Genomic DNA, 140,448 nt, shown 5'->3' on the forward strand with positions numbered 1-140,448 from the left:
TCGGTTATCAGAAAATGCATGCAAAGATTCATTGGATTAAAAATAATAAATGATTAAAGATAAACATTCGTTATACATATCCGCATCCAGTATATGACATAATTTCTAAACAAAAATTGATATTGCATCTAGTAGTTTCAATTAGTCATTATTGATGTTATAAGGAATAAAGACAAATCATATAGCGACATTTGTCATCTCCACATCGATTTGAATTTCTTTTGATATAGTACTATCTCCATAATAGCTACTCCGTATAGTATTATTTATCCTTTTAACTCTATTTAATTAAATTTAGGTTCTTACCTATTAAAAAAAATTAAATTAAATTTAGGTGGGAAAGGATTACTGTATAATTATACTATTTAAATTCATATATTTTATGTTAAGTTGCTACTTTTCACAATACAGTGATTGCTTTAATTTTGCTACCATTATTGAAAATGGTTTCGAAAAATTATTGCATTTAAAATTTGTCCAAAAGCAGAGGGCCTTACGCATTCAAGTTCAACCAAAACAGTTGGAACTTTTGGCTAGATTTTTTGACATGTTTTGTCAATGAACATTTAATACCAATACCTAATTTTATCTATTGGGTGGTCCTTGGCCTAGATAGGGCCCCTGGATGGAGTAAGAGACTTGTGGCACGAGAGGTTGTTTTTTCGGATATCAGATATGTGTGGTAACACACATATCAGCTAAAAGACAAAAAAGGAAGTACCATTTATGTTAAAAAAGTACCATTCTGTAAAAAAAAGTACCATTCAGTTAAAAAAAGTACCATTTTTGTTTAAAAAAGTACCATTTAATTTCTTTTTTATGTTTTTTATCATTTTTCTTATTTTGTCTTTTACTATGATATGCATTTACCCACACATATCTGATATTCGAAAATACTTCCTCGTGGCACGATGTCCTCGCGATCATTCTTAAGATTGAAGAGGAAGGTAGGTAGAGCCTTAGACGTAGATGCATTTTCAAATTTAGTGAAGCATGATTGAGGTGATAGTGATGCCACTTCACAGCCAAGGTCATATGAACACCATGCTCCAATTCGCCAAGCGTTTAGTTTGGAAAGGCGCGGGCACCATACACGTGACTGTCGGTACCACCCTTTCCACCACACAAAAAGTGTCAAATAACTTGGAACTCATATCAATTGAGAGCATTTACAACGACACCATCAAGGAAGATCGACTTAGTGACCTCAAAGCCCATATGGATAAATTCAAGGCGGAAGCCTCAGGTCAATTAAGCCGCCTCATCAGTAATAGCAGCAACTGTGCAGGATCAAACAAATGTCTGCTGGTTTACGACGCCAGTTTTCCATGGGCGCTGGAAGTAGCCAAAGAGCATAACATACTGGCTGCGGCATTCTTCACTCAGGCATGTACTTTTATGGCATCTGTTTATCCTCTGTTTGTCCAGGAGTATCCTCTTATTGCTGCTGCTCATGCTCATGCTCATGCTCATGCTCATGCTCATGCTCATGCTCATGCTCATGCTCATGCTCATGCTCATGGACATTCCAATTATCCTCCTTTGTTGGACCAAATGGTTCTCCCTTCACTTGAAGAACTCGAACGAGGTTTGCTCAATATCAACATTCATAATCATAATCAACCTGCTGATGCGAAGCCCATTGACACTGTCATTCAGATGGTCATTTCCACTATCAACAATCTTCATCTTGCTGACTACGTCCTCTTCAACTCTTTTTATCACCTTGAGGCTTGAGGATCAGGTTACTTCCCTTTTCCCTACTAATAACTACGGACTATTTCATTTGCTACTTGTATGTCTTTCACTATTGCGTTGACTATCTATGGACTACTTTTAGTTTTTGTACTCAGGGGGCGTTTGGTTGGGATCATCTGGAAAGGGAAAGGGAATGGGAATGATGGGATTCATTACATTTATTGTTGTTTGTTTGGTGGTTTTTGTCATTTCTTTTACCCTATTTTTTTTCACTTACTCCTAAATCCCTCTATAACGATACCCTACCGCCCCAAGGTTTGCCATTTCCTTTCCCTTGACCACTCTCCTTTCATAATAAATACTTCCTCCATTCTTATTTAAATGACACAATTGGGTTTTGTACACTATTCACACAAGCTCTTTTGACTTCTTTTTGTGGTTTATACTTAAGAAAAAACATAGTAATGTTATTTATATTGTGTGTTTTTACTATTTATGGGCATGTACATTTACTACCTTAACCCTATTTCTCCACAACATTTACAAATTTCCACTCACTTTTTCTTTATTCAATTTTTTTTGTTACACCCACACACCCTTTTATACATCTATCCGTATTTTATTATATTCACCCACAATTTCATTTACTCTCTCTTTTTAAATATTTGTGCAAATAGTAACTGTAAAAATCATTATGAAATGAAGATAGTAGTAAAAAGGAGTAATTACATAAATTTGTTCCCCTTCGTTTTAAATAAATATGCATGATTATATTATTTGATTAAAATATATAGAATTATTCATGTACTACTCCATATAAGATATAAGGCGTGAGATCGTGTTAGATTAGTATGGTAAATTTGCATCAATAATATTGTTGCTAAAAACCTAGTGATGTTTTATATGATTGTTAAATATCCTTATTATGTGTTATATTAGCAGGGTTAAATAGTACATTGGTATCTTATTTTAATTTTAATACAACTTTCCGACAAGAATAGGGTATATTAGAATTCAAATATGCTTTCTATAATATTGTTATTAAACGTCCTAAGATCAGTAAATATTCTGATTAGGTGTTAGATTAGTATGGTCAATTTTATAAATTATATTATTTAGCAAAATGATAAAGGTCGCAACTTACGACAAAATAATTTGTGTTGCAACTATTTTTTATAACTACATAAAATATATTATTAGATAGTAATTTCTATTTTTTAATTTATAATTTACAAAATAAATGGAAATATATATTTACTATAACCATTATAAATTTATTTCCTTCTTTTTTAATGGATTAACTTATTTTAATATTTTCATAGTAAAAATATGTCATTGATAATAAAAATAGTTTGATGAGTCGCAGTCTACGTGGCACCATTAAGAGAGTGACATGTAGGATTGCGATACATGTTATTTGTCACAACTTGCGACCTATATCATCACCCTATTATTTATATTAAAAGGAGGCAAATCATAGAGTGATATTTGTTATCACCTCATTGATTTTCTCTCTTTTAGTATAGTATAATAGTATAGTATAATATAATATTATAGTACCCGTGCGATGCACAGTTTAAAACAAAATGAATGGAATGTGAGGACTAACTTGAGTTAAGCTAATAAATGGGGTCTAACCTTTTGAATTTTTCACCGTTTAGGACCTGTACCTTTTTTTTTCCACCGTTTGGGACCTCATTCCCCTTTTCCGGCCAAATTTAACTAGAGTACATTAAAAGGTTAGGTCTTTGAGTTAAAAGGTTAAAGTAAATCAAAAGTTTGAGGACTAACCTTTTCGTTTTTTCACCTTTCATGACCTGATTTTTTTTTTTTCACCTTTTGAGACCTTATTCAAGTTTTCATGTAATTCCAATTCAATTATTAAAGTTTCTAATCATTAAAATATAATAAGCTCAAATTGAAATAATATGTAACTTAATTCATAAACTTAGCTCATATATAAATTAATTTGGGTATCAAATAATCTAATGAATAAAGAAGCAACTAATTATTTACAAGCTGATCATATTTTATATATTCGGTTATGGTGTCCAATGACAATAGAAGAATTAAGCAATTTATATAGTAGAGTACGATATTCATACAATTATACTCAAAGGTTTACGGGGATGGTGGAACTAAAAATACACTACGGAATTTTCCGCCCCGAGACCCAAGTTGTTAGGAAGATCCACCATTGATGGTATATCCTCACAATTATTTGTGGTTTGTTTGAAGAATACTATAATGTCCACACAAAAACGTAAAAATAATAAAAATAGGTTAATTTTAAACGAATTCTGATTTTGATCACAAGTTAATATATCATACTAGTTCTTAATTGTTTTATGAGAGTAAATACTATTGGATTATTGATGCTCATATTTGATGAGGTACTTAAATGATTTATGCTTAACTCGATCAAAATTAATCAGCAATTTCCGAATTTAAATTTCCGACCTCAAATTTTCTATAAACATATTCAAATCATTTGTTATTGGATTACGTAAATTAAGTTTCAACTATTAAAGGTTTTATATATGAGTAAAGATTATCTATAATGTTTGGAGAAGAGTATTATGTAGTTTTAATTATATGATGGGGTTTGGGAAAGATGAATTATTATTATTATTATTATTATTATTGGTTAAATATATTAATAACAATTATTACATAATAGTTAATTACATAAGGCGTGTCACAATGATGACATGGCATGCTTATGTGTAATGATTTAAATTGGAAACTAAAATATTTAACTTATATAATCTATTATACATGTTACAAAAAAAGGTAGAAAAATCTTAATATTCTGATTTGTTTCCTTCTTTATATCGATAATCTCATTTACATATTTTCATAGTAAAAATATTGAATTGGTAGTAAAAATATTCTGATGACGTATAGCCTACGTGGCGCCTAAATGTGCCAATTAAACTGCGACACATAAGATTGCGACAACTAAAAGTTATCGCAACTTGTGACCTTTATCATCACCCTAATTATTATAGGGAAATAGAGACGCAGATTTGATTAGTAAATATAGGAGAACTTGATCAAGATTGGATCATCGCCGATTCCGCGAGCAAAGCCTAATCAAGCACTCTCTAATCTCTATATGACCCTTGACATGAATCAGGACCACATGGCGACAAAGTTATATATGGAGTACGAACCTCGAGCACCTCGAGGCAAGCTAAGGGAAAGATTCAAAGATCTAGAGAGACGGAAGAATTGCAGAACCCTACATCTGATCTCCTGCTTTTAATTTGTAATGACATTTAATTGGCTTGGTAGGTTTTCTAAGACTATACTAGGCCAGCTATTATTCTTAAATTCTATATTATGGGTTACTCCGTAAATGGTAACTTTAGGTAAAAACATTTACTTTTGAATTGTGAGTACCAAACTTTGTTGGTTGACACTAAAAATAAATTTAATCACGTTGACTTATGAGTACCAAAATCGAAAATGATAAAGGTCGCAACATGCGACCTTTAAGTCGCGCACAATGATGACATGACACGCTTACGTGTCATGATTTAAATTGGAAACTGAAACATTGAACTTATATAATCTATTATACATGTTTGAAAAAAAAGGCCGGTAGAAAAATCTTAACATTCTAATTTGTTTCCTTATTTATACCGACTACCTTTATTTATATATTTGCATAGTAAAAATATTCCGATGACACATAGCATACGTGGCGCCTATATATATCAATTAAACTTCGACACGTAAGATTGCGACAACTAAATATTGTCGCAACTTGCGACCTTTATCATCACCCAACTACTAAAATATGTTACGTTGTTTGATACTAAATGAAAAAAATTAAGATAAATTTTTGTCGTGCCACAAAATTTGAAATATCAAAAGGAAACGTGCTTCTTTATTCCTTGTTTTTATATTTTTATGCTTCTCCGATCCATATATATATATATTGCATTTAACTAATAAGCTTCCATCCATATAGATCGATATTAAGAGTCAAAGTAATGTTTAAATGAGTAAAAGTCAACCACGGTGTGATTTTTCCGGAACGGGGAAGTATATATATAGGTTTTGGATCTTTAACTTATAAGCTTCCATCCATTTCTACGCTCAGCTTCTTGAAATTGAATTCAGCTCTTCCATGGCTAAAATGTTGAACTCCCAACAACAAAATAAAACATTATCAAAAATCAAACTCATTTCGGAATGCTCTGTTAAACCAAAGTATGAAGTTGAAGCTGCAAAACAACATTACCATTTGTCACCTGGTGACGTAGGCTTGATATCTGTTAATCCGATACAAAAGGGGCTTCTTTATACCCTTAATGGTGGTGACCGACCGGAGATTGTATCTCGTCTATTAGAGAAGCTCAAACATTCTCTTTCTATTCCCCTCGTTCATTTCTATCCATTAGCCGGTCGATTCGTGACAGAAAAGTACCCCGACGAGCACGCTTGTTCGATCTATATCGATTGTAATACGCAAATTATAAGGTACACCCAGTTGTATGTAGTTCTACATGCAACCGGGTTAAAAGCACATATTTTTACAGCTTAAAAGCACATTTACATACTTAAAAAGCACATTAACGATTTAAAAGCACATACTTGTATATTTTTCATTTCCTTTTACTTGCAAAACTTTGCTTTTCATCTGTAACAATGTGCTTTAAAACTGTAAAAAGTGTTTTTAATTTGTAAATATGTGCTTTTAAACTATAAAAATATGCTTTTGAGGGGTTAAAAGTATAAAATGAACTGGTTGCACGTAGACCTACGTGCAACCGGGTGTACCTTCTACCATTTCATTGTAATAAGGGCCCTGGAGCACGCCTAATCCATGTTACCGCCCTAGATGTCTCGGTTCTGAAATTCTGTCATCTACCGACGTCCCACCAATTGTTCGATCTTTCTTCGAGCTTGGTGAAACCATGGTTAATTATGATAGTCATACGAGGGCTTTGGTGTCTATTCAGGTAACAGAATTACTAGATGGGGTGTTTATAGGGTTTACTATGAACCATAGTGTGGTAGATGGTACTTCTTTTTTACATTTTGTTAGCATGCTATCTGAAATATTTATATCCGAGTCCGAGTCTGAGTCTGAGTTTGAGATTACAAACATTTCACGTGTTCCAGTTTTTAACTATAGGCCGTGGTTAAACAATGGTGATAGTGAGGTTAATAAGTTGCCGTATTTAGAACCGGAGGAATTCATACAACAAGCGTATAACCCAGGCCCATTGAGGGAACGGATCTTTAATTTCTCAACTACAACGTTGGCAACCCTCAAGGTTAAGGCTAACCAAGAATGTGGAACCACTAATGTTATATCCTCGTTCCAAGCCTTATCTGCGTTTTTGTGGCAAGCCATAACTCGAGCTCGAGATCTATCATCTGACCAGAAAACCATTTGTTCTGTGTTTGATCCACCTGTATCTGATGACCATTTTGGGGATTTGGTTGGCGGGGCACAATGGGCTTGCAAAGTAGGTGAGTTGTTGGGGAATGATTTGAGTTGGGTTGGGTTGCGATGAATTTGAGAAAGGCAATCATCGCACAAAATGAGAAAAATATTATTGGTCAATATAAGTTTCTTGTTAGAAATCCGATGGTGTTTCAGCGTGGTGGTGATGGGCCAGATCAGTGGTCGAACAAAGTGGTCATAGGAGGGTCTTCGAGGTTTGATAGGTATGGGCCTGATTTTGGGTTGGGCCGGGCTTTGGCTGTTCGTATGGGTTTCGCAAATAAGGAAGATGGAAAGGTTACTGCAAACCCGGGTAGTGTAAGGAAAGGGAGTGTGGATTTGGAAATTTGCCTAAGACCACTACCACCAATGAGGAAAATAGTTCCTCACTAGTGTAATATGGTGTGAATAAAAAAGTTTACCAACTACACCAATGAGGAGATGGAAAAGAGTTCACGAGGATTTGGAAAAAAACCGCGCGGCGTTCTTCCTCACATATTTTCTCACGCCTTGGCCCTTGTGCAGAATGGGGACCACATGTATCAGTACCAGCCGGACTTTTATCATTTTGTTGCTGCAAGAAGACTAAAACGACGAGTACAAGATATTGCATGTACCCAACAAACCTAAAACGCAACATCTAAAGTTGAATCAGTTTGTTTTTACTTTAAATTGTACTTTTACAATAGCTATTTTTAGTCAGCAATTATTGTGGTGGGGTGTAATGAACAGTAGAAGTTAGAGAGTGGTGAATTTTTTTTTTTAGTTCATTGGTGGGATAAATTTTTGTCCATAAATTTTATTTGTGAGAAAAATGATAGGGAGGAGTAAGAAAGAGGTTGAGAGAGAGTGGTGAGCTTTTTTTTCCCCTCATTGGTGAGAGTGCTCTAAGACCTCATATTATGGCTGCCCTTGAAGCTGACGTCGACTTCATGACTCATGTGTCATCGCAAATAAGTTTATTATATTGTGTCAGTCCAAATGGTTGATTTGTGATTCTCCTCCTTTTTCAAAGTTTTATCAAAACTTCAATTTGCAAAATATAGGCAATACGCAATATGTAATTGGTATTTGTACGTTTATATAAACTTCTAGTTATTTCTTTCGTTTCATTTATTATCATGGTTTATTGTGGAACTACTTTATTTTATTTTTCGTTTCAACTTAGTGGTTAATCTTTGATACAACATATTAGTTACACAATATTTATTTAGTAAATATTTTGTAATTAGTTTGATATATTATGTTCACTAAATTGTGTGTAGCTGGATTTTAACGCATATTTTGCGAGGATACTGTGAGAAAATTTGCTATGATTTCTGATTGATTTTCTCAAAATATATACATAGCTATATTAGGGTTTCTGATTGATTTTCTCAAAATATATACGTAGCTACATTACGGTTTAGGTAAGGCTATTCTAGTAATTACAAAATAATTAAATTACATTAATTACAATTTATGTATTCTATCACACCTTGCAGTCAAAGTGCAGTGGGAGCTCGACGTACGGTTAGACTGTCCCGAAAATCATCAAATAGTACACGCGGAAGTCCTTCTAATAACAGGATAGAACGTGCAAAACACGTAATTCACAACGTTTTACCCTTTCACGAAACCAATGAATATCCATCTCAATGTGTTTAGTGCGTTGATGTTGAACCGGATTACCAGAAAGATAAATGACACTCACGTTATCGCACTAAATCAAAGTGGCTTTAGTAACCGAACAATGCAACTCCAGTAACAAATTACGTATCCAACAAGATTCAGAGACAACGTTAGCCACACCTCTATACTCACCCCAAACACTTGATTTAGACATGTGGGGTGACGTTTAACCGACTAAGAAACAAAGTTGTCTCCAAGAAAGACATAATAGCCCGAAATAGAGCATCTCGTGTTCGGACATCCACCCCAATCTGCATCCGTGTATGATACAAGGGAATCTAGAGAAGAGGAACGCAAATGTAAGCCAATATCAATTGTACCTTGTATATAACGAAGAATACGTTTCAATGCTTCCATGTGGCCGACTTTCCGGTCATACATAAACAAACAAACTTGTTGAACGACGACAGAAATGTCAGGCCTGGTGAATGTCAAGTACTGCAAAACACCGACTTGACGTCGATAATGTACGTGTTGGGTCAGAATATGGGGCGTTGGATGTAGCACTAAGCTTTCCTTTTGTGTCAACTGGAGTGAGGCAAGGCATGCACTGTGACATGCCAACACGATCAATTATTTCTTCTACATATTTCTTCTGAGATATAAAGAGACCAAAATTATCCCATGTAACGACAATGCTCAAAAAGTAACTGAGAGGACCCAAATCCTTCATAGAAAATTCATAGCTCAATTGGAATATAATGGTGCTTCGGAGATTATCTGAAGAAGCAGTAAGAATAATATCATCGACATATAACAATATATAAGCAATGTGTATCAACAATAACTACATGTATATATAAAAAAATATTGTATGACTGTTAGAGTAATTATATTACATATAAATATGTATCAACTTAAGAGTTACTATATAATTAACCTTTGCAGTAATTATGTCGCAAATATTAATAATTATAATGTTAAAAGTTATTGTATGACTAGTAGAGTAACTATATTACATATAAGTACAACTATATTAACTTAAGAGTTACTATATGATTTTTGCCAGTAACTATATCACATATATTAATAATTATAATGTTAAAAGATATTGTATGGCTAGTAGAGTAACTATATTACATATAAGTACAACTATTACATTATAATGTTAAAAGATATTGTAAGGCTAGTAGAGTTACTCCCTCCGTATTTATTTAAGGGATACACTTGGCTTGGGCGCGTGCACGGGTATTAAGAAGAACAATTAAATGAAATAAAGTAATAAACAAGTGGGGTTGAGTAGATATAATAAATAAAACAAGTGGGGATCGTGTCATTTTAGGGGGTGGGGTGTAGTTCTGAAATTATTTGTTTAATAGGGTGGTGGGACATAAGATATATTTGATATATTATTTAATTAGATGGTGGGGTTGATAAGTTACTAAAAATGTCAAGTGTATCTCTTAAATAATTACGGCCGGAAAAGACCAGTGTATCCCTTAAATAAATACGGAGGGAGTACCGTATGGGCTGCATGTTTTTTCGGATCACGTGAACAGTGCGGTCTTATGTCATATTTAAATGAGTGAGATTGCATTAAAAAAACAAAAGGTCTTGGGTGCACAAGTTGTACAATAAATTTATTGTTCACCAACATAACTTTAATCCAGTTTTCTCTAACTTTTACTCAGTTTTCTCTAACTTTTATACTATTACAAAAAGTTAATAGATAAATATTTTATAGTGTTAAATGATTAATTTTATACATTATTAGTGATTTTGAATAAATATTTTTTATTAAAATAAAAAATTTATTACTAAAAAGTAGATAACTTTTACATATATAATGGTAACTTTTAAGCATTTTATGTCAACTTTAACTTCGGTGTACAATATTTATCGTACACCTCATGTAAATAAGAATTTGTGTTAAAAAAAAGGATGGGAGAATAGAAAATCACGTGCTTGTGTGCCTCGTGGATCTCGAGTCGCATAGTTGCTATAAAAGGTGTTCCAACCGTTCCTAACAAATTAAACCAGCAAATTCAAGAAGAAAAAAAATGTAGCAATAAAAAATGTGTGACGACAAAAAATCATCTGTTTTGAGCATAGCATTTTATCCGTGGTTTGCTCTTGGTCACCTTACTTCATTTCTCCGATTAGCCAACAAACTTGCACAAAATGGTCACAATGTGTCCTATTTTATCCCAACTAATACATTACCTAGATTACTTCCTCACAACCATTACCCTGGCCACCTTACTTTCATCCCCGTCACCGTCCCACCCGTTGACGGCCTCCCTCTCAGAGCCGAGACCACCAACGATGTCCCCTCCTCGGCTATACACCTTCTTATGACTGCCATGGATTTGACCCGTGACACTATCGAGGCCCATTTGGTTAGTATCAAACCCGATGTTGTTTTCTACGACTTTGCTTATTGGATTCCCGATCTAGCCCGAAAACACGGGTTCAAGTCAGTACTCTACATTACATCCTATATAGCAAGATGTGCTTATTTTGCCCCCGATTTGAAGTCGGGTCATCAGTCCACTGGGGCCGAAATTATTGCGCCACCACCGGGTTTTCCGTCTCAGCATTTCCGGATGCAAGCACACGAGGCTGAGACTGTGGCAGACGTAGGTAAAGAGCAAGATGGATTACAAGGTATAACTATTTCTGAAAGGATGCGCATTGCTTTTGGAAAATGCGACGCAATTGGAGTAAAGAGTTGTAAGGAGATGGAAAAGGTGTATATTGACTACTGTGAGAAGATATTTGGTAAGTCTGTACTACTAGCAGGTCCTATGGTCCCTAAAACCCCATCTTCCAAACTTGATGAATATTTTGATGGTTGGCTTACGGGTTTTGGTGCTGCTACTGTGATTTATTGTGCATTTGGGAGTGAATGTGTTCTCGAAATTAACCAATTTCAACAACTTCTTCTTGGACTAGAGCTCACAGGTACGTCTTCTGATTATATACCGTTCCAGATTAATTGTTATATTAATAATATTAAGATTTTCCTACATTTTTTTTTTGGTAGCATGCATAATAGGTTATATAAGTTAAATATTTTAGTTTCCAATTTAAATCATGACACATAAACGTTTCATGTCATCAATGTGACACGATTTAAAGGTCGCATCTTACAACCTTTATCATTTTCGCTAAAAATATAATCTAAAATAAAAACGTTGCAACTAAAAGAGAATGGAGGAAGTATAAGTTCAAGTTGTCAGAGCTCACAGTTTCCATGTATGTACACAATTTCACTTGAATAATGGGTTGTATATATATATCAATTATCATTATTTTTGCAGGAAGGCCATTTTTGGTGGCCATGAAGCCGCCTAAGAAGTATGAAACAATAGAGTCGGCCTTACCAGAAGGGTTTGAGAAGAGAACAAAAGGAAGGGGAATCGTACATGAGGGTTGGGTGCAGCAACAACTGATATTGCAACATCCATCAGTAGGATGTTTCATAACTCATTGTGGAGTTGGGTCTCTTTCGGAAGCTATGGTCAGCAAATGTCAAGTAGTGTTGATGCCTCAAGCTGTAGACCAATTCATCAATGCGAGGATGATGAGTTTAGAGTTGAAGATTGGGGTTGAGGTTGAGAAGAGAGAAGATGATGGTTTGTTCACAAAGGAGGCTGTGCATAAGGCGGTCTCTTTGGTGATGGAGGAAGAAAGTGAAGTCGCAAAAGAGATGAGGGTAAGTCATGATAAATGGAGAGAATTCTTATTACAGGAAGGTCTTGAGGATTCTTATATCAGTAGCTTCATTCAGAGTCTACGACAGTTAACGATTGGATGAACACGTACAGTCAACATGTAGTACGTGTACTTGTTCAAGCCTTTAATTATATAGGAATTCCATCCAGAATTTTGAATAGCTGCTTGGATGAAGCCATTATAATTGCTCGGCCCTCCTAATCATTTCTACGCATCAATTCATAAACTTAACTACTGTTGTAGAAATGTCTTTTTATCTATCTCATGCCTAGAAGCGCGCTAGTGCTCATCGAGCAAGCTGAGGTCGAGCTTGGTTTGTTCCACTTTTGTTTGAAGTTCGAACTTGATCAAGCTGTAGAGCTTTGTCGTAAATTGTCAGGTTTATCTTGGGATCTTTTACCAAACTGACTACATTTTACAATTTTATTTATCAAAATGGCTACTTTTGAATTCTATTTTCCAAAAGGTCGCAAGTTGCGACAACATTTAGTTGTCACACTTTTACGTGTCGCAGTTTAATTGGTATATATAGGCGCTACGTAGGCTATGTGATGATAAAGGTCGCAAGTTGCGACAACATTTAGTTGTCACAATTTTACGTGTCGCAGTTTAATTGGTACATATAGGCGCTACGTAGACTATGTGTCATCAGAATATTTTTACTATCAATTCAATATTTTTACTATGAAAATATGTAAATAAGGTAGGCGATATAAATAAGGAAACAAATTAGAATATTAAGATTTTTCTACCTTTTTTGAAAGATGTATAATATATTATATAAGTTAAATATTTTAGTTTCCAATTTAAATCATGACACATAAGCATGCCATGTCATCATTGTGACACGGCTTAAAGGTCGCATGTTGCGACCTTTATCATTTTCGCTATTTATTTACCAAAATGACTATTTTGACTTTGAGGCAAAAAAAAAAAATCAATAAACCAATTTGATTTGGTTTTTTTTTTATATATATATATATATATATATATATATATATATATATATATATATATATATATATATATGGTGAACCGGAAAATAGGAATGCAAAGTAATTAGTGGCAAACTATTTTTCTAATCCTACGGGATGTCAAGAGTCTGACAAATATAATACTCTTCAATTCTAACTAACTCATTATTTTTCCTTTCCTATTTATTCTAACCGATTTGAAGACAAAAATCTCTAATTCATGTTAGTGTTGTTGGTTGATTTGACGAGTGTAGATTTGTTTTACACTTACAAAAGATACTGGGGTATTAAGTTTGCTAAGCATAACCATTAAAACCATTGAACTTAAATTTAAGAACACCATAACCTTAAATTTAGGTACTCCCTACCTAATCAGTGACCAAAAATGAAATAAACAAGGCAATGAATCCAAAGAAAGGTAGAAAATGAGATACTAACATGCATTCACATAATAGACGTTAACTCTCAATCAAAATATATAATTCTCAAATTTCTCAACCCAAAGAAATTTCTGATTTCTTATTAAAATTGAAACCAATTTTTCATAACATTGAACAAAATTGAATATAATATGCATGGAAAATAAGCTTTAAATGTTTAAAGAGAGAATAAATTACATGCTTATCAATTTTCCTCTTTGAATATTCAATTGAAAAATATTAGGGTTTATGAATACGATAGTCAATTGTGGAAATTGGCCAGACTCAGTGACGTTGATCAAATTAGGTATAAGAAAAATAAAAAGAATCCAAAACATATATTTAAAAACGGGAGTCCCTAAAAGAAATCAAATCTTTTCACTATTTTAAAAAAATAACTCAAACTAGACCAGTTCACTATTAAAAAAATCCAAACTCGTACACTATTAAAAAAAAATCAAACCCGTAGTTATATCCCTTGTCTCTTAATTAAGACATTCATATTATAATATAGACGTATTGAAAAGTGTGATTTTGATTATAACCCGATATTGTTTATAATTTGTATCTGAATTGACCTGATCAAACATGAACCCGACTCGATATTAACCCGACCTGATATGATATGAACCTGCTACAACCCGGCTAAACCGGTTTACAACCCGATGTGCTCCAAGCTGAACCGACCTGACCTAACCCGACTATAATCTGACCCGATCTGACCGACCCGGTTATAACCCGATCCAATATGAATCTGACTCGACACAACCCGACCAAACCCGTTTACAAATCGACCCGATTATACCCCGACCCATATGAACACGAGCCGATATTAACACGGACGGACATGAACCCGACCCGATATAAACCCGTGCCAACCAACCTGAACCCTAACCGATCCGTTAATTTTTCAACTCGATTTGATCCGACCCGGTCGCCAAATGAAGTTTCAACCCTAACCGATGAACCCGACCAGAACCCAATCTGTTTGTCCGAATTGACACCCCTACCAGCAAGATCTTGTTATTTAAGACATGTCTTTAGCCTTTTGGGTTTTAACCACCATAACTCGTTTAGTAATTTATAATTATAACCATTTGAGTATGACAATGCACAACAGAATAGCACATTAGCACCCAATGCAACTAAACCACTTACTTTTCAGGTAAGTTTTTGGAAAATTATTGCAGGAATTACAAACAAATTATATTTTAAGTAGGAATTGCATGCATCAAGTAGGTTTTTTATCTAACAAATTAAAGCAACTTAGTCCTCGTGTGCCTCGAGCGCAAGATTTAATCATGTTGAATCACCTGAAAGGAATTGTGAGCAAAATTGCATTCGTCTTATATGTCATATCAAATGGATCATCGGATCGGTTTCGGATCGATCAAATCGGGTGTAAAGATTTGGATGGGAAAACGTAGTTTTTCGATGACCCGATTTAGGAGTTGCACAATAAACTTGGTATTACAGAATATTGAGTACTTCATATTTATTGGCCTTTGTTTATCAAGTTGGGCAAAATAGCTTGATGGTTGAGTGTAATTGTGAAGTTACTGTTTATAAGGGAACTAATAGTACGAAATCATAACCATAACCATAACAACTGGTCGGGACTAGACTTGGTTATTGCCTTATTGGGCGCGTTGAGTTGGTGGGTTAAAAGTGGTTCGGATAAAGAATGGTCTAGCAGTTTAATTAGGCTGGTCAAAGCGATTAATGAAATGGTCATTTTTAGCAAATTAATAATGGCTGCGTCAATAGCATGCCGTCGACGACGATAGTGGGCTTGTCACTTGATGAGCAAGGGAAAAAAAAAATGAGCCGAGTACAATTTAAAACAAAGCAATACACATTGTTTGTATATCAAAACTATTTAGTTTTCAAATTTACCGTGTTATAAGTTTGACCATATGTTAAATCTGTCTAATAAAAACTATGTCCAACAAGAATCATATCCAATAAAAAAAATATTAACTTGACTGTGACCCATATCCATTGTGATACCCGGTTCAATAACCCATCTAGCCGAGACCAATTTGTAATCTAAACCCGTCGATTCCTTACCGGTTCTGCGTACCCAAGCAAATGAAACGTGGTGGGACAACTGTCATTTCTCAAGAATATAATAAGAAGAGAATAGTCACGCTGTCCACTTTTGTGCTCGAGGCACACGAGGACTGAGATAACCACTATTTTGATAAAAAGGCCAATTTAACAAACAATGTTGTAGTTTCAAACACTAAACTCAGATTTCCTAAATTCAATATCGTCTAAAAACAATGAGCGTTTTATTTGCATTTGGTAGTGTTCTGTTATGCATAGTGATACTGAAATGGTTATGGAAATTACTAAATGGGTTATGGTTAAATCCCAAAAGGCTAGAGAAATGTCTAAAGCAACAAGGGCTTGTTGGTAATTCCTACAAATTTTTGATCGGAGATATGAAAGAAAGCTCTACTTTGCGTGCTCAAGCTTTGAACAAACCCATTCCTTTTACTCATGATTACTACCAACGTATTCAGCCTTTCACCCATCAGATTCTCAACAATTCTTGTAAGTTTATTTTTATTCCTTCATCTCTTTATATTTTGATTAAGCGATTATCTATGACCCTTAGGATTATCATGATGTATACTCCGTACGTTGTGTGTGTTTATGTTTGATTTACTGTACTCAGTATTAGTATTGCTACTTTATGTTTGAGTAGTTACGCACTTACGGGGGACTAGAGACTTAGGCTCTGATAGATTAATCCAAATTGGGGCAAAGTAGGCTATAACCGGGAACGAATTCTCTTATCAACAATACCACCGCAATGTTAGCATTTGAAACTCTATTTATTAAGGTGGAACCACTCTCTCGTTGGATGGTTCATTCGCAATGTTACACTTAGACTCCAGTTCCGGTACGTAGTAAGTAGTACTGGTAGGGGAGTAGCGAGTATGTCAATAAAACGATAAAATAGGGAAAAAATGAAGTACTATTCCTGTTAAAAAGTACTCCATTCTATTTTGTCTTTTTTCTATGTACTTGGTATATTTTAATTTTCACATCAGCAAATAAACAATGTACAGGTGCAGGTGCAGGTAAAAATATCTACACATGGTTGGGACCAGTGCCAACAATACTAATTACACAGCCTGAGTTAATAAAGGATGCTTTCAATAGGATGAACAATTTCCAAAAACCAAGATTGAATCCATATACTCAAATACTTTCAACTGGACTTCCGAACTATGAGGGCCAGAAATGGGCTAAACACAGGAAGCTTCTCAACCCTGCTTTTCAACTTGATAAGCTCAAGGTATTTTATTGTTTGTTTAAGGAGTACGTAATGTTTGTTTAACTTGATAATTCAAGTGTATAACTCTTTGTGACGAATATACTAATACGAGGACCTTACTTATCTCTATGGGTCTATTTTATGGTCAAGTGGAAATAGAAATTGATGATTGTCTCATTGTTCGTGCAGCTTATGATCCCTGCTTTTGAAACCTGCGTTACTGATACACTAAATAAGTGGGAGAAGCTAGTTTCTAAAACAGGTTCTTCAGAGGTTGATGTGTGGCCACATTTCACAACTCTAACGGGAGATGGTATTGCTAGAGCTGCATTTGGAAGTAGCTTTGAGGATGGAAGAAGGATATTCGACCTTCTTAAAGAGCAAAAGGATCTTGTTATTAGTCTTCTCAAATATTCTTATATTCCAGGATTCAAGTAAGTTACATACTACTCATTCCATTTCGAAATACATACTGACTACCTTGTTTGTATGTAGAACTTGACTCAATTAATTAATTACCGTGTGACAAAAAAGTGTGCATCAATTACTATGTTCTTTAAAAATAAAAGTAAATGTAACCAATGTCCTACGTATGAGTTAGATATTTGTAAAAAGTGTACCGCACATTCCGATTTTCCTTGTTTATTGAACGAGTATTCTAACATATATATTATACATATGTGCGTGTTTGCAACAACGTAGAGTTACATGTTGTGGGATGATAATTTATTCATATGTGCGTGTTAATGATTTTGTTACGTACTAAGTCTTTGTTGTTGTTGCTGTTGATGCGTGTTAGATATTTGCCCACAAAAGGTAACAAGATGATGAAAGAAACGGAAAACGAAATCAAACCTTTATTGACGAATTTGATTCACAAAAGGAAGAAGGCAATGGAGGCTGGAGAAGCTCCCAAAGACGACTTGTTGGGAATGCTACTTGAATCCAATGCAAACGAGGCTCGACAAGTTAACGAAAATGAAAGTGGAAGTAGGAAGCGACAATCCGATATAACAATGAGCTTCCATGAGATGATTGACGCGTGCAAGTTGTTCTTCTTGGCTGGCCAAGAGACTACTTCTGTGGCGCTAACATGGGCAATGATTTTGTTGGCGAAGCACCAAGATTACCAAACACGAGCACGAGAAGAAGTACTTGCTACATTTGGAACGAAAACTCCTGACTTTGATGGTGTACATAATCGCCTTAAGATTGTAAGTTCATTCAATAATTTATTATTTATTATTTTAGTTTTGATACTTACTACTTAGCATGTTCCTCACAATAATAATATGTTATGTGATTGTTGTTATTAGGTGACAACTATAGTCCACGAGGTGCTAAGATTGTATCCGCCAATCCCTGCAACATCACGAAGGGCACATGAACGCGAAACAAAACTAGGAGATTTGGTAATACCACAAGGGGTAGGAGTTTCATTTTCCATACTACATGCTCACTTGAACCCTGAAATTTGGGGTGATGATGCCAAAGAATTCAAGCCTGAAAGATTTTCAGAAGGGATTGCAAAGGCAACCAAAGGAAATAACTCTTACTTCCCCTTTGGTTGGGGACCTAGGATTTGCATTGGTCAAGCCTTCGCACTAATCCAGGTTAAAATGGCATTGTCTATGATTTTACAACGTTTCTCTTTCGAGCTTTCACCGTCCTACATCCATGCTCCAACTAGTCTATTAGCCCTTCAACCCCAGCATGGTGCTCATGTTATCTTACATCGACTTTAAGCTTAATTTGTATGCAAATATTTATCTTATTAACACAACAAGCTGTATGTTTTAGAGGATGAAATAAGGTCGCTTGAAAGCATTTTGTTGTCTTTAAATTTCGGTATGCCAAGGACGTTTTGTAGCGGTGGAAGATGTTGGAGAATTGACCATTTGACCATTATAGAAATACAAATTTATTGTGTACTACAAAATTAGAATAAGAAAAACTAGTATGTGCCCGTGCCAATGCACGTTATACCTATAAAAGTTTAATAGTTATGTTAAGTTATTAAGATAATTACAATACGCACAACTTGAAATGTCGTTTTCCTATCAATTTTACACAAAGTTAAAATACCATCAAACGAAAAATGCACAAGGGCGCAATAATCCACCACAAAATGTTTTTTTTATACTTCATGTGCAATATAAATGCAAGTTCCACTTCTCCCCTGCTATACTTTAGTCTTTCTTTTAAATACAATTATAAACATATGATTACTCCTAGTATTAGATAACATGTAACCTAATTCTTTAGTCAAAATATGATTTCCAAATCATACATAATACATTTAGTATATTTAGTTTGTCCTCCTATTAAAGATAAAACTCAAAAACCACCATTATTGATAAAAATAATGTCACAAAATTGATTTTCTTACGATAGCCATCATTTCATTTTGGTTTAAACGATTCTTTTAGATTATATTAACATGTCCATTTAAAATATTCCATTAGGTATTCACTAATTTCAGTTGATATATTTCTGGACATAACCATCATTTGTGTAACAGGATAATTTTTTGAGAAATAAAAGATCTAATACTAAATTTTTAAGTACGTATATTACCAACCATTAAACTCACCAACCCTTATTATATTTGGACCAATAAACAAACCGGTGCATCTGATTATGAAGAGATGTTGCCTATAAATGAAGAATGGTTATGTAGGTGTATAACTTTATTAAAATGACTTGATTTATACTTTAAGAGAATTCTATTCTATTAACTCTTCCTATTATAGTCTCCAACTACTAACATAGATACAACCAAAATGTATCATGTTTTATCGAATAATAAAACGTTCTTGATCAGTAACAACTTATCACTTAAAGTTAATCTTATTGTTATTATCCCGTAACAACTTAAAGTGCAATCAGTAAATTTGCAAATTACTCCGTATTTGATAAGAATGAGTAATTGCAAATGAAAAAGTACTTAGAACACCTCTATGTATGTACTTCATTTGGTAGTGATTTATTTTACTTTATTTCCTAGAAAATAATAAAATAATGCTTGAAATTCACAAAAAATGGAACCCATGCAAATTCCGTGCACGAATGACATGGAACTGGCGCACGGAATTTGCGCCGTGGACATGGAACCCATGCAAATTCCGTGTGCCACTTCCATGTCGTCCATGCAAAGTCTGTGCGCCACTCCCATGTCATTCATGCAAAGTCCGTGCGCGGGTAGTAAATCTAAAATTCAATTTTATTTAATTGTTTTTTTAATTTTTAACGTGAAGCTTATTCGAATTAATATTATAATTTATTAATTTAATTTTTATTTATTTAAGAAAATTATGTTTGTGATTTTAGAAATTATGTTAGGGAAGAGATGGGTGGTGAAAAAGGGGATGGGGTGAAATGAATTTAAAGGGCAAAAATGTAATTTCACACAAATAATTGGGCGATTTTAATGGAATAGGGCGACGAATAAAAATCCCCAAAAGTAAAAATTACATAGTGCTAGGCTGCTAGCTATATGTATACTCCCTCTGTCCCTTAATACTCGCACCGTTTTGACTTTTAGCACTATTCATATAATTCACTTTGACCCTATTTTATTTCTAGTATATGAAAACAAATGATAGTATATAATATATTGTTGGCTTCATCTTGATATATATTTTCAAAATATTAATTTTTTTATAAGTTTCTATAATATGTAGTTAAAGATATTGGTGGTCAAAGTTGTGCATTGGCGGTCAAAGTTGTACATTGGCAAGCGTGTCCAGTCAAAACGGTGCGAGTATTAAGGGACAGAGGGAGTAGTTGACTAGTTGTATACTCCGTAGTCCGTAATTCCGTATACAATAGTGATTAGGTTGATTAGTCGTCGACTCGTCGCACTTAGGGGTGTAAATGAGCCGAGCCGGTCAATAAACTACTCGGGCTCGGGCTCGTTTAAAACTCGTTCATGTTCGTTCATTTACTAAACGAGCCGAGCTTGAACAACTTTTGAAGCTCGCTTAATAAACGAGTTTGAACATGAACATATGTATGCTCGTTCATTTAAGTTCATGAACAACTTGTTCATTTATGTTCATGAACAACTCGTTCATTTATGTTCGTGAACAAGTTCGTCTAGTTATGTTATGTATCATATTTTACCATATATACGTTTTTCAAATATAAATAAAAATCATGTTTTTGACTTTTGGAATCTATAATAGAATAAAAATATTTTGAAATAAAATTTTAATTGCTAAATTATTGCTCTTTGACTCTTTCTAAATTATTAGTTTGTTTATCAAATAAAGTAATGTATACTTTAATATTTATTATTAGATATAATTATAATTTGTTAGATTTTCAAGTGGTTATACTCTAAAGCTCGTTTAAGAAAGCTCGTTTATAAACTCGGCTCGATTAATAAATGAGCCGTTCACGAACAGTTCGCGAACACAAAATATTTTAAACGAACCGAGCTTGAACAAATTTTTAAACTCGGTTAAAAGCTCGGGCTCGGGCTCGAGCTCGCATAAGTTAAATGAACATAAACATGAACAGGGTAAAACTCGGCTCGGCTCGGCTCATTTACACCCCTAGTCGCACCGCCTCAATCAACCGAGCAAGCTATATTTTCCTCCTTTTACAAACTCTACTCAATTTGTTTAGCCGATGTTCAAAAAAAGGAAGAAAAAAATTCCAAACTCTGTACTGAAAGGATACCTGAGATACTCAGTTACTCACCCTGGTTCATCTTCATCAGCTTCTATTTTCTAATTAATGTAATGTGGTGGGTGCATGAGCTGTAATACTCCCTCCGTTCCGGAATACTTGACCCTATTTTCCTTATCGGGCCGTCCCTTAATACTTGACCTGTTTCTAAAAATGGAAATATTCGAACAATATTATATTATTTCTCACTCCACCCCCCATTAACCCACCTACCCCCTACTCCATACAAAAAATAATTAAAAATTCAACTCCTACTCTCCCCCAACCCCACCTCTTAACCCACCTCCCACTAACTACATTAAAATAATACCTCACTATTAGCTACTACCTATTAAATTAAATAAGTCAATTCAAATCTCTTAAACTCTGTGCCGGTCAAACCGGGTCGAGTATTCCGGGACGGAGGGAGTAAATTAATAACAAGAAATATGTCCGATCCCGTCGTCCGCCATTTCAGGTGATTCAACGTGATAAAATGCTGTGCTCGAGGTACACGAGGACGTACTAAGATGCCAATTTCTTGATATAACGTACGTAACGTCCGATTCCGTTTGTCTGCATTAATTTTTGAATAACTCACCTGAAAAAATGAGTGTTTTATTTACATTTGTCGGTGCTCTGTTATGCATAGTGATACTGAAATCAGTGGCGGAACTAGAAATTGAAGTTTGGGGGGCCAAAAGTTAACGTACGATCGAATATATTATCTTTGTCTAAAAAATAATACGAATGATAAATTTTATTGCACATAATATTTCAAAGGTTGAAGTAATATTCCTTCGATTTTCTTAAATTTTATTCAAAGCAGTAGAATATAAATTACGGATATGAATATTTTTACTGATAAGAGAATAGAGATAGAAATTAACAGATTTATAAAATATCATAGAGTTCTACAATATAGAGAAACATAAAAATTGTTCTAAATACTTTAAACATATTATACATTTAAGTATAACATATTTGTGAATTTTAGATAAGAGGTATTGAGTTTATGAACTTTTACCCAATAAATTTAACCAAGATGTACGTATATTTTCCAAAAAAGCTGTAATACGGTTGTATAAGTAAGGTAATAGCACACTATTATATAACCCCTCAAATATTAAAAGTACAAGTGAAAAAGAATAAAAAAAAAAGAAAAGAAAAGGCCGCTAGCAAGCTTCGAACCCAGGAGATTTGGAAAAGTCCCATCACATTCAAACCAGCTACGCTACTTATAACATGTAGCCTAGTACTGCAAATTTTTTATTTATCGAATCATAGGGGGGCCATGGCCCCCGCCAGCCCCCTCTTGGTTCCGCCCCTGACTGAAATGCTTATGGAAATTACTAAATGGGTTGTGGTTAAATCCCAAAAGGTTAGAGAAATGTCTAAAACAACAAGGTCTTATTGGTAATTCCTACAAATTCTTGATTGGAGATATGAAACAAAGCTCTACATTGCGTAATCAAGCTTTACAAAAACCAATTCCTTTCACTCATGATTACTACCATCGTATTCAACCTTTCACCCATCAGATTCTCAACAATTCTTGTAAGTTTTTTTTTTTTTTAATTCTTTCGTCTCTTAAAGATTAATTGTTGTTTTTGTCATTTTAATTAGTTTGTCGTCTCTTAAACATTGTTATTTTTGACAGTTTAATTAGTTTGCCATCTAGCTAAGATTGCTCCATGTTTCTAGTTTGCCAATCAGGGTCAGAGCCAGGATTTTTTTTCGGCGTGTCTGCAGTGGCGTTCCCGGGATTTTTAGAGTGTTGTGTCTGGTGATCTTCCGCAACACACAATATAATACTAAAAAAATGTATCGTCCTAAAATTAATAAATATTCATATAAAAATAGGACAAAATTATTACTATGATTCTCTACGGGTTTCATGCATGGTGAAATAAATTCAAAACTCTAATATACCAGTTGTTTCTAAAGACTGGTCTCTTAGGATTATCCATAGTTATTCATAACTCTAAGGGATCAGTTGTTTCTGAAAGAGACCAGTTGTTTCTAAAGGATGGTCTCTTAGGATTATAACCTAAGAGATCGGTTCTATATAATAAAATGTCTTTTATCTCTCAGCTATTAAGTTTTTTTTACAATTTTTCGTTGGGGGCGGCGGACCCCCTTGCAACTACATGGCTCCGTCACTGTTGGCAATATCTCTTTAACATTTCAACTTAATGTACTTTGAAAGTGTAAAAATTAAACTGGTTGGGTTGACCCATTTAAATATTTAGTTAAACGATTTGAAAATCTTGACCCAACCCTTTATTATTGGGTTGGTGGGTTGGGTCAGCTATATTTTCCTACCGCATGCAACAAAATATTTTCCCCTAGGTTTTAATGAAGTGAAAAAGTTGAGAAATAGTTGCAACCATTTCGAGATAGAAGCAGGGGCGGAGCCAAGGGGGGGCTGGGGTGGGCCATGGCCCCCCCTATGGCTATGAATAATTACTAAATGTTGCAATTATAAACAGAAACAACAAGTAGCTGAGATGGTAAATATAAACTTATAGGACATTTTGATAGCCCATCATAGGTTCAAGCCCAAGTACATGCAAATTTTAGTTGCCTACTATTTCTTTTTGTTTTTACTTTCATATTCTTCTTTCATTTATTGGTTGTTATGTTTTTTTTTTCCAAAAAAATTATTTCAATTCTTACTTTGACAACTTGATTTTTATGGCAAACATTAACAAATTATTTAAAAGGTCAAAAGAGGATTAAAGAGTATACTTTGAGCACACGATATTTTTTTTTTATTCTCAAAGGGATATGATTATATTCTGTATAATATACATCGTAGAAAATTTGGCCCCCCCAATTAAAAATTTCTGGCTCCACCGTTGGATAGAAGGCATACGTAGTTGTGGGGTTGATGTAGTGTGGCCGGAGATGGATTAATGGACAAACAACCAAGAAGGCATAAGGAGAGGATGAAAGGTGGAATGAAATTAAAGTCACGTAGGCAGGCCATCGGCAGTTACGAAATACTTCTTCCTCGCGTGATCAAGCAGGGTGCGTTGGTTTTCACGGCCAGATGTTGTTAGTTTCATCTCTTTATATTCTGATCAAGCGGTGTAAGTGGCTTGTTTAGAAGTTAGAACCCTTGAATGGTCATGTATACGTTTATGCTTGATTTACTTGCTTATTTGTTCAATATTGGTAATTGTTGTTTGACAAATTAGTTTGCAAATCTCTAATTCACAATATTGAACTAATCAACAAATAAACAATTTATAGGTGCCGGTAAAAACATCTACACATGGTTGGGACCAGTGCCAACAATACTAATTACACAACCTGAGTTAATAAAGGATGCTTTCAATAGGATGAACAATTTTCAGAAACCGAGATTGAATCCATATACTCAAGTACTTTCAACTGGACTTCCGAACTATGAGGGCCAGAAATGGGCTAAACACAGAAAGCTTCTCAACCCTGCTTTTCAACTTGACAAGCTCAAGGTATTTTATTACTGAATCGCGGTACGTATCAGTTTAGTAGAAGTGACAATCAAGTCATTTAGATATGTTCTGGTTTGTCCGTTTACGTATACAGGTTAGTTTTGCCAAGTGTATTGACGATTGTATCATTCTTCGTGCAGCTTATGATCCCATCTTTTGAAAGTTGTGTTACTGAGACACTAAATAAGTGGGAGAAGCTAGTTTGTAAAACAGGTTCTTCGGAGGTTGTGGCCATATTTCACAACTCTAACGGGAGATGGTATCGCTAAAGCTGCATTTGGAAGTAGCTTTGAGGATGGAAGAAAGATATTCAACATTCTCACAGTTCAGAAGAATCTTGTTATTAGTCTTCTCAAGTATTCTTATATCCCAGGATATCAGTAAGTACAAAAAAGGTTTTAACCATCAAGAACAGTACGTACATAAAAATATAATGGAATCTGTCGAACATGCATACTAATTTCCGTGCGACAACTTCGAGTTACATTTTGGTTTGATGATAAATTTGTTCACATATGTGCATGTGTTAGATATATGCCAACAAAGGGAAACCGGAAGATGAAAGAAACGGACAACGAAATAAAACTCCTATTGACAAATTTGATTCGTCAAAGGAAAAAGGTAATGGAGGCAGGAGAAGCTCCGAAAGATGACTTGTTGGGGATGCTGCTTGAATCCAACGCAAACGAAGCTGCACAAGTTAATGAAAATGGAAGTGGTAGTACCAAGCGACAACTGTTGTCACATCAAGTTTCCCTGAGATGATTGATGCATGCAAGTTGTTCTTCTTGGCTGGCCAAGAGACCACCTCAGTGGCGCTAACATGGACACTGGTTTTGTTAGCCAAGCACCAAGACTGGCAAACACAAGCACGAGAAGAAGTACTTGCTACGTTTGGAATGAAAACTCCAGACTTTGATGGCATACATAATCGCCTTAAGATTGTAAGTTCATTCATTAGTTTCCACTTCAATCAATTTGATTCATTATTTTGGTTTTGATACATAGTTATTTCCCCCACAAAGTAATTTGGTTTGTGATTATTGTTATTAGGTGACATCGATACTCTATGAGGTGCTAAGGTTGTACCCGCAAGTCCCTGCAACATCACGGAGAGTTCATGATCGCGACACAAAACTAGGAGATTTGGTAATACCACAAGGGGTAGGAGTTTCATTCTCCATAATTCATGCTCACTTGAACCTTGAAATATGGGGAGATAATGCCAAAGAATTCAAGCCTGAAAGGTTTGCAGAAGGGATTGCAAAGGCAACTAAAGGGAATAACTCATACTTCCCCTTTGGTTGGGGTCCTAGGATTTGCATTGGCCAAAACTTTGCACTAGTTGAGGCAAAAATGGCATTGTCTATGATTTTACAACGTTTCTCTTTCGAGCTTTCACCGTCCTACATCCATGTTCCAACTAGTCTTTTAGCCCTTCAACCCCAGCATGGTGCTCATCTCATTTTACATCGACATTAAGCTTAATTTGTATGCAAGTATTTATCTTTATAGAGAATTCGGGTTGTATGCTTTAGAGGATGCAATAAGGTTGCTCGAAGACATTTATTTGGCCTCAAATTTCGGTATCCATCTCAATGACATTTTGCAGTGGTAGAGAATGTTGGAGAATTAACCCAATAAAAATATAAATGTATTGCGTATTAATTAAAGAATTAGAATAAGGATAATTTGTTCGAAATGACCTTTTATGAGGTCGACTTTGTGAAAAACGACTTTATATTAGTAAAGTGGTAAAATGGGACCTTAATTGAGTTTGTTGTTGACTAGGACCTTAAGTGGGAAAATGACCATTGACCATCATTTTCCGGCTTGAAAAAGTACGTGTTGCATGCTTGTGTTCATCCAATCAACTGTCTTAGACTCTGAATGAAGCTACTGATATAAGAATCCTCAAGACCTTCCTGTAATAAGAATTCTCTCCATTTATCATGACTTACCCTCATCTCTTTTGCGACTTCACTTTCTTCCTCCATCACCAAAGAGACCGCCTTATGCACAGCCTCCTTTGTGAACAAACCATCATCTTCTCTCTTCTCAACCTCAACCCCAATCTTCAACTCTAAACTCATCATCCTCGCATTGATGAATTGGTCTACAGCTTGAGGCATCAACACTACTTGACATTTGCTGACCATAGCTTCCGAAAGAGACCCAACTCCACAATGAGTTATGAAACATCCTACTGATGGATGTTGCAATATCAGTTGTTGCTGCACCCAACCCTCATGTACGATTCCCCTTCCTTTTGTTCTCTTCTCAAACCCTTCTGGTAAGGCCGACTCTATTGTTTCATACTTCTTAGGCGGCTTCATGGCCACCAAAAATGGCCTTCCTGCAAAGATAATGATAATTGATATAGGATTATTCTTGCGTGGACCTGGTCCACGCTAATATTAGTGCGGACCTAAAATTTATAGTTTTCTCTAGCACAATTTTTACATTCATAGTGACATTTATTGTTCATATAATACAACAACAACAACAACAAAGCCTTAGTCCCAAAATGATTTGGGGTCGGCTAATATTTATTGTTCATATAATAACTGTAATAAATTAAACACCAAAATTCTTAGGACATAGTAACCATTTTTTGAAGCATAGTAACCATTTTTTGAAGCATAGTAACCCTATGTTTTTAAAAGCGAATTATGACTTAAAATTACATTGTTCAAGCACAACATGTATCAACGACACTAATTTGATATTTTTTCATAATAATCCTAATAAAATGCCAAAATAAACTAGGAACAATTTGTTGACTTTATTTTAAGACATGGTCCATGATAAATTTAGTGTGGACTAAGTCCTTTTAAGAATGTCTGCACTAGGAACATGGTACATGACAATTAGTTTGGGACAAAATTATATACTTTATCTGTTTCATAATGATCTTTACATTATTTGTTATAATCTGTTTCATATCTATACTAATATATTAAAAGGCGTTTTGAAGAACGTATACGTGTCACGTATACCTCTCCTTATTACGTCACGTCACCACTAATTAGCATCATGACATGTCATTACAACCAAAAAATATCTAACAAGGATCGAACACCAAACCTCTTTGTTAAAAGTTACACTTCTTACCATCTTAGCCAACTACAACTTATTTAATATCTTTCCATATAATCCTATATATTCTTTTTACAATAAACAATACATTGAATAAGTGAATGCAAAAAAATCACTGATTACTTAATTCATAAATGTCAATTATTATTTTGAAGAAAAAGATCCGACTTTGTTTAGATTTTTGGATGTGGGGTTTAATCGGGGAGGTTGTTGATCGGCTACTAATCCTATGTCACCACCGTAATTTAATGATGACACCATCTCTACGTGCATATATTTTAAAAAAAAATCCCGAATAAAAGTCAAAATCCGGGGCAACGCCCGGGTTACATACTAGTTTTTCTTTACATCTCGTTTTATACTACTTTTGACGTGAAACTTTATTACTGTATCTCTATTTTCTCTTACTTTATTAATTCTTTTCACTCACCCACCTTTTTACACTCTATCACTTACTTTATCCATATATTATTACATTCACCCGTTTTATTAATTAGACACCTTTCTTTTATGTCTTAATATAAAATTATACAAATAGTAATTGTAAAGATGATAATGAAATGGGAGTAGGTACCTGTGAGCTCTAGTCCAAGAAGGAGATGTTGAAATTGGTTAATATCCAAAACACATTCACTCCCAAATGCACAATAAATCAGAGTAGCAGCACCAAAACCTTTTAACCAGCCATCAAAATAATCATCAAGTGTAGAAGATGGAGTTTCCGGGACCATAGGTCCTGCTAGTAGCACAGGCTTACCAAATATCTTCTCACAATACTCAATGTAAACCCCTTCCATCTCCTTACAACTCTTGACTCCGATTGCGTCACATTCGCCAAAAGCTATACGCAGCCTATCAAATATTGTTACACTTTCTAAACCAAGTCCATCTTGGTTTTCACCTACATCTACGGCCACAACCTCGGACTCGTGTGCTTGCATCCGGAAATGCTGGGATGGAAAACCCGGTGGTGGCGCAATAAGTTCTGTCCCAGTGGACTGATGACCCGACATTAAACCAGGGGCAAAATAAGCACAGCTTGCTATATATGTTGTCATGTAGTGCACTGACTTGAACCCGTGTTTTCGGGCTAGCTCGGGAATCCAATAAGCTAAGTCGTAAAAGACCATGTCGGATTTGATACTAACCAAATGGGCCTCAATAGTGTCACGGGTCAAGTCCATGGCAGTCATAAGAAGGGGAATGGCCGAGGAGGGGACATCGTTGGTGGTCTCGGCTCCGGGAGGGAGGCCGTCCACGGGTGGGACGGAGACAGGGATGAAAGTAAGGTGGTCAGGGTAATGGTTGTTAGGGACTAATCTAGGTTGTGTATTAGTAGGGATGAAATAGGAGATATTGTGACCCCTTTGTGCAAGTTTGTTGGCTAAACGGAGGTATGAAGTAAGGTGGCCAAGAGCAAACCATGGATAAAATGCTATGTTTAAAACAGATGAAGTTTTCTTGTCACACATTTTTTTCTTTTTGCTAAGTTTTTGTGACCATCAAGTGCATTATTTGTACTACGGAAAAGGTACTTTTTCTAGCAACTAATAAAGATGGCAGTGATCATCCTTCGTCAGCCATGAGGCGTACGAATAATGCACTTGATGCTTTGTACTATCAACTATGCTACTCGTCAGCCACTGACTCACGAGGTGCACGAAAGCACAAGATTTTTGTTCCTCCCTAGTACATCTTGTTGGAGTTTTACCACTTCCGGGTTTCTTACGTTGATAACTACAGAGTACAAATTATGTTGCTTCAAAAGAAGTAAAGCTTCCGTGGCTAAAATATTGTCTATTTTTCTACCAATTATCGTTTTTGGAGCGTAATTAGTGGAGTGATTGTGTAAAATCAACTAATTAATTTGTTCACAGTTATAAATTAAATTCCCTTTATTGCTTCCGCGAGTTCCTCCATTTATGGTCTAATTGGACCTTCTATATTTTATTGATCTTTTCGACCTATTTAAAAGACAATTGATTCTTCCTCCAAACACACAGAAAATTAACCTCTTTATCATGAAAAGACAAATCCTTCATTGTTATGGGCCCATTGTTCAAGACTGTTCTCAATCTTCATCTTCGTACACACCGGAAATGAAGAGTCGTGTAACCGTGAGATTGATTCCCATGAGTATGTGTGTGTAGCGGGAAAAATTCAACTTTATGGCAGTAATTGGTGTCACGCCACGACATAATTTCAAATAAGTTGTTCTAATTTCATCTACTATTAGTCATATCTCCTACATAACTTAGTCTCTTTGATACGGACATACAGTTAAGTATACTTATGGCCGGCCCTCTAACTTTGAACTATGTCAAAAAAAAAAAAAAAAAAAAACTTTGAACTATGTTATAGCTTGTCCCAGAGAGCTGAAATCCTGTTCCATCACCTTAATGCTCAATCTAGCTTGAACTCAATCTTGAAGCGATAGATGATCGACAATCATGTACGTACATTGTAGTAACAAATTGAGATTGTTGTATGAAAATAGATGGAAAATGCTTAATTGAAACTATCAATTAATACAATAAATTATGTTTAAGTATATGAAAAAATAAAAAGGCCATTGGTAAGCTAAATGGAAAAAAGAACATATCCAAAGTATTGACTATTAGTGACAAAATCCAAACACCAATTACTGTAAGTGGAAAGAAGATCAAGGGAGTATCTTACCAAGTTAAACAAGAATTTGAATCTCGTCACAACCATATTATTTATGTATACAACAATTTATAACATCTACAAAGGCAACAAAGCACAAAACCTAAATCAGGGTTTTTTTTTTCTTTTCCCTTTTGCAAAGCATGAAAACAATTTGGTATGTTAACTTTATATATGAGTACCGATTTAGTTTGTTTAGTACTCCGTACATTAGTAGGCTATATTCTGTTGAAACTTCCTTCCAATTTCTGTATTTTGGCCTATCCCACTCGATCTGTTAGGTGAATTAGTGGATAATTTTACGTGTCATAATTATCATTGAAACACGATAGGAAATGTATCACACGACCAGTAAAATAAGATGCTCTTAAATTGACCGTTTACTAGCTTGTGTGTCATAATCTCGGGATAAATTGAGCCATTCAGTCTTTATACAACCACAATGTCAACCTATTAGGAATCCTTAATAAGATATTACGTTGATATATTCAAGGGAGGATGATACGAGACCGTAATATCCATAAGACGGTTGGTGTCAACATTAAGAATGATAACTATTTGACTAAAAATTATTAGTAATTATAAATATTTGATTGGAGAGTATTAATAATAATAATAATAATAATAATAATAATAATAATAATAGAGTTTAACTATTTGATCACATTGAGTAACTATTTGATTAATAAGTAAAACTATTTAGTAAGAAATTGGTTATATACATTATACATGAGACGGTCTTATATAAATTTTTGTATATTGAAAGACATATTTTTGTGTTAGACAAGCATTAACAATAATAGGTTTTTCACGAGATTTGTTTGATGTGTTTTGGTGTTTTTTATTTGGCATACAAGCCTCACTATTTATAGCCAAAATTACAATGAGTAAGGTCGTCACTGATAACGAATCGATTAATCTCTCAATTATAATGAATAAGTTATAGTAGGCTCTTTAGTTTTTCGGAGTTTAGTTAATTAAGTATGTGGGGTGAACCGTAAAATTGGTTCAGTGACAAAGAACTATGAAGGATTACAAAAGTTAATTATCGATTATTCAGATACAATCAGCTGATAAATCATACTCTGTATATGAAAATTAAATCACGTACCCTCTATGACTCCTACAAATTATTAGACCATCTCTTCTAAAATGTTGTATATTCCATCTATACATCCGTACAGGAGATTCATCCAGTGCAAGATTTTCTCAGCGATCGTAAACTCGTAGTACTGATGAAAGATACTTTTGATTTATTTTGTTATGTATTATATCACTACAAAATAATTGTACCATTAACTACGAGAAATCCTATCGCTAAAGGCCGATAATCATTGATTAATGACGGGATTTCCTGTCGCGAATCCGTCATAGATAAAAAAAAATCCCGTCGTTAACCCGTCGTAAAAGATGTTTGCGACGGTTGTTCCCGTCTTTGTTGGGTTGTTAGCCCCCTCGCAAAAGCCTTTGCGATAGAATTTTTGACCCGTCGTTATTAGGTTGTCATTAAAGATACAAATTCTTGTAGTGTATATTTCATTAATTCAAATTTCTTTTGTATATATTGTACATGTGACTTAATTTATTAATAGATTGATTTTACTATAGAAATAGAGAATGCATGCAGGGCAGGCTAAAGGGAGGTCTAGCCGGACCTACAACACCGGGCCACAAAAATTTTGGGGCCCCAAAAAGAACTATGTTGGTTAAACCCCCAAGAACAAATATTATATATTTAGAAGTTGCTTTGTTATGTATTATGTAATCTTTGTCCTTGTTGGTAAGGACTCATAAGTATGGTAGTTGAGACCAGAGTTCGATTCTTCACCAGCCCCCTTTACATTAAATAATTGCCCTCCAAATTGCCGGGGACGACCGTGAATGCATGTGTTATTTTGATGCACAAACGGAACAATGAACATTGTACACTCAAATCCATAATCTACGTGGATGTCAACTAGCTTAGTTGGTAAAGTCTTGTGGATTGGTACACTGGTATCCAAGATATGAAATCGAACCTCATCTACATCATTTGTCGTTTTGCGTTTGGTGGCTCTCTCTAAAAAAAAAAAAAAATCCATATATAATATATGAGAAGACTGAAGATAACATAGTGGAGGTCGGTTCTAAGGGCAATAGTACAGAGTAATAGAATAAACTTTGTTAGAGATTTATTCATATGTCACATTAGTAATGCATAAACCCCTCTTACAAGTTATAACAAACCTTTTCACAACCAACAATAAACAAACTTATTCAAAATGTTATGTCATGAGTCATGACTCATGAGACCCACCGGTTACAGTTCAGTAACCTGAGAACGAGTTTGTAACTTTATCGAACAATAAAAATGTTTGCTGACACGCCTCGACGATATGAACTCGTACATAAACAAACCACTTATTGCTATTGCTCCTAACAGATTATTACGAATTACTCTGTAGTCATTTGACCGGGCCCCACTCGACTATTTATGGATGTACACCATAGTTATATATATGTAGGCTTGATTCCAAATATAATTCTTGTTGCCACTGTGATAGAACATACTCCGTAGAAGAGTGACAGATGAAAGTGCATTGCAACAGAATTAAATTGAAGTGGCCTGCCAATCTGCCATCATGTGATCGAAGAGCTTTTGTTAGTTTTAGATGATAACGAGCTGAAGTTCAATCTAGGTTGTTCTCTGCAGAATATGATACTTGTTTTTTTTTACGAATTATGGTAAAAGACAAATTAAGTAGCTTTTTTTACCAGTATTCGAAGAAACTTCCACGAAACTTCCTCATCTGACAGGAAGCTTCACACTTCAGTATCCTTTCGATCACCCATAATCTCTCTTCTCTGCTAACTTCCCATTTTATCATTCGAAGGATAAGTGGGGAAAGATATTTTTGGAGCTTTTTATAAAATTATTTACGCTTTAAATTAATATGGGTCTAACTTATAAAATTATGGACGGTAAATTCTCACTATTATATATATATATAATATATACATTTTAGTCTCTTGTGATCAGTGGTGAAGCTAGGGAAGCGGTGGCGGGGTGTGGGCAGCTGCCCCCAAGTTTTTTTCAGAAACGGCTACGTACAATTTAATGGAAAAAGATCATAATTTGGTTTAGCGGTAAAGAGTATTTGATAGACTCAAGCAAGCATCTTTTTTTATTAATCCAATATTTTTGACATCCTGCCCCCAAACAAATAGTTTCTGGCTCCACTATCATATGTTATATTGTTAGATTCGTCTTGTTTTTTATGTTATTTTTAATTTCATCTTCTTTTTATCTTTGAAATGGGTTATATTAGTGATTGGCCGGCTGTATGTGCATTTGAGTTGTGTAAATAGTAAGGGTGTGTCCTATTCACCTGATATTAGTTATGAATTGTACTTGGTTAACCCTTATTTTTCCTGAATTGAACTTATCTGATCTTATTTTTCCTGAAATAAGTAGAAATAAGGTTAACAGAACAAGGCCTAAGTATAAAGCAAAAAAAGTTTAAAAAATAACACTCCATCCCTCTCGTATTTTACTATGAAATACTCCCTTCATTTCATTGAGATTACTTCACACTGGGCTGGGTTTTGGTCGGTGCTTGATGTTGGGTTTCATGGAGCTCTCTTGTACGAAGTATTGTTTTAATATTCCGAAACGTATTTACTTCACCGGAAAGGATAGTTCAGGTTGTCCAATCCGCTTAATTTTCTTTCCTAACCAGCAACTCAAAAACAAAAAAATTATAATGAGAAATTATTCTTTTTTGTTAGTGTAGCAACATAAACCAAGAAAATAAAATAGTAATTAGCTATTGAAAATTGAGTTATGTTCCTTTTTATTTATATTTGGTATAAAAAATACATAATTTAGAGACTTGGGTATGGATTATGTTGGTGTGCATTGTTCTTCTGACCACAGCACACTTCATCACAACAAGAGCAGCAACTCAGCACAGATGCACGAGGCTTCTAGAAGTGCATGACATCATACAGGTGACATCAGTGCATGACATCATACAGATGACATCAGCTCTAACTACCATCCCTAGAATTCAGGGAGTTAGTTAGCATTCAGTTACATGTAATAGATCATTGTAGATGCTGAGCTGTACTTTTGCTTCACTCTAATTGGTTGAGACACCTCACCAATCAGCTTGTATTTATAGTTCTAGTTGTTGCTGTAATCATTCAAGAATTCAATTCAATAATAAGAATTCCCTGTCTTTCTCTCTATGTTCATATTCTCTTTTGTTCTTACTGATGTTTCAGTAATTAGTTCATGCAAGATCATGAACTTTAACATGGTATCAGAGCAGATGATCGTTTGATTCTGCATCTTTTCTTTCTCTTTTTCAAATCTTTCACAGACAAGTCACAATAATCTGTAGTTTTGCATCATCAAAATGCCTACAGAACAGCAAGATCAAACACTAAATCCTAATTCTACTTACTATTTGAGTAATAGTGATCTAAATGCTACAAAGTTAGTCAGTTTTGAATTCGAAGGAGAAGGTAAAAATTTCAATGATTGGAGGAGATCAATGATGATAGCATTGTCAGCTAGAAACAAGTTATGCTTTGTTGATGGCAGCCTAAATCAACCAGCAGCAAATTCTGCAAACTATAGAGTTTGGATCAGGTGCAATGACTTAGTGATTTCTTGGATGCTTGCTTCCTTGGAACCTAAAATAGCAAGGAGTGTGTTATATCTCAAAACAGCAAGAGCAATATGGCTTGAGTTAGAGGACAGATTTTGCAGAGAATCAGGACCTCAACTCTTTTCTGTGCAACAACAACTCAGTGAGCTAACTCAAGGTGATGATGAATTAATTGCCAGTTTTTTCACTAAAATTAAAATGTTATGGGACCAGCTGGATGGCTTAGAACCATTGCATGTCTGTGTATGCACTGGCTGTAGTTGCACACTCACACAGCAGTTACTCAAAACTCAACAGAATCAAAGGCTAATTCAATTTCTTATGAAATTGAATCAGAAATATGAACTTCCTAAGAGTACTATACTTATGATGAATCCGTTACCTACTATCTCAAAAGCCTATGGATTATTACTTCAGGAGGAACAACAAAAGGAAGTGAATAATCATAGAGTTCAGATACATCTATCCATCTAGTGCATTCAGTGCTAGGAGATTTGAGAACAAACCTTACAGGAATCAGTTTAATTCTGGTTCTAATTCTCAGTATGCAGGAACTGGATATCATATCAAAAATTCTAGTGATCATAACACTAGAAATAGCCTATTCTGTGAACACTGCAAAATGAAAAATCATACTATTGACAAGTGCTGGAAGCTTCATGGTTATCCAAAGGATTTTAAAGGAAAAGGAAAGAGAGTTGCAGCAGCAGCCAACTTGGATGTTTCTCAAGACATTCAAGAAAATTCAGAATTTGGTATAGTCCATGCTTCTTTCACTGAAGAGCAGTACAGTCAATTAATGAAGTGTCTACATAGCCAACAAAATGCTAATCAAGTTGATAATTCAAGTACTCACTCACTTGGAATGGCAACCAGTTATCAACCTCAAGGTACATTCTGTCTCCTATCTAATTTCAGATTAAAGTGGATATTAGATAGTGGTGCCAGTGACCACATGTGTTCAGACTTGTCTCTCTTTACATCATTTGAACCTATGCATGATGGACATCATACAATCACTATACCTAATGGAACTGAATTACAAGTAAAGAACAAGGGTTCAGTGAACTTAGGTGGAGGAATCATTCTCAGAAATGTTTTGCATGTTCCAGAGTTCCAGTTTAATCTGATATCTATCTCTAAACTGTGCTGTGATGAAAATTGTTCAGTCTCATTTACAAATGGTGAATGTTACATTCAGGACCTTTCCAAGAACAAGCGTATTCTGCTTGGTAAGTTGGAGAAGGGTCTGTACAGCTTGAGTGAAGATCTGTTGACATCAGAGAATAATACAGCTTCAAAACCTTTTGCATTGTCTACTACCAAGTCTACTGCAGTACAAGAGGCCAAACTCTGGCACTTTAGACTAGGGCATATGTCTTTTGGTAAAATAAAGGGACTAACAGGTGTTGATGTACATGGTTGCTTAGCTGAAACTTTTTGTCAAATATGTCCTATGGCCAAACAGACCAGATTACCTTTTCCAAGTAGTTTCATCAAGACTAATAAGCCTTTTGAATTGTTGCATATTGATGTATGGGGGCCCTATTCTGTTCTTGATTCATCTAAGTGTAATCAGTTTCTCACTATTGTTGATGACTATACTAGGATGACTTGGACACACCTCATGAGAAATAAAACAGATTCAGTTCAAATCATGTCTCAGTTTTTGTCATATGTTGAGAATCATTTTGGAACTTCTGTCAAATATGTAAGATCAGACAATGCACCTGATCTAACTGAGGGTGGCATGAAAGATATATTTCTCAGAAAAGGCATTTTGGGACAAACAAGTTGCAGTCACACACCTCAGCAAAATGGTGTTGTTGAAAGAAAACATAAGCACCTACTTGAGACAGCTAGAGCATTGTCTTTTCAGTCCAAGCTACCTGACAAATACTGGAGTAGTTGTGTTCTTGCAGCAACATATTTAATCAACAGAATGCCACTGAAAAGCATCAATTTCTCCACTCCCTATGAACAGTTGTTCAAAACCAAACATAATCTGTCCCACTTGAAGGTATTTGGCTGCTTGTGTTACATTACAACTTCTAAAGTTCGGAGATCAAAATTTGATCCAAGAGCTGATCCTTGTGTTTTTATTGGTTATCCTTCCACTCAAAAGGCCTATAAAGTTCTCAATCTCACAACTAACAAGATTCTCACTTCTAGAGATGTTACATTCTATGAACATCATTTTCCCTTTCATTATTCTTCCACTCCTAAATCAGCCTATGATAATCAATTCTTCCTTCCTGTTGTCACATCCTTTTCAGAACACATTAATCCCAATTCAGATACACCTCTATCTGATATTTCTAACCCACACTCACATACTCCTTCTTCAACTCCCATCGCTTCTCCAGCACCTATATCAACTCATTCATCTTCTCCCACGGTATCTATTACTTCTTCTACATCTCTTCCTAATCAGTCTGCACCTACTGATCAGCCTCACAGAAGATCAACAAGAACTTCTAAACCTCCAGCTCATTTACAGGATTTTGTTTGTTCTAAACCTGTCAAACACTGGTGCAATCTTATTGCTTATGACAGTCTTCCTGATCAGCAAAAGGTTCTAATTGCTGCTTCTTTGCACCATATTGAGCCAACATCTTACAGAGAAGCTGCTTCAGATACTAACTGGTTGGAAGCAATGGAAAAGGAAATCACTGCTTTAAACAATAATCATACTTGGGATTTTGTTCTTCTTCCAAAGGGAAAGAAGGCCATTGGATGCAAGTGGGTGTACAGAATAAAAAAGCATGCAGATGGCACTATAGAAAGATACAAGGCCAGATTGGTTGCTAAGGGTTTCACTCAAAAATATGGTATTGATTACCATGAAACATTCTCTCCACTTGTGAAGATGTCCACTGTAAGATGCCTGATTTCACTTGCAGCCAGCAGAAACTGGAAATTGTTCCAGTTAGATATCAATAATGCATTTCTCCATGGTAAATTGGATGAAGAGGTTTACATGAAGGTTCCTGAAGGACTCACTGCCCCTCCTGGTCATGTCTGTAAACTTTCCAAGTCACTCTATGGCTTGAAACAAGCCTCCAGACAATGGTTTGCTCGTCTCCTTGATGAACTCAAATCTCAAGGTTACAGACAATCAAAAAATGATTACTCTCTTTTTATCAAACATCAATCATCACACATTACAATTGTTGCTGTGTATGTAGATGATATCATCATCACAGGGTCTGATGAGACAGAAATCTCTTCTCTCAAATCTCACCTTCACAACACCTTCAGCATTAAGGATCTAGGACTTCTAAACTACTTCCTTGGAATTGAAGTTACACATACTCCAGATGGTTATATTCTCACTCAAAGAAAGTACACTAAAGAGTTGCTATCTGAGTGTGAACTTGACATTTCTAAACCTGCTGTCACCCCTTTTCCTCTGCATCTCAAACTCTCTACAGAAGGTGAACCTTATCCCAATGCTGATCTATACAGATGTTATGTTGGGAAGCTCAATTTCCTAACTCATACTAGGCCAGACCTTGCATTTGCTGTACAGTCTCTAAGTCAGTTTATGCATTCTCCTACACTTTCTCACATTGATGCCCTTACTCATACTCTAAGATATGTTAACCATACAGCAGGCCAGGGCATTCTACTCAAAGCTGAAAATCATCTCACTCTTCAAGCCTTTTCTGACTCTGATTGGGCAGCTTGTTCTTCTACCAGAAGATCAGTCACAGGTTACATACTTCTTCTAGGTAACTCTCCTATCAGCTGGAAATCTAAGAAGCAATCTACTGTGTCTAAAAGTTCTTCTGAAGCAGAATACAGAGCCATGTCACAGGCTGCTAGTGAGGTTTCTTGGATAGTTAGACTTTTGAAGGAATTAGGCATCCATAATCTACAACCTGTTCAGCTTCATTGTGACAACCAATCTGCCCTTCATATAGCTAAAAATCCCATTTTTCATGAAAGGACAAAACACATTGAAGTGGATTGTCACTTCACTAGAGATAAGGTTCTTGAAGGTCTCTTACAATTAAGCTATCTTCCTACTACACACCAACTTGCTGACATTTTCACCAAGATACTTCCTGGCTGTCAACACAGAACATTATCATCCAAACTTGGCATGGTCAATCCCTTACCCATACCAAGTTTGAAGGGGGGGTGTTGGTGTGCATTGTTCTTCTGACCACAGCACACTTCATCACAACAAGAGCAGCAACTCAGCACAGATGCAAGAGGCTTCTAGAAGTGCATGACATCATACAGATGACATCAGTGCATGACATCATACAGATGACATCAGCTCTAACTACCATCCCTAGAATTCAGGGAGTTAGTTAGCATTCAGTTACATGTAATAGATCATTGTAGATGCTGAGCTGTACTTTTGCTTCACTCTAATTGGTTGAGACACCTCACCAATCAGCTTGTATTTATAGTTCTAGTTGTTGCTGTAATCATTCAAGAATTCAATTCAATAATAAGAATTCCCTCTCTTTCTCTCTATGTTCATATTCTCTTTTGTTCTTACTGATGTTTCAGTAATTAGTTCATGCAAGATCATGAACTTTAACAGATTATTAAATACATAAAGGGACTCATCGTTGGTGTAATAGGATGTTAAAAGAAAGATTTTATCTTTGTCATAAAGAAAAGACTAAATTGAAATAGAGAAAATTTTAAAGAAGAATACTTAAATGAAAAGGTTCAAAGAAAACAAAAAGGATATATATAGGAGTAATATATACTTCGTACTCCCTCCATTCCTTTTTGTTCTTCCCGTTTCTATTTCGGACGTTCCTATATGTTCTTTCCATTTCCTTTTTTGAACATACCTTTTTACCATAAAATTCCCCATCATCCCTTATTTAATTAATTCACATTTCCCTATTCACCCACTCAATCCCACTTTTATGATTTTTTATTAATTTATTAAAAATATCTTCTCTCTCCTTCATTTCTTTATTACTTTCTTTTACTACTTTATTACTTTCTCTTACATTCAATCATTACTCTTACACCCCATCATTACAAGATTCCATTTTCTTAATTTCCACACCATTTCCCAAACGGGAAGAACATAAAGGAACAGAGGGAGTACTTTTTTTTGTATTATATTCTACATTACTATCTACTCCCTCCGTCCCTTAATACTCGCACCGGTTTGACTGGTGCGGAGTTCAAGACATTTGAATTGACTTATTAATTTAATGTTGTTAGTTGATAGTGGAGTATTTTTTTAATATTGTTAGTGGGAAATGTGTAAGAGGTGGATGTAAATATTTAAATAATTTTTGTAAAAATAGGGGTATAGGTGGGGTAGTAGGTAAGTGTGAGAAATAATATAATATTGATAAAAATTTCCATTTATAGAAACGGTGCAATTATTAAGGGACGGCCCGAAAAGGAAAGCGGTGCGAGTATTAAGGGACGGAGGGAGTATGTGCGTTTGTGAAACTTGTACTCCGTATTAGTTTGAAACTAGTATAGTACGCGTACGATTCACGATTTATGATATGAATAATAAGTTTGCATATCTAAACTATAGCTATAGACAATTATTATCAAAATAGGGCTTATAGATAATCTTCTTATTAAAACTAATGATGGATAGATCTGTTACACCCCATACCGTGTCTTATTTATTTAACAAATTCAAAATAAAATAAAATAAGAGTACGTAGATAAATCTATGTTCTTCCTCTTTCATAACTCATGTCAAACATAAATTTATTCTCATCCAGTCATCCGCTCTTTACTTCGATAGTCATACCCACTTAATACTCCCTTATCATCTACATCATTACCCTATCTTTTAACACCTACCTCGCCATATACTTTATTCAGCTAGAGATAACTTCGAAGCGGAGTGGGACTGGTCTCTCAACACCTACCTTAAAATTCTCATCCCCATTCCCATCACCACGATATATAGGTACGATACTCACCCCCGTCTTATTTCCATCCTCGCGTGCAAAAAATAAAATTAACCTCGCTTCATCACCCGACCGTGTATCCACACCCGCCTCAAACCAAGCCCTAGACGGATGGACCCGATATTATTTTTTGATAAGAGAGTTTTAAATTTTAAAATTCTAAGAGTATTTGACAATTTGGTTGTTTAATTACATTATACCTTGGACAGATATAACTTATAGATATTTTTCTAATTAAAAGTAATGATGGATAATACCTACTCCACTATTTACTTTATTCAGCTAGTCATGACTTTGAGGCTGGTCCAGGTCTCCACACTCGTACTCTAAAATTTTCATCCATATCTCTGTCACCCACGATAGAAAAGGTACTCTCCCCTCCCAATCTTCTTCTTAACGGATACAAATCAAACTCATCCTCGAGCTATCACCCAACCGTGTATCCACGGTCGCCTCAACCCCACCCCTAGACTCAAATTCTTTTTTTGGTACGGGAGTTTTGAGTTTTAAAATTCTACTATAGAGTCTTTTACAATTCCAGTGTCTTATTAGAATAATTGAGTAAATAATAAAACATAATAATATGTACTCTCTCCGTCCGAATGTAATCGTTGCAATAGCCTTTATAGGGAGTTTCATACAATAAGCTATTGTAAGCTTATATATTATAATTTAATAGAAAAATAGGTAAGATGGGAGATAGTGAGAATTTTTTTACATAGAATTAAGTATAATAAACGAAAATCACATAGCGACATAGCTACACATCGATTTTCGTTACTCGAAATTGCGCATAAATATTTTTCATTAGATTACAATGTAAAGTAAAAACAAATATATTACCCATCAAATGATCAAAGACAAAAAAAAATGAAAAAAAATCTTAAATTTATTTTTCATTATTCAAGATTAAGGAACTATTAAATAAAAAGATAAGTAGAAATTATAAATTCGAGAAAGAAAAGATACTAAGTTATTAAACTTTCTTTTCAATAAGCATGACACAACCTTGATAAATACTACATCGAATATTAAACCAAAGACAAAAATAAGTTTTTCCAGATCAAGACATGTTCACACACACACATACGTTTATTTTAGACAAATAAGTTTTTTTCAGATAAAATAAACAAGGTCAGATAAGATAATATACGTTCGAATAATTTAAAATAAGATACGTTCAGATAAAATAACTCAAATAGTACATACCCTAAGGTGTAATAGTTGAATAAAATTTAATAAAAGGGTAAGGAATAGGCTTATTTTTCGAATATTAGACTAGTTTTCGAGTTGAACGACCACTAAAATGAAACCATATAAACAGTGGTTTAGCAAAAAAAATCAACGTTTGGGAGGCAAGGAAAAAAGTGAAACTAAATGGGGGGCGGGGGGCGGTGAGAAAAAAGATAAAACTAAAAAGGAAAAGAGTGGTTTAAGGATTTGAACCCTATACCAAGGAGTGCATAAGAGTTATTAAACTATAAATAAGCATTGAGGCAAGTAACATTTACTACGTAGTAATGTATTTTAGTATTTATTATTATAAATAAGTATTTTATGAAATTGTTGGGGGGGAGGGCCACCCCTATATGCGCCTCTACTTGTAAGAGGAGAGGGAGAAAGAGAATAAAGCAAAGAAGATATAGGTTTTCACAGGTCCAAACTCGGACCGGAAGGACAGAACACCCGAATTTCGAATATTCAAGATCTAGAAACCTGATCCAAAAATTCGGATTAGAGCGATTTAGACTGGTTGTAGACTTATTTTTATACTTTTTTTTACAAAAGTAATAAAAAAAATCAGAAAACTTATTGTTCAATGTCAATTTTTGTAAAAAAAGTAGAATAAAAATTTGCACAATACAATATTCTCTGCAACATGCAAATTAAAAGAGGAATTAACTTTTTTAAGTTGTTTTCATATTCATAATGAGTATTCTTTAAAGAAAATCAATCCAGTTCAAAATCGATATTTAAAGGGTTTTAGACGATCAGATCAGAGTCCAAAAAATAATATTTTTGATCCAAAGATCTGACCGGTTGTCTCCAATCCGATTCGGTCCACTTTCTCCTTCTGGTCGATTTTTGCACACCCCTAAATCCCTAATAGAAGTGAGCGGCATTAAGGTTTCATAAATCACGTATCTATTAGTGCTACTAATTAGTGTTTTTTTTAACAAAATCAAAAGGAAAAAAGTTCAAAAGGTCTTGCGCGCACAAGGTGTACAATAAATTTATTGTACACCAAGAAAACTTTTACCTAGTTTTTTTTTAACTTTAACCTAGTTTTGATTAACTTTTATATTAGTAGAAAAAAAGTTAATAGATAAATATTTTAAAGGGTTAAATGATTAATTTTATACATTATTAGTAATTTTGAAGAAATAAGTTTTACTAAAATGAAGAAATTTATCACTAAAAAATAGATAACTTTTACGTATATAAGCTTAACTTTTAAGCATTTTGAATTAACTTTTACTGCAGTGTACAATATTTATTGTACAACCCTTATAAATAAGAATTTGTGATAAACGTTTTAGTTTAACTTCTTATCCACAACCCTTTTGTCTTCATATACAGAGTAATTAATTACATTTTACCCATATACTAGCTAGTTAGTATATACCCCTATTCACAAACAAAAACAGAGAAATTTCGAGGAAATAGCGAGCTCATGTTTGTAAAAAATAAATAAAAAGTGAGTATATAACAGTGTACAGAAAGTAGAAACTTGCAATTCATCAACATTTCCAATATTCAGCAGGGATTTTCCTTTTCATTTATTGGTGAAATTGAGTTAAATTACTCCTAATTTATTTATTTTAGTTAAAAAGAGCATGGACTCCGAATCACGTACAAAAGATTCCGTGTTGGTAGGTATGGAGGATGGTGGATTGAAGGGGACGACGACGACAACCACTAAGGAGGTCGTCCGACAAGGCCGGACAGCGCATAGCGTCTCTTCTTCTTCTCTCCGTAGGAAATCTGAACTTCAATTGATTTCCAAGGTTCAATGTGGGGTGCTGAAAAACATACTCAATAATCTACAACAAGTCATATTGGGGACTAAACTTGCTCTTCTTTTTCCTGCTATTCCTTTGGCAATTGCGGCTCATCAATATAACTTTGGAAGGGTAAGCCCTAATTATAAACAACTTTTTTCACTTCTTTTTATAGTAATTAATTTTACATAGAAATTAAAGCCATTTTTTTTTTATTATTAATTTCCATGCAAATTATTTTTAAGGGTTGGAGTATATTTTGACTTTAATTAAAGTCCTTCTTTTATTGAAATCTAGTTTTAATTTTTTTATTAAGGTATAAGGAAACCCTTAGAGCGAAAGGGTTTGTTTTTATTTTTTTATACACTTAGAGCGCAAGGGTTTGTTTTGCTCATTTGATCATTTTTGCTCATTTAAAACCTTCCCATTGAGAAAAATTTAGGCACACTAGCTCGGAGATCATTTGACTTTAGGCGTACTAGTACTCGGGAATAAAAAGTAGGTGTGCTTCATTAACTATATATGGAATACAACTTAATTACTGGATTTTAACATACGTAGTATTTATTATCGATTTCCTTCTTGAAAATGAATATACTACTACTATATAATTATATCACTTACATTCTCGAATTATATTATAAACATTTAATTTATGTAGGAGATTGTGGTTGTTTCCACTTGTACGTTTTTCTTATCTTTGAGGGGATTTGAAAAACTGGCCACTTGTTTAACTATATTACTCATGATTTCACAAAGGACAAGTGTGACAATTATAACCTACTAAGCTAGGTGTAAAAGTAGGAAATGAGGTACTATGGTGATGTTTGGTTGCACTTGGGATGCTATATTTTCCTTGTATTTGCAATTTTCATGTGTTTTAACTTTCTAAAAATTGAGTATTTTTGTTTAGTTCAACATAGGAAGTTAAAATTTCCATGGGAAGTTCTACTTACCTAGGGAGGATTAGGTAAGCAACTTCCCCCATTTTGAGGGAAGTAGAACTTCCTAGTCAACCAAACAACCTCTTTGTTCTTCACTTCCTGGGAAATGAAACTTCCCATGTATTATAATGTCAACCAAACTAGCCCTATAAATATAGAAACCAATTTAAGTACTCTGTAATTTATATCACACTAAATATGATTAATTAGTTTAGCTAGTCGATAAAGTTCTTAAATAGATAAGAGCTATACATACGTGACCTCTATAAAATTGTACCTTCGTGACTTTAGGTTGCATAAATTAGAAATTTTACTTATAATTCACATAAATTAGAAGTACATAGTACTACGTACATACTACGTAGTACGTATTACGGAGTATTTTTCATGGTTTTTTAAGCTTTATACCTTTGTAAATGATGTTGCATAAATAAATACTCAAATTTTGGGTGCAGGAATGGACATTTGCTTTGAGCTTACTCGCTCTTACACCACTCGCCGAGCGCGTGAGCTTTCTCACTGAGTAAGTTCTTCGAGGAAAAAAATCAGTTCAAGGCGTCGAACTTTAGCATTTTTAGCATTCTTTAGCCTTTTATTACTTGTAAATTTTATTTGTATATTATTCTTATCATAAGGTTATGAATTTGCAGACAAATTGCGTGCTACACTGGTCCAACAGGTAAAAATATAGTACTATATGTTACTTTCTCCGTATGTTAATTAAATAATTAATTGTATATTTTAATTGAAATTAAGAATTGATATAAATGAATTGCAGTGGGAGGGCTTCTGAATGCAACATGTGGAAATGCAACGGAGCTAATAATAGCAATTCTTGCACTTAGCCAAAACAAAATAGCCGTTGTGAAGTACTCACTTCTTGGTTCCATTCTCTCCAACCTTCTTTTGGTTCTTGGCACTTCCCTCTTTTGTGGTGGCCTTGCCAATCTTAACAAGGAGCAAAAGTTTGATAGGGTACTTTTTTCATTTACCTCACTTTGATCCATTTCTAATTATGTCCATACGTGATTTCTTGTTAGTTAATAATGAATCTCCATGTCTTGGCCTAGTAGTCAATTAAGACTGAAGATTTGTCTACAAATGTATAATAGGTCTCAGGTTTGAATCCTCTCGCCCCTATTTGTAATTTATATTACCATTATGGCTCATTCGTAACAAAAAATAACGAACATCCATAATTAGCTGATTTAGTAAGAGTCTTACCTTAGATTTTAGAGGCCCGTATGAGTTCAAATCTTTACCGTGTGTGGGGGTGGGGATCCCCTTTACTTCTCCCCCCTATCCTAAAGTGTTTGGACCATGCTCCAAATACAAGAGAGACGTGATATAGTGAAATACGAACATTATCTTTCTACAAGAGTACTTCTAAAGTCTTTAAGGTATGGAGTCCCATACTTTAGTCCCACACTCCCACCATGCATAGTAGGGAATCTCAAATTGATGAGAATTAATGAATTGAAGTGAGTTCAATTAAAGTTTAAAACCACTTCTTTAACTTTCTGAAACGTCCGTTTCATTAAGTTCTTTACGCTTTGAAAAATGTATCCAACAATTAAAATTTTGACCATAAATTCTCACTATTATGTCTATCGAAAATTATCATGAGATATCTTCTTAGATTCGTCCCAAAATGTATTTTATAAATATCAATTTTTTATAATTTTTTTGCCATACAGAATTGGATACATTAACGGTCAAACATTGCACCAGATTCCGTGCAAATAGTAAGTGTAAAGATCTTTTTAAAATAGAATTTGGAATTTGGAACTTTGAAGGACTAATTAAGAATGTTACATGTTACTCCGTACAATAATACCCTTATGTATCCTACTATGATATAAGAATGTTACTAATATTACAAGTTTTTGTTTATTGATAAGTGTACATATGTTTTTGTGCAACCATTTAACAGAAACAAGCAGATGTGAACTGCTTCCTGTTGTTGCTGGGATTATTATGCCACATTTTGCCATTACTCTTCAATTATGCTGCTGATTCTACTCAATCTGCTCAATCTGTTGCCCTCTCAACACTGACCTTATCCAGAGTAAGCAGCATAGTGATGCTGTTGGCTTATATTGCTTACCTTATCTTCCAATTATGGACTCATAGACAGTTCTTTGAGGCTCAAGAGGTGATTACTCGTTCACGTGAATCCCAAATCTATTAAATTTTTACAACATTTTATTGTTCTACTAATTGATCATTTGGTCATTATGAAACTACTAGGATTCTGATGATGAAGCAGAAAATTCTGAAGAAGTTCCTGTAATTGGTTTTTGGAGTGGATTTGCTTGGTTGGCTGGAATGACTGCTGTTATTGCATTGTTATCTGAGTATGTTGTTGGTACCATTGAGGTAATTTACCAATCTACATTCTGAACTTTCCCATATTACCCTTAATGATTAATGTACCTGTGACAAATTCTGAATTCTGATTTGGTATATGCAATTGATGGGGTGGCAGGCTGCTTCTGACTCCTGGGGTGTATCAGTGAGCTTCATCAGCATAATTTTGCTACCAATTGTTGGAAATGCAGCAGAACATGCTGGAGCTGTCATTTTTGCTTTCAAGAACAAATTGGTATGTTTAATATTCCCATGATCATAATATTAATTTAATATATAATACAAATAATTTTCCTTGATTTTATCTTAATACATTAATTAATCCTCTAAAAATTGAACAGGATATTTCCTTGGGTGTTGCTCTAGGATCAGCTACTCAGATCTCCATGTTTTTGGTAAGTACTTATTAGTTGATATTCCCTCTGTCCCTAAATAATCACAATTACCTAAGTACCCTTAATGAGTACAATGTTTTGTGCAGGTCCCGTTGTGTGTAATAGTCGCTTGGATAATGGGTATCGAGATGGATCTTAACTTCAATACAATTGAAACTGGTTGTCTAGCTATTTCAATAATTGTCACAGCCTTCACTTTGCAGGTATAAAAAATTCATCTTATTCTAATTAATAATTCTAATTAAGTTCCAATTAGTTAGTTAATTAAGCTAACCATCATAATAATGCATGCATTTCTTTTATGTCATGCGCAGGATGGAACTTCTCACTACATGAAAGGATTAGTTCTGCTACTTTGTTACGTTGTTATCGGGGCTTGCTTTGTTGTTCTTCAAACACCTCCAAGTAAGAGACTATAGTACTATACCATATACGAACTATGTATGAAATACGGGGTATATAATACTTAAAATCATACGGAGTATTATATTTTACCATAGTTCTAAATGTTCCCTCCGCCTCATATTACTTAACCAAGTTGGGTTCTTTTTTCGTGATATCTTAAATTATATACTACTCTGTGTACGGAGTATCATTTTTAGCTTGATTTAATTTAGAAAAAGAATGTTATTGTACGTGCTTAATTTTGTGGTGAATTTACGTATTGCCTACAGGCCAACCAAAAATCATGAATATGGCAGATTCATCCACCAACGACAAACTCTTCAGATTTTAAGAGGTGAGCTAGAATTGTTTTGTGTAATTTTATAATCGTACGCAGTTACATTATCCGTTATGATATGATAAGATATCAGAAGATTATACTCGAGATATTATAAATTTATAAGATATCTTTGATACTCCATTATAAGATCTGCTCGAGATATCAAAACATATTTTATAATATCTCAAGCATGTCTTTTGATATCTTGCCATATCTAACATTATCAGCTTAAACTCACAAAACAATTTAGTAACGTTACTTCCAAATTATTTCGTCCTTGATTTCCACTTTTATGAACTCATTTGAAATTAATTAGACTTATTTGGGTTGTAGGTTATTTTCTTTGGGTAGTCCATCGTTTTGTTGAACTTAAATAAACTTAATTTTTCCTATAAGTGAAAACAAGGTGAACAAGACAGGTCCTAATTAATAGTTACCGCATAGAGATTAATGAGAGTACGATATTGCAGGTTTTTCTCAATCAGGCACCAAGGAACCAAAATAGCAAGGTTGTCAAATCAAAGGAATTTATTGATTGCTCCATCAAAACGTACTGATCGACTACAGAGAGCCCATCAAACTCCTATGTTGGTGCCAAATAAAAATTAAAAATCTCAAAAAAAAAAAGAAAAGAAAAATATCTACTCTAATCATGCATATTATACTGTCAAATGCTCTAGGAAAACTGCTACTATTGCAGCAGCAACGAAAGCTGATGGAGATACGCATGCATATGCCATATCATACGAGAATTTAATTCATAGTCTCCATTTACAACCAACAATAAAATTGAAATTATTTGGTAGGGAGACACTTTTGCTATATATATAAAAAAAAATGCTTGTTTTGTTTCTTAATTATGGTTTTATTGGAAATAATAAAACAATACTGTAATTTAATTTAATTTGGTTCTACTTTTTGTACTTGAATTCCACTCTTTTTGTTGTAATAATACAAGTTTTTAATCAAATTATGGCTACATGTTCAATTTTCATAGGGGCTTACTATTTACCGCCCCATATTACTTAAAATCGCCCTAATATTTTATCCATATACCCCCTTTATTTACCCCCTCATTTTAGCATTTACCATTATCCTTTACCTTTTCCCTTTTTACCGCCCACCCTAAACATAATGTGAAATAATTTTTACATGGCCGAGACTACCGATGGAACATCAAATTCACAAGAGGACTTTTTTTCGGAAAAATATTGAGAAACTTATGCATTTCTAGCTTGTACCATGGTACAGACTTATGAGTTTTGAGCTCCGACCATGGTATAGACTTATGTAGTTTAAGCTCGTACCATGGAAGGAGCTTAAACTTCATAAGTGTATACCATGGTCGGAGCTCAAAACTGATAAGTCTATACTATTTAATGTTTTGATTTGTTGTTGAATTTGATGTAATTTGTTTCGGAGAAAAGATTAAGAGACTTATGCATCTTAAGCTTGTACCATGGTACAGACTTATGAATTTTAAGCTCGTACCATGGCAGGAGCTTAAAATGCATAAGTCTATGTCATGGTGTGAGCTTAAAATGCATAAGTCTATGCCATGGTATGAGCTTAAAATGCATAAGTCTCTACCATGGTGTAAACTTAAAATGCATAAGTTTGTGGAATCAAAATTAAATTAGTATTTTTTTAATTTGATTAATGTACTTATTGACAAATAAAATTGCTTGGTTTAAATAATTTTTTTTATGGGTGTATGGTGGTGGTTTGGATGAAGATACTTTCTCTCTTCAAAATAGATGGGGTAAAATTTGGGAGAAAAGTTTCATTATATAAGGATATTTGTAACGCCCCGACCTCTAAATCACTTATTAAAGCATAATAAGCAGCGGAATTAACCTAATTTGGTCGGGACATTACCTGCCGTAATTCCGTCTTGGAAATTACAAGGAAACATCATACATAAGCCATAAAAACCTCCAATATAATATAATAATCCTCTATATTCTCAAAATAAAAGTACATAACTTACTAAAAGTCTTTAATTAAACTATTATAACTTTAAGCATAAACTAGGTGAATTTTATTAAAGTGAAATTCCTCGCCTCTACTCGTTTCCATCGATCCCCGCAGTACCTAAAATGGAAAACAAAACGGTGAGCCGAAGACTCAGTAACGACTACCCTAGCAACGTAAATTCATTTCAACTCATTTTATTTAATAACACAGGGAGAATATAATAAGTAAAACATTTAATAAAACATCATATTCAATTCATTCATAATCTTTTAATGAAAACATCATTCATAAACTTTTAATTAACATGCTAGTTGTTGGCAAGTACGAACCGTGAAGGAATTCTCCACTGGGCCTGGGCCCATAAGAGCCTGGGCTCATCGTAACATGGGGCCTGGGCCCTGAGCCTGGGCTCATAAACCATGGGAGCCTGGGCTGGTAATCCATGGGTGGACAGGTGTCCGTGGTGCATGCATGACCGGTAGATAGGAAGATGGTAGTTTATATACCGCCAGACAAACCAGTTCTTTCACTTTCATTTATCATGTTGTATGTAATTTTACCAAGCCTTGGCTTGTATTTCAATTCGAAATAACATAACTCATTTTATATCATAAAACATCATTTAGATCCTGGGATCCATAAAACATCATTTCATTCAACGCATCATATAAACATTATTTTATGAGAAAACTCAATCAAATCATATTATAAAGAATAATTCAAACAAATCATAATTCATTCCCACAATCCATAAAACATGTCAAAACATTTAATTCATAAATCCAATCATAACGTCATAATTTCGTAATACATTTATAAAGGGATTGCGGGTACTAGCAATAGCCGTTACCTCAACTGTCGTTTTATACTTCCCGTCTGATGGATCGTTCTTCCTGAGCTCCAAGTCCGATTTCTTTCAAAATATTAATTTATTGAATTAGTACTACAACGATAAATAACCTAAAATCGATATTTTATAAATGATAAATTTTATAAGTAAAGAATTTATAATTAACGAATTTTAATAAAAAGTACATTTTCGAAATTTAATGAAAATATTATTAATCGAAATTTCAATCGAAATATATTTTAAATTTCCTAAGCCGATTTTAATGAAAATATTACGAAAATATTAATTAACTCAAATTTCTGTCGAAATATATTTATATAAGTAATTATCATTTAAAATCTTTATTATTAACATAACAGTTATTTAGGACTTAAATTAAATGGTAATACTCACTTTGGGATTTTGGGCCTAACACATTTGGGCTTTAATTTGAGTAAAAAAAAGAAAAGGGTACAAAGTTCCAATAAACTGGAACTCGTTTCTTTGGGAAGCTGGGCACGAAGCAGGGCACCAAGAACAGGGGAAACGGACGAAGAGGAGGGAGAGAGGAGGGAGGAAGGAGGCTGGGGTCTGGGTGGCTCGGTGCCGCCCGGAACTGCGACCAGAGGTGACGATGATGTTGGTGGTTGTTTGTGGCGGCGCGGAACATCACGGAAGGGGAGAGGGTGGTCGAGCAAAGGAGGGAAAGGCGAGGGTTGTGGGGTGGTGGTCGGCTGAAGGTGGCCGACACCTGGGTGGAATGGCGGCGCAAGCAAGCGCCGGTAATGCGACGGTGAGGGTGGTTCACGGCAGCATGATTAACGATGAAGAGGGGAAAGGGGCGAGCAGAGGAGACGAAACAGGGGAGTTTGAGTGTAGGTTTTCGGGCTGGTTCTGGGAGCGGCGGCTCGCCGGGGAGTGTGGGGCGGAGATGGATTTGAGGGGTGATAAGATGGTGGTGGTGGTGGCGCAGCGAGGGGGAAAAGAGAATGGAAAGCAGAGGAGGGTAGGGGAGTTGCGGGCAGGAAAGAGGGAGCAGGGGGGACGGTGGGGTGAGTGCGGTGGTGGTGGTTGACTGAAACAGCCCGACGGTGCGGCTGGGTGGTTGGATGAGGTGGTCAAGGTGGTCACGATGGTGGTTGATGGTGGTTGCAGTGGTCGTTGATGGTGGTGATGGTTCGAAGCAGTGAGGAGGAGAAGAATTGAAAATCGGAATTTGTTTTTGATTGTCTGATGTTGAATTTCCTGAAATGGAAATGCAATTTGTATATTTGTATTGAAAAGTTTGCTTGGGGTCCAAGGGGTGAACTTGGACTGAATTGAGGGAAAGAGAGGAAGGAAGGAGTTGCTTCCTTCTTCCTGGTACACGTGAAGAGCAAAGAAAGAGAAAGAAAATGAAGTTTTGGTTCTTTTAAGGCATTTTGTTTTATTTTCTTTTGTCATTTCACTTTAGTTAGGCACAAATTCAGAAAAATTGATTTCTATTTTTAGGAAATTAATTTGAATAGAAATGTTTAATAAAAATTATGTTTTAAAATAATCCTTTATAAAAATATCGTTAACGAAAAAAATAAATTTAGTTTTCGAATAAAATAAGAACGTTCCGAAATTATTAAAAAAAAATCCGAAAATAATTAAAATTAAAAAAAAAAAAGATCGTTAAGCTCGTAAATATGAAATTAAATTATAAACTGAAAAATAAATCGTGTAGCAATATTAAAAATTTAAGCGAAATAAAACTTTGTTAATTTAAAAATAAATTTCGAAATCAGGATTTAAAACGATTTTAAGTAAAATAAAAATAATTAAGCATAATTAATCAAGTTTTAAAAATTCGGGGTATTACACTCTTACCCCCTTAGAAAAAGTTTCGTCCTCGAAACTTGAAAATTAGATTTATAGAATGTTTGTTGAAAATTGAAAACGCTCGAATAAAAGTATGATGTTTTATTTTTAAACCAAGATCTCAAAATTTTATTTCAATCCCGACAATGTCTAGCCTTCATTCCGCCATCATCTTTTAGGACTCCGCTTCAACTCGAGACCTAGAATCGAAGAGTAAAGAATGCAAAAGGGGCAAAATTATATTTTGATCCTTAATCGTCATTAAGGTCAATTACATTTCGCCATCGTCTTTCGTATCTCTACTTTACTTCATAAAATAGGATCGAGGAGCAAAGAACATAAAAGGGGCAAACTTGTTAGCTTAGACTAGGCTCCCATTTCACTTTGTGATATCTTGTTTGAAAATATTTTCTATCGTAAACAGTAACTTTTAATGCAAATTAAATTATAATTCTGAAATTATACGTATATGTAGTGAAAATAAATATTTACCAACCAATTTCAATACTCGAAAAAAAGTCATTTATTATATCAATCTCGTACTCTGAGCTCAGGAGAACTTCCATCGGAGACGGCTTCCATGCATAACAATTAGATTACCAATATAATCATGTCGGCATAAACATAATCCATATCATATAGACATAGTTCATAAATTGAAAATTCCATATTCAACATAAGCATAACATTCATAATCATTTGATCTAACACATGAGCATGGTTGATTCACAACACGTTTACATAAACATCATGATTCATACATTATATCATTCTCAGTAGACTATTTGGAGATATCGCGTTTTCGTTTTCTCTTGCCTTCTTTGCTACAGGAATTCTTGTCGTTGGCTTTCGTTATTCGATTCGTTTTGATTTCGATCTCCGATCTTTTCATCTACATTGAATAACTTCGTTAACTGTGTTCGTTGCAGGGGTTCCATTTCAATCACGTGGCTAGAAATATATCTTTAGGCATACGACTTCGTTATTTTATCCTTAATATTTTAAGTCAGTAAATCTCGTATTTTGCGGATAACGCTAAGCCATCAAGTGTGCCTTTAACAGAAACAATCTAGCTCCTAGAAAACTCAGTTCAGACTACCCAGTTCTATTGACATGTCATTTTGTCGATTTTCTATTCTCAATTCCATTGCATTCCTCACTCATTCATAATTCTTTTCGATAACATCCATTGATATCATCAACCTAATGGAAAGACTAATTCTCGATAACTTGCTTTATATGCAAATTCAATTTCATTTCCTCACCATAAATCATACTTTTCCTCACAACATTTTTGCAAAACCTTACATTCTCTAGTCCAACTTTTCTTTATGGAGATAATCAAGCGTCCTTTCAGATAACTACAAAAACAATCCTTATAAATGATGCGGAAAGGTAAACCAAGAATACCATCAACTTTACTGAAAGACCAATTCTTGATAGCTTCTTTTATAATTCTCAGAACTTCATTGTGTAACCTCAATTTCATCTTTTTACCACAAACCATGTTTTGGTTGCGCATAATATTCTTGCATAACTTTTAAAATTCTAGCTTAGCTTCCTTAACATATCTGAAAATACACTTAGGTACTTGCAACCACAAAAACAATCATTATAAAGGGTTCGGAATAGTAACTCAAAAATCAATTATACTCGCATGCTTTAAACCTTGAATAACCTTGATTTAATCGGTGATTCGCCATTTAAAATACAAACTTATGTTCTTTTGGTACCCTATCTTTAAACTTTATCGACAGACTAATTCTTGATAGCTTATTTTGGTAAAATTCCTCAAGATCTTATTCATGGGTCAACTCAACTGGATCTCTTATCTTAACTCATGTTGGGTTCATAACTTTTCTGTGCAACTTCTTAGCTTCCTTACTCAATCATCCTCTAGATAATAGACTTTAGTACTTATAAAAATCAAAATAATCATCGGAAAGGTAACCCAAGAATCACTTTTGTTCATAACTTTAACACTTTAAATTTCGAATAATCTTAACTTAATTAGTGATCAACCACAACCTTATGCTCGTTTGGTACTCCTAACGTTTATATTATCCCTAAAGATTTCACGACCATCAAAATTCCTCAAAACCATTCATATCCATAAAATCTTTGAGTTCGCACCGTGCTTAACTTTAACTTCTTCTAAAATATAATGCTTAAACTTTGCCTGGTCTATCTAGGGTAGAAAACTCATAACATGACATGTGACGATAAGCATAAAATCAAAGGAAGTTCGATTCTAAAGCGAGAGAGAGCTAAATCAAAATAATATCAACGTTGGCGTCATCTTGTCCTTTATCATGTGATCTCTTACGTATGTTGACGGGCGTGATGGATTTAGCATTGTTGTTGTTTCGTTCATGATTGGTCGAGGTTGATGTTCCGGTATTCGTTGGAGGTGGTTTAGGACAATCTTTAACGAAATGATCTTTTCCTCGACATAAATAACAAGTATTCGTTTTTCGCACGATATTCGCTTCCATTCGTTAGAGCATGTCGAAAGTTTCGAATAGTTGATCCATATGATTTATCTAGTCTTTTAAATTCCATCGAATTGGCTTGCAATCATAGATTGGTGGATTCGGAGGTGAAAACTTCTTAAATAGTGACGCTTTTCCGTTCGCATTAGTAACTTTCGTTTGCCGAGAATCTTTGACAAATTCAGTTGACAACGTACGTGCAGTTTCTTAATCGTTCCATCATCTCCTTGGGGTCTTTTATAGGTTGGTCGTCATAGAAATCATCATAGGAAACATCATTGTGCGAGACGTCATTGTGAATGTTGCGCTTTGATGTGAGCTCCGTTCGTGGCATCGTTGGTAAGTTCGATAATCGATATTTCACATAACATATTCAATCAAGAAAACATCGATAACATAAGAAATGAATCCCTTTTATCCCGTGCGTTCCTACGCTCACACTCATTTCATTTTAACTTGACTTGATTTTAACATATTCTTTTTAACTTATTCCTTAAAACTCTTTGCTTAAAGCCTATTGAGTTCTACTATGCGCAAAACCCGTAAGGTTTAGCACTTATGGTCCAGAACCTTTGCTCTGAATACCAAACTGTAACGCCCCGACCTCTAAATCACTTATTAAAGCATAATAAGCAGCGGAATTAACCTAATTTGGTCGGGACATTACCTGCCGTAATTCCGTCTTGGAAATTACAAGGAAACATCATACATAAGCCATAAAAACCTCCAATATAATATAATAATCCTCTATATTCTCAAAATAAAAGTACATAACTTACTAAAAGTCTTTAATTAAACTATTATAACTTTAAGCATAAACTAGGTGAATTTTATTAAAGTGAAATTCCTCGCCTCTACTCGTTTCCATCGATCCCCGCAGTACCTAAAATGGAAAACAAAACGGTGAGCCGAAGACTCAGTAACGACTACCCTAGCAACGTAAATTCATTTCAACTCATTTTATTTAATAACACAGGGAGAATATAATAAGTAAAACATTTAATAAAACATCATATTCAATTCATTCATAATCTTTTAATGAAAACATCATTCATAAACTTTTAATTAACATGCTAGTTGTTGGCAAGTACGAACCGTGAAGGAATTCTCCACTGGGCCTGGGCCCATAAGAGCCTGGGCTCATCGTAACATGGGGCCTGGGCCCTGAGCCTGGGCTCATAAACCATGGGAGCCTGGGCTGGTAATCCATGGGTGGACAGGTGTCCGTGGTGCATGCATGACCGGTAGATAGGAAGATGGTAGTTTATATACCGCCAGACAAACCAGTTCTTTCACTTTCATTTATCATGTTGTATGTAATTTTACCAAGCCTTGGCTTGTATTTCAATTCGAAATAACATAACTCATTTTATATCATAAAACATCATTTAGATCCTGGGATCCATAAAACATCATTTCATTCAACGCATCATATAAACATTATTTTATGAGAAAACTCAATCAAATCATATTATAAAGAATAATTCAAACAAATCATAATTCATTCCCACAATCCATAAAACATGTCAAAACATTTAATTCATAAATCCAATCATAACGTCATAATTTCGTAATACATTTATAAAGGGATTGCGGGTACTAGCAATAGCCGTTACCTCAACTGTCGTTTTATACTTCCCGTCTGATGGATCGTTCTTCCTGAGCTCCAAGTCCGATTTCTTTCAAAATATTAATTTATTGAATTAGTACTACAACGATAAATAACCTAAAATCGATATTTTATAAATGATAAATTTTATAAGTAAAGAATTTATAATTAACGAATTTTAATAAAAAGTACATTTTCGAAATTTAATGAAAATATTATTAATCGAAATTTCAATCGAAATATATTTTAAATTTCCTAAGCCGATTTTAATGAAAATATTACGAAAATATTAATTAACTCAAATTTCTGTCGAAATATATTTATATAAGTAATTATCATTTAAAATCTTTATTATTAACATAACAGTTATTTAGGACTTAAATTAAATGGTAATACTCACTTTGGGATTTTGGGCCTAACACATTTGGGCTTTAATTTGAGTAAAAAAAAGAAAAGGGTACAAAGTTCCAATAAACTGGAACTCGTTTCTTTGGGAAGCTGGGCACGAAGCAGGGCACCAAGAACAGGGGAAACGGACGAAGAGGAGGGAGAGAGGAGGGAGGAAGGAGGCTGGGGTCTGGGTGGCTCGGTGCCGCCCGGAACTGCGACCAGAGGTGACGATGATGTTGGTGGTTGTTTGTGGCGGCGCGGAACATCACGGAAGGGGAGAGGGTGGTCGAGCAAAGGAGGGAAAGGCGAGGGTTGTGGGGTGGTGGTCGGCTGAAGGTGGCCGACACCTGGGTGGAATGGCGGCGCAAGCAAGCGCCGGTAATGCGACGGTGAGGGTGGTTCACGGCAGCATGATTAACGATGAAGAGGGGAAAGGGGCGAGCAGAGGAGACGAAACAGGGGAGTTTGAGTGTAGGTTTTCGGGCTGGTTCTGGGAGCGGCGGCTCGCCGGGGAGTGTGGGGCGGAGATGGATTTGAGGGGTGATAAGATGGTGGTGGTGGTGGCGCAGCGAGGGGGAAAAGAGAATGGAAAGCAGAGGAGGGTAGGGGAGTTGCGGGCAGGAAAGAGGGAGCAGGGGGGACGGTGGGGTGAGTGTGGTGGTGGTGGTTGACTGAAACAGCCCGACGGTGCGGCTGGGTGGTTGGATGAGGTGGTCAAGGTGGTCACGATGGTGGTTGATGGTGGTTGCAGTGGTCGTTGATGGTGGTGATGGTTCGAAGCAGTGAGGAGGAGAAGAATTGAAAATCGGAATTTGTTTTTGATTGTCTGATGTTGAATTTCCTGAAATGGAAATGCAATTTGTATATTTGTATTGAAAAGTTTGCTTGGGGTCCAAGGGGTGAACTTGGACTGAATTGAGGGAAAGAGAGGAAGGAAGGAGTTGCTTCCTTCTTCCTGGTACACGTGAAGAGCAAAGAAAGAGAAAGAAAATGAAGTTTTGGTTCTTTTAAGGCATTTTGTTTTATTTTCTTTTGTCATTTCACTTTAGTTAGGCACAAATTCAGAAAAATTGATTTCTATTTTTAGGAAATTAATTTGAATAGAAATGTTTAATAAAAATTATGTTTTAAAATAATCCTTTATAAAAATATCGTTAACGAAAAAAATAAATTTAGTTTTCGAATAAAATAAGAACGTTCCGAAATTATTAAAAAAAAATCCGAAAATAATTAAAATTAAAAAAAAAAAGATCGTTAAGCTCGTAAATATGAAATTAAATTATAAACTGAAAAATAAATCGTGTAGCAATATTAAAAATTTAAGCGAAATAAAACTTTGTTAATTTAAAAATAAATTTCGAAATCAGGATTTAAAACGATTTTAAGTAAAATAAAAATAATTAAGCATAATTAATCAAGTTTTAAAAATTCGGGGTATTACAATATTAAAGTAAAATAGTGGGGCGATTTTGAATAATGTGGGGCGACTTTTAGCGCTCCACTTTTCATATCTATGTTCAAATCACCAACTGGGTCTTCATTAACTCGCAGGTATATTTGCCAACTCAATTGATTTTTTTTTTGTATACAGTAAAAACTCAATTGGCGATTTTTACTTAAAAAAAGGAAACTGCGTATTCCAAGAATGTTGACAACTTCTAGCATTAGCAGAAAATCGATACTCGTACTACATGTCAAAACATATTCTTACGGTTCATGAAAATGTCGAACCGGAATTTTTGGTTACCGAATCGAATTAAGTTGAATCGAATTAAGTCTTGGGACAATTAACCATCCATGAACCTTAAATACATGTCGCACTGTTGTTGCTCATTTTAGTTTAATTTAGGCAAATTTGTTAGAAACCACCTTTTAAAATAGAGATTTTACGAGAAACCACCTTTTAAAAAATATTTTGCGAGAAGAAACCCGATACATAAATATTTTTGCCAGAGACCACTTTAGCCGGATTCGATAATTGACTATTTTTTCCAGCGTTGACTTTGCACGTGACCTTAAAAAAAATCGTTTTTTTAATTTCCCCTCAATTCTGCTATGTTTTGCCGCTTCTACGATGCAGCCTTCGCTTCATTATTCTCCTCCTCCTGCTTAACTCCTCTAGACTCATCCATGGCTGACATCCCAAGTTGATGGTTTTGAGAATATAACCTACAAAAACTAGTAAGTTTTCATTTTCTCTCTCTTCCCTTTCCATTTTGTTTAATTTTCTCTATCATATTTTCTCAAGGATTTCACTCGTTCTCCCCTGTGCCATGGGTTAAGTTAATAAAAAAGAAAGCTTCATCATCAATAAACCAAGCTAGGGGAGGGACCAATTGCGGTATTCTACAAATACCCGAGTACAATTAGTGCTTTAAAAAAGTTAGGGTTTTATTGAATAATATAATATGAAATTGGATTATTATATAAGTTAATCTTGATTATTGAAAAAGAGCATTTAACAATGTATTATAATCTTGATTAAATAACTTTATTCCATATTTTAATTGGGTTTTTGATATTGTTTAGTGTACTGTTGGCCGATTTGTTGAATTCAAAATTAGATGGTCAATTATTATTAATATGAAATATGTGTATGTTTGTATGCTTGTTTCAGGTTTATGGTAGAAATTATCATTGGTTTAAATTGATGGAGTCGGTTAATATTATTTGCATACTCATGAATGGTACCAAACGCTGAGACAAGGTTTTACTGCAGACATATTTGGGCCAATTTTAACAACAAGTTCCCTGAAGAGATTTACAGAGAGAATTTTTGGAAAGCTACAAGGTCATCCACAAAGGTATCTGAGTAAACTGGTCAATGATTTATATTTTCATGGACTTTAGTGTGTCTAACATAATAATGTATTTATACATTTCAAATTACAGCATCATTTCAACAACATATGGAGGCAATTAAAGGTTTGAATATTGAGGCATTTAAATACTTAAATGCAATACTGTCTTGCAATTGGTCAAGGCATGCCTTCCGTACAAGTTCCAAGTCGGGTATGCTTCTTAACAATTGTTGTGAGAGTTTTAACAATGTGTTAAGAAATGCAAGGTCCAAACCTATACTATCCCTAATGGAGTGGATTAGGATATATGTAATGAAAAGATGGTCTCAGCCGAAGGAAACCTCACCCTTGTCAAAAATCCTGTTGAGACCGGCAGCAGCAAGGATAACCTCCAGCAAAACATAGTGCAAATTGGGAAGCCAGCTTTCGGGAACCTTTGGGTTGTCGGCTCGAGCCAAAAACTAAAGCAAAAGATTATGGTAATCGCCACTATTTATGTTCGGGGCGCGCACCTCAACCATGTCAGGATCAGGATTCACAAACCACTTCGGGGCACGTTAGAAATTGGGATGCTTCAGATTCGTTGGAACCCGAACGAGTAACCACTCCCCCTTCCATTTATGATACAAACTGACGTAAGGATGAGTCGTAATATAGGAGGGGTCACCCTTCTTCTTCGCCCTCCTGTTAACAATGCTCCACCAACCATACCCATTGATACCCGCAACAACATTATTCTTCACCAACTCGTGAAGATCCCTGAACACGGCCACTGAACAGGGAAAATTGATGAAGTCACACACCCATCGGAAGCCGATAATGTGTCTGATGGATTTGGGGGTGAGTTGGGCCAACGAGATGTTGTATGACACCAGATCCTCCGCCGCAAATGGATCCAAGGGGAACTGAAGACCATTCTCAAGGTGGTGACTGTATACAACAATAAAACCCCTCGACGGGTGAGTTACACGAGGACGCTCTTGATCAGGAATCTCACACTAGTACCCCAAAGCGTACTGGATTCCATATAGCTCCTCGGCCCGCCGATGATATGCGCCCTTCTTCGCCTTCACCAACCAATCACCATCGACTGACTTACCCAACGAGCCAGTTAGTTAGGAAACCTCATGCAAGATGGGCGCGAGCTTCGATTCCGGATCCGCTTCCTCAAAATACTGAGGATAAGCACGACGCTCCCCCGAAAAACCAGCTTATTTACCAGACTCAACACGAGAAGATCCGCCAGACCCACTGGCAACGACGTCCTTCGAAGCGTCCCAACCCTGAGAGGACTTCTTCGGCCTCACCAAAGGAATATCAGCTTCTGGACTTTCACTGGAAGATTGGAATACGAACTTGTTCTTACCCTTATCACCAGCCATGGTCGGAAACCTAAGTTCTAGGGCTTAGAGGGTGGGGTAGAGAAGAAAATGTAGAAAAAGACGAAAATTCACAAGCAAGTTACCTTCTTCCGAAGCGGAAATCGCCGATAAACAGAATGAAGCAAGTTCCCGAAGAGAAACTTCAACCAAAAAGCAAAGATCTGAAGAATTCAAACGAGTAAGATCGCCGGAATTTGAGAGAATTCTGAGAGAAAAGGGTGTGAAATAAAAGTTTGAAAAGAATGTTTAAGGCAGGTATTTATAGAGAAAATAAAGAAACCGCTTAAACTTCCCTCAAAACCCACACCCACGATCTGAAGATTTTGAACAGGCTTCGACACTTGTCATCAATGCGAATTCAAACCACCTTTCTTGAAAAGAGGCGGGACTTTTGGACTTCTCCAAGGTACCAGATGCATACGAATACTCGTCCATTTAAATCATAAATGGTCGGGGTCTGGGGGCATGTCGTTTGGGTGCCCAATTGACTCCAATTGGGCTTACAGCCCAAAAGGCTATAATAACAGCATAACAAGTCATTCTCATCAAAGGCTAACCATCCAACCATGGCCCATGATCCATCAAGTAATAAATGACCTAAGGGCATTTACTACACAAATACTATAAATAAGCCGCCAAGGCTCAACACTCAAGGTACGTCCAATTTATTGCCTTAACACTACTTTCTAGAGAACTCTCTCTAGAATCCGAACCAAGTGCTTACTTAGGCATCGGAGGGGTTTCCACGGAACACCCCCGAGGCCAGTTACTTTGTTCATTGTGCAGGTATCTTCGGCCACTACATAATAATTCAAGCTAGATCTTCTACATCAACGAAAGGGCCTTCGATCCGAAGCCCATTGTTTCAACACCGGAACAGTAATATAATTAGATGATCATGAGAGGTACTTTAAAAGAATAAGAACATATATATTGTTCAAAGGCTTAACAAAAATTCCTAAACAAGTAAACATTAACGTACTTACTTTTATTTTTGAAGGTAAAAATTAGTTCATGAAAAAATAGTCATACGACATCTACAATAGAAATCAAAATTAACAAATATAAAACAATTTGGATCAAACAAAATTCTAATCCGACAAAACCACGATGTAGATGAGATCTGACAATGATGAATACCCTCTTTCACATCGCTGTTTGATACAGCCTTCAACGAGGGGGTCTTTCGATCTGCTGTAGCTTTGGTATTGAATTAAATCCGATTCAGTTGATTGTAGACGTAAAAATGACATCCGTTGTAACCCCGCACAAATCTTCATCAATAAATCAACTTTTCCTCCGAAATTAAAAACATGGCCCCAAACTCTCACAAGGAGAGAGATAAAACCCAATAAATGGGTACATATAACCCAATAAATGGGTAAAAAATCTCTCCATTAGAAAGAGAATGGAGTTTTTATTCCTAACATGAAATCAAAATCTATGAAAAACAAGAAAAAGGGGGCTTACCACCAACCTAATCCATTAGGTTGGTGATAACCCCTTGAAAATTAGGGTTTTTTTTTAACGTACGTACTTTATTACTTGATCTATATCGTCATCTTTACGAGCTACTTTATGTACATGTTTGGTATAATGTTTTCAACTATTGGAAATGAAATTAGTTAATCCATAAAACCTATTGTTTGGAAATTGGAACGGAATGATGGATGCAGTACGTAACACAGTTTCTAAGAGTAAGTAATAAAGTTATGACCCTCCTCAATCTTGTGAATTATTATACACCTCGTATCCATGTTATTAAATACGAGTCTGGGTTGCACCTATCATCAAGAGAGAGTCCATTTTACAAGACCTTAGTATGTTTCATCTTAAAACCATATGATAATATAAGGAAGTCGCATGTGGTTTCATGGGCCAAAGTGTCTATTATCATTCTCTCTCACACGTATCCCGTTTACTTGACCCATAATATAATACAATAAGGTTTTATTTGTAGATCTGACACTAATACCACCTTAAATACGGATTTAGATGACAACTTGTTATCTAGAGAGAGTCCACTTTACATATCGACATATCGTGCGGGAATGTGTTGATAACTAAAATCAAGCCGGCATGGCCCATGGGACATACGTCGTGCTGGTGGGCAACACTAGCCCGCTTGGCCGCATTCCGGCACGGGCCGTGCCCATTTCTTGGTCTTCCCTCTAAAAAAACTGAATAAACCCCCAACTCCCCAAGTCACCAACTACCAGGTCTTTCCCTCTATTTTCCCTCTTCCCTCCTGCAACTACTCTCCTTACCTTATCTTTACTCCACCTCCCTCTTCTCCCCCAGAATTCCAATTTTCCACTCCAAATTAACTCCCAAATTCCCCCAATTTCAAGAACACTCAACACAAAATGAATTCAAATCAAGCCATTATAACCTACCGAGCAATTCCAGGCCTTGAAACTTGCAATGTGACTTCTTCACCCATCGAAATGGCAGATTTTAAGCACCCCAATTTCAAACCCAAATGTTTCAACAATGGCTTCGCTTGTATTTCGATGGCGGCGGCGACTGCGACTGCGAAGAAGGAGGACAAAGAGTTTGAACCCAGTATGACCCAGTTGCTGGAACACCCACTGGCTTTGCTCGCGCTTGTTCCCAGAGACGCTGCCCTTTTCGCCGCCGGCGCTCTTGCTGGGGCTGCCGCCAAGACTTTCACTGCCCCGCTTGATCGAATTAAGCTTCTCATGCAGGTTATTTCTTGTTTTTCTTTAATTTTTTTGTTTGAAATTTTGCCACATTTATTTGAATTTGTTCAATTAAAGAAAACAAAATCATACTGTATATAAGTTGATTCATTATTTCATTTGTGTTCAAAGTAATTTATTCATCGTGGTTTACATGAAATCCACCAAATCAAATGGGATTGACTTGTTTTTAGAAGTGAGTGGTATAATCTTAGATTAATTTCTTTATTACAAATTTAATGCTCGGATTATAAGGTGCAAATCCACTTGGAATTATGTTTAGTACATCACATGTAATTTGGATTATTCTCCAGAAAATTCCCTTTAATTTGAAGCTTTCAGGGCATCATGCTCTCGGGTGTAGGTTCTAATTTTTGCTTTTCTTTGGGTGTTCTTTCTGGGTTTTATGAAATGAGCGATATGTTTTTATCTTATTTTTTGTGGGATTGTAGCAGTTGCTCCTGAGAAAATTTCAATATTGATTAACTTGTAATCAAGGTGGAATTGGGTGTGTTTTTGTCGGTCCGGATTTTATAATAGTTGGGGGGATGGTGAATTTGATGTACGATTAGTCTTAGTAGTTAGTACTTAGTAGTCACATTGATCAATGAATTAATATGTAAATCAATCTCAGGTTGTTTCACGTTGTTGACTAATGAAAAGGCTGTTTAGACAATTTTGCGAGTCAGTTCTTTTTGTTAGTGGCCTTGAGCTTGCTTAAACCCTTCAATTCATGGTTGTCTGAAGTTAACTACCTGATTTTGTTCGAGCAATGTAAATTACGCTCTAGCATAAGCTGTTGAGCATGGTTGCAAGTCTTTGGCCGTTTTTTCTGGTGTGGCATGGCTCTAACCTTCATAATGTGATATGAATATATGATCATGTTATATTCATGGGAATTTGTGGCCGTACCTTGGGGGGCATTTTATTTATTATATTGTGGGGATAATGGTAGGTAATGGGATGACATGATAAATTAGTGCTCAAAGTATAATAATAAAATGGATTTGATTAAAAAGTAATCTTGACATTTTGCTGATAACCAGCCTGTTCAAATGAATACGTATTATTTAATCAACCCTCTTCCGAGATTTTGATCCTCAAGTTGTGTTATCAAATTATAATTGCGTACTTGTTAAGGAGTTTCATTATGCTCCGTTCTGCTCCTTATGTATTCATTTAGTGCAATCTGAATATGCATGCCTCTATCTCTGACTAAGAATCAAGGCCTTAGTTCTTTATTAAATTTTCTTTTGGCGACCTTAACCTTAATTTTGAAATGTGAATAAACTTTTACAAAATGCATATGGACAATTAAGAAAAAGGTACTCTGTAATTGGAAACAAATAGGGCGTTCATTAACTATAAGAAACGGGGGCCAATAAATTGTTTGGTACAAAGTCCCTGGCTAATGATGTAAGGTGTTCGGAGAATAAAATTAACAGCAGGAAAAATCTTTGGTAATTGTCTTTGGATTATTAAGTTTCTGAAACTAACCTGGCATCCCATTGCAAAGATTCCGTAGAGGATGAAATGTTTTACTTCCTTTCTTGCAGAACCAATGTGTTTGCTATTAGTTTAACTAAACTCCCTTTTTCTGTCCATACTAAGACAATTGTTATTTGTATCCCGTACTCGTGTCAGTCAATCTGATGCAAACTGATTACAAAACAGCTATTGGTCATGTCCTTCTACAGAAATGGTTCCTTCTCTTGATCTCTATGTCCTGTAGAGGCTTTGTTGTCCATCCATTCGACAAACTTACATTATTTGCTTAAGATACCCTATTAACTGGTTATTGATATTGGGCATTTTGGTAAGGAATTTGAATGTGAAAAGGTCATTTGAAGTTAGATATTATCTGCTGTATACCTGTACCACTCATTTTTGTTGTAACACTGAATTATTTCTCTATCATTTCACATTAATGGAGGGTTGAAGTTTCATTATTGGAATTGTATTATGCTTAAAGTTGCTGTTTACCATTGTATATTTCTTGCAGACTCATGGGGTGCGAGTAGGCCAAGAAAGTGCAAAAAAGGCTATTGGATTTTTTGAGGTTTGTCAGCTTTTGTTTAATTGTGTTAGCCTGTTATTGCTGATTTTTACTCATTGTAATGTTTATATTAGGCGCTTTGTGTTTGTTTAATCTTTCAGTTTGGTTATGCCCATGTTTGATCGGGTTTCATAGGCATTCCTCTAGAGAAAAATTTAGCCTTTTTTTTTCAAGGAAGGTTTGATTTGGGAATACAACAAAGCATGTTGCTTATGGTAATCGGAAATAGTATATTGTACGGGCTGTCCAGTCTCTGTATTCTGTATGATGCCTTGTGGATTGTGCAATATTTTTGTTGCTGAAATATTGCCAAGTATAAGACCTGTGTAAGTTCGTTGGCAGATTCCTTGAGGTTAAAAAAAGTTGGTATACTTTGTGGTGTGTTAATAGTAGAGCTGAAAAACATGTCGTGTTCATGTCGAATATAAACTGGTTGGAGAACCTCAATACTAACCCAAGCCGTTTAATAAACGTATCGTGTCGTTTTGACCCGTTTAGTTAATCCTGTCACAAACCCTTGACGCTTACCCGTTAGTTTCGAGTCCGGTCCCGTGTCGTGTTATCGTGTTTTTTCTTTAATGTTGACTCCATTATAAAGGTTTATCACCAAATACATTAAATTACTGGTTGTTTTATCTTAGGCGGGTTAAGTCATGTGACCATGTCAGTGTCGTGTTGAAAATCTCAACACTAACCAAACCTGTTTAATTAAACGTTTCGTGCCGTATTGACCCGTTTAATTAAACGTTTTGTAAACCCTTGACACTAACCCACTTTTTCGTGTCTGGTTCGTGTCGTGTTATAGTGCCGTGTTTGATTTTGCCAGATCCAGTTAATAGGCATACTAGCATTAGGCATACTAGCATTTATGGTTTCTGTTGCACAGAGAAGCCATAGAAGGTTATTCTACCGTAAGATTGTATTGTTTTCTTAATTCTTACAGTCAAGTACTCCACAGTCCACATGGTATTTATGAAATAATATTCCTCTTCCTTTTATTTTTCGGTAGAGTGTTTGTGCATCCACTTCGATTTATGGCGCTATATTTATAAATTTCAACTGAACTTTTGCTAAGCCAGTCCAACTGCTTATTGTCAAACTTCTAATTGGCAGAAGGGTCATGGCTTTACAATTGCTGTTATAAGGGGGGTTGACTGTGTACAGACTTACGCCATTAACCCATCAATAAAGGAGAGGTTTAAAATGACCCTTAAATTCAGTATGCAACTCAGCAACTAGCATTTCTTACTTCTCAGTAACTAAGGGATGCATATTGTTTAATGAGTCATTTTATCTAGTACTCTAGTCCACTGCACCACAAGTCAAAGAAGCCTTGACATGGTTTATGGATAATAATGAGAAATTTCTGAATAATATTTGCACTTAATACGGGGCATCCTGGTGCAAAAAATTTCTAGAAATAGGGATTCTGGTTAGAAACTTGCCAAAATTGAAAATTGGGATGAATTTGAATGGGTAGGACTGAAACTTGAATACTTTGTCTTGGGAACTGGAGACCTTGTCTCGCCTGTTAATTCACATGTTCTAGAATTTTATTTCCCAGGCTATAACTGTGGTAGGAAAGGAGGACGGCATTAGAGGGTACTGGAAAGGCAACCTTCCTCAGGTTTTTTTCCTTTGGATTCAGCTGCTGCTTTATTTTCTAGTCAGTTAATATTGCCTTTTCCCTAGTGCAATAGATTACTTATTTTATCTTTTACAGGTTATACGGGTCATACCCTACAGTGCGGTACAACTATTTGCTTATGAGAGCTACAAGGTGATACTTGAACCTTTCATGGCTGTTACTATAGTAAATTATCTTTTCAGTTGTTTGATATACCTTATACTTGGGACCTTCAGAAACTTTTTCAAGGAAAAGATGGGGAACTATCGGTTTTGGGAAGACTGGCAGCTGGTGCCTGTGCAGGCATGACATCAACCCTTGTGAGTTCATTAAGTACTTGGATCTTTAAATTTCATGTACTTGCTGTTGAACGATATCCTTGCGCTCTTCACTTAGGCTCCGTTTGGTTTAGTGTAAAACGTTTTTCGTGCAAAATGATTTTTCATGGAAAATATTTTTCAAGGGAAAACACAATTCAAAAACAGCAATGGGGTAATGATAATGATAATGATAATGATAATGATGATGGAAAACACAATTCAAAACTAGTTTTCCTTTATTTGGTTCCTTAAAAGAAAATGGGAGAGGAAGGTAAAGATTGAGGGGAAGAAGGGAGAGGGAGAGGGAGGTTAAGGAGCAAAGGAGGAAAAGTGGTTTCCCTCCTTTTCAAATTGAAAAGGATTTTCCACCTTTGAGGGAGTTACGAAAAATTGTTTTTAATCCCTTGCCAAACCAAACAACGTAAAATGATTGAAAAGGGAAAAATCATTTTCCATGAAAATGTTTTACACCCTACCAAACGGAGCCTTAATGATATCCCCCTTTCTCATTTTTATAACCCTTTGAACTATGTGTTCCTTGAATTTAGCTTGTATTATTAATATATCTAGTGAACTACCTTAACATTATGATCAAGAACCCAAGTGAAATATGGCAAACTAGTTTGTTTTCTAGAAATCTGGAGGCCCGTCTTTTAGAAGTCTTGTTATGCATACTAAAACATGACACTCTATCTCTTTTTAGGTGACTTATCCTCTGGATGTCCTGAGGTTAAGATTAGCAGTTGAACCAGGGTGCAGAACCATGTCTCAAGTAAGCCTGCTGAGCTGGTTGTCTTCATAATGGGGGTGGTTAAATCTTCATATTTCTAAATCCTTCAAGGTACTTGCAGGTAGCCTTAAGCATTCTGAGGGAGGAAGGCATCGCTGCTTTCTACAATGGTCTTGGCCCTTCTCTTATTGGAATAGCACCTTACATTGCTGTGAATTTCTGCATATTTGACTTGTGAGCTTACTTTTTTGCTGGTACTCTCTTTTGCCTCTCATGATAGAGGTTACACTTTGGAGTATTTGCAGTTAAATGGGATGTCACTCTTTTGAACTATCAGGGTGAAGAAGTCCTTGCCAGATAAGTACCAAAACAGGCCTGAAACATCCTTAGTAACAGCTTTGGTGTCAGCTACGCTTGCTACACTTACGTGCTATCCTTTGGATACCATAAGAAGACAAATGCAGATGAGGGGTACACCATACAATACAGTTCTTGATGCCTTTACAGGTAAATTTTGTGATGCTAATTACAAATCAAAGTTCTGTCAACTGTGATGGACAGTTGGACAGAATCATTGACATCCAGTTAAGTGTCATATTTGTGGAAAGGTGCATGGATACATGATATGGGGAGAGAACTAAACTCCTTTTGCCTACTACATCTGTCAGAAATGTCATCCGTATGATAGTGTAAATTGAACAATTAATGTTAAATCTGAAAATACCTGATAATCTTAAGATAATACGTTATCATTTTTCAGAATAGTCTCTGTCTGTTGTGATCTTGGGCTTTATTTATATTCAACTTGGTGTGATTTACTCTAACCATGTGCTTGGACAATGGTTGGTTTGACATGTGAACTGATGAAGATGATGCAAGTTTTGCAGCTCCAAGTTATCTAATTTTCTGTTGGTTGTAATGGAAAAGTGACCTACAGGCTGTGTTAATGCAATTCTATGAGAACCACTAAGATTTACTTCATTAATCAGCTTAAGAATTTGCAGAGTTGGATGTGAAACTTAAGTTCGATTTCCTGGAAGGCCAGAAATCAATTAACTTTAGCCATCTTGCACTCTTTTAAAATTCTCTGTATTCTCCATTTTGTCACTTGTGCTAAGTTATATTTATCCGCTGCTATTCCTCCTTTATGTTAATAATCACTGTCCCATCTGGATAGTCTTTGATCACTTTGCATTTTGAAGGTATTTTGGAGCGTGATGGCTGGGTTGGACTATATAGAGGCTTTGTCCCAAATGCTTTGAAAAACTTACCAAACAGCAGGTCTGTCTGTGCACTTGGATTGCCACTGTCATCTTCTTCTTTTTGTATTGTGTTCAACATCTCGTTAAACTGCATCAGTTTCCCTTTATCCCAGCAATGATACCGTTACAAGCCTGTTTGGCTGCGGTAATAGGTTATGACTTTATCACCGTTTCCACCATTTATTACTGCATACCAAATAGGTTGTTTATTCTCTCATTTTTTGTGCATCTAGTTTTGTTGATTCATTAGCAGAAAGCTTACAACTGCAATATTGACCCATATGTGATATTGATTGAAATTCAGATAATTTACTGTCCCCCCTTAAATCTGATAATTTCGCAATGTTTTCTGGTTGCAGTATTCGGCTTACCACCTTTGATACAGTCAAAAGTCTAGTTGCTAAAAGCGAGAAAGAGTTTCAGAGAATTGTGGAGGATAACCGTAAGGAAGCAAAAGCAAGTTCAGCTGACTGAGTATTTGCTAGCTTATACATGAAATACCAGTACCCATTTTTGTAGCCAATTTTTTTGTAGAAAAGCTTTCTGCCATTAGTACACTTAAGGCAGTACTAGGGCTGGTCATGAGCGTATTTTGCTTGGTTGTTAATGTAGGTTGGGTAGAAGGTTTCTTCCTTTTTGTATTGTGTAGGGAATGTAATGGGATATGCTTTTGTGTAGAATCCAACAGGATTGTCATAGAAAATGAGTTAATGTGTAGAATCCAATAGGGTTATCATAGTAAATGAGCTTTTCTGTTTTGCAATTGCATTTCTGAAAATTCAGACAACATTATTGATTCATTCAGTCCATTGAAATTGTTGTTTTTGTAGCTCTTTGCCTCTTTCCTTGCCGATATTTTTTCGTGCTATCAAACACCCTTTTGATTAAGTCGCATTTGGCATTCCGTTTGATTTGTACATTTACAGCATAATTTATGCCGTAAGCCCTTTGGAATTTGGATATTTGCGGTAAATTCCCATAACCAAAAAGTAACTTTTGTCAAATGGGCTAGGGCCGCACCCATATTAAGGAGGAGGAAAGTTATCCAATTTGAAATTAAGAAGAGATTTCATCCAAATAGCAATTTGTAATGGATGAAGCAGCTTATCAAATTTATAAGTTAGTTATTATTTCTCATCTTATTCGATGTGGGATATTTTACAATGTGTATTTTATCACGTGATCTCAACAACCAAATCTCCTATGAGTGTGTTTGTTCAGTGTGAAATCTGATGGGAATGAGAATTGATTTCCCAACTTGGTATACTTCGTATTTCTCATGTTTGTTAAGCGGGAATGGGATATAACAAGAGTTCGGGTATGAGAAATGTTATGCTCAATTCTTTTGATTTATATTTTCAAGGCAGTGAGTGGGAATTTGATGAAGAGAATTGAGAAATGAGCAAAATGTCATTCATGAGCAATATTGCGTGTTTGAGTAATTTTATAATGTATTCTCAATCTATTTTCCATCACTACCGAACATGGAAATACATCAAGTAATTTCAACCCACAAATTCCTATCATCATCATCTCACATTCTATCCCTCAATTTCTCATTTACATGTACCAAACTCTCTGTATAATCATTTTATTTTTATAGAATTGAAGCAGACCCAAAAGAACAAATTAAAAATAAAAACGGGTCAAACAAAAAAGACCATAGAGTATGAGTCGGTCAACCAAATGGGTAAATGACCATTGGCCCATTGGCTCACGCCAGTCACGGCCCTCAGCCCCTCACCCTATCTGAGACTTCTGAGTTCTGAGTGGCTGTACGATACCAACACGGAGACATTAGGTAACAATAGCCTAAACCAAAAAAAATCGAGAAACTTTTGTGTAAGACCGCCTCACAGGAAAGACCGCCTTGTTGGCAGTCTTGCTGGCAGCCCAGTTGGCAGCCATGTTGGCGCATGTGATGACGTCATGCTGACGTCAGCATAATATTTTTTTTTGAATTTTTTTTTTTTTGAATTTTTTTAAAAAATTTTTTTTTTAGGAAAAAAAAAATTTAGATTTTTTTTTCAGGCTTAACTAATTGGAATTCAGACTTAACTAATTGGAGTTCAAACTTAACTAATTGGATTTCAGGCTTAACTAATTGAATTTCAGCCTTAAACTTTTTCTTTTTTTTCCCGATTCGAAATTTTTTTTTTTGAAATTAAAATTTTCAATTTTTTTTTTGGTACTAACTAAACTAGTGTAAAACATAACTAAAAGTAATAAAATCATAACTAATTGAATAACAAAATAGTTAAACTTATGAGTCAAATAGTTATTAAATTAAACAAACATTTTATTAACTAAAACTCATAAAATCTTAACTAATTAGTTGCAATGCTTAACTAATTGATACCATTGCTTAACTAATTGGTTTCAGTACTTAACTAATTGGTTTCAGTACTTAACTAATTGGTTCATTGCTTAACTAATTGGTTTCATTGTATAACTAATTAGTTTCGTTGCTTAACTAATTGAATCTCAAACTTAACTAATTAGTTCCACTGGTTAACTTAATTAAATCCAGTGCATCACTAATTGCTTCCAGTGCTTCACTAATTGATTTCAATGCTTCACTAATTGGTTGCATGGTTTAACTAATATGTTACATTGCTTAACTAATTTATTACACTAATTGATTCTGAAGCTTAACTTAATAGTTTAATTTTTTAACTAATTGATTCAATTGCTTAACTAATTGGTTTCAATGCTTACAATTTTATATCTTAACTAAAACTCTGAAATTCGTTATCCAAAACTCAAAAATACATAACTAAAACTCAAAAAATCTTAACTAAAACCAAGAAAATCGTAACTTAAACTCGTGAAACTCAAAAAATCGAAACTAAAGCCCTGAATTGAAACTAAAAAATACGTAACTAAAACTCAAAAAACTTTCACTAAAACCAAGAAAATCGTAACTAAAACTTATAAATTCATAACTAAAACATAGAAAATCAGAATTTTTAAATTAAACTCGAAAATTCGTAACTAAAATTAGAAAATATTAACTAAATTTCAGAAAATCTTAACTAAAACTCATAAATTTAATCTTAACTAAACAAGATTATTCTTAACTAAAATGAAACAATTCTTAACTAAAATGAAATTATTGTAACTAAAACAACAATATTCGTAACTAAAACAAAATAAATTATAACTAAAAGAAGCACTTGAAATGAAATTAACTAAACCATCAACATACTTAACTAAACCAGCAACATTCTTGACTAAAAGAACCATATTCTTAACTGAAACAAAAGACCTAAAACTAATTAAATAACAGTAATCAATTGTTCATTCGCGACAACGCAAGTCTTAGCAGCCACCGCAAGGCTTCCTTTCTGCATCAATTGGTCCGATTACCACACCAACAACATGAGCAACACCGAGCACCAACAAGCCTGAGCACCGCAACTTCCAGCACCAGAGTGGCGGCTGTAGCCTCCACGGCAACCACCAGAAGCAACCACCAGTGGCAAATCCTCCTCCTGTCAGAAATCCACCAGTCGCAGCGTTGTGGAGAGCCAACAACAGCCCTGTTTCTTCACAGACACCAAGCATGCATAGTACCACAGATCTGTACAACAAAACCTAATTAAATTCAATCTAATTGACATAAAAACCTAATTAAATTCAATCTAATTGACATGAAAACCAAATCGAATTCAATCAAATTGACATAAAAACCTAATCGAATACCGAAAAACCTAATCGAAATCATCACCAGATCGATCAAACTAGCATCAACAGATCGAGGTGAATATATCTCCGACAAGTCAACCTACGAATCAAAAGTAGGTCCAACAACAAAATCGGCAACGGAACATAGCTTCAACCATCAAAATCGACAACAATAAAAAACGAATTACATACCTTGAAGATTTAGTTAGAGCGAGAGAGAAGCCGGAAATTTATAGGTTGCGCGAAGGAGTTGGATTTCCGACAACCTTCGATGGCGACGGCGGCAAGGCGGCGACGCCGGATTCTCCTTCCTCTCTTTCCTTCGCCGCTCTGGTTCTCGCTTCCCTATCCCGCCGGCCACCAGGATCTCCCGATGCTAAACGCCGCAATCGACTTCGCTGGTCGCCGTCGCGTCATTCACGTTCGCAACCACCACCACGAGCCACAATAAACCAGTAGATCTCGTTTCATCACCACCGCGCGCCTCCTTGCACGATACCAGTAGCTCGTAGCCGCTCACCGCCATCGCACCCCCTTCGTGGACCACCTCTTGGTGGTGGTGGCCATGGAATTAGTTTTGAGTTTTGAGGAGAGAGAAAGAGGCAGGTGTTTTGAGGAGAGAGAGTTTTGAGGAGAGAGAGAGAAACCGAGAGTTGTGAGGAGAGAGAAATGAAAATTGGTATTATATATTTTCAGAAAATAAAATAAAAATAAAGTTGATATTATGCTGATATCAATAATGACGTGGCAATAAGATGACAACAAGACGGTCTTTCCTGTAAGACCGTCTTTTCTAAAAGTTTGTAAAAAAAATCGATGGAGAGACGGAACGACATAACAGCAGCAAACTAGCAAAGTAGAAGTTGGCAAGGCAAAAATGTCTTGTATCCTGCATTTTTCAATCTCAAACTTGGGTTCTACCATATCTGCTCATCCCTATCCTTTGAAGAAATCAACTAACTTACATCCTTGCTGCCTATCTTCTACCCCCAATTCTCAAAACTCAGACGATGACCAATCTTTTACTGATGGGTACCCAATTCACCCATCTTTTTTTCTCTCTATTAATTTGCTAATATCCTACTTACTGTAATAACCATTTCAGCATTTTTCTGTATGATTGAATTCTCTCTTCTTTTACAGGGACCCTTTGATTTTAGTGGAGAGATACAGCAATGGTGCTGCCAAAAGGTGTGATTTTTGCCACTTCATAATTATTTGATGTGTAAAGGGGGTTATAAATATTAGCTCAATCCCATCTTGATTAATACCAATTACTGTTATGTTTTAATTTCTATGATGATAAATCATGTTGCAGAGCAGAATCAAATGCCATATTTGTTGGTGTGATAATAATTTAAACAATTACACCAAATACTCCCTTTGTCCGGATTACTTAGTAGTCGCCAATAGCGTAATTTGAACAAGTATTGTGATAATTAAAATTAGGATGGAGAAAGTATATGTTATTGTTATCTTAGTTCCTTCCTCAAAATAATTGTGAATATCATTTCTTTTTTCTCTTTTTTAGATATTACTCTATTAGTAGTGTTTTTTTCTTGGTTCCTGCAGTAAGTACATAATTCAAGTCTCCTTTTTCTTTCTTGAAAATAAATAAATATGATTTGCTTCACACTGAATTTCATGTGGGAAACAGGTATGTTTTGGATGGAGAATCAAGTAAGCAAACACTACTTGAGCAGCGTAATATTGTAAAAGATAAGTTGCACAACCCAGATTCTGCTGCTGACTTAAACTGGCTTCCTGGTAGCATTAAAGATTTCATTTTGCCTGCAGGTTTCCCAGGTAGTAAAAGTATCCATCTAGATGATGTTGAGAAACTTTAAGGGTTTTACATTGTTTTGGGTTATGTATGTATGTATGTATGTATAATGTACATCGGTTGCATTTTGATTTTTGTTATATGTTTCTGCAGACTCAGTATCAGATGATTACTTGGAGTATTTGTTGTGGCAGTTCCCTACCAATGTCACTGGATGGATCTGTTATGCTTTGGTTACTTCAAGCTTACTTAAGGCATGTTTATCAACTTGGCTATTTTCTTTTCTGTTATCTACATGAGTGAACTTGGATTTGTATTTGAAATTTGCTAATCAGTTTAATAAGAGGTAGGACTGTAGGAGTGTTTTTTTCGGACTGAAAATTGACTGTCTGCTTATGTCAGCATGGGTTGCAATTATATTCCTTCAAGGCTCCAATAATTTGCCACTTAAAGAGAGGCTCCCCTTCCCTTATGAGAGTGTTGTGGAATTGCTGTTTGTATACTTCTGAAATTTTGATTTGCCTGTTTTATCTGCTCGAAACTGCTTCCAAACTCAATTATTCGTTGATAATGTTTTTTTTGGGCGTTTTCTTTTACTTCTTATAATAGAGTAGATTGTAAGATCAGATTCTTGTTTTTTGTTTGTTTTTTTTCCTGTGATGTATTATACTACGTACTCTTTATCACTTCATAATTTCCAATGCAATAATATGATAAGAATGCAGGCAGTTGGTGTAGGTTCTTTCTCGGGAACCACAGCTGCAGCAACAGCAGCTGCGATAAGGTGATTGCTTATCCTTGCATGAAAGCTTTAGACTGTTATCCACCCAACATGGAAAAAAGTTTGGGGTGAGGAAGGGGGAATCCAACACCTAGAACTTGGGAATTCATTCTCTTTCTCTAGTTTATTGGATTTGTCTTGCTTTCAATGATAATGTGGCATAGTTTTGATTCGCTTGTCTTGGTTGGAGCTAATGATAAATAACTCCCATGATTGGACACTAGCAGTTTCTCTTCTTGTACAGATGGGTGTCAAAGGATGGCATTGGAGCTGTTGGCCGACTAATAATTGGTCTGAGATTATGAAGAAATCTTAGGGATCCTTGTTTATCAGATGGTGTCACCATTAATATTTTTTTGTTTTATTCAGGTGGACGGTTTGGAAATCTGTTTGATGATGATCCGAAACAGTGGCGAATGTATGCTGACGTCATTGGCAGTGCTGGAAGGTGAGTTCATCGTCAAAATTTTATGTTCTATAAGGTCAAAATATTTTCATTCTTTAAGTCATAAAACTTTTCAGTGTTTTTGCAGCATTTTCGATCTAACCACTCAGCTGTATCCGGCATATTTCCTGCCACTTGCGTCTCTAGGAAATCTTGCAAAGGTTCTCATTCCCTATATCCGTTTTCCTTCTGCCATTATTTACTACTAGTCTACTACGTATATTTTTCTTAATCATGAGGGTCATTTGTGTCATACCTTTTTTATGATTCACTAATTTGAGTTCTGGGATACTTTGAACAGGCTATCGCCAGAGGACTGAAAGATCCTTCGTTCCAGGTGATTCAGAACCATTTTGCAATTTCAGGAAACCTTGGAGATATATCGGCTAAGGTATATAATGGATTCAGGCTACCAGTTTATGTGGCAAGGATAATTTCAAACTTTACTACATGTGATTTTAAAGCTAGCAGATTTTTATGTGTCAAGGAGTACATTTTAGCCATGCTGTAGAGCGAGAATGTGAGATTTGCTGAATTTCCTGATAAAAATTGTACTTTGGAGATGGAATACTTGACTTGGCTGACCTACTCTCTCTCTCTCTCTCCTCTCTCTAGGCGAGGAACTCTTTAATTTTATTGCTGGACTAGCTGAGCCATGTGAAATCAATATCTCAAATGGTGTATTTCAGTGGAAATTAGACATGCTCCTAATTTTCCTTAAATGTAATACAGGAGGAAGTATGGGAAGTAACTGCTCAGCTTCTTGGACTTGCTATAGGTATACTCGTCCTTGTAAGTGACTTTATAAGTGTGACCTGATGGACGTTATAATTTTTATTGTTACTGACTTACTGCTTCCAGGAAAAATCGTATTTGACTGTACCTGACTCTATACATTGTCATATAACTTAGGATACACCTGGTTTGGTGTCATCATATGGCGCTTTGTTATCAACATGGTCAAGCATGCGCCTTTTCCACCTATGGTTACGTTTCCAATCTCTGTCAGTCTTGCAATTCAAAACTGTAAGTACTTGCTCCTTACAGTTAATGAGCATCAAGTATGAGATTTTACTACTACGAATGCATTTACTTGCTACGGATTACTACTGGCAACTTCTTAGTCAAATGACACAAGTTTTTCCAACAGATAAATCTCAAACGTGCTCGTATTTTGGCAAAGGCACATGTCATACATTCCAAAGCTCTTGGTATATCTTCTTCTTTAACCTTTTGGTTTTGTATTGCTGTGGCTCCAACCTAAGAAAAATGTTTCTTGGGGTTGGGGTTGTTCTTGATATTGATTGACCTGGAGGCTGGAACCCTCACTAATTCACTGTATTCTTCAGTATTTAAAATTTTCTTCTTAAAAAAATTTCAAATTAACACACTCTATCTCGCTTATTTCATCTCAGGATGCATTGAGTGCAACAGGGAAGAAAACATTTTAAAATGGGAGAGGTTCCTGAGTCCTCGAATCATCTTTGGTGTTCCTTTTAGTGAGGTGATTGCTGCTGAGAAGTCATCTACCATGGTATATCTTCGGTATTTCTCATTCTCAAAATTTTAAGCATTTGAAGTAGTGACTAGTGAGTAGTCAGATCTGAAATCAGGCATACATGATGGTGGGGTTTTAATTGATTTCTGCCAATAGTAATAGAAAGAAATAGAGCGTTGCAAATTCTTATTAATCCTGATGAAACAAGCTCAAAGCTTTTCTTTTTGATAACCAGTACTTTAGGATGACTGGGTAAAAATATGCAAGTAAGTCCCTCGTTGTTTAGATTCGGATTATCTCCTAAGAGAAGTAAGATTTAAGAAGTATGCTGAATCAACCGAAACAACAATTTGATTAACTGATGATAGAGAGGCTGTTTTTGGATTAACAATGGTCCAATACGGCAGTAAGTAACAATTTACTGCTACACAATATATAACGAGTATATTAAAGGAACTGCTACTTTGCCACTTCAGCTAAGTGCGTTCTTCAATAGACTTTTTTTATGTTTCAAAGATGACGTTGACAAACAGGCTTATAATTCTATAATTTCATCCCTTCAGGATTTCTCTAAATCTCTATCTATTTCTTGATTTATAGAGCTGAGTGGAAGCTTTCTTGTAGTTTGTGTTAAATGAGAAAATATCTGAATCTGTACTTGTGCATTTGAAACAGGTGAAGAAGATCTTCAAACTTTACACTAATGAAAAATATGTCCTTACAGTAGATCAATGGCAGAAGAGAGATTTCGAGATTTTAGTCTCTTTCAAGGTATGTTTTGATGCAATCCTGTTTTGTGCTGATGGTGGGGTTTTGAACCTTTGATGCACTGGAACTTTCATGAAGATCGCGTTTCCTATGTCTTGAGTCAGAAAATGATCCTCTATAACTTTTGTAACTAACATTTGGACCTTGTTGATAATAAACAAATCAATATGAGATTTCTTAGCAATATATATTGATTATTTTTGCTCTAGTTTTTTGAGTCATCACATTTCCTGATTGTATGAAAATTTGGTTTTTGCATATCTATGTATCCTTTGCAACATAGTTGTGAACTTGGTTTTTTTTTTGTAATAATGGTTGATTTTACAGGTAGGTGCGACAAGTTTGTCAGTTTTGCAAAGTGTATGGCAGGCTTACTGGCTGTATGAACATTGGGATGATTCAATTGAAGTTTGTGAAGCATTAGAGGAAAGCTTGATGAATATGGAACGCAGATTTGACAATTTTATGGAGTTGCTTGAGGAGGAAGGATGGGACACACAGAAACTTAAACTAAAAGTACCCAAGGAACCATTCATTGAGTTTGATGACTGACTTGAATTGTTGATTCTAGTGAAAGTTGAACCAAAGTGCGCAGATTTCATTTCTCCATTAGAGAGTGGGTAATTGACTAAATCATTGAGATTTCATTTCATTTCATTTCTTCATTTCCGATTGAGCCAAATATTCATTTGTTCTTTTGGCTGTGGGATGTAATGGACTAAATCAAAATGGCTCTTAAAACCTCTTCGCTTCCTTTCCATGAAGTAGAAGATGGTCGTCCCTTTGTCGTCCTGTTATCGCTTTTGGGTCAATTGGAAACAACCTTTCTGCAATTGCAAGGGTAAGGTTGCGTACGTCCGACCCCCCTTACCTCGCTTCTTGCGGGAGCCTCTGTGAGGCAATGGGGTAATGATAATGATAATGATGAATGATGAATGATTAGAGAGTGGGTATGCAACCTCATAGCAGTGGGACTGTCATTAGTAACTAGTTAACCACACCAGCGCGTGCTAGCTCTTCCGTTGTTGGCCATGGATTTGTCGACAGGGACAGCAGAGTTTTGAATTCCCTCAACTGAGACAGGATTTTTGATGACGCCCTTGTGCAAGAATTAAGGACTACTACTCCACTTGACATTTTGTTATTTACTTGCATAATTTATTGGTAGGGATGTATGGAGTAGCAAGTTCATAAAAACATGTTAAAGTTACGGAGTTTTCGGCCAAGAAATAAAAGCATGGGGATTTGAACCCTAATGTAATGTAGTATTGTGAATGAAGAAATGGAGAGACAAGTAACCTCGCTGTTTCTTGCATATGCATGAGTAACAACTAAGTCACAGTAGCACATGCCTAAGCTCCCATGCATTATTCTCAGCACATTGCACATACTGAAATCCGTATATATGTATGTCATCAGTTGATTTAGAATGGCAACACCAATATAGAGAAAATGAGTGTGTTACAAAAGCTTTTGTCAATAATCATGGCAATAATCCCTAGTTGGGTTATAATATTTCTGAAAAAGAAGAAAAAACAAGTTGAAAAACAAGCTATTGTGAACATGCTTTCATCAACATTTATGGTGGATGATATTAATGGTGGTGATGGTGATCTTCCGAAGGGACTTCGAAGGGAGTCGATGCCAAAACACTTGGCGGTGATATTGGATGGGAATAGGAGGTGGGCTAAAAAGAGAGGACTTGTCCCTGTTGCTGGCTATGAGGCTGGTCTTGCTACTATTGGGGACTTCTTTTCTTTGTGTCAAACCTGGAAAATCCCTGTTGTCTCCCTTTTTATGTTCTCTTCCGAGAATTGGCTTCGCCCTAAGGTCAGTTAGTCACAATATAGAAGGTGGACCATGATGCACAGTGAATATGGTGTACCTTAAGAACATTAGTATATAATTAGAATAACATTTAGTTAGTCCATGGATTGTCGGTTAGTTTCTGTGCATGCATATGTATTACTTGTTCTTTTGCCTTTATTTTTTTACATAAAATAGATTAAATTATTAAAAGAAAACTCTACTTTTGGTTGTGGTATTCAAACATGCACGTACCTGATCAATTTATACCGCATGTGTTTTTGTTGTTGTTTGTGCAGGAGGAAGTTGAGTATTTGCTGGAGCTGTTCGAAGGATCTTTGAAACATTATCTATCACGCTATTGTCGTAGGTAACACTAGCTAGCTTTATTATGCAATTATCACCTACACTTTTGTTTCAATAATTGTTCTTCTATTATCTCCCTCGTTTAATTTGATGTCTCATTCTATAATCCAAACTAAAATTGTCTATTTTTATTTTGCACTATCATCTACCCCGACCACTTATATATAAGTCTGATGGGGTTTCATCCTAAAATCAATTGATCGTATGTAGAGTAGTTTATCAATCTTACGTAGTATATGTTAGTCAATCTGTAGTATCTCTGTCAATTTATTCAGCTTAGAATTAATAACTAGTTAACACTCACGTGTGGATTATATTCTTAACATATATAATTTAATGTGGGATAACTAATTTAACACTCACGTGTGGATTACACTCTTAACAGATACTCACGTGTAGATAACTAATTACACTCACGTGTTAAAATATGATCCTTGTTAGAAATCCACCCGGCCTATACATACGTACAGATTTCCATGTCCTACCAGATTGAGAAACTATGGACAAACACGCTCTTGCCTATATGAAACATCACACGTGACCGAGTTAAAAAGGACGAGTTGCAATAGTCTTCCTAAACAATACATGTGAATGTCTGACGTTGATAAAATATTAGAGAGTTAATTACTTTATAAGGCTAAGAAACTACGCGCGTACTCCCGACCTTTATTGTCACATGGTTTTAAGATGAAAACTTCTTGGACTTGTAAAGGAACTGTCTTGCTCTTAGTAATAATGGATGTGTCTCAGACCCGTATTTAACATAAACAATACACAGGCGCACCCTCAATCCCTATTAAAATTTTGAAACTAGCCAAAATGCATGGAAATTGTTAAGGAACATTGTGAATCAGAGGCCAGTACGTAGTGAGTAGGAAAGGAAAACTGAAAAAATAGATTTTATTGGAGTTAACTTGTTTTTGTACTAATTACTACGTATAAATAAGCAGAAATGGAGGACGAGTATCAGTGATTGGAGACAGATCTACACTTCCCGATTCCTTACAGAAAGCCATTGAAGAAATAGAAGAAGAAACAAAAGACAACAAAGGGATGCATTTGGTAATGGCAATGAGTTACAGTGGCCAAAATGATATAGTTCATGCTTGTCAAACCATTGCAACGAAAGTCAAGGATGGTCTTCTTCAACCTGAAGATATAACAAAGTCTTTGTTTGAGCAAAATCTTCAAACTAACGTTACAGACGTGCCGGCTCCTGATTTGCTTATTCGAACAAGCGGGGAGATACGAATCAGTAATTACTATCTTTGGCAATCAGCTTATAGTGAGATGTATTTTACTGATACACTTTGGCCTGATTTTGGAGAAGATGAATTTCTTAAGGCATTACTCGTCTATCAGCAAAGAGGAAGACGCTTTGGAAGAACATGATTAATAAATACGGAGTATGAATCCTCCTTTGTAACTTGTAAAAGAATAAAACTCAAATGTAATACTCTGTCCGTCAATTTTTATTTGTAATTTGTAATATAATTAGTGTGTGCCCGGGCGTTGCTCCGGGTTTTACTTTTAATAGGGTTTACTTTTGTTAAAAATGTGTCCATTTTTAAAAGATTGTATTTTACATATATATTGGAAAATATAACATACATTGTAGCTAGTTAAGACGGTAAGAAGTGAAATTTTAATGCATGAGGTTTGATGTTTGATTCTTGCTACATGATATTTTTTGGTTGTCAACATGCCATGATCACTACTACAAAAATGGGCAAAGAGACCCCTTTTGAGGAGGTCTCTATCTCAGAGGTCTCTTTGATTAAGAGACCCTCTCATCTAAAGGAGGTCTCGTTGTTAGAAACAAGAGACCCCTTAGGCAAGAAAGGGGGTCTGTTATATAAAGCATTAAAAAAATAATTAAGAAGGGGAAAAGACCCATTCTTAAAGATATGAGGTCTCTTTGTTAATTAAATTCAGATCTCATATGGAAGAAAAGGGGTCTCTTTGAATTTTTGTTATTTTTTTAATTCAACAAACTCAGACCCCCTATTTCCCTTAACGGGTCTCTTTGATAATTTTTAATTTTAAAAAAAAGAATATTTATGCCGACATGTCTGCATATTGATAATTGCTTATATTACCAACCGAAAAATAAACAAATATTACATCCAAAATCTTCTACACAAAATTACAAATTACTCATTCATGATTGTAACTTTCATATATAAATCTAAATTTTACCTCTAAAAATACAAAAATTGTGCAACTACAGGAATAAAATCTCGTTACAACCTAAATAAACCCACTAAAAAATATACTATGTATATCTCTGAAGTCGTACACCCAAATTGACGAGAGCTAACCAGTAATCTTCATAAACGACTATAAGTAAGAGGTGGATTACCCCATTCTGTTGAAACATTTTACAAAAAGTCGATTCAAGGAATTAGCCAAAACAAATATTCAACCAAATAGAAAGAGCTCAAAATGAGCAAATTCATCATCAGGTAATAATATAGCTCCAGTTTTAAGTAATACATCTGAGTCAAATGTAGGTTGCATGTACCTTATCTATGACCACCAGGATCAAATAGTGTATGCCTCACAGGAGAGAATCTCGATCCCTTGTTGAGATCCATATTTCTGTGAACACCAACATATAGTAATTAGAAAGTAATCTGCTAAAAAGAACAAATTACAACACGTGGAAAGAGGTTTTTTAAACTCTCAAACAATACTGATAATATGAATCGGGGAAGAAGAGAGATCAAACATTACATCAACACAGAGCATCTAACGCTTGATAATATTGATCCGTATCATACTCAAAGCAAAGATTTTTTATGTTCAACTGGAAAAAATTCAAAAAGAAAAACAAAAACGCGCAAAATCAATTGCGTGTAAGATCATTGTATCTATGTGTGTTTTGTTATACTCGATCAATGTAAAACTCTTCCAACGTCTCTAAACTGGAAAAACATGTAATCAAGAAAAATTTATCAAGGGTCTATTTGCCTAATATGTTAGCTGTGACATAAAAATACTTCTAATAGTTCTAGAAACTAAAAACATCAACCATGCAGTTCCCCAGGAAAAAAAACCTTTTCCCCTTTGTTTAGTGACTTTCCACTCACCTGCTCGGAATAAGGTTCAAATACGTACTCATACCGACTGCAGTAATGTACTATGCAAAGCTTCTCCTAGAAAACTAGAACAATATGCGCAATAAATTCCAGTATTTTGAGCTACTATTGGAACTGATTTCGTTCGGAACAATGATATACCAACAACTGATTTTGCTTCAGCTTATATGTATCCTAAGTTCCTGACCAATGGTGAGTATCATTCCAAACACATAATAATTGAAATATATTCACCAAATCAAGTATTCCCAATCTAATAAAAATATAAAATGAATCTAAACCAAATACAATTATAATATCATAATCTACACAAAATAAAACGAAATACAAACGTCATAAAACCAGTTAAAGTTACAATTAACAAAAACAAAAATATCCAAATTACCTCTGGCTTTCTTGCCAATATCAGTAAATGGAGTTGGAGCCATCTCTTCTTTTGTAACTATGATTAATCATCTTTCTCCTAGGAAAACAGAACACGAAAAAATTAGATTAAAATCAAAGCATTCGTCTAAAACTAAAATGTTCCACTTCAAATTTGAAATAAATCAATAGATAATGATATTTTCCGAAAATAACCTGATCCATTTGTTCATAAAATTAACCGAACTCCACTATCAAATCTCATACATAATCACACAAAAGTTACACTAAAACTAAGAGTGACAAAAAGAGAGAGAAGGAAATGAATGGCGATACTTGTCAGAGATGTCACCGACGGTGACGACGGAGGGTGAATAAAGTCATTAATCAGGCAGTTTTAATTTCAATGGAATACACATATAAACATTAAACCTAAATATAGCAGCGAGAAATATAACAGCTAAAAATATATACCTCCACGGTCACAATTTCACCAGAGATGCTTAAAAAAATAACAAATTGTGCCCTAATAGACAAATCTACGCCGCCGGCAAACAATAACATCCATTTTTAACCATAAAAGCTTAAAATTACGTACGAAAGATCTAAAGAAAATCAAACAATGAGGAGGAAGGGAAATACCAGTGAAATATGAGGTTCAAATTTGAGAATGGAAAGAAGGTGACAGTTGTAGAGCTTGGTGCTTCAATTTCTAGAAAATTGATTTTTTTCGATTGCAGATCTACACCGCTATCGACGCCCTTTTTAGGTTTTTTAACTAAGAGATGAGGACGACCATTGAACCTAATTATGACAAAATTCTCACCATAAGCAGCTTCATCAATGGAGACCTTGGTTCCATAGCAAGATTCGAGCTTACTTCACCGCTTCCTTCCTCCGAGCTTTTGAAATTACATCTCATTACAAGAATTTGTTTTTCTACAAATTAGGGTTTTATACCTGTAACGCCCCGACCTCTAATTCAATTATTAAAGCATAATTAGCAGCGGAATTAACCTAACTTGGTCGGGACATTACCTGCCGTAATTCCCTCTTGGAAATTACAAGGCAACATCATACATAAGCCATAAAAACCTCCAATTTAATATAATAATCCTTTATATTCTCAAATTTAAGTACATAACTTACTAAAAGTCTTTTAATTAAACTATTATAACTTTAAGCATAAACTAGGTGAATATTATTAAAGTGAAATTCCTCGCCTCTACTCGTTTCCATCGATCCCCGCAGTACCTAAAATGGAAAACAAAACGGTGAGCCGAAGACTCAGTAACGACTACCCTAGCAACGTAAATTCATTTCAACTCATTTTATTTAATAACACATGGAGAATAGAATAAGTAAAACATTTAATAAAACATCATAATAAATTCATTCATAAACTTTTAATTAACATGCTAGTTGTCGGCAAGTACGAACCGTGAAGGAATTCTCCACTGGGCCTGGGCCCTGAGCCTGGGCTCATCGTAACATGGGGCCTGGGCCCTGAGCCTGGGCTCATAAACCATGGGAGCCTGGGCTCGTAATCCATGGGTGGACAGGTGTCCGTGGTGCATGCATGACCGGTAGATAGGAAGATGGTAGTTTATATACCGCCAGACAAACCAGGTCTTTCACTTTCATTTTATCATGTTTTATGTATTTTTACTAAGCCTTGGCTTGTATTTCAGTTCGAAATAACATAACTCATTTAGCTCATAAAACATCATTTTGATCCTGGGATCAATAAACATATTATTTCTTTCAAAGCATTGCATAAACATAATTTTATGAGAAAACTCAATCAAATCATATTATAATAGACAATTCAAACAAATCATATTTCATCCCACAATCCATAAAACACATCCAAACATTTAATTCATAAATTCAATCATAACGTCATAATTTCATAAATCATATTTATAAGGGGATTGCGGGTACTAGCAATAGCCGTTACCTCAATTCCATGATTGCTAGGCCTTTTCCTTGGTTCGTTCGTCCTGAGCTCCGAGTCCGATTTCTTTCAAAGTATCAAATTATTGAATTAATTACTAAAACGATAAATTTCTTTAAAACTGATACGATTTTAAAATAATGAATATGTATCTTATAATTTCGGAATTAATGAAATATTATTTATTTCCAAAAATCTGTCATATTATATTTTTAAATCATTATTAATAATTTATTTTATTGAAATGTTTAAGTAACTATTTATTTTCATAAAACATTTAGATTGACAACTTTATAATTAATAATTTTATAAATAGTGAATTTTGAAATGATGAATTTAATAAAAATATGAATGTTTATAATTTCTTGAAAATATTTATTAAACGAAATTTCAATCAAAACATATATATACATTTCTTAAATCGATTTACAAAAAATGTTATTTAATTTCATGAATCAACGAAAATACTTATTAAATCCAACTTTTCAGCCCAAAATATAAACATTCTAATTATCATTTAAAATCCTTATAATTAAGATACGAGAAAATAGCAACAATTAATTAGAGCTTAAATAAATAGTAAAATTTACTTTGAAAAGAATTTGGGCCAATTTGTTTTGGGCTTGGGCGTGGGAAATAAAGGAAACAAGGTTCCAATTTGGAACCTGTTTCATTCGAAAGGGAAGCACGAAAAACAGGGGAAGGGGGCACGAAGGAAACAGGGGAGGGAGAGGAGAGGAGAGGAGAGGAGAGGGGGTTGGGGCTGCGCTCGGGTTCTGGACGGCGCAAAGGCGCGGAATCGCGCCGGTAAGGCGATGGTGGTGGTGTGTTCGCGGCGGCGAAACAACAAGGAAGGGGAGGGGGTGTCGCGCGAACAGGGGAAAGCAGGGGAGGGGTGGTGATTTGGGCGATTCTGGGCGGCGATAGGGAGGCTCGCTGGGTTGTTTGGTGGTGGTGGTTGTCGGGGGTGGTTCTCAATTTCTTTTGCTCACTTATTTTTGGTTTTGATGTTTAAAATTAAAATCTGGAATGTTAGGATTTGTAACTGAAGAAAAGAAGGAAGCAAAATTTGTCTTTGCTATGAATTGGGACCGAAATGAGGGAAAAGGGAGAAGGAAGGATTGGTTTCCTTCTTGCTGGTACGTGGAGAGCAAAGAGAAGAGGTGAAATGAGATTTTGGCTCTTCTAAGGGCATTTTAGTCATTTCCCAAAGTTAGGCAAAATTCAGAAAATCAATTTCTGTTTTTAGAAAATTAATTAGAATGGAAATGTTTAATTAAAACTAAGTCTCAAAATAATCTTTTATAAAAGTGTCGTTAACGAAAAATAAATTTCGTTTTCGAATAAAATAAGAACGTTATTAAATTATGAAAAATCCGAAAATAATTAAGATTTAAAAAGATCGTTTAAGCACGTAAAGATAAAAATTAAATTATATAATCTGAAAATAATAAATAAATCGTGTAGCAATTATTAAAAATTCAAGCGAAATAAAGCTTCGTTAATTAAAACAAAGTTCAATTTAGGATTTAAAACGATTTTAAGCTAAATAAAAATAATTAAGCATAATTAATCGAGTTTTAAAAATTCGGGGTATTACATTCTTACCCCCTTAGAAAAAGTTTCGTCCTCGAAACTTGAAAATTAGATTTATAAAATGTTTGTTGAAAATTGAACACGCTCGAATAAAAGTATGATGTTTTATTTTAAAACCCAGATCTCAAAAATTTTATTTCAATCTTGACAATGTCTAGCCTTCATTCCGCCATCATCTTTTAGGACTCCGCTTCAACTCGAGACCTAGAATCGAAGAGTAAAGAATGCAAAAGGGGCAAAATTATATATTGATCCTTAATCGTCATTAAGGTCAATTACATCTCGCCATCGTCTTTCGTATCTCCACTTGATTTCATATAATAGGATCGAGGAGCAAAGAACATAAAAGGGGCAAACTTGTTAGCATAGACTAGGCTCCTATTTTACTTTGCGAGATCCTGTTTGAAAATATTTTCCACCAAAAATAGTAGTTTTTAATGCAAAATTGTAATTCTGAAAATATATGTATATATAATGAAATAAATACTTATCTATCAATTGCAATACTCAAATAATTGTAAAAGTTATTTATTATCACAATCTCGTACTCTGAGCTCAGGAGAACTTCCATTGGAGACGGCTTCCATGTATAATGATTAGGTATTACCAATACAATCATGTCAGCATACACATAATTCATAAAGCATATCATAGAGACATAATTCTTTAATTGAAAATCTCACCTTCAACATAAACATAACATTCATATCATAATCATTTGATCTAACACACGGGTATGGTTGATTCATAACATGTTTACATAAAATATCGTGGTTCGTTCATTATATCATTCTTAGGCGATTATTTGGACATATTGTGTTTTCGTTTTGCTCTTGAGCCTCTTTGCTGCAGGAATCTTGTCGTTGTCTTTCTTTATTCGTTTCGTTTTGATTTCGATCTCCGTTCTTTCTTCTATGTTGAGTGACTTCGTTAACAGCGTTCGTTGCAGGGGTTCGATTTCAATCACGTGACTAGAAATATATCGTTAGACGTACGACTTGGTTACTTACTTAGGTCGAAAAATCTCATATTTTGCGAAGAATGCTAAGCCATCAAGCATGCCTTTATCATAAACAATCTAGCTTCTAGAAAACTTAGTTCATACTACCTGGTTTTACAAACATGTCATTTTGTCAATTTCTATTCTCAACTCCATTTCATTCCTCAATCATTCATAACTCTTTTCGAATTTCATAACATTCATTACTATCATCAACCTCATAGACAGAATTCTCGATAACTTATTTCAATGCTTTATATGCAAACTCAATTTCATTTCCTTACCATAAATCATACTTTTTCTCACAACATTTTTGCAAAACTTACATTCTCTGGTTCAACTTTTCTTTTATGGAGATAATCAAGCATCCTTTCAGATAATTACACAAAAATATTCCTTATAAATGATGCAGAAGGTCGACCTTATTGAAAGACCAATTCTTGATAACTTCTTTTTAAAATTCTCAGAACTTCATGTGTAACCTTAATTTTCATCCTTTCACCATAAATCATGTTTGGTTGTGCATAATATTCTTGCACAACTTTTAAAATTCTAGCTTAGCTTCCTTAACATATCTGAAAATACACTTAGGTACTTGCAATCGCAAAAACAATCATTATAAAGGGCGCGGAATAGTAACTCAAGAATCAATCATACTTGAACGCTTTAAACCTTGAATAACCTTGATTTAATCGATGGTTCACCACTTACAAAATTACAACTCATGCTCTTTCGGTACTCTATCATTCAACCTTTATTGACAAGCTAATTCTTGGTAACTTCTTTTGGAAAAATCCTCAAGATCTTATTCATGTGTCAACTCAAATGGGTCTTTTATCATAACTCATGTTGGGTTCATAACATTTATGTATAACTTCTTAGCTTCATTAATAGGGGCATATCAATCAGCTTTTGGATAATAGGCCTTTGTACTTATAAACACCAAAATATGCATCGGAAAGGTAGACCAAGGATCACTTTTATTCATAACGTTAACACGTTAAACTTCGAATAACCTCATCTGAATTGGGGATCAACCACTCATGAAATACAACCTTATGTTTGTTTGGCACTCTAACATTTATACCATCCTTAAATCTTTCATAAAAGTTCCTTAAAACAATCCATATCCACAGAATCTTTGAGTTCGAACCATGCTTAACTTAACTCCTTCTAAGAAAATAGTAATACTTAAATTTTCCTAGACTGTCTAGGGTAGGAAACTCATAATATGACATATAACAATAAAAGTGAAATCAGCTTCCAAGCGAGAGAAAACTAAATTAAAATAATATCAACGTTGGCGTCATCTTCGTCTTTCATCATGTAAGCTCTTACATATGTTGACGGGCGTGATGGATTTAGCATTGTTGTTGCTTCGTTCATGATTGGGCGAGGTTGATGTTCCGGTATTCGTTGGGGGTGGTTTAGGACACTCTTTAACGAAATGATCTTTCCCTCGACATCGATAACAAGTATTCGTTTTTCGCACGATATTCTCTTCCATTCGTTAGAGCATGTCGAAAGTTTCGAGTAGTTGATCCATATGATTGATCTAGTCTTTTAAATTCCATCGAATATGCTTGCGATCATAGATTGGTGGATTCGAAGGTGAAAACTTCTTAAATAGTGACGCATTTTCGTTCGCATTAGTGACTTTCGTTTTTCGAGAATCTTTGACCACTTCAGTTGACAACGTACTTGCAGTTCTTAATCGTTCCATCATCTCCTTGGAGTCTATTATAGATTGCTCGTCATAGAAATCATCATAGGGGACATCATTGTGGGCGACGTTATCGTGAATGTTGCGCTTTGTTGTGAGCTTCGTTCGTGGCATCGTTGGTAAGTTCGATAATCGATATTTCGCATAACATATTCAATCAAGAAAACATAAAAATCATAAGAAATGGATCCCTTTTATCCCGTGCGTTCCTACGCTCACACTCATTTCATTTTAACTTGACTTGATTTTAACATATTCTTTTTTAACTAAACTCTTTGCTTCAAGCCTATTGAATTCTACTATGCGCAAAACCCGTAAGTTTTAGCACTTATGGTCCAGAACCTTTGCTCTGATACCAAACTGTAACGCCCCGACCTCTAATTCAATTATTAAAGCATAATTAGCAGCGGAATTAACCTAACTTGGTCGGGACATTACCTGCCGTAATTCCCTCTTGGAAATTACAAGGCAGCATCATACATAAGCCATAAAAACCTCCAATTTAATATAATAATCCTTTATATTCTCAAATTTAAGTACATAACTTACTAAAAGTCTTTTAATTAAACTATTATAACTTTAAGCATAAACTAGGTGAATATTATTAAAGTGAAATTCCTCGCCTCTACTCGTTTCCATCGATCCCCGCAGTACCTAAAATGGAAAACAAAACGGTGAGCCGAAGACTCAGTAACGACTACCCTAGCAACGTAAATTCATTTCAACTCATTTTATTTAATAACACATGGAGAATAGAATAAGTAAAACATTTAATAAAACATCATAATAAATTCATTCATAAACTTTTAATTAACATGCTAGTTGTCGGCAAGTACGAACCGTGAAGGAATTCTCCACTGGGCCTGGGCCCTGAGTCTGGGCTCATCGTAACATGGGGCCTGGGCCCTGAGCCTGGGCTCATAAACCATGGGAGCCTGGGCTCGTAATCCATGGGTGGACAGGTGTCCGTGGTGCATGCATGACCGGTAGATAGGAAGATGGTAGTTTATATACCGCCAGACAAACCAGGTCTTTCACTTTCATTTTATCATGTTTTATGTATTTTTACTAAGCCTTGGCTTGTATTTCAGTTCGAAATAACATAACTCATTTAGCTCATAAAACATCATTTTGATCCTGGGATCAATAAACATATTATTTCTTTCAAAGCATTGCATAAACATAATTTTATGAGAAAACTCAATCAAATCATATTATAATAGACAATTCAAACAAATCATATTTCATCCCACAATCCATAAAACACATCCAAACATTTAATTCATAAATTCAATCATAACGTCATAATTTCATAAATCATATTTATAAGGGGATTGCGGGTACTAGCAATAGCCGTTACCTCAATTCCATGATTGCTAGGCCTTTTCCTTGGTTCGTTCGTCCTGAGCTCCGAGTCCGATTTCTTTCAAAGTATCAAATTATTGAATTAATTACTAAAACGATAAATTTCTTTAAAACTGATACGATTTTAAAATAATGAATATGTATCTTATAATTTCGGAATTAATGAAATATTATTTATTTCCAAAAATCTGTCATATTATATTTTTAAATCATTATTAATAATTTATTTTATTGAAATGTTTAAGTAACTATTTATTTTCATAAAACATTTAGATTGACAACTTTATAATTAATAATTTTATAAATAGTGAATTTTGAAATGATGAATTTAATAAAAATATGAATGTTTATAATTTCTTGAAAATATTTATTAAACGAAATTTCAATCAAAACATATATATACATTTCTTAAATCGATTTACAAAAAATGTTATTTAATTTCATGAATCAACGAAAATACTTATTAAATCCAACTTTTCAGCCCAAAATATAAACATTCTAATTATCATTTAAAATCCTTATAATTAAGATACGAGAAAATAGCAACAATTAATTAGAGCTTAAATAAATAGTAAAATTTACTTTGAAAAGAATTTGGGCCAATTTGTTTTGGGCTTGGGCGTGGGAAATAAAGGAAACAAGGTTCCAATTTGGAACCTGTTTCATTCGAAAGGGAAGCACGAAAAACAGGGGAAGGGGGCACGAAGGAAACAGGGGAGGGAGAGGAGAGGAGAGGAGAGGAGAGGGGGTTGGGGCTGCGCTCGGGTTCTGGACGGCGCAAAGGCGCGGAATCGCGCCGGTAAGGCGATGGTGGTGGTGTGTTCGCGGCGGCGAAACAACAAGGAAGGGGAGGGGGTGTCGCGCGAACAGGGGAAAGCAGGGGAGGGGTGGTGATTTGGGCGATTCTGGGCGGCGATAGGGAGGCTCGCTGGGTTGTTTGGTGGTGGTGGTTGTCGGGGGTGGTTCTCAATTTCTTTTGCTCACTTATTTTTGGTTTTGATGTTTAAAATTAAAATCTGGAATGTTAGAATTTGTAACTGAAGAAAAGAAGGAAGCAAAATTTGTCTTTGCTATGAATTGGGACCGAAATGAGGGAAAAGGGAGAAGGAAGGATTGGTTTCCTTCTTGCTGGTACGTGGAGAGCAAAGAGAAGAGGTGAAATGAGATTTTGGCTCTTCTAAGGGCATTTTAGTCATTTCCCAAAGTTAGGCAAAATTCAGAAAATCAATTTCTGTTTTTAGAAAATTAATTAGAATGGAAATGTTTAATTAAAACTAAGTCTCAAAATAATCTTTTATAAAAGTGTCGTTAACGAAAAATAAATTTCGTTTTCGAATAAAATAAGAACGTTATTAAATTATGAAAAATCCGAAAATAATTAAGATTTAAAAAGATCGTTTAAGCACGTAAAGATAAAAATTAAATTATATAATCTGAAAATAATAAATAAATCGTGTAGCAATTATTAAAAATTCAAGCGAAATAAAGCTTCGTTAATTAAAACAAAGTTCAATTTAGGATTTAAAACGATTTTAAGCTAAATAAAAATAATTAGGCATAATTAATCGAGTTTTAAAAATTCGGGGTATTACAATACCCTTGTTGATTTGAAGATTGAAAGAATTGGTTTTTCTTCGAATTAGGTGCAGAAAATGGAGAATGATTGAGGAAGATAAATTAGGGGTTTTGATTGTTAATGAAGGAGTAAGAATTTTGGGATGATTGACTTTAGATCTGAAGGGGTTGCTTTTTGCTGGTACAAGGGAAAAAGAATTTTCGTTTTTATTCAAAACGTTTTAATTTTTATTTTTATGGAATAATTCCAGGTTATACAACGAGTTTTCCGTATTGATCGAAATTAGGAAACAGACCCGGTATAAGATGACGGGTCTCAACTTTTCCAACTAGTGGACCCCACATACAAAAGACACCTCTTATCTATGCTAGCAGGTCTCTGTTTTATATTTTATTGTCTTGTAAGTGCGTCCAGGTCTATATAAGAGACCCTCTATTTGTAATAAAAGGTCTTTTTAATTAAAAAGACCCGTTAATTCATGTAATGGGTCTGTTTTTAGAGATCTCTTTGGACATTTTTGTGGTAGTGGATGCTTATTAGCGGTGATGTGGCGTAATAAGGAGGGGGTATACGTGACACATATACGTTTTCATAAACGCCTTTTAATATCTTAGTATAGATGTGCATGGATAAACAACAATTAGTGGTTGGTTGAGATGGTAATGAGAGTTATTCTCCAAACTTGAGGTTTTGTGTTCAAATCTTGTTGCATTGATTTTTAGTTGTCAATAACATCACATAGCCTTGGTAGTGGATGACGTGGTGTAACAGGAGGATTCTACAATAAATTTTTTTCGCAACGCCTTTTAATATATTAGTATAGATTAAAGATGAAATGATATGTAACATTGTCTCCATTCAACTTTAGAATTAGTGATCGCTCCGTATTTGAGAATGGACTAATATGTACGAAGTTTTAGGCCCCCTAGGTGCATGGAACTCAATCCCATAGGAAAATTACCAAGATAGTGTCAACGAAAATTTCGAAGGGTGATGATAAAGGTCGCAAGAATTGCGACAACATTTAGCTGTCGCAATTTTACGTGTCACATTTTAATTGGTGCATATAGGCGCCACGTAGGCTATGCGTCATCAGAACATTTTTACTATCAATGCAATATTTTTACTATGAAAATGTGTAAGTACGGTAGTCGGTATGAAGAAGGAAACAAATTAGAATATTAAGATTTTCCTACCCTTTTTGTAACATGTATAATAGGTTATATAAGTTAAATATTTTAGTTTCCAATTTAAATCATGACACATAAGCATGTCATGTCTTCATTGTGACACGGCTTAAAGGTCGCATGTTGCGACCTTTATCATTTTCAAATTTCGAAATGGGCTTCTCTAAAAATCTTGGGGGCCCAAATCTCAGCTTCAGGAATTCACACTCTTACAATTGCTCTTAAAAATTGGCGACAACATTATGTTACTTTAATGTCAATTACAATATTGTTAATGATGCTAAGAAAAACTGATAAATCTGGTTCTGTATGTTGTCCATGCATCAACCGCGCAGGTGTTGAATTAGGGGATTGCCGAGGGTGGCCAAGACCCCTATGATTGAAAACATAAAGTAAATCATGTACACATACATCTGTATGAAAACAGGTTGGCTGAGTTGGTTTATATTGTTAGAAATATTAGAATTTTGCAATGGAGAATGTTATGAAAGAATGTACGTTGGTGACGCTGGAACACTTGATCGCTTGGATAGGACGAACTTTACTCGTTGGAAGGACATTATGAAGATTTTCTATATTCTTGGTGAAGATCTGAAGCCTATACCGGAACCAAGTGATATGGACACTAGTTTGATCAAGGTTGGTCGCAAGAAGCGTGAAGAGGATGAAGCTTTATGCAAAGGGTATATTCTGAACCATCTCTCTGATTGTTTGTATGAACTTTATATTCCTGTGAAGAGGGCGAAAGAAATCTGGGACTCCTTGGAGATGAAGAAGAATTCTGAGAAACAAGGGGCAGATAAGTTTGTTACTATGCAATTTTTCAAATTTACTATGAATAATGCTACTTCTATGCTAGATCGGGATCATGAATTTCTTATTCTGGCTTCGAAATTTAAGGATCTTGCTATAGAAATTCAGGAAAAATTACTTGTGGGGATAATAATTACGAAATTACCTACAAGTTGGAATGAATATAGGAAGAAACTTTTGCATATTTCTGAGGATTTTAATTTGGAACAAATTCAGAAACATTTACGTAAGAAACTAATTAGTGAATATAAACGTACATGTAATCACGATTGCTCTGTACTACGTATATAGTACTAACTACTAAGTTACGGAGTACTCTTTACAACGTATATAGTACTACTACTACTCCGTAACTACTAAGTTGTCATTGTATCCGTATTAGGACTCTAACACTTTTAATCGTTATCTACTTATCTTGATAGAATCGCAAGGATTTTAAAATTTTATGATTTTACTTGAGATTTGAATCGTTCACGCAATTTGGTATAGTAGATCGAATCGTAATAATGTAAGATTCGAAGGTTCGAGTCGTAATTTTGACAACCTATTAAATGAACTCGAAAAATCAACATCTAGCTTACTAAACTAGCTGAAATCAATAGTGAAACTCACAAGATGAAGTCCTGGACCTCAATTACTACGAAGTACTGCGTATTTTGAGTAGCTTTAATTTGTTATCCTTTGATGTACTTGTTTTTTAAATTTTTGAAAAATAATTTTGAAATTCTTTTAGAAAATGAATAACTCCATATAGTATAGTTTGAAAATTTGTATGAATCTCCAATTAAAAATCGACACCTAAAAACATAATACCAAACAAAAAAATGGTTTGTCTTGCCTATAATAACGGATGAAAAGACCGGAAAATAATTGTTGAACAACAAATTAAAGGTGGGTCATCTCACTATCTATCATTCCATCATTTCCATGTTGTTTACAATTCTTATTTCTTTGAATGTACGGAATATTAACAATTTATCCTTATGGAAAACTAATAAACTACTTCGTATATACGTAGTAGTAGTTAAAAACTTAAAATATGATCGAATGTAGGGTTATTTCAATTTTATATGGAGTATGTAGTACTTCCTCCGTATTTATTTAACAGATACACTTGGTCTGGCACGGGTATTAAGAAGAATAATTGAATAAAATAAAGTAATAAAAAAAGTGGGATTGGATATATATTTTAATGAGTAAAGCAAGTGGGGACCATGTCATTTTAGAGGGTGGGTGTGGGGTGTAGTTATGAAATTATTTGTTTAATATAGTAGTGGGACATACGATATAGTAGATAGATTATTTAATTAGATAGTGGGGTTGATAAGTTACTAAAAATGACAAGTGTATCTCTTAAATAAATACGACCGGAAAAAATAAGTGTATCCTTTAAATAAATACGGAGGGAGTATGATTTATAGCTTGGTTATTGGTTATGGGTAGTTCGACAATTGGTAGTAATTCGAAGTAGTTTTAATTAGCAGTACAGTGTTAGTGTTGATAAAGTAGTGAGCGAGTTGGAATTTATAATTAGCTTTATGTCTTTAGGTTAAATTGATTTTTTATCACCTATAAAAATTGATAAATTATTTTTTAAACCCTAAAAAATAAAATTGTTTTTTATTACCTAAAAGTAAAGTATAAATTATCTTTTACTACCTCCCAACTATAAGATGTAAGGGCTAGTTCGGTTGTAATTAAGTTTCCAGTTTTTGGGTTTTTTTGGTTTTGAAAGTCATATGAGTTAGATTGAATCATGATCTAAAAATTAGTCATACTTATAGAAATCATGTTGATTTTGAAAAGTGACAACAAAAAAATGGAAAATTGTCAAATATTGTGTAATCTCGTATCATTCTCATTAATCACACACGTATATATATAGTACAACTCAGTTACCTAAACCCTAGGTACACATTAGGTAACTTACCATAGTTAGGACTCTACAGAATATTCACAGAATAATATCTAATATCTTAACATATCTTAACATCCCCCCTCAAGGTGGAGCATGTAGATCTCGAATGCCCATCTTGTTCAAAAAAAACTCAAATTGCGCCTTCCCCAACGCTTTGGTGAAGATATCTGCTAACTGAACCTTCGTCGACACGTACGACGGACTGATGATCCCTTCCTTGATTGCATCTCGAATGAAATGACAATCTGACTCGATGTGTTTTGTCCTTTCATGGAACACCGGATTCTGTGCAATATGCAACGCAGACTGACTGTCGCAATACATCCTCATGCCTTGGTCGTGTGTCACCCCCAAGTCGCGTAGTAGTTGTTTCAACCACTTCAACTCACACGTCAGAGCTGCCATCGATCGATATTCTGCCTCAGCAGACGACCGAGAAACAGTATGCTGTTTCTTGGTCTTCCAAGAAACTGGCGACATACCAAGTGACACAAACCATCCAGTCACCGACCGACGCGTCATTGGACACCCTGCCCAATCCGAGTCGCACCACCCCTCCAACTGCAACGCACTGTCCGACCGAAGTAGTATACCTTGACCCGGACACTTCTTCAAGTATCTCACTACTCGCAAAGCTGCTTCCCAATGTGCCTCCTTTGGTGCTTGCATAAATTGAGATAGGACATGTACAGAGTAGGCAACGTCTGGTCGCGTGACAGCCAAATAAACCAGACGTCCGATCAGACGCCTATACTGCTCACCGTCCGACAGGTCTGGCCCGTCTGCCAATGCCAACCTATGATTCTGTTCCATGGGAAAGTCCACAGGCTTTGCTCCCAACAATCCGGCCTCTGAGATGATGTCGAGGGCATATTTTCTCTGACATACATAGAACCCTTGACTACTTCGTGCCACCTCTAACCCAAGGAAGTACTTCAGAGCCCCGAGGTCTTTCATTTTAAAACACTCCTTCAAGTATGTCTTAAAACTCTCAAGCGCAAACTTGTTATTGCCTGCGATAATCATGTCGTCCACATAAATGAGCACACTCAGCTGCAACATACCTTTAGACAGAGTAAAGAGCGAATAATCGGACAGCGACTGTCGAAATCCATAGTGCGTCAATGCCGTCGACAACTTCTGGAACCAACATCTAGGTGCTTGTTTCAACCCATACAACGACTTTCTCATTCGACACACTTTGTCAAAGTGATTCTTCTGGAATCCAGGAGGAATATTCATATAGATCTCTTCCTCCAAGTCACCGTGCAAGAACGCATTGTGGACGTCCATCTGATGCACGTCCCACTGTTTGACAGCTGCGACATCTAGGAAAGTTCGAACTGTCGCCATCTTCGCGACGGGAGCAAATGTCTCATTATAATCCAACCCTTCCTCCTGATGATTCCCTAAACATACCAATCGAGCCTTCAGTCTCAACAAATTCCCATCCTCATCACGCTTCTCAGTATACACCCATTTACTCCCCAGTGCTTTCTTCCCTTCCGGTAAATTTTCCAACGTCCATGTCCCCTGTTCCTCCAACGCGTCGATTTCAGCAGCCATTGCCTGACGCCACCCCTCATGCTGCATCGCTTGTTTAAAACTCTTAGGAACTTGCCCTTCTTGCAATGCTGCTATATAATGCCTGTGCTTTGACGAAAAACGCTCATAATTAACAAAATATGTGATAGGATAAGGAGTACCTGAGAGTGATGACGCCGTAGGTGTTTTGTCGGAAGTGCTATATTTTTCCCGTATTGTATGTATCACACAGTCTTTCAGCTTTGTCGACGGAAACTTCGCACGCTTCCCCCTTCCTAACTCCGTATCCTCCACACACTGCCTTGTCTCACTCTCGTCACTACCCGTCGTCTCCTCTACACCTGTCTGTGAGGAGACGACGTCTGAATCCACTCGACTAGGTGTTTCATGTTGTTGTTCCTCCCTCACAGGCGACGACACTCCCCTGTCGTCGCCACTGGTCAATGAAACCCCCTCATCAGCTCCCTGATGCGACAACACTCCCTCAGTATCACCTGTAGGCGGCGACACCCCAGCAGCATTACCAGGAGGAGGCGACGACACGGTCTCAGGACCCGTAGTCAACACTCTCATCCAAACTCCAATGGTCAAGCCCCCCATGACCATCATGCACCAGTGGCAACACATCCGATTCATCTACAAAAGGAAACGTCCCTTCATGAAACTTGACATCCCGTGAGACGAAGAACTCATGTGTCTCTAGATCATAAAGTTGCCATCCCTTCCTGCCAAACGGATAACCCAAAAACACACATCGACGACTCCGAGACTCAAACTTATCCCCTTTACACCGGAGATTATATGCATAACACAGACACCCAAACACGCGGATAGGCACATACGATGGTGGTTTACCAAACAACATCTCATAAGGTGTTTTATTGTCAAGGATCGGGGTAGGTGTACGGTTTATCAAGTAACAGGCGGCCAAAATACATTCCCCCCAAAATTTTATTGGAAGATTTCCTTGAAAACGTAACGCCCTCCCAACATTCAAAATATGTTGGTGTTTTCTCTCGACTCTCCCATTTTGTTGAGGCGTCCCAACACACGACGACTCAAACAGAATCCCATGTTGACGAAAATAATTTTGTAAGCAATTGAATTCAGTACCATTATCACTGCGTACTACTCGAAGGGATCGATTAAACTGACACTTAATCATGGCAACAAAATTAAGAAATGTCGATGCAACTTCCATTTTATTACTCAGTAAATAAATCCACACACCTCTAGAATAATCGTCAACAATGGTAAAAAAATACTTTGCGCCACAAGACGAGGGAGTCTTGTAGGGTCCCCATAAATCAAGATGAACCAATTCAAATGTGCGACTAGCACGACTAACACTAACTGGAAAACTCTCCCTACATTGTCTCGCCCGCGGACATACATCACAAATTGTTTTATTCTTCCTAATCTTATGACTCACATGAGGAAGTAATTGCAACACTTTTTCCGACGGATGCCCCATCCGTTGATGCCACAAGTCGACCACACACTCCACTGCTAGCACACGAACCTTTGGAGCCCCACGGAAAAAATATAGTCCTTCCTGTCGATCACCTACGCCAATCACCATCCTCGTCGAGCGATCCTGAAGAACACACATTTTGTTAGTAAATTGAGCAGCACAATGTAATTCGTCACTTAATTGAGTTACAGAAATTAAATTGCAGTTCAATTTAGGCACAAATAGAACATTATCGAGCACGAAACCATCCTCCAAGACCACCGAACCATATTGGTTTGAATTTGCAGGTTGACAGTCCGGCAACACAACCTGTTGATTTCTTGATGTCTTGATATTTCTCAGGATTGAAATATCACCCGTCACATGACGTGATGCCCCACTGTCAACAATCCATCGTAAATCAAGATTACCTTGCAACTTGTTTGAAGGTCGTGACAAGATGTCAACTATTTGCTGGACTTGCTCCTTCGTCACCCCAACAAGCTCATGATTGGTTGTCGTCACTGCACCCTGCGATCCGTCTCCACTCGTCACAGTGGTTGTCGCCCCTCCTGTGGCATTGCTCACGGCATTGGCACGAGCGACACCACTGGTCGACGACGCTGCCCCACGAGCTACTCTGCCTCCTCTAATCGACGTCCTGCCTCCTCGACCAGGCCCTCGTCCACCTCGTTTCTTCTCATCCCACCATTCAGGAAATCCAATCAGCTGATAACAAGTTTCTTCCTCATGACCCTCACGATTGCAATGACCACAAAATCTGCCACTGACATCTCCCGACCTCGACCGAGCCTTAGTCTCGACCTTGAACGCCATGACACTCTCCGGACCTCTCGCTGCCTTGGCGCGCATGGTCTCGGTATTCATAACCGTCTGGTACGCCTCGTCGAGTCCTGGTAATGGCGATCGTGCTAACAGTTGTGCACGAATGGCTTCATAGTGATCATCCAGGCCAATTAGGAAATAGTGCAGACGATCTTCATCGTGAATGTCCCCCACCTGCTTCGCTATATTACACGTACAACCCGCACATACACACCTGGGAACTCGTGCATACTGTACGTACTCCTTCCATACCTTCGACAAGCGGCCATAATACTCCATGACGCCCTCAGACGCGCCCTGCTTGCAACCACTCAGAGCCATCTTAATATGGCAGACCCTGGTGCCCGACACGACGCAGTACCGCGTCCTCAAATGACTCCACAACTCGTGAGCAATATCAAAGTCCTCCAGATTCGAACGCAAACTCTCGTCAATGGTGTTTGTGATCCAAGACACCACCATCGAATTGACCGCAATCCAATGTTTCATCTTCGTCTCGTCCGTAATGGGCTCCTTCACAGACCCATCAAGAAAACCAAATTTGAATTTTGAAATCATCGAGCGACGAACCGCTTTGGCCCACTCATCGTAGTTCGACGCTCCTCGAAGTTTTACAGGGGTGATGACAATACCGGGGCCGTCACCTGACCCAAGATAGTAGTCCAGATCGACGGCGGCGGCGATTGTCTTTTGTGGTGGCTCCTCGTCATTACCCATTGTTATGCCCTAGGAATTTGTAACTCCTCAGAACGCAGTACTCAACAAGCGAAGGAATTCGCTGTTCTCAAACTCTCTCAAACTCGTGCGGAAAAAAAAATCTAGGGTTTTTAACCTAGGCTCTTGATACCATGTCAAATATTGTGTAATCTCGTATCATTCTCATTAATCACACACGTATATATAGTACAACTCAGTTACCTAAACCCTAGGTACACATTAGGTAACTTACCATAGTTAGGACTCTACAGAATATTCACAGAATAATATCTAATATCTTAACATATCTTAACAAAAATACTTTTTGTGATTTTCATATTTTGGTTTTTAGTTTTGTAAAAAATAGAAAATTAGAAACAAAAAACAATATTGAACGGGGCCTTAGATGATAAAAAGCAATTTGTCAATTTTTTAGATGGAAAAAAACAATTTAATCTATATTGTTTTATATTTATCCATCTTTTTTATTTTTGTCTTAATATTTATAGTAACTGTAAATAACTAAAGATCTATGAAACGGAGGGTAGTACGAACCTAAAACTAATCAAAAGGTCTTGCGCGCACAAGGTATACAATATATTTATTGTACACTAAGATAACTTTTACCTAAATTTTTGTAACTTTAACTTAGTTTTGATTAACTTTTATATTAGTAAAAAAAAAGTTGATAGATAAACATTTTAAAGAGTTCAATGATTAATTTTATACATTATTAGTGATTTTGAAGAAATAAATTTTATTAAAATGAAAAATTTTATCATTAAAAAATAGATAACTTTTACATATATAAGCTTAACTTTTAAGCATTTTGAGTTAACTTTTACTTCAATGTACAATGTACAATATTTATTGTACAACCTTGTAAATAAGAATTTGTGAAAACTAATTATCGATCAGTTAGCCTTAATATAGTCGCATAGATAATCATTGCCAAAATTAGTATCATCTTAGAGATCTACTTGTCGGTTGATTCTATTCTAAAAAGAATATTTAGTTTTTCCCTTAAAAAAAATAGGCAAATTTGTTAAAAAGGACCTTTTATAACCCAAATTTTGCGAGAAAGGACCTTATATAATTTTTTTTGTGAAAACATACCTTAATGTAAATTTTTTTGCGAGAAAGGACCTTATATAATTTTTTTTTGTGAAATCACACCTTAATGTAATTTTTTTTTTTTTGCGAAAGACAACCAAAAATAAATTTCCGGCATTGACTGAGCTTTTTCGGCCATTGACTTGCACGTGAGAAGCACGCGTGGCTTTATTTTGCTAATCACACCCAATTTTCCTCCAAAATTCTAAGCTTTAAAACCTAAAGTTGAAAAAAAAATCGAAATAAAATCAAGCTTGAAAATTCAAGACTCGGGAAAATCAATGTCTTTAGCCAACGTAAGCCACACGTGCTGCTCACGTGCAAGTCAATGGCCGGAAAAGCTAAATCAATGCCGGAAACTTCCCTTAGGTCCTTTCTCGCAAAAAAAATTACTTTAAGGTGTGTTCTCACAAAAAAAATTATATAAGGTCCTTTCTCGCAAAATTTGAGTTATAAAAGGTCCTTTTTGGCAAATTTGCCAAAAATATTTAATTTATGACGAATGACGATTGCTACATTTTCTAATGGTAGCATCATACAATTACAAACCCTAATACTTCGTATACTTTAATTGTCTCTAGCTAGCTAGTAAGTAAACAACTCCTTATTTACGAGATCCTTTTCATTTATTATTTGTGGTTATTGTTCATTAAGGTAGTGTTCTCTTCACCTGAATTTCACTAATCTTATCTTATATTATCTAATTGATTCTGAATTTAAGTTATTTTATCTTATTGACCCTTATTTATATTATCTGGACTTATTGGCTCTTATCTTATCTTATCTTATTGACCCTTATCTTATCTTATTGAAACTTATAGTGTTACCTTATGTATTCCCTCCGTATTTATTTAAGGAATACACTTGCCTTTTCCGGCCGTATTTATTTAAGAGATACACTTGCCAGTTTTAGTAACTTATCAACCCCACCATTTAATTAAATAATCTATCTACACCCCACCCCCACCCCCCACTCCCTTAAAATAACATGGTTCCCACTTGTTTTACTTATTAAATATCTACCCAACCCCACTTGTTTTATTACTTTATTTCATTCAACTTTTCTTCTTAATACACGTGCCCGACCAAGTGTATCTCTTAAATAAATACGGAGGGAGTAATATTTACCTTACATTATCTTTTCTTATCTTATTGGCCCTGATTTCCTGAACTTATCTTATATAATTATATTATCTTATCTTATATTATTGACCCTTATCTTATCTTATCTTATCTTATTGACCCTTATTTTATCTTATCTAGCTTATCTTATCTTATTAGACCTGAAATAAGTGAGAATAAGGTGAAGAGAATGTGCAGTGATTTAGCTCTATTCTATTCGACTTATTTTGTTTCCGAACGTATATTATCTGAATATAACTGAACTTATCTGGACTTATTTTATATGAAAAAAAACTTATTTATGTGTAAAAATGCCTGGAAAAAAATTATTATTATCTGAATTTAACTGAGCTTATCTGAACTTATTTTATTTGAAATAAGTTAGTGTAAGTCGAACACAATAGATTCTTAGTAACTTTCTCTGTAATATTACTTACCAACGATAATCATTGGACCATAACTCCATATACATACAGAATATAAATAAACTAGCTAGTTTTTTGTCCGACGATGTTCCGAGTCATGGTCGTTGTAGATAATGTGATATTAATTTTAAAAACAAACATCATTATTGAAATAAATAAAATTTTAATGAATGGAGATATAATAATTTTGTTATAAATAAAAATAATTTTATGAATTGGTGTGTATATATTTTACCCATTGTTTAGTTTCATTTTAATGCATATTTATTTTGTAGTTTTGAAATGTAATATATTAAAAGAATTAGGTTGAAAAAAGTAACATTAAAAATTATCTTTCATGTTATTAATGAGATGTCAAACTAGGGTTCAAGTCTTGCTAGAGACAATGCTTTTTAATATGATCGAATGAATAATTGAAATTAATCTAAAAGCACGCAGTCACGTATTAATTTGCTTATAGTGCGTTGTCATGTTGAGAAAATGGCGACACATGGTAGTGTGGCATGCCTTATCTTGTAGTGTGAATAGATTTGAATCGTGTTCATTTCGGCCGGATCGGATTTAGGTGAGGAAACTTTCAGCTCGGGTGTATGTTGGGTACATTCGGGAAGGATTTATGTGCGAGTACGGGCATGGACGAAGCCATGATTTTGTTTTGTGATAATAAATAAATTTATTGTAATAAGTCAAATGCAGTACACAAAAGGGGCCCCACATAACGTTTTCGTCTATCTTACCACTAAGGGGTGGTGAAAAGAAATAACTTTTATTCTAGCCTTAGGTGGTAAAGTACAATTCCTACATTTTTAACGTAGTAAAAAATAATTTGTCAACTTTTTTAGACGGTAAAAGTCAATTTACCCCAACTTTTTATATTATGAAAAATAATTAAAATGATGATATAAACATTTTAAAGGGATAATTTTTATTCAATAGAAAAATCTTATCATTGCAAAAAGGAAAAGAAAAATTACATCATGTCAAGTAACTCTTAATCATTTTATTTTTGAGTTAGCTTTACCCCTGCTTATATCCTAATACTCCATCCGTTTCTCAATAAGTGTCACTTATGGGGAGTGACACGGTAATTAATTAAATTGTGAAGTGTGTAAGAGGTAATGATTGGGAATGTTCTTTTTTTTTTGGAAAGGATAAAGTAGATAACTGTTTATTGATAAAGTACAAATAAAAGTGGATGTGGAGATTGAAAAGTGGAAAAAGTGTAGAATGTGTAAGAAAAATTAATCATAATTTATGAAAAAATGAGAAAAATGTATGAAAAAGTGGAAAAATGTATGTTCAAAAATGAAAAGTGGACACTTATAAGAAAACGCCATAATAAAAAAAATGACACTTATTTAAAAACGGAAGAGTATTTACTTTCAAATTAGATTTTGAGGTGGAATTATATATATTTATTTCTGTTCTTTTCCATCACTCTAGGGCTTTATGTGGAACTTTCATTTGTCAGTCGTGGGCCAATTAAAGTGATCCAACAGTCCTATCTTTTCGAAAGATCATAATTACGGTAAGTATCCAATTTGCTTTATTCGTACACTAAGTTTAAAAGAAAATTTATAAAATGACTGGGGGCCTGGGGCAGTCCCGATTGGGCCCTATTGAGGACAGTACTATTGATAGCAGGTGAAAACTTGGTGCTCAAGCCAAGTCAGCAGCTCCTAAATCAGTCATGTGACTTTGTACTGCTATTAGCCGTTTTATTCTGCTTTGCTGTCATTTCCTTATTAGCTAGTCAGCAACTTTGTTTCTTTCTAGGTTGATTCTAGAATAGTGATAGGTGTCCCATATGCTATTGGTTGTAAGGATACCTAGGGTTAATATATATGCTGCTGTAATGCTCATTTGAGCCGCACAATGAAATGAATGTAAGGAAGGCTTTGAGCAAACATTCATGCAAACAGGAAACTGGAAATAGTAGCTTTGTCTTCATGGTATCAGAGCATCAAGTTTGAGCTCACAACAATTCTGTTTCCATGTTTTGCTTTCAATTCCATTATGAAAATAGTATTATAAATCTGTTTCATGCTTAAAGTCTTCATCTTTATTATTCAGTAGCTTAGAGTCAGTATTGTATGCCTAGATCTAAGTCAAGGAATAACAACACCATGACTACAATAGAAACCACTAGTCCATTATATCTTCACCCCTCTGATGGTAGCAACTCAGTGTCAGTTGAGAAACTTCAAGGTGTTTCTAACTATAGATCATGGAAAAGGTCATTAGAAATCACCCTTGCTGCTAAGAGAAAGCTAGGATTTTTAACTGGTGTAGTCAAAAGAGATCCTAGTGATGCAGTTAAATAGGAACACTGGGACACTTGCAACAGTATGGTCATCTCATGGATTATTGGAAATGTAAATGAGTCCATAAAGAAATCCATTATGTTTGTGACAAATGCTGCACAAATCTGGGCACAACTTGACCAGAGATACTCTGTCACAAATGGTTCAAGGAAATACAGGTTAAACAAGCAGATTTATGACTCTAAGCAACATGGCAAACCTATAACTGATTACTATACAGATCTGAGAGGTCTGTGGGAAGAACTAGAGTCTTTGCAAAACTATCCACCCATCACAACTATGACAGCTGAAATAAATGCTTTCATAAGAGCCCTAAACCAACAGCAAGAAGAGCAAAGACTGTTTCAATTCTTGAATGGAGTTGATGAGACTTATGCAGCTCTAAGAAGCCAACTGTTGATGATGAGTCCATTTCCTTCTGTTGACACTGCTTGCAGTACACTGCAACAAGAGGAATCACAGAGAGAGATCCTGAAACTTGTGAAAGAAGAAGCTGAACCCTTAGCTATGTACAGCAAAGTCAATGAAGAAACATGCACAACATGTGGAAAAAATGGTCACAACAGAGAGAAATGTTGGTCAGTTGTGGGATTCCCTTGCTGGCATCCTAGAGGTCAAAAGGATCAGAATAAAAAAGGGAAAAATAGAGAATTTGGTAACAACACAAGAGGAGGAAGATGGAATAGAGGCAGAAATGGAAGAGGTGGTGGAAGAACTGCAGCTAATGCTCAAGGGCATGCTAGCTCAAGTTCCAGTTCAAACTCAAGCAATGTGTTCACCACTCAGCAACTTGCAGAACTCATGAAACTGCTTCCAACACCATCTAAAGCTGGAAATGGTACAGATTCAGAAGAAGACATGGACACAAACTATGCTGGAATGGTGAGTTGTCACTATGCAGACAGCATAAGAACTGAGTGGATTATTGACTCAGGTGCTTCAGATCACATGACAGGATCACTTGACATGATCAAGGATGCAGAAAAGAGCAAAAAGGAACAAAAGATCAACTTGCCTACTGGCCACACTTCAGTGATTTCACACTGTGGAAGAGTTCAACTGGAAAATGACATGTGTTTGAAAAATGTCTTGTTTGTACCAGAATTCAAATACAACCTCCTCTCTGTTCAGAAATTGGCAAAAGATGCAGAATGCAAGGTCAATTTCTACTCAAGTTTTTGTCTAATTCAGGACATAAACACTTATGCAGTGAAAGGAATTGGGAAGTCTGAAAATGGGTTGTACTATTTAATCAACAAACCACTTGAACAGATACTGAGTGATCTGATATCAAGTCTGAGCCAGTGCAAGTCAGCACATCAAGTGGATGGAAATGCAACGAATGCTGACACTGACACACAATTTGTGTTACCTAACACAATACCTGATGCACCACCTCTGAGTTCCACCACTGTATGGCACCACAGACTTGGCCATGCACCCCTGAAGAAAATAAGCAAAATAGATGGATTGAAGGGTTTCAACAACAAATGTGTTGATGTATGCCTCACCTGTCCCATGGCAAAGCTCACAAAACTTCCATACAACACCAGCAAATTAAGGGCAACTGATCTATTTGATCTTGTACACATTGATATTTGGGGAGCATATAAGATCAGATCTAGAGGGAATCACAAATACTTCTTGACAATGGTGGATGATCACTCAAGGGTGACATGGGTACACCTTCTCAGACACAAATCAGATGCATATGAAGCCATTTTGAGGTTTGTTAACATGTGCAAGACTCAGTTCAACAAGTCTGTCAAAGTTATTAGATCTGACAATGCACTAGAATTTGATGACAAACATTACAGACCACTCTTTGACAGTTTGGGAATCATTCATCAGACATCATGTGTGGATAGACCACAACAGAATGGAAGAGCTGAAAGAAAACACAGAAACTTACTAGAGATGGCAAGATCTTTAAGGTTTCAAGCTGGATTGCCTCTCAGTTTTTGGGGAGATTGTGTTCTTGCTGCAACATACATCACCAACAGATTCCCATCCACTTTACTGGAGAACAAATCCCCCTATGAGGTACTATATCAAACCCCTCCAGTTTATAATCATTTAAAGTCTTTTGGTTGCTTAGTTATGGCTAGCAATCCAAACAGAATCACTGACAAATTCAAAGCTAGGGGGTACCTTCTTTAATGTTAGGGTATCTGTGAGGGGGTCGAAAAAGCACGAGGCTAATGCGTGACCTCGTCCCTCGTGGGCGTGACGCTTCTTTTTGTCAAATCAAGTGTAATTGGATTTCCTGTGAGTTTACACCCAATTGACTAGTAATATAGGAGTCGCCATTCAGTTTTTAACGACAATGAGAAAAACTGACAAAACCCGGTTATCGTGACATAAAGGGAGTGCAATTATGTTTGACCACGACGGCCGTAGGTTCCCTTGTGATCCCTGGTGGTGGGGATCGCTCAACGTACACCCGCAGGGTAGAGATTGAGGGTTCGGGGGACTGTAACTACCGAGAGGAGTACTCGTTGTTCGATAACTCCAGAGGCAGGATATCCTTACTAGCTCAGCATAAATAATTGAAGGGACATGCGTTAACTATTAAACTAATCTGAGTTGATTTTAACAATATGCAACATATAATACTAGATCGAGCGCGATTATCTGATTTAGATTGTTTCAAGGGACCTAGCATGATAATCCAATTTCCCAAAAATATCATATTTATCAAGCGTGATCGAACAATCAGATTTAGTTAGTTTAACAGTTCATAAAAGGGCGAGGAAAGCAATTAAACCATGGAAAAGGGACACATTACGACGCACCCTTGAGAGGTGCGTCACGGTTCTCAGAAAACTAACCACTTTGACTTTGCTATTTCTCCTTTTATTTAACGAATCTCAAATTATGGGACGGGATACGTTCTGTTCGATTTATGGATCGATTGCGACAGAACGCGTGATCAGTTTTGCAGCGTGAGGCTTAGGCTTAGGGGTTTAGAGTCAATACTCAGAATAATAATTGTGTGTTGTTGTTTTTTTCACGTCGAACTTAAGGCCCTATTTATAGAAAAGAGTTCGTGGAAAGATAGAATTGTAGAACTCTAATCCACGAGGAATTAGGAAAAAACACGTCCCAGGTATTTTCAGCGCCCAAGGCTGGGCGTCAAAGATTTCGGCGCCCAGCTCTGGGCGTTGAAAATAGGATCCATGCAATTTCAGCGCCCAGGGCTGGGCGTTGAAATTGATGTTTGGGCTGTTTTCTTAGCCAGATTCGGATTCCTAGAATCCGGAGTGTTTGAGATTTAATTGAGTCTTTTAGTGCGTATTAACCTTGTGACGGGATGCGTCTGGGCCCGTTACGAACTCTAGGCTCGTTAGGATTTTAATTAATACGTGATTCTTATTTTCGAATCATATTAGGAATAGGATTCTCTCATAATCTCTATCTCATTTAGGATTTATGTTGGAGTGCAACACCTAATTCTGACAGGTTTCTATCTTTTATGACTTGCCACTTTTAACAACTACCCATTACGGCAGTTACTATTTTTAGTAGGTTTCCATAAATAGCAGGTTTCTATAAATAGCAGGTTTCGGGTGAAATGAAAAGGGGAATTGAGATTCGTTATTTTATAGGAGATGCGTTGTCAAGTGGAGATTTACGTTTTCATCATCGAACCTTCCCTTTCGGGAATGGGGACAAAAGTAGGTGTCTACAGTTAGCCCCCACTTTGACTGAGTCTTGGAGTAAGACGATGGTCAAAGTATTAGACGGAGTGCGTCGCACAAGCCGTGGTGACTTGTTTTGGCGAGGGTCTCACGAGCCCCCGAGTGACAACATTTGACTTAAAGGTCATCACTTGAAGTGTCGACATATCCCTCACGTGTCATTGGGATTTGTCAACGGATAGTATAGAAACTTCCTCACTTTGTCATTAGAAGGATCTAAAGGTGCGTAGAAACTCCCTCGCTTTGTCACTGGGAGTAGCTACAGATGTTTTCGAAATCAAAGCTATAAAGTGTAATTGGGCCTGGCCAAGCCCAATCACGACGTAAAAATGTTTTTAAAGATTCTCATTTTCAGGGTTAGCTAAACGAGAAAACCCCCTTGTTTTTATGGGACGTAAAACGAAGGAAAAACCAGCACATCGCTCTTTTTTTTGGAAAAAACGGAAAACCAATCTTTGGAAAAAGGGAAAGCTACTCACATCGTTCTTTTTTGGAAAAAACGGAAAACCAGAAAAAGTTATCGCTGCAGCGACTAAGGACCTGTGCGGTTAGTGACGCAGACCCCGCCGGCTAAAGATGGCGAGCCTGTCCGCTAAGGGTGGACACCCCGTCCGATAGAAGTGGACGAAATTATTTTTGAAAATTTGAAAATAAGGACCTACGCGGTTTGTGACGTAGACCCCGCCGGCTAAAGATGGCGAACCTGTCCGCTAAGGGTGGACACCCCGTCCGATTGAAGTGGACGAATCTATTTTGAAATTTGTTTTGTGTTCATTTTTTTTTGAAAATAAGGACCTACGTGGTTTGCGCCGTAGACCCCGCCGGCTGAAGATGGCGAGCCTGTTTCATTTTGTTTTTTTTGAAGATTCTATTTTTCGAAAACTGAGGACCTGCATGGCTAGTGACGCAGACCCCGCCCGCTGAAGGTGGGCGAGCCCTGTCCGCTGAGGGTGGATGTCCCTGAATTTGTTTTTTCTTGATTTGGAACTCGCGTGGTTCGTGGCGCGATCTTGCCTGATTGAGGTGGGCAAGTCCCTATTTCATTTGTTCTTGTGATTTTTTTTTGAGAATTTCTTTTTGTTCATTCTTGTAGGAGCGAATTCTTTCGAGGGATGCTCGGATTTAATTGTAACCTGAATGTGGGTTGGCAACGTGCTTAGACGGACCATTGTCTTGTGGCCGTCTGCTTTCGTGGTTTTGAGCTAGTCTTTACGGCTCAATTTTGCCACTACCTGGTGTTAGGTTATGATACATATGACATTTACATAAATCATGCGGAAACAACCTTTAACCCAGGAAACATATTATTTACACATAATCATATAGCATAATTAGATGCATACTCTTTGTTGCGTGCCTTCCCTAGCTGCGCCCGAACCGAACAAGAACAAGTCTTTTAGGACTCCAAGTGTCGTCCCTCCGTAGATAGTCCACAGCACGTCCGGATCCGCCTTAAGATTGACCAACTAGAATCGCCCTTAAGGTTCTAGAAAATTCGGCACTTTTATGAGCAAGATGTGTTTTAATTTTCTCTCAAAAAACTCACTTTTGAATACTTTGAAACTTGTGTATAAATTATGACCCCTAGGCCTTTATTTATAGAGTTATGGAAAAGGAATCGTAATCCTAGTAGGATGCGAATTAATTGGAATTAGAATCCTACATGAATTCTATTTAATTAATTTATCCAATTTAGGAATAGACATTTAATCATACACTGATTCTTGCAGATTCAGGAATCACGCATGAGCACAAACTCACACACACACGACAGCCACAAGGACTGCCCATGCGTGCGAGCTGCAGCCCACGCAGCAAGGCCCACGCATCCGTGGCCTTGGCGCGCGCTGGGCTTGCGTGCGTGCTTGCTGGGCGATGGCCTGGCTTCGTGCTGGGCCTTCGTCCGGCAGGCCTCGTCCGATGCTAATTCGTACGATACGCTTCCGATTAAATTTCCATTTCCGGAATCTATTTCCGATACGAACAATATTTAATATTTCCGTTTCCGGAATTAATTTCCGTTTCGAACAAATATTTAATATTTCCGTTTCCGGAATTATTTTCCGATTCCGGCAATATTTCCGATTCTGACAATATTTCCGTTTCCGGCAATATTTCCGATTCTGGTAATATTTCCATTTCCAATAATATTTTCCGATACGTACCATGTTTCCGTTTCCGGCAACATCTACGACTTGGATAATATTCATATTTCCGATACGATCCATATTTCCGTTTCCGGCAATATCATCGTTTCCGGAGTATTCATTTCTTGCCTGTGACGATCTTAGCTCCCACTGAAACCAAGATCCGTCGGTTCCGAATATTCATAGATGGAGTATTTAATGCCATTAAATACTTGATCCGTTTACGTACTATTTGTGTGACCCTACGGGTTCAGTCAAGAGTAAGCTGTGGATTAATATCATTAATTCCACTTGAACTGAAGCGGCCTCTAGCTAGGCATTCAGCTCACTTGATCTCACTGAATTATTAACTTGTTAATTAATACTGAACCGCATTTATTAGACTTAACATAGAATGCATACTTGGACCAAGGGCATTATTTCCTTCAGTCTCCCACTTGTCCTTAGGGACAAGTGTGCATTTCCTAATTCCTTTGTCGCTCGATGCTTGCTCTTGAACATAAGGTAAGAGTTGTCATCCTTATTATGTCCAGAGGTGTTCCTCGGTTTCAGAGTTCAACTGATCAAATAAACAGATAATCATAGCCTATGATTCATCCGAGCACGGCCATGCATTTCACAGTTTCTAGCTCTCCGAGTGGCCTTGTACAACTTTTAAGCATCTCATCCCGATTTATGGGAGGACAATCCCAATCTTGCGATCTTGAGATTAGACTTCGTTTGATAGGTGATTACCTGAGCGTTGCCTTTATAGCCTCCTTTTACGGTGCGACGGTTGGTCAACGTCAAAGCAACCAGTTCTCAAACAAGTAATCTCAAATCACTCAGGTATTGAGGATTTAGTGTCTAATAATTTAATGAAATTTACTTATGACAGACTTTCATCTCTTACAGTAAAGTTTCATAGGTCTTGTCCGATACTAGTCTTCCCAAAGTAAGTATCTATGCAAATGATTATGACATTGCCATGTCCACATAGTTCAAGAAACAGAACTACTAGTCATCTTGCATTCTAGTCGTCTAACGTTTTCTATGCGTCCAATTTTATAGAAAACTCCGACTAGGGACCATTTTCAACCTTTGACATTCAAGTTCACTTGATAGACATTTCTTAGTCACAGGACTGGTCCTGACAGTCTATCTTGAATATTTCGTCAAATTTGAAGGGACTCATCATTTAATACTAAACCAAGATTAAATGGAATATGAAAATACATTTCATATATGATAAATGTTCAACCCCAATGTTTTATAACCATGGGCCTCAAACCCATCTTCTAAAACAATTCATGGAATTCAAAGCTATGCTTGATTTCCAGTGCTACAACGTGAGTGTTGCTTCTCACTTGTTGCATAGGTTTAGTTATCATGCTTTGCCAATCTTAATATCCTTTTCATCGAATGTTCTTTGAGATATGATGATAAGATCTTTTCGAGTTTGTTTATTATGTGATCTAGTCTTTCTTACTTCGATGGTGGTATTACTCATTTTGCAATGAAGAACCATCAAGTTAGTAGACGTTTTTCTTGCTTCAAGAGTGGTTCTACGCATTTTTCAATGAAGAATCATCAAGCCAGCAGATAGGTGATCTACCCAAGTTCAGTGAAGAACTTTAAACAACCCTGTTTTATTGCTTCTTAGGCAATAATTACTTTTACTTCAACTGTATAGGTTGCTAGTGATGCTTTGTTTGGATTTACCTATCCAAGCAGTTCATAGATATGTGGAAGACTCTCCAACTATATCTTAGAACATAGAAATTATTATTTTAATTTCCCACGCAACAACTCATGGTCTCCAATCCATGTTGCCATTTCAAAACACGATGCTCTATAGCTTGTCCTTATCAATGGTTAACTCCAAAGGGTCTTGCTTGATCCTTTGCCAGTGTTTATGCGTGTAGCATCAATATTTAGCGTATCTTTATTTCCTTGAATCAAGAACTATTCCTATGTACCTTTTCAAGTACCATAAGTATTCTTGATCTCAATCTAGTTGATCTTCACTTAGATCAATAGAGATTGGTATATGTTCGTCATGCCTAAAGTCATACGATACGTTTTTGGCGATCCTCATATTATATCATACATGATAAATTCTTTTGCAGAATAATTCCCAATTGAATTCTATTCATGTAACTTTAGCTCATTCAATTTTAGTAGATACTGAATCCAGCTAAATTCTTTGACATATAATATAGGTTAAGAATCTCATTTAGACTCTTTGATGTTTAACTTAGTAAATGCTTATACATAGTTCAAACATTCTTTACTTAGATTTATTTACATGGGTCGAATATCTCCAATGGAGACTTTCGTGTTTGATTTAGTAAATGCCATTACTTAATCTAAAACAATATTATAAGATCTTTGTAAATAGATCTTAATACCCAATATGTACTAAGTTTCGCCATGGTCCATCATTGATGAATAATTTCAAATCTAAGTCATTAGCATTTGAATGTTATTTCACAATAGAGAGATATGTGTGTGATACACATAGGACCAAATAAGTTTTTATGTACTCCCACTAAACTTCTTATACATCTATAAGAATCATGTATATTTTATGAAACTAAAATGCTTATTAGCTTCACTTAAAATACAGTTCCAATTCCCAATTGCTTGCTTAAATCTGTACTTAGATTTTATAAGCTAGCTTTCCTTTTCAAGCATCTATTTGGATCCACAAATCCTATGACATGCCATGTACATAGTTTATTCCAACATTTGATTGAGGAATACTTTTGTCATCCATTGCCATATTTACCAATATGCAATCATTGCTTGAATTATAGACTTGAAGCATTACGATTTTGCATGAGGTTTCAACACAATCCACATTGTGAATTTGCTTGTAACTTTTAGCAACTAATCTAGCTTTGTGTGTGAACACAATTCCATGTTTGATGGTTTTTATCCATCAAAATTTCAATTTTGTCATCAAAACATTGAGTATGTTTTATGGCCTCTAACCATCAAAAACATTTGAGTCTATATATGGCCTCTAACCATTTTAGGGAATCTGGATTTCGTCATAGCTTTCTTACAAGTCACAAACTCATTAATGATAATAGTTTGACTGCAAGTTGTAGGTTTCTTCACTATTTAATAGAAGAATCTCATAGTTTCATTGACCTGATCTCTATGTTTCTTCACTATCTAATAGAAGAATCTCATAGTTTCAGTGACTTGAATTCTATGCCTACTTGGGTATAGAACATCAAACAATAGAATATCAATAGCCACTTGAAAGTCCTTTGAATATTCTGTTCTCCTTGAAGCACTTGTAAAGTCTTCTAAGAGATGTCTATTCTTTAAAGCCACTTCTAAAGTCCTTAAAGAATACGTTCGGATTTTCTGAAGCACTTCGAAAAGCCTCCGGAATGTCCGTTTATGTTTGTTGTTCGCCTCGAAAACTTTCGAGGTCTATTTTCTCCCACTTGTCATTTTGGAAACGAATCTCCAAAAGGACATTATTTCGAGCAAACAAACATTATGTTCTCAAAAATTCGTGGTAGAAACAATACCCTTGTGTCTCATTTGAATAAATCACAATGAAACATATATCTAGACTTGGGCCTTAGTTTGTTGAATAACAAACACTAAGCTCCCACTGAGTTTAGCAACTCTTTAGATATATATAATTGAAAAGATATCCTGAAATTACTTTTCAATAGCTTTGACAAATTTGGTTTAGTTTGGTGGTAGTTGAGCATTTTGTTTTAGAAATTATAGGAAAAGTTTTTTATGATTCATCATTAATCGAATTAAGTACCAATTGACTTCGATTATTCCAATTAAGATATGCCATATCTTATGGAGCTAGATTGTGAAATTACAACACACAATCATTGATGATCATATTTGGTCTCAAGTAATCATCAACATGATCTAACCTAGATCTTTATGATTTCTTGCCAAGTGGATTTTATACTTCTGAATCTTTGAACTAGCCAAACAGATTCAACTTATATCACATTTGAGTAAATAAACCTATATTCACTCAAATCCATGTGAAATAATAAAGTCATAAAACCTTTCTTTAGCTTTGAACTCTATCGTCTAGGCGTTCTAACAATAGTTCATATTCTTTGTTACTTTCAACAAGTAAGACTAGCTTGTCTTAAGTTGATCTAGAGATCAACCAACTTTCAAAAGTCCATCAAAATAGAGCTTTTGAATGTTAATTTGTTGATATGGTCTAAGCAACAATGCCAAAGATTAGTGGAACTCAAATCAAGAAGTTGATTTGAACCTAGTAAAGTTCTTTAAAGAGTTGTTTGTTTTAATCAAGCATATTGACTCAACCTGTAATTGACCATTTCATTCAAATAAACAAACAAACAAGCATTGTTTTTGTTCTTCTGAATGTGAGTCTTTCTGTGTTTGAAGCAGAAATTTAGGTATGCTGATTATGGAACAAAATAGCCATTAAGTTCCAGCCTTTGAAAGGACTTAAAACAAACTAGATGACCCTACAACTAATGTAGCATTGCTATGCTTCATTTCCCACTTGTAGGTCATTAGTGTATCCTAGCTTCCATTATTTGAGTTATTACCGAAGTAAGAACCTCAAGCGGTATATGATACCAAGGAAGTTTGATTGCTAGGTCATTTCTCTTTAAACATAAATTTATAGGTAGAAACGGAATCGTAAATTCCTTTCATTTGTTCCTCGTTTTCCTATTTCTTGTACCCTTTCTTATAGTCTTAAGAATTGAATTCTTTAGTGTTGACTTTTAAACTTTGTTAGACATGTCCAATGTCACCAACAAGGTTCTTTACCATTTTAATTTATGTTGAATATTCTGTTTCAACTAGATGATCTTACCAGAAGCTTCTAAAGTTCTCTAAGCATCGATCTATTCGAATGTCTAGGAACTAGACTCATTCGAGAATTAAATGGAAAAAGGATTTTAGGTTGTTAACCATTGGTAAAGCTGAGCGTTTAAACTCAATGCTTTATGATCTCAAAACTACATTGTATTTTGAATTCACAAGCACCAATTGGTTTGCCATTCGATTTTGATATTCGAAAACAACCATAAAAGTCGCTATAAGAAACGTACATTTTAAATTGCTCACTTTCTCTCATTTCCGTGAATCGTTCTTGGATTCACTACCAATCGAGGAAATTTACTGTTACCTTTCTAAAAGGATTTATTGCAGTGCAAGATATTTAATTATAAACAATAATTAAAACATACATTGAAGCATGCAAAGTCTAAACATTTATCATGAATAATAACTTGAAATTAAAGCAACCATGCAATTCAAACAAGTTATTAGCATTTTATTCGAATTTATTGTTCCGGCAGGTGTGAATAAAATGATTCCAAGACCCTAAAACCATTGAAGAATTAAGCACAGTTTGTCGACTCAATTCTAAAACATTTTAGGTAAGCAAAAGCCTTTTGCTAATAGTCTAGAAACTACTCTTGGTTGATAGGTACGTCTAAGAACTTATTAGGTAAACCTATCGAATTTGCCACGACATAAAAGGACTCCTTACTTATATCGTTGAGTTTCACCAAAACTAACATGTACTCACAATTATTTGTGTACCTTGCCCCTTTAGGACCAATAAGTAACACCTCGCTGAGCGAAAACTATTACTAGATTGATGTAAAGGATATCCAAGCAAGTGTATATTTTGGCATGGCACCTTTTAACTCAATTTTTAAGTTTGGAACTTAAGGCTCTTACTATGTTGGTTAGATTTTAAGTGAACTAAAATCCTTAATCATGCAACATAATCAAGCTTATGATCTCATGCATTTTAAGACATATTTAAAGCAATAAATAACTTAAAACATGCATAAGATATTTGTGATCTAGTATGGCCCGACTTCATCTTGAAGCTTTGACTTCAAAGTCCGTCTTGAAAATCTCCGTGGGAGGCACCATTTTCTTCAAATAGGATAAGCTATAACTAATTACAACTATTTGATGGTTCGCAGACCATATTTGAATTGAAAAATAACTTTGGTACTTTAGACCAATTACATTCAAATTAATGGTACGCAGACCATATTTTCTATCCTATTTGGGCCATACTAGTCACTTCATAACCTGCAAAACAGTACATATACAATATATACCATTCACCCATTCATTATCATGAATGGCCCACATAGCTGGTTAGTAAAACACATTATGCATCACGTAAACATTTGCAGCAATTAATCAAGGTCACCAATAATCTACCAATTATTCAGTCCTTATTAATTCTAATCGAGTTGTTTTTAACCTTAAGGATTTGTAGACCTAATCAAGAGTTTATGACTAAAAACGCTCCCACTCAAACCAATAAATTCATATGCTTTACTAATTTTAAACATAAAATTGTATTTCTAGTCTAACCGGAAACATACAAATTTAATTAAAATTTAAAGCTCATATAAATTTATAATTGAATCCAAAAATTTAATTTAATTTCAGTCGCATTTAAATTAATTCATGATTTTAATTTTAGTAAAATAATTAGAATAAATTCCATTTATTATAATTATAATATTCAAAATTAAAATCCAAGAAATTAATTCAAATTATTAATTTTAAAATTAATTAAAATTACGTGAACTGAAATTTTCAAATTAAACATTCAAAACGATCTAATCGTAACGCAAACACCCTACGCGTTGCACGCCCATGGGCCGTACGCACACAGCCATTGTTGGCCATGTGCGCGCAGCCCATGCGCTCGTTGCATAGCTGCTGCTGTCTCATCGCAAGCCTCCGCACAGCGCCCCATCGCACGCGAGCTATCGCTCGCAGCGCGCGCGCGCGACATCGCTCGCTGGCGCGCGAGATCGCTCGCTGGGCGCGCAAGCTCGCTCGCTGCGCGCGCGAGCCATCGCTCGCTGGGGCGCGAGATCGCTCGCTGGCGCGCGAGATCGCTCGCTGCGCGCGCGCGAGCCATCGCTCGCTGGTGCGCGACATCGCTCGCTGGGCGGGCGACATCGCGCGCTGTGCGCGCGAGTGATGCTGTGCGCAGCTCTCGTGGCACGCGAGCTTGCGCTCGCTGCGCGCGAGGCTGCGCGCACTTGTGCGAGGCAGCGCGCGTTGTGGCGCAGCTCGCTTGCTGCCCACACGCGACTGCCTTGGCTCGCCCCTCGCCCATGCCCATACGTTCATTGCTCGTGGCACACGACACAAGGCAGGGCTGCTGCCTTGCGCTCGTGCACTACGCCCTTGCTCATTGCATTCGTGCCGCACGGGCGACGAGCTCCCTTGCTCGTCGTCGCATGCCCGCATTATACAACACCCCTTAAGGGTAACACGAAGCGTCCATTGCTTCGTGCGTGCAAGTTATTTGAACGAATCGCATAAAAATTTAAAATTTATATTTAAAATTAATGACAAATTAATAAATAATATTAATTTCGTAATTTTAGGGCGAAAAATCGAAAATTTATTATCCAATTGATTTCCGATTGATATGGATTCAAGTCTAGGTCATAAAAATTTAAAATTTATCGTAAATTTACAATTTTTATGGTGGTTTTTAATCATAGGTTTCTAATTAAATTACAATTAATTATGAAAATCAAATTAATTCTAAATTATTCTAATTTTCAACAAATTAATCATAATTACAAATTAGATTGCATAATTAACAAGACTAGGCATTCAAACTTGTTAAACATATGCAGTAGGTCAATCAAAAATTCAAGATTTATCAACAAGAATCGCAAATATTTAATTTAACATCTTAAATTTACGAAATTTTGCATTCGAAAAACTAAAACCTTCGAAAAGTCATAGTTCGGCTCCGAATTTGAGAATTCTGGGTTCGGCAGAAAAATACTATTTTTGTCAAAATTTTAGAATGCCTTTTACATGCGGAATTGACACAAAAATCACTCAATTCGGATGAGTAATGAAGAAACTGCCGAAAAACTGCGTACATATAATTAAATAAACGCAATTTGCAATTAATTAACAATTACGAAAATTAATCACCCCTTTTAATTCTTGCAAATTTGTAATATTTAACCATGTTCATGCAATTTAGATTATGAAAATAATAAGGGGCTCGTGATACCACTGTTAGGTTATGATACATATGACATTTACATAAATCATGCGGAAACAACCTTTAACCCAGGAAACATATTATTTACACATAATCATATAGCATAATTAGATGCATACTCTTTGTTGCGTGCCTTCCCTAGCTGCGCCCGAACCGAACAAGAACAAGTCTTTTAGGACTCCAAGTGTCGTCCCTCCGTAGATAGTCCACAGCACGTCCGGATCCGCCTTAAGATTGACCAACTAGAATCGCCCTTAAGGTTCTAGAAAATTCGGCACTTTTATGAGCAAGATGTGTTTTAATTTTCTCTCAAAAAACTCACTTTTGAATACTTTGAAACTTGTGTATAAATTATGACCCCTAGGCCTTTATTTATAGAGTTATGGAAAAGGAATCGTAATCCTAGTAGGATGCGAATTAATTGGAATTAGAATCCTACATGAATTCTATTTAATTAATTTATCCAATTTAGGAATAGACATTTAATCATACACTGATTCTTGCAGATTCAGGAATCACGCATGAGCACAAACTCACACACACACGGCAGCCACAAGGACTGCCCATGCGTGCGAGCTGCAGCCCACGCAGCAAGGCCCACGCATCCGTGGCCTTGGCGCGCGCTGGGCTTGCGTGCGTGCTTGCTGGGCGATGGCCTGGCTTCGTGCTGGGCCTTCGTCCGGCAGGCCTCGTCCGATGCTAATTCGTACGATACGCTTCCGATTAAATTTCCATTTCCGGAATCTATTTCCGATACGAACAATATTTAATATTTCCGTTTCCGGAATTAATTTCCGTTTCGAACAAATATTTAATATTTCCGTTTCCGGAATTATTTTCCGATTCCGGCAATATTTCCGATTCTGACAATATTTCCGTTTCCGGCAATATTTCCGATTCTGGTAATATTTCCATTTCCAATAATATTTTCCGATACGTACCATGTTTCCGTTTCCGGCAACATCTACGACTTGGATAATATTCATATTTCCGATACGATCCATATTTCCGTTTCCGGCAATATCATCGTTTCCGGAGTATTCATTTCTTGCCTGTGACGATCTTAGCTCCCACTGAAACCAAGATCCGTCGGTTCCGAATATTCATAGATGGAGTATTTAATGCCATTAAATACTTGATCCGTTTACGTACTATTTGTGTGACCCTACGGGTTCAGTCAAGAGTAAGCTGTGGATTAATATCATTAATTCCACTTGAACTGAAGCGGCCTCTAGCTAGGCATTCAGCTCACTTGATCTCACTGAATTATTAACTTGTTAATTAATACTGAACCGCATTTATTAGACTTAACATAGAATGCATACTTGGACCAAGGGCATTATTTCCTTCACCTGGATCCTTGATTGGGGGACCATGTATAAGTATCAACGGCGACCTTTGTCTTGAGGTCGTAAACCGGTTCTTTTTCTTTTGAGATTATCCAAACACGGGACTTTGTACAGTGTAGTATGGGAATATTGTTTTAACTTTGCATACTTTTTTTTTTTAAGATATATTTTTTTCTTTCGAGCCACCAAGCATTCGTGCTTGACGGTCATTTCTTGTCAAAGAGGTTCCTACGCATTTTGTAATGTCTTTGATCGTGTTTGGGATCGTGCTCGTAAGTGCGAGCGATCTTTGTAGTGGTGTGCTACTCTTAACAAAGCCGTGAGGTGCGACTTTCAGTAAAGAAATCGGCAATTTTCGAGTCGAGTGGATACGGCAGGGCCCTATAGAAGTCAGAGATGTTTTTTGGGCCTGTGCTCATTTTCGGCGCCCAGGCCAGGGCGTCAGAAATAATTAACGCCCAGGTGGGGCATTTGAAAATGTTGTTTGGGCCGGTCTTTTGATGACACAGTTGGCCTCTTGTTTTTTCGTTTATTTCACTTGGAAGTTCTATGTATTCTCTTTTCTTTTGTTTTTTTTCTTTATTTTAGAACGTGATGATGTTCTCGAGAAGCCGTAGCCGATTGGTGGACTACGGTGCCTGTCGCTTTGGGGCGATTATTTTAAGGAACTGTTTCTCTTAAGGCGTACAGTTATTGCGATAGTTGGGCGAGTCTATATGGCCCGAGGAACATACCTTGAGGCGTAAGACTTTGACCGCTCTTGTTGTTGTATATTTTTCCTTTTGAACGCGTTCGTGAATGTTCGATACTTAGAATGATGATATGTATGTGCGAACGAGCGTTCATAGAATGACCGTTGTGTGCGGTCCATCAGTTTGCTTGAATCATTTTTTTTGAGCAATGACTGATTTTGAATAGTTTGCTTAGAAGCTTGATAGGGTTTAGGCCCATTCATGAAGTGGGCTCAAGCATCGTGCCCTTCTTGATCGTTCAAACATTTGCTTCGAGTTTTTTATTTTGCTATGGTCGTTTCGTAGCTTGGAGCCCCCAAGTATGCATGTTGGGATGCTTCCTTTTGGCGTACGATTTTTGTAGGTTCTTTCGAAAAAGATGCCTTGGGGTTCCTGCTCGTGTGAGTGCGAGCTATCCCTTTCGTGGTAGGTAATATTTTGCTACTTTCAATCCTTAATGTAAAAGTCGTATGGCTTGCATTTTGAATTTGGGCGATAAGTAGTCTTTGCCTCTTTTACACATGCTCTTTGGTCGTGCCCGCATTAGTGCAATATGCCTTACTCTCTTTTTTTAGACTTGTACCGTGGGATAGTTGAACTTATGGTGCGACGTAGGCTTGTGTGGCCTAACCGCATGTATTAGAACATTTCTCCAGGTGTTGGGATATCATTATTATTTTTTGCATTGGAGTACTTCATCACGCCTCGTTCAGGTGCTCGAACAAGTGTAGCACCTTCTGCGTGGGTTTGCACGGCTTATTACTTCGTTCGATGCGAGGATTCATAGGTGTTTCTTTCTTAATTTTATATCTGGGCAAAACATGGCTAGCAGAAAGATTCAGCGCCCAGGTTGGGGCGTCAAAGATATCGGCGCCCAACTCTGGGCGTTGGAAATGATTTCTGGGTATATTTTGACAGTTCTTATCCTTGATTTTTTTTCTTTCGCTTTTGCTTTGGAACGAGGTAGACTGTGTAACGGGCGCTTGTAGGGCGAGCGTTATGTGCAGTAGTTTGATCGGAGTTTTGGTGACTCGCGATTTTCAGTTACCCTTGTTAGTGGGGTGACTTTATATGTTCTAAGTAGTGCTTAGAATTTGGGAGGGATTGTAGTCATTCTAAGGTTCGTTTTACACGATTAAAGTTTAGGATTGTGCCCCTATGATGTATGGAGAATTTGTGATAAAATCGTCATTTCGAGCGTTTTTAGAGTGTTTTTCTCAAGCCCCCAATTGTAGCTACGGGATTGGCTTGGTGCTATAATGCTTGGCATACTTTTTTATGTATTCATGGTGACATGTATCATGAATAGTTTGAACCAGACTCGTTTAGTGCGAGGTACGTTCGAGTAGTGATCTGCTACTTCTCTTGTAAATGTCGTATTGTGCGACATTGCCATGGTCAAGGTAGTCACATGTCGAAGTGTGCCTTGACCAAAAGCTAGGTGCCTTTCTTTACCCATAATCATATTTAGAAATCTTTTTGACTCACTTGCAACATCGAGATGAATGCATACTTAGCTTAAACCAACGACACTTTATTATGTTCGAAGAAGTCTTTGAAAATTATTTAAAGCCCGAGTCCTACTGTGTACAATCCGAGGTGTCCTAAGTAAGTTTGACTTATAGAAGGGTTCGTACAGGATTACATGAGTGGATCAAAATACTGTTACGATTTTTGGAATGCTGTCTAAGGATTTGCTGGAAGCCAAGGTGCAGGCGTCAAGATATTACTTGTGCCCGTGTGGCACATGCTTTAGGCTTTTAGGGCCATCTTTTCCAGAATTGCGGGAATATAAACCGTTTTCAAATTGACTTAGATTTACTTGGTGTATGTCTGCACAAAAGGTCAAGGTATACTTAGTTCTTTCCCTAGCTCTTTCATTTCAATTTTTAGCCCCCAATTGCTACTATGTCTTCCCATTAATGATGCTTCCAGATTTCGATTTTAGATGCCCGTATCATATGTCTGAGTAGGGTGAGCCTTGGTTAAGTGCCAAGTCCTATTGACAATGTGTGATTTTTTTTTCAAAGGGGATTAGCAAGCACTTGAATTACCATGAACGGGTGCCCTGAGTACGAAGGAACGATGGGGCGATGCCGTAGAACAATCCTTTTTCATTGCAGGCTTACTGCCTTTACTACTTGTTGGCGATCATGACTGTGTCTAGGGGTGAAAGAAGGTCTTTCAGTGAGTTAGTTCGCTTTAGGGAGGGTCAAGTCGAGTATTTTAGAGGTCATGGACGCTCGCGCTAGCCCCCATTTAATTGAGGCAAAGATCTTTTGAGTCTTGGCTAAGTGCCTAGGAGTGTGAGTGCTCCTTCTGGCAAGGGTACGTGCCCTTATTATTTTTCGATGTGTGCTCATGAATTTTGGCATCTTGGTGACTTGGATTCTTCCTTTGACTTAAATTTTTCTTTCGACTTGGGTTGCAAGTAATTAAATTTCAATAAGGGACTTTATTTTTATTCTTGTTATTCTATAGGCTTTAATATTTTTGCAAATGGGTTGGACCGAATCATGGATTGCCTACGTATCCGCCTTAAATAGATTTAATTTGGAATCAGGTCTTGCGTAGTTCTTAGCCTAGAAAATGGTTTCTTAGAATGCTGATTTTAAACAAGTACGTTCTGAGGTGGAATCGTAATGTTTGAAATAGGATGAGATAAGTGAAGTTCATTATTATTTTAATCTGCTGCTTTGCCGTAAGCCAAAATTTTATTTTTTATTTTTTTAAGTACATGTATTCGCACAAAAATCTTTTCATGTGTTTTTTGGTACGTATATCTGAATACGTGTTGTACCCCTCCAAGTGTTCGTTATTTTTCCGTGTATGTGCGGATAAAATGACGAGCACTTCTGGACAAAATTTGGCAGGCATAGAGTTTCAACGCCCAGGCTGGGGCGTCAAAGTTTTCGGCGCCCAGGTGTGGGCGCTGGAATTGTTCTCTGGGCGGATCTTTTTTGGTGCGCTAAATGCTTCTTTTTCTTTTTAGACGAACTTTTAAACGCGCTTTGCAAAGTTTGCTTTTTTATTATTCATTATTGTTTTGTACTTTTCATTTGTCTTCTTTTTTTACTCGTGACTCAAGATGGTTTGAAAGATGGGTTGAATGAGATAGGATAATTTGTATAGGTATTGGTCAAGCATGAGGATTATATCTGCTAGGACTCACAATTTGCAGCCTCAAGCTAGTGTCACGAGTTTACATCAATCAAGGCCAATGAGTAGCTTGGGGGCGGCTCAAGGGTATATCAACAGGATGTATCCACACAAGTTATATGGTCATTATGCTAATGGTGGTGTAAGAACAGGTTTGGGCTTTGGAAATAATGGGTATGACGCACGTGTCAATGGCCGTGCGTGGTTTGCGGTTGACAACAAGTTCAAGAACAAGAGTCGAGGTAATGGTTTCTTGGGTTATGGCAATGAGAATATGGATGGGTTAAATGAGCTGAACAGGGGCCCCAGAGCGAAGGCGTCTAAGAACATAAGGACTGGAAATGGTAGACATCGTAGAATTTTATGTAGCTTTTGTGGCATGATTTGGATTGGTTGACTCAGTTCTTTTCCTTCGTTCACCTTGGTAAATTCCGCACCTTGGAAGGTACGGGCTAAGTATTTCATGGCTCGCTCTTTTCGCTCTCCCTTTTCTCTTTCTTTTTAAGTATTTCATGGCTTGCTCTTTTCGCTCTCCCTTTCTCTTTCTTTTTAAGTATTTCATGGCTTGCTCTTTTCGCTCTCCCTTTTCTCTTTCCATTTTTTTCTTTTTGCTTGGGATTTCTCCCCAACATGAATCCTTCAAAAAAATTTATTTGGGCTAAGAGGTAGATGGTTGTGGTCTTTGAGTCACGAGGCAGTGAGCCTCGTTTGGTAGGCCTATAGTGGACCTTTAACTTTAGTAGGCCTAGGGTGGACCTTTAATTTTAGTTGGCCTAGGGTGAACCTTTAAATTGTCTTACTTTGCAAGCGTATTTAGTCGTTTCTTAAAATGTGCAAATAGCGTAGATTCAAAATGTTGTTTTTAACTTATTGAAATTTAACGAAAGAATCACATCGAAAATAATTTTTTGTTTCTTTTCAGACCCCAGTTTCTGGGATTTAATTGGAAGTTGTGATTTAGACTCGAACTTTCATTAATCTTTCTGATTATAACCCGTGTATGAATACAAGGAGGTGGCCTAGACTCAAAATAATGACGTGGCGTAAGCCTATAATACTTGACCAAGAAACTCTCAGACTTAGGGTAATTGGACCATAACTTTCGTTGGTTGACACTTTAGATTTTAACCCTTGGGTGTTCATTTGTCATGCGCCATTTTGCTTAATGTTGGCAAGGTAGTTAGTTGGGGAGATCGAATTTTTATTTTTGCAAGACTAGAATCATTAGTGCGGCTTCCCTCTTAGTGTGTATTGCTTTACCCCAATGGTAGCCTGATGGTATGCCGATCTGGGTATTTTCATGGTTGGTCATGTTGCATTCATGGAAAATCTTTTAGTCCGTACTTAGGAGTATTTAAAGGAGCGAGTGGCTCGGGAGGACTATGATAGTCGTGACCCAATGTGATCATAAGCCTTGAGGCCATTAATTTTTTTGCTAATGGTATTGACACCTTAGGTTCACTTTGGGGGTTGTGCGACTATGGGGGAATGATTTTCAGAATGTGATTGTTTCCATTTTGCAAACACTATTATATATTCTTTTTATTGGTGAGAGAGAGTATTGAGGCCGTGGATTCTTAGCAAGGGATGATAATTACATATGGGTGCTTATTGATTTAAATGTTAGGAAGGGAGACTCAATATGGTTTAACCTTTTAACTTGCAGAACGACACCAAGCATTAGGACCGATTCTATGGATAAGACAACTAAGACTTAGGATTTAGATTGTACTTTGGCATAGCCTAGTCTAGACTCGGATTTATTTTTTTATTCGAACATTATTTTTCCTTGAAAACTTCATTTGAACATTATTTTTTGAATACTTTGCCCATGTGACATTCAAGGTTGTTTCAATTAGCGTGCTCGGTTTTGGAGCCGAACATTGTCGTCATAGGAGGCCTAACAACGACACAAAGAGTTATTTTATTTTTTCACAAGTCGCTTTTAGAATCGAGTGCCTTTTCATACGCCCTTGCAGCAATTTTTACGAAAGGTTTTTTTTTTTGCTACGTGTATTTTTTTTACGCGCGGGCACCGAGGCTGCTGCGCCTGACCAAAAGGCCAGGCAGCAACTTCAGCGCCCAGCGGTGGGCGTGAGAAATTTTAGCGCCCAGCCAGGGGCGTTGAAAATGCGTCCCTGGCTGGTTCTCGTTTCCTGTTTGCGTATACTTTTGTTTTTACGACTTCGATTTTGCGTGCTTGCCTAATAATGTCCTTTACGCGTTGTGCAGCGTTTGTGGGATTCGTTACAGGCCATCCCGAGCGTCGCTTATTTTTGTGGCGATCGTTCGGGTTTGCGGAACACGTATTTCGGTATAACTCTTTGGCAAATTGGTTTATGAATGTTTGGGCGATTTTTAAGGTCGTTGGTTTTTCTAGGATAGTTTGTCACACGCAATCATATATTTCGCTACACATAACTAACATTCCATCATGAGGCAATAATAATATATCATGTAGTTTATGATAGGCTTCTATGGGTAGTTATTTGCGCCTGGCTTGGTACCGCTTCTATCGCAGATCCACCACATGCCCCGGTCGGGGTAGTGCTTTCAACAGACGAATTTCGTCCCAGAAGGCCAACCCGCAAGTGCAAGCCAAGGGGGCATGCAGGAGAGAGGGACCTAGTGGGCGAGCGATTGGGTTTGGGACGGGTGTACAACTAGCGAAAGTGCCGAGTGGACAACATTCGAAGCGTATGCACCCCCCGGTTGGCGATGGGTATCCTTAGTCCCAACTCCCGAGATGAAACACCAAGGGAGCCAAGATTCGTTATGCGGTTCTGTCCGTTCACATTAATATGCTGATTTTCAAGTCGTCCCAACTTGATGGGGAAATAAACGCGGGGTAGGATCGTTTCACCCTTCGGCTATTTTGATTACCTACAAGCACGCGTATTTCCTTCACTATCCCCAGCGGAGTCGCCACTGTGAGGGGGTCGAAAAAGCACGAGGCTAATGCGTGACCTCGTCCCTCGTGGGCGTGACGCTTCTTTTTGTCAAATCAACTGTAATTGGATTTCCTGTGAGTTTACACCCAATTGACTAGTAATATAGGAGTCGCCATTCAGTTTTTAACGACAATGAGAAAAACTGACAAAACCCGGTTATCGTGACATAAAGGGAGTGCAATTATGTTTGACCACGACGGCCGTAGGTTCCCTTGTGATCCCTGGTGGTGGGGATCGCTCAACGTACACCCGCAGGGTAGAGATTGAGGGTTCGGGGGACTGTAACTACCGAGAGGAGTACTCGTTGTTCGATAACTCCAGAGGCAGGATATCCTTACTAGCTCAGCATAAATAATTGAAGGGACATGCGTTAACTATTAAACTAATCTGAGTTGATTTTAACAATATGCAACATATAATACTAGATCGAGCGCGATTATCTGATTTAGATTGTTTCAAGGGACCTAGCATGATAATCCAATTTCCCAAAAATATCATATTTATCAAGCGTGATCGAACAATCAGATTTAGTTAGTTTAACAGTTCATAAAAGGGCGAGGAAAGCAATTAAACCATGGAAAAGGGACACATTACGACGCACCCTTGAGAGGTGCGTCACGGTTCTCAGAAAACTAACCACTTTGACTTTGCTATTTCTCCTTTTATTTAACGAATCTCAAATTATGGGACGGGATACGTTCTGTTCGATTTATGGATCGATTGCGACAGAACGCGTGATCAGTTTTGCAGCGTGAGGCTTAGGCTTAGGGGTTTAGAGTCAATACTCAGAATAATAATTGTGTGTTGTTGTTTTTTTCACGTCGAACTTAAGGCCCTATTTATAGAAAAGAGTTCGTGGAAAGATAGAATTGTAGAACTCTAATCCACGAGGAATTAGGAAAAAACACGTCCCAGGTATTTTCAGCGCCCAAGGCTGGGCGTCAAAGATTTCGGCGCCCAGCTCTGGGCGTTGAAAATAGGATCCATGCAATTTCAGCGCCCAGGGCTGGGCGTTGAAATTGATGTTTGGGCTGTTTTCTTAGCCAGATTCGGATTCCTAGAATCCGGAGTGTTTGAGATTTAATTGAGTCTTTTAGTGCGTATTAACCTTGTGACGGGATGCGTCTGGACCCGTTACGAACTCTAGGCTCGTTAGGATTTTAATTAATACGTGATTCTTATTTTCGAATCATATTAGGAATAGGATTCTCTCATAATATCTATCTCATTTAGGATTTATGTTGGAGTGCAACACCTAATTCTGACAGGTTTCTATCTTTTATGACTTGCCACTTTTAACAACTACCCATTACGGCAGTTACTATTTTTAGTAGGTTTCCATAAATAGCAGGTTTCGGGTGAAATGAAAAGGGGAATTGAGATTCGTTATTTTATAGGAGATGCGTTGTCAAGTGGAGATTTACGTTTTCATCATCGAACCTTCCCTTTCGGGAATGGGGACAAAAGTAGGTGTCTACAGTATCCACTTACACAAAAGGGGTATAAGCTGTTGAATTTGACCACTAATGTAACATTTGTTAGCAGAGATGTAAAGTTCTTTGAACATATCTACCCCTACAAAGTCTTTAAACCTAAACCTGACCAAGTGGACCCCACAACTGTGGACCACATTGACTGGATTAAAACTGAACCTGACCCTCAACCTCAAACCAACACCACTGCAGCACCTATCATTCCTACCTCACCACCTACATCCCCTGTAACCAGAAAATCCACAAGACAACACAAAAAACCTAGCTGGCATAGTGACTACCATGTAGCTAACTATGCTTGCCTCATTAAACCCACAAAAATCCAAGAAATTGCCCAAAAACATGCCACTGCTGAATTTATATGTTTTCTAGCTAAGCTCATAAATAACCTTGTACCAACTCATTTTAAGGAAGCTGTAAAACATGAAAGATGGGTAAAATCCATGAATGAGGAATTGGATGGTCTAGAGGAAAATCATACTTGGGAAATTACTGAGCTACCTCCTGGCAAAACAGCCATAGGGTGTAAATGGTTGTACAGAACCAAATACCACAGAGATGGTAGAGTTGAAAGAGATAAATGCAGATTGGTGGTTCTAGGAAATAGACAAAAGTATGGGATTGATTATGATGAAACATTTGCTCCTGTAGCCAAAATGGCTACAGTCAGGTCTTTACTTGCCATTGCCTCTTTAGAAGATTGGTTTGTTCACCAAATGGATGTTAAGAATGCATTTCTGCATGGTGACTTGCAGGAAACTGTTTATATGAAGCTCCCACCTGGCTACACAGGACAAGGTAGCAGGATTGCTGTTCACAGTAAGGGGGAGCAATGTACAGTGAACAACTCAACCAAAGTGTGCAAGCTAGTCAAGTCACTGTATGGACTCAAGCAAGCACCTAGACAATGGTTTGCCAAGTTAAGTCAAGCTTTAAAAACCTTCAACTTCACCCAGTCAAAGTCAGATTACTCTCCTTTCACTAAGGAGAATGGCAACACATTCACTGTCCTCCTAGTGTATGTTGATGACCTTGTTCTAGCTGGCAACAATATGCAAGCCATCAATGACACAAAACAATTCTTAGCCTCTCAATTCCATATGAAGGACATGGGAGAACTCAGGTACTTCCTTGGGATAGAGGTTGACAGAACTGAGCAAGGAATTTTCCTCTCTCAGAAGAAGTATGTTATGGATCTCCTTGGAGAATACAACATGAAGCAATGCAGACCACTGAAACTTCCCATGGACAGTCATGTTAAACTTGCTGCAGATTGTGGAGACATTCTTACAAACCCAGAAATGTACCAAAAATTGGTTGGAAAACTAATCTATCTCACCTTGACAAGACCAGATGTAGCCTACACTGTCCATATTCTAAGTCAGTTCATGCACAAACCAACAACTGTGCATATGTAAGCAGCAAAAAGAGTTCTCAGGTATCTAGCAAACAGTACTGATCAAGGCATTCTCCTAGCCAGCAAGTCAAGTGCCCAACTTACAGCATATTGTGATAGTGATTGGGCTGGATGTCCAACCACAAGGAGGTCAACTTCTGGCTTCTGCATCCTCTTGGGTGACTCTCCCATCTCATGGAAATCAAAAAGACAATCTGTTGTAGCTAGAAGTAGTGCAGAAGCTGAGTACAGGTCTATGGCTCTTACTGTGTGTGAAGTATTGTGGTTGAAACAACTTCTCAGAGACCTAGGCATCAAGCATTCTAGTACAACTACCATCAAATGTGACAATCAAGCAGCCATTATATTGCTATAGCAGCTAACCCTGTGCATCATGAAAAGACAAAGCATGTTGATATTGATTGCCATTTCATCAGAGAAAAAGCATCTGAAGGCTTGATCAAACCTGTCTATGTTCCATCTTTCCAACAAGTGGCAGACATTTTCACAAAATTGCTTCCATCACATTAACACAATCACCTTCTTACCAAGCTGGGAGTTCAGTCTGCACCTTCACTCTCAGCTTGAGGGGGAGTATTGAGGACAGTACTATTGATAGCAGGTGAAAACTTGGTGCTCAAGCCAAGTCAGCAGCTCCTAAATCAGGCATGTGACTTTGTACTGCTATTAGCCGTTTTATTCTGCTTTGCTGTCATTTCCTTATTAGCTAGTCAACAACTTTGTTTCTTTCTAGGTTGATTCTAGAATAGTGATAGGTGTCCCATATGCTATTGGTTGTAAGGATACCTAGGGTTAATATATATGCTGCTGTAATGCTCATTTGAGCCGCACAATGAAATGAATGAAAGGAAGGCTTTGAGCAAACATTCATGCAAACAGGAAACTGGAAATAGTAGCTTTGTCTTCAGGCCCTAAATAGCTTAGTCACTGTGTATGTTTGGGGTTGGAATTGGATCCCTTCGAGGCTTCGAGTATATTGAAAATTTACCTGCTGTAAAAAAGCTAATCCATTTTAACTATTTCGGCGTAATCCGGCTCAGGTCCGTTTTGGGTCAGGTCTGTTCCGGTCATCTAGTTTCAAGTACGGGTTAAGTCCGGGTAAGGTATTTCAAGTCGGATCTATTTTATCAGGTCTTAATATGCTCCATAATTGCCAAAAGTAGCAAATAAGGCCTTGTATTTTAACTCAATTTTACTTATTTCATGACTAGTAAGTTATGATAAGTTTATTTGTTCAGGTAAGATCGATATGGGGTTATGTTATTTAAGTGCAATGTATAACTAAAATAAGCTCTAATAAGTCGGTCTAGGGGTAATGATAAAGGTCGCAAGTTACGACAACATTTAATTATCACAATTTTATGTTGTTTAATTGGTACATATAGGCGCCGCGTGGTCAGAATATTTTTATTATCAATTCAATATGTTTACTAGTTGGTGAATTGTGATCAGTTGTTAGTTTGTTTTTGTTTTAGTGAAGATACGCAAGCTGTTGTTACTGCATGGCTGTCAGCCTGTCAAGTGTCAAGTGTCAAGTGCCAAAAGAGCAACATTAATGAGATAGAAATACGTAGACCCTAATAATATGAAGGGTTGTGCATGCATGTGAGATGGCCACGATGGAGCTAGAAAAGGGCAATCTCCAGGGAGGCGTTGGGTCCCAACAGTGTAACTTGTCCTATCCATGACAAAATATTAAACTGTCTTCTTCTTTATGTTTAAATTTTCGTACAAAATTAGTTTCAAAGAAAATAAAATACATCGTTGAACTTTCATTCAATTAGGGCCGTAACAACTACTGTGTTGGAATTGATCGAATGTCAGACTATGTATTCACGGGGATCCTTCAATATATTCTATGGCCCATTGATTGATGATTTGATTGTTTAATTAGACGGAACGGGGAAATAATGTGTGCAAAATTATACTCATTGAATCATCGATATGAAATACGACATTAAATTATTATTACTATTGACATAACTTATTTGTAAAATTAAATTGACATGAATTTGATCATCAAAAACACATATTCGCATAAACTTGGTAGAGAACAAGACGATGTTGATACCTTCAACGAAATAATACGTCTTTGATGATAAAGTTCATGTCATTTAGTGTCTTTAGTGACTATTTCATACCGGCAATTTTTGTGTAAGACCGCCTTACCGGAAAGACCACTTTGATTGCTTAACTAATTGGTTTCATTTCTTAACTAATTGGTTACATTGCTTAATTAATTGATTCAATTGCTTAACTAATTAATTTCCTTGCTTAACTAATCGGTTTCAATGCTTAACTAATAAGTTCAAGTGCTTAACTAATTGGTTTCATTGCTTAACTTATATTACACTAAGACGGTCTTTTGTGTAAGACCGTCTTATAGAAAACTTTGTAATTTCATACTGGAGTATCATTTAGTGTCTTTGATGACTAGTTCAAACCAATCATCGGGGTATAAATGTAAGGTCTAGCTAGCTAGTGACTTGTCAAATAATCATTTAATTTCTGATCCGTATTTTGAACAGGTAGGTAGTTCAGCTTATGGTTCCAATTTTACGGCAACTTAACCACCACCGGTCACAATCGATAGTAGTTCTAGTTTGAGTAAAAGCATTCCATTTCCGGATAATAAGAAGTTTGCTGACCCTAAATTGTTCGTGGCTACTATGGAGTATGGACCACAAATTAAATTGATTTGGTTTCAATCGTTCATACGCGTACGACGGATGTACGCAAAACTCATGTAATTACGGACCCCATTTTTCCAGGCCATGTGCTCCTCCGAGTATCATGCCATGACTTTTTATCAACGGACAAAGACGGACACACACAATGACACAACACATATGTTATCTTCATACGGCCCAACACTTCAAAGCCCCACCCCCAACCCCCTTCCCTTTCTTAAACGAGGAATGTTTTGTTTTACGGATTTTTCATGAAATACCCCTCAATTTTCACGAAATTCACCAAATGCCCTTCGACTTTCAAAAATTCACCAAATGCCCCTCACAAACGACTTAATACCCAGAGTACCCTTACACTTAACGGACGTTAAGTCTCCGTTAGCATGACTTTACTATTTTACCCTTATTCCATCACACATTTCAATTTGCACTCCCTCTCTTCTACTTTTAACTCCCTAGACCCCCCAAACTCTCTCACGAAGAAGAAGGGAGGAGGAGAAGAAGGGCGCCACCACCGCCGAGAAAGATCCGGCTGAGAAGAAGCCAAAGGCCGGCAAGAAGAAGAAGTGGGGAGAAGAAGGTCGCCGCCGCCGCCGAGAAAGGTTCGGCTGAGAAGAAGCCAAAGGCCGGCAAGAAGAAGAAGAAGAAGAAGAAGGGAGGAGAAGAAGGTCGTCGCCGAGAAAGCCTGCCGAGAAGAAGCCCGCGGAGAAGAAGAAGGTCGCCGTTGGAGACAAGAGCGTCGATACTTGCAAGATCTACATCTTCAAGGTTCTCAAGCATAGATTGAAAATTTTCAATTGGGTATTTTCCCAACATAGATTGAAATTGTAAATTGGGTATTTTTGAAAACCAATATTGTTGGTTTAATCTGTTCAATATTGTTGTCTTGTGAGGTAAATTAGTTAAAAAATCGCGTGTTTCATTGAATTTAACTCTGTTTTTGTTAATGGGTTTGCTATAATTTTGTTGAATTATGACTGGAAGGTGGCGATGTTTAGGCACAATGGACAGTCATTAGTTGTTAAGTCTGGAGTACACTGCTGCAACATATACACAGCTTTGGATGGGCCAACCTTGTAAAGAGATTGGGGACAGATGCAGGAAAGAGGAGGCCGAGCATTATGTGATTAAATAACTTTAATTAAATGTATGATGATAGTGTTAAAAGAAAATTCCTTTGCCCTTAATGTGTACAGTTAGACGCTTTTAGGCTTCACCCTCGCCCCCTTCATTTTCTTAGTGGTCTTTCCTCCTTTTGCTTAGCTTATTATACTTCTACTTTCTTTTTGTGTTCCGGTCATATATAATGCGAGCATCACTGCCACCTTTGTATATCTGGTGCTCTGCCATGTCAATGTTGTGTTCTCGTAGCACTATAGTCTCTTATCTCTACTTTAAGTCATTTGGTTAGAGTTTGCGCTACGCAGTAGTTATCATTTAGCAGTTAGCGGTGCTGTAATCCTTTCGAAATACAGAGTAATTAGTCCTGTCTTATTTTTCTAGCCAAATTCATTATTTTCTCTTTGTTATCATATGAAGTATGCATGTGTGTAGTTACGAGATTGCTTAATGTACTCCTTGTGTATAGTTGATAATCACATACGAATTACAATGTAATCTGTATTATGATTGGATTTATTGATGTTTTTCCGCCTTCATGTAAGTCTTTGTTTCATATCACTCCTTATTGAGTCTACACTTCAAACAGATTGTAAAAAGATTACATTGTGAAAATTCACTACGTACCTTTATAGCAAAAAAATTCGTATCACTTGCAGTTCAGACTGATAAATTGATCATCATAATCCGCAATAACTCTGCAAAATGTTCATGGTTCCCAGTTATGTTTAGCCTATTTGCAATGACAAATTTACACAATAATGTTTCAAGTGTATATAGGAAGATTAAGGGCCCAAGGTTTCGTGCTAACACAAATAAATCTTATTTCAAATTAGCAACTGTCGAAATGTTTTAGAATTAAGACTAGCAAATTTTTTGTTTGGTACTTTGTGATGAAACTACAACAAAACAATTTGGTAACTACAGTAAACACTCAAAATAGGGTTATTTTTCAATAACACAATAAGCAACGACTATTTTTCAATCCCAAAAACTAGCCGTTGGGCTTCAAAAAGGTAATTTTTAGATTTGGACATTTGGTGAATTATGTTTTAATCTAGGGGCATTTGGTGAAATAATTTACAACATAGGGGCATTTGGTGAATTAGAAAGTAGGCTAACGGAGGACTAACGACGCGTCATTAGTAAGGGTAGTCTGGGTATTATGTTAAAGGTGAGGGGCATTTGGTGAATTTCTGAAAGTCGAGGGGCATTTGGTGAATTTCGTGAAAATTGAGGGGTATTTCATAAAAAATCCGTTTGTTTTAATTAATTGATTAATTAGCATCATATCCACTTGGGGAAATTATAAAATATAATAAAAATTTATTAGAGTGCAAGACTTGCCCTCTTCAGGTTTACTCCTTGTGCACAATCAAAATTAAAGGAGTAAACCAACAAAATAACCAAGGATGAGGCTTTCCACCGATAAAAATTGATGGAAGTCCCTTCGAAATTCCCTAAAGGAGGCTAGGGTTTGAGAGGATCGGAAGAGAGGGGGAGGAGGAGCGGCTATTCTCTCTAGCACTTAGTAATTAATCTTGTTTACAGAATATATATCTTGATTACAGTATATTATATACACTTAACTTTAGGTATATCTAGATAGTACGACCAAATAGAGATTCCCACTCTTTTTTCGTTTGATTTGTCTTAGATTGTCAAAAAATTACTCTTTTCGTCTCTTTTTATTCTTTTTATTTAGAATTTTTTTATGAGAGGAAAAAAGTCAAACCATGAAAAACAAATAGAGATGAAGGAAGTATATATTATTACTAATATTAGAAGTAATTGTGGGCGATTGGTTACCAATAAAAAGAACACACTTATACTTCCTCCGTCTTTTAATACTCGCAACGTTTGTTAGTTTCACGCATGCCGATGCACAACTTTGATCATTTATATCTTAAATTCTCTTTATGCAAAAATTATAAAAAGTTGATATTTTGAAAATACACATTGAAACGAATCTAACAAGATCCCACATGACTATGTTTTATCTTATATAAAAAACACTACAAATAGTTAAAATAGATTATATGAATAGTGGCAAAAGTCCAAACGTTGCGAGTATTAAAAGACGGAGGAAGTATATCCAGCAGAATAATTGCTACTTCGTACGAAGTATCTCACCTTTGAGTAAATTGATTAAGGTCGGCCAATAATTCACAAGCCATGCACTTACACTGTCAAATGTCAATCAATGGTTGTACAGCAAGTAAAAGACACTTTGAAAATATGTACTCAATAAAAGTCACCTCAAGGCTCAAGGATATATCATAGAAGTTTTAGTACGGAATATTTATTTAAAATCAGTAATTTTATTTTCCAAGTAACCCAATAAGGAATTGAAGTGGAGGGAGAATTTGTTTCACTTAGTACAAATAAGGTTTCACGTTTATATTATAATCACTTGACAATAGTGAGAGTAATTTTTTTATCTTATGTTTCATACTTTGTATGCTGGTATTTTCTCTCATCTTTTTTCAAATCCAATATGGGTTGATCTGGTGTAGAAATCTCCATTTACTATACCGAGTTCCACTATTACCTAGTGCGGAGTGCGGACTAGATGTCGAGCCAATTCATCAATTCTGTGAGATATGAGATGTAGAACTTCCAAGAAAATGGAAGCATGTAAATAAAAACATTCAAAGAAGAAAGTGAGGCAAATGAATTAAGACGGATGGAGTAACTCCGAGTAAGTACAATAGAATTTCCAAAATCGACCATAATATATGATACTTAGTTACTTTGTTCTGTTGTAGTTGTAATTTTTACGGTTCAATCCAACTTTTACACGCAATGCAAAGTGGATAGGTAGTAAATTATACCCATATCCCCATTGATTTTAGATATTTTAGATATATAAGGGTAGTTTGGTAAAGTTGTAAAAAATAAAACGTTGTAACTGAGGAGATGTTTTGTTCACCTTACAAAAGAAAAAGAAAGTTTCAGGTCTAATAAAGTCAGGTAAGTTACAATTAGGTATAATAAGTTTCAAACTTTCAATCAGGTCTAATAAGTTTCAATATTATTATAATAATTTATTAATGTTTTTCTTGTTATTATAATAATAAAATTTATTATTATTTAATATTTATTATTATTAATTATTAGTAGTATTTAATAATAGTTAATAATTTTCGGAGTAATAATAATTAATATTCCATAATAATTTTATTTATTATTATTATTAAGTTTTAATCAGGTCGACATATCAGTTCCAATTAATATCAGGTTGG

The 140,448-nt window shown here is 36.1% G+C and overlaps 10 protein-coding genes, 2 long non-coding RNA genes and 1 pseudogene across 13 annotated transcripts; 10 read left to right on the top strand and 3 right to left on the bottom strand.

Moving 5' to 3' along the window:
- The first annotated feature begins 866 nt into the window (after positions 1-866).
- Positions 867-5,138, top strand: LOC110784985 (mogroside IE synthase-like). The gene is made up of 2 exons (XM_056833655.1): positions 867-1,744; positions 4,838-5,138. Exon 1 carries the CDS (start codon positions 994-996, stop codon positions 1,735-1,737), a length of 744 nt encoding a protein of 247 aa, XP_056689633.1. The 5' UTR covers positions 867-993; the 3' UTR covers positions 1,738-1,744; positions 4,838-5,138.
- Positions 5,139-5,712: 574 nt separating this feature from the next.
- Positions 5,713-8,274, top strand: LOC110784925 (uncharacterized acetyltransferase At3g50280-like; annotated as a pseudogene).
- A 2,522-nt stretch (positions 8,275-10,796) lies between these two features.
- On the top strand, positions 10,797-12,976 carry LOC110784983 (cyanidin 3-O-galactoside 2''-O-xylosyltransferase FGGT1). Its single transcript, XM_021989429.2, has 2 exons — positions 10,797-11,737; positions 12,097-12,976. Exons 1-2 carry the CDS (start codon positions 10,849-10,851, stop codon positions 12,591-12,593), a joined length of 1,386 nt encoding a protein of 461 aa, XP_021845121.1. The 5' UTR covers positions 10,797-10,848; the 3' UTR covers positions 12,594-12,976.
- Positions 12,977-16,089: 3,113 nt separating this feature from the next.
- On the top strand, positions 16,090-19,240 carry LOC110784982 (cytochrome P450 72A552-like). Of its 2 annotated transcripts, none has more exons than XM_021989428.2 (5): positions 16,090-16,463; positions 16,991-17,214; positions 17,383-17,627; positions 17,993-18,407; positions 18,510-19,240. In XM_021989428.2, exons 1-5 carry the CDS (start codon positions 16,190-16,192, stop codon positions 18,936-18,938), a joined length of 1,587 nt encoding a protein of 528 aa, XP_021845120.1. In that variant the 5' UTR covers positions 16,090-16,189; the 3' UTR covers positions 18,939-19,240. The 2 variants fall into 2 exon arrangements, with proteins under 2 accessions (XP_021845120.1, XP_021845119.1); XM_021989427.2 differs by having other exon boundaries at positions 16,092-16,463; positions 16,985-17,214.
- Positions 19,241-25,214: 5,974 nt separating this feature from the next.
- Positions 25,215-26,114, top strand: LOC130459136 (cytochrome P450 72A552-like). The gene is made up of 3 exons (XM_056832844.1): positions 25,215-25,349; positions 25,563-25,729; positions 25,880-26,114. Exons 1-3 carry the CDS (start codon positions 25,215-25,217, stop codon positions 26,112-26,114), a joined length of 537 nt encoding a protein of 178 aa, XP_056688822.1.
- Positions 26,111-26,854, top strand: LOC110784907 (cytochrome P450 72A14-like). Its single transcript, XM_056832845.1, has 2 exons — positions 26,111-26,293; positions 26,403-26,854. Exons 1-2 carry the CDS (start codon positions 26,111-26,113, stop codon positions 26,829-26,831), a joined length of 612 nt encoding a protein of 203 aa, XP_056688823.1. The 3' UTR covers positions 26,832-26,854.
- Positions 26,855-26,981: 127 nt separating this feature from the next.
- LOC110784981 (cyanidin 3-O-galactoside 2''-O-xylosyltransferase FGGT1-like) lies at positions 26,982-30,041 on the bottom strand. The gene is made up of 2 exons (XM_021989426.2): positions 29,023-30,041; positions 26,982-27,705 (listed from the first exon to the last, which is right to left on the bottom strand). The coding sequence occupies exons 1-2, from the start codon at positions 29,918-29,920 to the stop codon at positions 27,212-27,214; spliced, it is 1,392 nt and encodes a 463-aa protein (XP_021845118.2). The 5' UTR covers positions 29,921-30,041; the 3' UTR covers positions 26,982-27,211.
- Positions 30,042-44,361: 14,320 nt separating this feature from the next.
- Positions 44,362-50,096, top strand: LOC110784980 (vacuolar cation/proton exchanger 3). The gene is made up of 12 exons (XM_021989425.2): positions 44,362-44,825; positions 46,093-46,160; positions 46,288-46,316; positions 46,416-46,612; positions 47,571-47,792; positions 47,888-48,016; positions 48,126-48,242; positions 48,349-48,402; positions 48,489-48,605; positions 48,717-48,807; positions 49,077-49,141; positions 49,597-50,096. The coding sequence occupies exons 1-11, from the start codon at positions 44,529-44,531 to the stop codon at positions 49,136-49,138; spliced, it is 1,383 nt and encodes a 460-aa protein (XP_021845117.1). The 5' UTR covers positions 44,362-44,528; the 3' UTR covers positions 49,139-49,141; positions 49,597-50,096.
- Positions 50,097-51,013: 917 nt separating this feature from the next.
- LOC130464193 (uncharacterized) lies at positions 51,014-53,235 on the bottom strand. The gene is made up of 3 exons (XR_008924532.1): positions 52,347-53,235; positions 51,954-52,016; positions 51,014-51,220 (listed from the first exon to the last, which is right to left on the bottom strand). It is a non-coding gene; the product is annotated as an uncharacterized lncRNA (long non-coding RNA).
- Positions 53,236-56,874: 3,639 nt separating this feature from the next.
- On the bottom strand, positions 56,875-59,167 carry LOC130464221 (uncharacterized). The gene is made up of 3 exons (XR_008924568.1): positions 58,279-59,167; positions 57,886-57,948; positions 56,875-57,152 (listed from the first exon to the last, which is right to left on the bottom strand). It is a non-coding gene; the product is annotated as an uncharacterized lncRNA (long non-coding RNA).
- Positions 59,168-64,080: 4,913 nt separating this feature from the next.
- On the top strand, positions 64,081-71,977 carry LOC110784979 (probable envelope ADP,ATP carrier protein, chloroplastic). The gene is made up of 10 exons (XM_021989424.2): positions 64,081-65,159; positions 67,156-67,212; positions 68,774-68,836; positions 68,933-68,989; positions 69,073-69,156; positions 69,860-69,928; positions 70,008-70,120; positions 70,224-70,393; positions 71,089-71,167; positions 71,508-71,977. Exons 1-10 carry the CDS (start codon positions 64,818-64,820, stop codon positions 71,620-71,622), a joined length of 1,149 nt encoding a protein of 382 aa, XP_021845116.1. The 5' UTR covers positions 64,081-64,817; the 3' UTR covers positions 71,623-71,977.
- Positions 71,978-75,615: 3,638 nt separating this feature from the next.
- Positions 75,616-80,775, top strand: LOC110784977 (protein root UVB sensitive 5). The gene is made up of 15 exons (XM_056830956.1): positions 75,616-75,867; positions 75,979-76,026; positions 76,493-76,641; positions 76,772-76,876; positions 77,348-77,402; positions 77,644-77,690; positions 77,769-77,847; positions 77,933-78,005; positions 78,146-78,235; positions 78,577-78,636; positions 78,757-78,870; positions 78,995-79,055; positions 79,260-79,378; positions 80,018-80,113; positions 80,438-80,775. Exons 1-15 carry the CDS (start codon positions 75,713-75,715, stop codon positions 80,660-80,662), a joined length of 1,476 nt encoding a protein of 491 aa, XP_056686934.1. The 5' UTR covers positions 75,616-75,712; the 3' UTR covers positions 80,663-80,775.
- A 344-nt stretch (positions 80,776-81,119) lies between these two features.
- LOC110784978 (cis-prenyltransferase 4, chloroplastic) lies at positions 81,120-83,961 on the top strand. Its single transcript, XM_021989423.2, has 3 exons — positions 81,120-81,940; positions 82,216-82,286; positions 83,233-83,961. Exons 1-3 carry the CDS (start codon positions 81,563-81,565, stop codon positions 83,672-83,674), a joined length of 891 nt encoding a protein of 296 aa, XP_021845115.1. The 5' UTR covers positions 81,120-81,562; the 3' UTR covers positions 83,675-83,961.
- The last annotated feature ends 56,487 nt before the right edge of the window (positions 83,962-140,448 follow it).

This window comes from Spinacia oleracea, chromosome 6 (genome assembly GCF_020520425.1).
Source record: "Spinacia oleracea cultivar Varoflay chromosome 6, BTI_SOV_V1, whole genome shotgun sequence".
Taxonomy (NCBI): Eukaryota; Viridiplantae; Streptophyta; class Magnoliopsida; order Caryophyllales; family Amaranthaceae; genus Spinacia; species Spinacia oleracea.

Coding starts and splice junctions, on each gene's coding strand:
- LOC110784985 (XM_056833655.1), top strand. CDS start 994: ATGATTGAGGTGATAGTGATGCCACTTCACAGCCAAGGTCATATGAAC.
- LOC110784983 (XM_021989429.2), top strand. CDS start 10,849: ATGTGTGACGACAAAAAATCATCTGTTTTGAGCATAGCATTTTATCCG. Junction 11,738..12,096: donor TCTTGGACTAGAGCTCACAG/GTACGTCTTCTG, acceptor TTATTTTTGCAG/GAAGGCCATTTTTGGTGGCC.
- LOC110784982 (XM_021989427.2), top strand. CDS start 16,190: ATGAGCGTTTTATTTGCATTTGGTAGTGTTCTGTTATGCATAGTGATA. Junction 16,464..16,984: donor TCAGATTCTCAACAATTCTT/GTAAGTTTATTT, acceptor AACAATGTACAG/GTGCAGGTGCAGGTAAAAAT. Junction 17,628..17,992: donor TCTTATATTCCAGGATTCAA/GTAAGTTACATA, acceptor GATGCGTGTTAG/ATATTTGCCCACAAAAGGTA.
- LOC130459136 (XM_056832844.1), top strand. CDS start 25,215: ATGAACAATTTTCAGAAACCGAGATTGAATCCATATACTCAAGTACTT. Junction 25,350..25,562: donor TTCAACTTGACAAGCTCAAG/GTATTTTATTAC, acceptor TTTGTAAAACAG/GTTCTTCGGAGGTTGTGGCC. Junction 25,730..25,879: donor TCTTATATCCCAGGATATCA/GTAAGTACAAAA, acceptor TGCATGTGTTAG/ATATATGCCAACAAAGGGAA.
- LOC110784907 (XM_056832845.1), top strand. CDS start 26,111: ATGATTGATGCATGCAAGTTGTTCTTCTTGGCTGGCCAAGAGACCACC. Junction 26,294..26,402: donor TACATAATCGCCTTAAGATT/GTAAGTTCATTC, acceptor TATTGTTATTAG/GTGACATCGATACTCTATGA.
- LOC110784981 (XM_021989426.2), bottom strand. CDS start 29,920: ATGTGTGACAAGAAAACTTCATCTGTTTTAAACATAGCATTTTATCCA. Junction 27,706..29,022: donor TCTTGGACTAGAGCTCACAG/GTACCTACTCCC, acceptor TTATCTTTGCAG/GAAGGCCATTTTTGGTGGCC.
- LOC110784980 (XM_021989425.2), top strand. CDS start 44,529: ATGGACTCCGAATCACGTACAAAAGATTCCGTGTTGGTAGGTATGGAG. Junction 46,613..47,570: donor AGGAGCAAAAGTTTGATAGG/GTACTTTTTTCA, acceptor ACCATTTAACAG/AAACAAGCAGATGTGAACTG. Junction 48,017..48,125: donor ATGTTGTTGGTACCATTGAG/GTAATTTACCAA, acceptor ATGGGGTGGCAG/GCTGCTTCTGACTCCTGGGG.
- LOC110784979 (XM_021989424.2), top strand. CDS start 64,818: ATGAATTCAAATCAAGCCATTATAACCTACCGAGCAATTCCAGGCCTT. Junction 68,990..69,072: donor TTGCTTATGAGAGCTACAAG/GTGATACTTGAA, acceptor TGGGACCTTCAG/AAACTTTTTCAAGGAAAAGA. Junction 70,394..71,088: donor AGTTCTTGATGCCTTTACAG/GTAAATTTTGTG, acceptor TGCATTTTGAAG/GTATTTTGGAGCGTGATGGC.
- LOC110784977 (XM_056830956.1), top strand. CDS start 75,713: ATGTCTTGTATCCTGCATTTTTCAATCTCAAACTTGGGTTCTACCATA. Junction 75,868..75,978: donor GACCAATCTTTTACTGATGG/GTACCCAATTCA, acceptor CTTCTTTTACAG/GGACCCTTTGATTTTAGTGG. Junction 76,642..76,771: donor TTTGCCTGCAGGTTTCCCAG/GTAGTAAAAGTA, acceptor ATGTTTCTGCAG/ACTCAGTATCAGATGATTAC.
- LOC110784978 (XM_021989423.2), top strand. CDS start 81,563: ATGAGTGTGTTACAAAAGCTTTTGTCAATAATCATGGCAATAATCCCT. Junction 81,941..82,215: donor AGAATTGGCTTCGCCCTAAG/GTCAGTTAGTCA, acceptor TTGTTTGTGCAG/GAGGAAGTTGAGTATTTGCT. Junction 82,287..83,232: donor CTATCACGCTATTGTCGTAG/GTAACACTAGCT, acceptor ATAAATAAGCAG/AAATGGAGGACGAGTATCAG.